Source organism: Prionailurus bengalensis, chromosome D3 (genome assembly GCF_016509475.1).
Source record: "Prionailurus bengalensis isolate Pbe53 chromosome D3, Fcat_Pben_1.1_paternal_pri, whole genome shotgun sequence".
In the NCBI taxonomy this organism is placed as follows: Eukaryota; Metazoa; Chordata; class Mammalia; order Carnivora; family Felidae; genus Prionailurus; species Prionailurus bengalensis.
In genome coordinates this window covers 29,972,987-30,096,860 of record NC_057356.1, presented here as the reverse complement: position 1 = coordinate 30,096,860, position 123,874 = coordinate 29,972,987, and the positions used below count along the sequence as shown (strand labels likewise).

General features: G+C 50.4%; 7 protein-coding genes, 1 long non-coding RNA gene and 1 gene segment (V, D, J or C); 4 read left to right on the top strand and 5 right to left on the bottom strand.

Moving 5' to 3' along the window:
• The first annotated feature begins 12,962 nt into the window (after positions 1-12,962).
• Positions 12,963-21,166, top strand: DERL3 (derlin 3). Of its 4 annotated transcripts, XM_043558244.1 has the most exons (9): positions 12,963-13,098; positions 13,212-13,277; positions 13,361-13,434; positions 13,583-13,676; positions 14,167-14,362; positions 14,912-15,002; positions 15,109-17,869; positions 18,136-18,405; positions 19,306-19,503. In XM_043558244.1, the coding sequence occupies exons 1-7, from the start codon at positions 13,006-13,008 to the stop codon at positions 15,188-15,190; spliced, it is 696 nt and encodes a 231-aa protein (XP_043414179.1). In that variant the 5' UTR covers positions 12,963-13,005; the 3' UTR covers positions 15,191-17,869; positions 18,136-18,405; positions 19,306-19,503. The 4 variants fall into 4 exon arrangements, with proteins under 4 accessions (XP_043414179.1, XP_043414178.1, XP_043414180.1 ...); XM_043558243.1 differs by lacking the exons at positions 15,109-17,869; positions 18,136-18,405 and adding an exon at positions 20,966-21,166 and having other exon boundaries at positions 19,306-19,440; XM_043558245.1 differs by lacking the exon at positions 18,136-18,405.
• On the bottom strand, positions 17,519-51,808 carry SMARCB1 (SWI/SNF related, matrix associated, actin dependent regulator of chromatin, subfamily b, member 1). Of its 2 annotated transcripts, none has more exons than XM_043558240.1 (9): positions 51,493-51,808; positions 48,107-48,218; positions 46,020-46,149; positions 41,760-41,897; positions 39,519-39,646; positions 32,446-32,612; positions 25,515-25,705; positions 18,288-18,419; positions 17,519-17,852 (listed from the first exon to the last, which is right to left on the bottom strand). In XM_043558240.1, the coding sequence occupies exons 1-9, from the start codon at positions 51,583-51,585 to the stop codon at positions 17,813-17,815; spliced, it is 1,131 nt and encodes a 376-aa protein (XP_043414175.1). In that variant the 5' UTR covers positions 51,586-51,808; the 3' UTR covers positions 17,519-17,812. The 2 variants fall into 2 exon arrangements, with proteins under 2 accessions (XP_043414175.1, XP_043414174.1); XM_043558239.1 differs by having other exon boundaries at positions 48,080-48,218; positions 51,493-51,788.
• A 1,120-nt stretch (positions 51,809-52,928) lies between these two features.
• On the bottom strand, positions 52,929-63,316 carry MMP11 (matrix metallopeptidase 11). Its single transcript, XM_043558238.1, has 8 exons — positions 63,143-63,316; positions 57,767-57,993; positions 56,702-56,845; positions 56,490-56,623; positions 56,109-56,350; positions 55,806-56,022; positions 54,765-55,022; positions 52,929-53,802 (listed from the first exon to the last, which is right to left on the bottom strand). The coding sequence occupies exons 1-8, from the start codon at positions 63,251-63,253 to the stop codon at positions 53,669-53,671; spliced, it is 1,467 nt and encodes a 488-aa protein (XP_043414173.1). The 5' UTR covers positions 63,254-63,316; the 3' UTR covers positions 52,929-53,668.
• A 2,047-nt stretch (positions 63,317-65,363) lies between these two features.
• CHCHD10 (coiled-coil-helix-coiled-coil-helix domain containing 10) lies at positions 65,364-67,314 on the top strand. The gene is made up of 4 exons (XM_043558233.1): positions 65,364-65,512; positions 65,776-65,995; positions 66,862-67,009; positions 67,106-67,314. The coding sequence occupies exons 1-4, from the start codon at positions 65,472-65,474 to the stop codon at positions 67,123-67,125; spliced, it is 429 nt and encodes a 142-aa protein (XP_043414168.1). The 5' UTR covers positions 65,364-65,471; the 3' UTR covers positions 67,126-67,314.
• Positions 67,285-69,687, bottom strand: CD3H22orf15 (chromosome D3 C22orf15 homolog). 3 transcript variants are annotated; one of them, XM_043558236.1, is made up of 5 exons: positions 69,663-69,687; positions 68,931-69,017; positions 68,702-68,836; positions 68,407-68,487; positions 67,285-67,731 (listed from the first exon to the last, which is right to left on the bottom strand). In XM_043558236.1, exons 1-5 carry the CDS (start codon positions 69,685-69,687, stop codon positions 67,718-67,720), a joined length of 342 nt encoding a protein of 113 aa, XP_043414171.1. In that variant the 3' UTR covers positions 67,285-67,717. The 3 variants fall into 3 exon arrangements, with proteins under 3 accessions (XP_043414171.1, XP_043414170.1, XP_043414169.1); XM_043558235.1 differs by having other exon boundaries at positions 67,285-68,326; positions 68,407-68,481; positions 68,711-68,836; XM_043558234.1 differs by having other exon boundaries at positions 67,285-68,487.
• Positions 69,688-73,241: 3,554 nt separating this feature from the next.
• Positions 73,242-74,551, top strand: VPREB3 (V-set pre-B cell surrogate light chain 3). Its single transcript, XM_043558237.1, has 2 exons — positions 73,242-73,373; positions 74,102-74,551. Exons 1-2 carry the CDS (start codon positions 73,325-73,327, stop codon positions 74,404-74,406), a joined length of 354 nt encoding a protein of 117 aa, XP_043414172.1. The 5' UTR covers positions 73,242-73,324; the 3' UTR covers positions 74,407-74,551.
• A 1,200-nt stretch (positions 74,552-75,751) lies between these two features.
• ZNF70 (zinc finger protein 70) lies at positions 75,752-83,981 on the top strand. 2 transcript variants are annotated; one of them, XM_043558231.1, is made up of 2 exons: positions 75,752-75,917; positions 79,273-83,981. In XM_043558231.1, exon 2 carries the CDS (start codon positions 79,352-79,354, stop codon positions 80,696-80,698), a length of 1,347 nt encoding a protein of 448 aa, XP_043414166.1. In that variant the 5' UTR covers positions 75,752-75,917; positions 79,273-79,351; the 3' UTR covers positions 80,699-83,981. The 2 variants fall into 2 exon arrangements, with proteins under 2 accessions (XP_043414166.1, XP_043414167.1); XM_043558232.1 differs by having other exon boundaries at positions 75,752-76,173.
• Positions 83,982-98,559: 14,578 nt separating this feature from the next.
• On the bottom strand, positions 98,560-100,744 carry LOC122470034. Its single transcript, XR_006293799.1, has 2 exons — positions 99,534-100,744; positions 98,560-98,973 (listed from the first exon to the last, which is right to left on the bottom strand). It is a non-coding gene; the product is annotated as an uncharacterized LOC122470034 (long non-coding RNA).
• A 6,623-nt stretch (positions 100,745-107,367) lies between these two features.
• On the bottom strand, positions 107,368-111,222 carry LOC122470520. The segment is given in 3 exon segments: positions 107,368-107,820; positions 109,139-109,257; positions 111,024-111,222. Coding segments are annotated over 3 exon segments (594 nt in total).
• Positions 111,223-123,874: the final 12,652 nt, after the last annotated feature.

Genomic DNA, 123,874 nt, shown 5'->3' with positions numbered 1-123,874 from the left:
AGCGGAAGGCTGGCGCAAAGTGTACCTCTGTCCGAGGCGCGCGCCCGAGACACCTGCGTAGGCGCACAGGGAGGTTAAGGAGTGTGAGGTGTTTCCTGCAGGTCACCTGGCTCTGAGGCCGTAAGCGCCGCTCCGGTTCATACTCCCTCCCTCCCTTTCCGTAGCTTTGAGGCGGAAAAGCCACACACTCCTTGGTCGGCCAAGCCTGGGGCTCATCTCCACAAACCAGAAGGGAGCTCTGGTCCGAGGTCACCGGAGCGCTCCAGATTCTCTCGCGATCCTGGCCCTGGCCTCTCGTCCTCTCGCCCGCGGCCTCCCGCGGAGTGAATCTCTGCCGGTTCCTGCCTCGTTCCCCCTCCGACCTTCGCCGCTGGCCCGCTTGGCCCCTCTGTCACGCTTCCTTTTACCCCTTTCAGGCCCCCCTGCCCACCCAGCGGGGCCCTCCTTCCTTTTGCCCCTTTCGGGCCCCCCTGCCTACCACCGTGGCCGGGGAGCCCCCAGTCCCGGGGAGGCCCGTGTCACCACGCACAACCTTTGATTCCACACCGACGTCCCCACTCTTTCCCTAGAGGAGGGACAGAATTAGGAGGGACCGAAGGGCAGACCCAACCAGTCTCTGGAGCGATCTCATCTGTCAATCTTGGCAGAGTCAGTGATTCGAGGTGAGAAGAGAACCGGTCTCCTGTTGATTGCGTGAGAGGTTGGCCCTTTTGGAGGTGGAGAACCACAGGGTCCACCGGGCCTGATTAATTTTTTATTTCTCAGGGCTTCTCAGGCCCTGCATGGAATCCAGGAGTTGGATAAAGGCCAAACCGAAACCCGACTTGCCAAAGATGCTATTTGTGGTCATAGAAACACATACCTGAAAGTGGCCTTAGGAAGCCATCAGAGCAAAGGCTGTGATAGGACTTACACCGGAATGGAGACTGCAGTATCTCTCCTGCTCCTGCCTGGTTTTTGTTTGGTTTTGGCGGCCCTGAACTTTTAAAAAATTTCTAAAAACACCATGCGTTTTTTAAGGAAAAACACAATAAATAAAATACTAGCCGTTGCATGCTTTTTCTGTGTCTGTTGAGATCATACGGGTTTTCTGCTTTGCTCTGTTTATGAGCTCAGTTACATCAATAAAGTTTCTAAAGGTAATTCATCCTTGATTTCTTGGGATAAACACAACTTGCTCGTAGTGTTGTAATTGTTATTAACATGTTGTTGGTTTCAGTTGCTAATATTTTATTTAGATTTATTTTTTTCAAAAAAAAAAAAAAACTATTCTTCCCCTCAATCAGTGGGGAAACAATGGGCTAATAGTCCTGGAACAGTTGATTATATGGGGAAAAATGAAATTGGACCTCTAACCCTATACATAACAAATCATTCTGGGTGCTTACAAACCTAATTTGAAAGCAAACTTTAACCATTTTAGAAGAAAGTGAATATTTTTGTAATTGTGCAGTGACCCAATCGGGTGGAGGCCAGGGGCCCAGGTGGTGAAAGAATTCACCCAAGGCAGAACAAAGGAATAGAAGTTTACCTAATATGCTGCAAGGGATCACAGGCCTTTAGCAAATGAGAGGCTGTCTGCCAAGAGGTGGGGTACACAGGGTAGGGCTGTAGTTAAGGGCGCAGGGGTTGGGGGGGAGGTATGGAAACTATGGAATTCTCAATTTTTGTTACCTATGCCTGGGTTTAAGTAACCCATTGTTCAGCTAGGATTTACAGATATTTTGATGTGGGTCACTTAATGGGCCTGTTTGTATTCAGCAGCGGGTAGGAGGTCACTGTGGAACCTTCTACCTTACTCAGGTTTCCTTCCCCTGCTCAAGTTGGTTGCCTAAAAGTGGCCTCTACAATAACCTTAGGATAAATAAGGATAAAACATACAGGTTTCTTAGGAGGATTTAACATCATTAAAAATAAAAAATCTAGTGGCACCTGGAGGGCTCAGTGTCAGAGCATGCGACTCTTGATTTCATGAGTTCAAGCCTCCCATTGGGCATGGAGCCTACTTTAAATAAATAAATAAATAAATAAATAATGAAATTCTAAGATTAAAAATCTATGTTAAAAGATACCATAAAAAGGTGAGACTAAAAGCTACCAAGTTGGAGAAGGGATCCACAAGAATATGACCAAAAAAGTAATAGTATTCGGAATATCTAAAGAAGTCCTATATATCAATAAAAGCAAGAAAATGGCAACGTCTATGAACAGGGAATTTATAGAATAGGAAACTGAAGTGGCAAAAAAAAAAAACATGAAAAGATGCTGGCCTGTGTCAGCAATCAGGAAACGCAAGCTGGATCCACAAAAGAGTATTGTTTCACACAACAGACCGGCAACTAAATTCTGACAACACCAAAGTGGCAAGAATCTGCTGGACCGCTCACTGCTGATGGAAATGTAAATGAGGAGAACAATTTGGGCATATCCAAATGGGAGTTGCAAATACCCAGCAACACAGCAATTCCTGCAGTTCTACTCCTGGGCTTGCCTCAGAGAAACCCTTAATCCCATGCTCAAGAACTTCTGGGGGCACCTGGGTGGCTCAGTCAGTTAAGGTCCAACTTCAGCTCAGGTCATGGTCACACAGTTGGTGAGTTTGAGCGCTGCATCAGGCTCTGCACTGACAGCTCAGAACCTGGATCCTGCTTTGGTTTCTCTGACTCCCTCTCTCTGCCCCTCCCCTGCTCTCTCTCTCTCTCTCTCTCTCTCTCTCTCAAAAATGAATAAACACTAAAAAAAAAAGAACATCTGTTCACAAATACAGCATTGTTTTTAATAATGGAAAACTTAACAACCCAATGTCAATCATCAGGAAAACAGAGAAATAAATTGTGGTTTACACCAGAATGCCTTCATCAGTGGAAAGTGACAAACTAGAGGAACAGCATTAACATAAAGTTCGGTGAGTGGCTAACACCGCCTGAATAAAGTTGCAGAAAATTGCATAGACTGTAAAGCCTTTCTTTCTTTCTTCCTTTCTTCCTTTTTCTTTCTTTTTTCCTTTCTCTTTCTTTCTTTTTCTTTCTTCCTCTGTTTTTTTCTTTCTTTTCCTTCCTTCCTTCCTTCCTTCCTTCCTTCCTTCCTTCCTTCCTTCCTCCCTTTCTTTCTTATAGTTTTATTTCAGAGAGAGAGTCCATCAGCAAGGGACAGGGGGAGAGAAAGAGAGAAAGAATCCCAAGCAGGCTCCACACTCAGCACTGAGCCCGTCACGGGGTCAAATCATGACCTGAGCCAAACTCAATAGTCCCGATGCTCAACCAACTGAGCCAGGCACCCCTAGACTATATAAAGCCTTTATTTTAAGTTTGGGAATAAACAAAAACATACCTTATGTCTTACATAGGGATGCATGCTTATGTAGTAAAAGCTCAAGGGTGTGCAGGGGCTAAATACCAAATTCAGAACTAGGTTTATCATTCTGTGTCCAGGGCCACTGCTGTGATCACACTCAGGTGCCCCTCCTCCTCCCTGAAATGACACCTGGACACTTCACTTCACTCAGCCCCCAGGTGCCTGGGTTCCCCAGCCATTAATTATTGTCCTCAAGCCAGGAAGCTTGAAGTTTCTCCTCAGCAAACATTACCTGGGAGTTTAACCTTGAGTATCAAGGTGAAGTTTTGAATAGTTGGTGGCCCCGTGCTAATTACTAATCCTCTCAGCAACCCATTGTGAGTGGCTTCAGCCTTCCTTACAGAGGAGTCCCTGAGAGTCCACAAGGTCAAGCATGGGACTGCAACAACCCCGTGGGAAGTAAAAGTTGGAGCTGGTCTTCCTCAGATCTCCTGACAGATGCGCCCCCCCTCATACTGCCCCGCCCCAGCCCAACCCCCGTAGCGCCCCCAAACTCAGATGAGTTGAGGGGAGTGTGGAAAGAACACCCCTGGACTCTTCCAGCCCTTGGCTTTCTGCATTTGATTCTCACCTAGTCTGTTTCCCGAGAAGGTAGAAGTGAGGGACAGGGAAGGAGGGGTGACCTGCCCACAGCGACCAGCTGCAGGAGAACACAGCAGCCAGTGACTAGTAGTGACTAGTAGCCGGTGACTCTTCCTCCCCCGTGGTGCGAGTCCACACCCCCACGGCCCCTCCTACAAGCTAGGGCCTTTCACGCTGCAGATAGGGAAACTGAGGCCCAGAGCGGGAGGGGATCTGCCCCTGGTACTCAGCAGGAAGCATGGAGGAGTGCTGCTCACACTAAAAGTAATCAATACAGAAAAGCCAGCTGGCGACGACTCCCATGGGGGTCCGCGCCCCAACCCAAGCCAGCTGGCTCTGCTGCTCTTTACCCCTGCAGGAGCGGCACAGCCGCCCCTCCGACCCGGGCCGCCCCAGAAAATGCCTCTGCCTGTTATCCGGCCCTGGGGTCCCAGCAATGGAGCGAGGGGCATCCCAGGGATTCAGCCTCCACACCCTCCGGGGACCCATTCAGGCTACCCGGTCCCGCTGCGTTTCCGAGATTTCCCCGATGCCGCCGCCGAGACCCGCTCCGGCCACGAGAGGGCGACAAAGCCCAGGCTGTGCAGGAGCCTGCACTGCGGGGCTCGGCCATCGCGGAGCACTCCCAAGTGGCTGGGAAACAAAGAGGCCTGTGTCAGTGCTCTCCCTGGTGCGGTGGCACTTCAGGGGAGGCAGCTGCCCCGACAAACCCTGGCCCTCCCAGGCCAGACGCCTCCCTCCTCCACCCACCCCAGGGTGATTTCACTGCCTCTGTCCTGCTCACCCAGACTCACACTGTGGCACACCAGGTGGGCAAGGGGGAAACTCTTGCCTGGTGGTGAGCCTCCCCTCCCTGCTCCATGAGGGGCAGGACAGTGGTCTCAGCTAGTGCCTTTCCCCGGGGACCAGGGCTCAAGCTGGACCCCAGGTCTCCTGGGCCTCTCCTCCAGGGCTCAGGCCAGAAGGCCAGTCCATCACTGGGGGTGTGTGGTGGGTGGACAACTCCATCAGGCTGAGGTACCTAGCACCTGACTTAGGGCTGACCCTCTCTGGGCCTGCCTCTTAGCCTCTCTGAGCCTCTCTGAGCCTCCATTTCCTCCTTTGTCAGGTTTCTAGGAAGTGCTGCCGAGTGGGAGCAGCCTGTAGGCCCCCTTGGTTCAGGCCACTCAAAGGTCCCTCCTCCTTACAGTCTTTCCTCCTGTTCTTCCCACTTGGACTGACATCTCTGCCCCACACCAGAAGCCTCCCGAGGCAGCAGAGGTCACGAGGCCTCTTGACCTTGGACACCAGGCTGCTAGGGTGACAGTGAGCCACCACCAAGCACAGCATGCTGCTATGAGCCTCTGTTTGCTTACCTAAAAAATGGGGACATCATAACAACTGACCTGCCCACCTCATAGGCATTGTATCCTCAGGCTCTCATGTGTGTATGTTGACCCTCCCTGCACTGGGCATCCTAAGGGCCCTCTCTTGATCTCTACACTTGTCCCAGACAGACCTACACTTGGGTGTTTGAACACAGGAGGCTGCAGCCTCCTCGGGCATCCCCAGCAGGGGCAAGGTTCTGGGGTAGCTCCTGCAGGCCCTACCCCAAATCCTGCTTCACCCTCCTCCTCAGAGCTGGCATTCCCTCCAGTTCTGGGTCTTATTTCTCATTTAATGGTTCAAAAAAAGTAAGGAAGGAAGGAAAGAGGGAAGGGAGGGAGGGAGGAGAGAGAGAGAGAAAAAGAAAGAATGAAAGGAAGAAAGAAAAGGAAGAAGAAAGAAAGAAAAAGAGAAGGAAAGAAAGAAAGAAAGAAAGAAAGAAAGAAAGAAAGAAAGAAAAGGAAGAAAGAAAAGAATGAAAGGAAGAAAGAAAGAAAGAAAGAAAGAAAGAAAGAAAGAAAAGAAAAGAAAAGAAAGAAAAGGAAAGAAAAGAAAGAGAAAGAAGGAAGGAAGGAAGGAAGGAAGGAAGGAAGGAAGGAAGGAAGGAACAAACGAGCGAACTTAGGAAGGAAATAAGGAAGGAAAGGCTACAGCCAGCTGTCTCTCATGGCCACCCTTTGATATTTGAGGACTGAACAATGAGACTGCGGCTAGGAAATCTAAACCCATCTTAGTTAGAAGGAAAGAATGTCCTTGTGGCTGGCTGTTCTAAAAATATAGCTGTGCCCACATCTGGAGGGGAGGGATGGGAGGTGGGGGGTGGGGGTGGGGGTGGTGGTCAGGCTAGAGTCTGAAGAACCCATGCCTGCATTTCTTGGTGAAGAGATGACCCCTCCCATTAGGGTCCATGGAAGAGGGAGAGGGGAGGGCGCCAAAGTGCTCCAATCCCCTGTGGCCTGGCCACCTGCCACAGTGTGGGGATGTGGGAACTGAACAGGCAGCTCATCCCTTCCTGGGTCCACCCTTACCCCTTCACCTGAGCCCTCCCCCAACCTCAGCTGCACAGAGGGGACATGCAGGGGCCTGGCTAATGGTTCTTTACCCACCCCTGCCTGACCTGGGCCCAACACATCACCTAGCCACAGGCTTCCAACCCGGGGCAGGGAGGGGAGGATTTTCTGTCTGGAGTTCATGATGTTGGGTGGTATTTGTCAGTTTTATGAATTTATTGTTTGAGTTCTCTTTCTAAGTAAATGTGCCCTTTTGTACTGAATCTTGCAATTTTAGCTTTGCATTTGTTTTGTTAAAGCCCCCCCCCCCCCACCACCACCCCCATAGCTCTTGTAAGCAAAGGGCAAGGAGGCAGGGAGTTCTGGTGGTGTAGGCAGGGGGGGACAGACACGTGGCTCTTGTCCCTGCCTGCTGTTATGAGCATTCCCTCCCTGAGGCTGGGCCAGCACCTGTCATGGGGAGCACCTGCCCTGGATGTGTGTGAGCAGGGATGTTTGGCAGGGATGTCGGTGGGGCAAGCCAGGTGGGACATGGCCAAACCATAGCCCTTCGAGCCTCTACTTCCACCTGCCCAGAGCTCTGAGCCACTGGTCCTGGGCAGGGGCTCCCACAGTGGCTGTAGAGTCGGGGTGTTTTTTGTTTTTGTTTTTAACCATGTTTTGAGGTTCTCCTGTCTCTGTGACCTGGCATCCCTGGCCCTGCCATTTGGCTGACTCTGCCAAGCAGATAATCTGCTTCCCCCAAAACACTGCCCACAGCGCTGAGCCTGAAAATAGCTGAGGCCGGGGGAAAGGGAGTCCCGGCCAGACGCTCTGGGACTCTGAATGGCTGGCCGGAGGTAGCTTTGACATTCCTGTAGTGGCCACAGAAGGAAGTGGGAATTAAGGGCAATTGCTGAGGATCAAGACAGCTGGGCACAAGCTCAGGCTGGCCTGGCAGCTGAGGCTGGGAAGGGCCCAGCTCATTCAGCCATTGAGGGTCAGAGACAGTGAAACTGAGGCCCAGGCAAAGAGCCAGGCACCCAAGCTGCCTGGGGGGGCATCACTGAAGGAGGAGAGTCTCATTATGGAGACACTTCCAGAAGCCCAGAGGCAGCAAAGAGCTTTTGCCTCCAAACTATGGCTGGAGAAGTGTCTGAGGCTGCACAACACTGGCTGATTGGTGGCCCCCGCCACAGGCACCTGCAGGTGATGCCCCTCACTCCTTGTAGTGACAGCCCCCCGTGCCCCAACAATAGGCTGGGGGCAGCTCACCGCTTCCCCAACAGCCCCTTCCATCACCCTTCCTGGTGGCCAGGCCAGCACCAGTACCTTAGTGTCTTGGTACCTCTCTAGCTGAGTGCCCTCAAGTAGGTTACTCAATCTCTCTGAGCATCTCTGAGTGAGTTACTTCACTCTGTAATAGTAATTTAGTTTGCAAGGTGGAGGTGCAATATTGTGATTTTTTTTAATCTAATCTCCTTTGAATTTTTTAAAAAGTTTATCTATTTTGAGAGAGAGAGAGAGAGAGAGAGAATAAGCAGGGGAGGAGCAGAGAGGCGGGAGGTGGGACAGAGGATCCGAAGCAGGCTTTCTGCTGACAGCAGAGAGCCCCATGCAGGACTCGAACTCACGAACCGTGAGATCATGACCTGAGCCAAAGTCAGACACTTAACTGACTGAGCCACCCTGGTGCCCCAATATTTTTAATGTTTATTTATTTATTGAGAGAGACAGACAGAGAGAGAAACAGAGATAGCATGAGCAGGGGAGGGTTAGAAAGAGAGATAAAGGGAGAGAGAGAATCCCAAGCAGGCTTTGTGCAGAGCCCGATGCAGGGCTCCATCTCACGATAGTGAGATCAGGACCTGAGCCTAAATCAAGAGTTGAATGCTTAACCAGCTGAGCCACCCAGACACCTGTGATATTGTGGTTTATAAGAAATAGATTTGGTTATTCAGATGACCAAAATATATTTCTCAGGTATGGGAGACCAGCCCATTTCACAGACAGGGATGCAGAGGCCCGGGGCGGGGGGGGGGGGGGGGGCGGGCAGGGTCAGGTCTCAGTGCCAGCCCCAAGGCTGCAGATCCAGCCCTGGAGAGAAGGTTTCCACCTTCTTGAGGCTGAAAGATCACCAAGGACTTCTGGTGACTGGTGCCAGAGCAGACACCAGGGACAGAGAGTGTGGTGCAGCATGTCTGTGGGCATGAGGAGCACCATAGGTGGCAAAGTGCTGGGAGCACCAAGTTGGGTGGCCAGGGCAGGGCTTCCCTGAGGCGGTCATGGCTCACAACACCCCAAATTCAACCTGTCCCAAACCAGCGGGCAGTCTCCCTCAGAAACCTGGCTCTCCCCTGCATCTCACCCTTCTCCCAATCGCTAAGGCTTGTGGCTTCTACCTCCTTGACCCACTCACTCCGTCACATCCCCGCCACTGCCATCCTCCTCCACTCAGATGACTGCTTCTATTCCTGTCTCCTTCCTCCAGAGAGCTGTCATCCGATTGTAACCTCACCACCATGCTGAAAACTCTCTGAGGGCTCCTCATTGCCTTGGGACAAAGACCACAGCCTACACAGCCCTGCTAAGCCTCCAACTGCACACAGCTCCTCCTTGCCATGCTTTCTGCTTCTCTCTGCACCCCACCATGTCACCTCAGGACTTTGTACAGGCTGTTTCCCCTTGGGGCATGGCTAATGCTACTCATCCTCTGTCCCAGACCTCCTTGTCCTTCCCTATCCCCCCTCCCCACCCCAGAGACCTGCTAATTCCTGGAGAGCCTGGAATCTGCTATCAAGCTCAGAGGACCAGGCCCAAGCCTGACACAGCCCACCTGGACAGTCTGTCATTCTTGCACTCCAGCCATGAGCAGCTGCTGCCAAGTAGGTTCTAGACTCAGTGCTAAAAATACTCCATGACCCAGACAGGAAGGGCCATCGGGGACACAGCTGTTCCTGGGAAGGGCTGGCTGGGGCTGTGGTAGAGGCCTTCCCACTGCAGTTTGGGGTCCATGTTCTGGAAGCGGGTGGGAACTGAGCTCACAGACCCCGAGCAAAAGCCCCCAACAAAGGAGGCTCAGGGTCACTATGGGGTGGCCTTGTATTGTCAAAAGGAAAACACAGCTGCCTCCAACATGTACACAAACACCTTGTTTCTCATTCTTTGGGTTTGTTACCACAGGCAAGTGTTGGCTTTGGAATAAACTACATTTAAAAATTAGGTGTATGGGGCCTTAGGTGAGCCTAGGTAGGTGAGCTCTGGTCCCCTCAGGGAGGGCTTCCTGGAGTAGGGAGCATTTCTACCACTTTCATCTAAGCTGGTAGGGAGGAAAATGAATGAATGGATAAACCAGAGATCTGAGGCAGTCCTTGGAAGAGAGAAGCCAAAGCCCAAATAAGAGGTGGCAGCAGCAGTGGTGGTGAGGTGTGTTGCAGAGATGAAAAGGGACTGGATGGGATGTCTGGGTGTCTCAGTCCGTTGAGTGTCCAACCAGCTCAGGTCACAATCTCACGGTTTGTCAGTTCGAGCCCCACATCACGCTTGCTGCTATCAGCACAGAGCCTGCTTCAGATCCTCTGTCCCACCCCTTTTTGTCCCCTCTCCAGAAATAAACATTAAAAAAAGGCGGGGGGACTGGAGAATTCCATGGGAGCCTCAAGTTCCAAGTGGGCTGGGGAAGGTGGGGCTTGGATGACCCCAGGTTTCTGGATTGTCACTGGGGCTGATGATGGGGCCTCCTAGCATGTGAGGCCTGTAAGGAGGAAGGCAGGCTTGGTGGGCATGAAGGGGGTACTGTCCTGTTTGTGGGCACTAAGAGCCTAGACAGGAGATTCTGGGGTCCTCTGGGTGCCCCCAGATCTGGGCATGCTGGAGTTCCTTGCTCTGCAGCAGGCAGGGTTGCAAGGCCAGAGAGACAACTTGAGGAGCAGCGTTCACTGTCACCTTGCCCAGGGACCACAGGCCCTCCTTCAGCTACATCCTTTGCCCAGAAGAGAGGGTGGGCCCAGCTGGCCCTACTGCTTGGGACAGGAAGCTAAATAGATGTTGGCATCCAGCACACAGCCTGCCTACATCTTTAGGCCCCTGGGACCATGTGATGCCCAGGACTTCTCTCCAAAAATAACTGTCTGCAGGTACCTGAGTCAGAGGAGAAATGGGCCCGCCCTGGACCTGAGACTGGACAGGAAAAGTCTGGACTGGTGATGGGAGGTCTGCCCCAGGCCCTGCTGTGCCTCCTACTAGGCCTCAGTTTCCCCAGGGTTCTAAGGAGGGAGCATCTGCAGTAAAGTCCAGCCACTGTTCCTGTGACTGTCCCTCCAGCTGGCAACCCCCACCTACCCTGGGCTCCCAGCCTCCCGGGAATGTGCTCCTGGTCCCCAAACCAGGCGCCTGCCTTATCAGCCCCAATCAGAGGGGAGACAGACACCCCTCCCCTCCTCCACCCTCCGCTCCACAATTGATAGCCCCTCCTACTAGCCTCGGCCTGACCCTGAGTGGAGGGCCCCTGCTAAGTGCCTGGAGGCAGGAACACCTCCCCTTCCCCATGCTGACAAGAAACCTGACCTCCCTGGATGGCTCTTTTGTGCCTGGCAGGCACCAGCCCTGGCATTTGAGGTCCTGCATTCCCACCAGCTGCCACACCTCCCCCCTAACCCTCCACCAGGATGGAATCTACTCTGCTGGGCCCACCGCAGACGTGACCTTGGCCTGTTTTGCTGGAAAATGGAGGCTGCCCAAGGGGGACTGTTCCCACCACCAACCTCTCAGCACCTTGGTCCAATTCCTGCTGTATCAGGCCAGACCTATTCTCACCCCTAAGTCAAATGCACATCCCCCTTTGGTGCTCCCAGCCTCTCCCTCCCCTCCCAGCAGCTCCATGAGCTACTCACTAGGGAATCCCTCTGAGCGCCCTCATTTTCTTGGGATCCACCTGAAATAACTTTATCAACTGGTTATCCCCCTTTCCAGTCTCCTCTGGGGGACCTCAGGGACCTGTCCAGGGCATTCCTCATCTTCCACACTTACGTCCACACCTGACCTCCCATATTGGTAAGGGCACATCTGTCTGGGCAACTTCCTCTCCCTCCTACCTTCTATTATCCTGATTACAGAGACACTGGCAGGGCTGCAACCCTCTGTTCCCAGGCCATGTCTCTGTGAGCTTCTGTCTTGCTCCTGATGCCCTTTCCTGGCTCAACTCCTGGAAGACCCCACCCAGCCTCCCCTGGCCTCCCTGACCAGGTCTGCCTTCTCTGATTGTTGAAGGCTGAGCTGCCCAGGCCTCACCTCTTCTCTTCTCCATTTAGCCTTGCCCCTTGGACGCTTCACGCAGGCCCAAAGCTACAAATGCCACAGGTCTATGGTTGACTGACATCCGCAATTGGACTGCCTGCCCAACCTCTCCCTGAACACCATACTTGGATTTCTCCAGGCAGATATCACACAAATACCCTAAACTCAACAAGTACTCCATCTGCCCGCCTTTTCCCCAAGTGTTCTTCATATCTGTAAAGGCCACCACCATCCATCTTCCCGGTGGCACAGATCTCTAAATCACCGTTGATTCCTCCCTCACAGCTCTGTCCAATCCGTGGACAAAACCACCTCTCACCCCAGCCTCACACTCCAGGCTCCATGCTGCCCAAGTCACTACTGTGCCTTGCAGCCTCCCCCTGCTCACAGATTCCTCTGACAGTCTGTTGTGCTTGCAGAAGCCACAGGGACCTTTTTAAAGTGACAATCAAGTGTCACTTCCTCACAGAGACTTCCCCGGCTTACTGTCCGACCCTCTACTCTTGGCGTTATTTGCGTCATTTCCTGGTCCTGTGAACACTAGCTCTCATATTCGCACAGGTCTATGCCTGCCTGTCTTCTCGGCTACACCATAAGGGATAGCATCCTTTATTGACTGCTGTATCTCCTGAATTCAGAAAAGCACCTGGCACATAGTCCGTGTTCAGTAAACAGTTGACTTAATGAGTGCATAAATGGAGTTCCTCTTTTCCATCAAAATGATGAGGCCCTCTCCAGCTTGTCCACTCGTTCTGGCCCGTGTGGGCACCCTGGCGTCCCTGGGGGAGACCTCCCACAGGAGTCGGCGTGGGGTCAAATGGACTGAGGCGGGGTCGGAGAGTGGACGTGGTGCTGAGCACCTCCTTTGTTGTAGGCTAGGTGGCACTGTCTCTGGCTCTCAATGGGGGAGATAGACAGGACCGAGTCTCCCCCAGCCCTAGGTGTACTCACAGAGCCCGGGGACCAGACACGTATGAATCCCGGCTTGCCCACGCTCCAGCGTGACCCCGCCCCTTCCGGTCTCGCTGTTCCTTGGTCCTTTTTTCCACTCGCGGAGTAATTTCAGTCCCGCCCCCAATACGTCCTTGCTATTGGTTCTCCTTAGATTGACGCCAAGCGACCAGTTCCTCATTGGCTACACGTTCTCCCGCGCCGCCACTACAGCCACCACAACAACCGCCACGTGCTCAACCGTGGGGCCTGCTCATTGGTCCCGAGTTCCGACCCGCCCACTCTCCTGTCCCGCCCTCGTCTTCCAGCTTCCTCCTCCTATTGGTTACTGGGCCCAGGGACCCGCCCCCTACTCTGGGCGCACTGCGCTCCCCGACATGGATTGGCCGAAGTCGGGGAGTGAGGCGGGATTGGGAGGCGGGTTAAAGAGCGCGCAGCAGGTTGGGCCACGAGTGTCAAAGAAGGTTCAATGGCGTGGCAGGGACTGGCGGCCGAGTTCCTGCAGGTGCCAGCGGTGACGCGGACCTACACCGCGGCCTGTGTCCTTACCACCGCAGCTGTGGTAAGCTGGCCGGGCGGGTGGGATCGGTTCCCTGGCTGCAGCCCGGGAGGGGTGTAGCCATGGTTACCGCTAGATTCCCCGGGGTCGCACCTGACGCGCCCCTGGTTCCGCAGCAACTGGAGCTCCTCAGCCCCTTCCAGCTCTATTTCAACCCGCACCTCGTGTTCCGGAAGTTTCAGGTGAGGCCACCCGCCCCTTGCACCTGACAGCCGGGCCCTGCCTGCCCCGCGCCTGACCGCCCACCTACCCCCTATCCCCGTAGGTCTGGAGGCTCGTCACCAACTTCCTCTTCTTTGGGCCCCTGGGATTCAGCTTCTTCTTCAACATGCTCTTCGTGTATCCTGCCTCGAGCGGACGTAGGCTTAGGGTGGTGGGCGGCCCGCCAGGCTGGGGAGCGGCCCAGCGGGGCTGGGGAGGCCCGGAATGGCCAGGAGCAGGGAAACCAAGGCTCCTCCCGGTGGCATTTCCTTTACGGACGCTGCAGGTTTCGCTACTGCCGCATGCTGGAGGAGGGCTCCTTCCGTGGCCGCACGGCCGACTTCGTCTTCATGTTTCTCTTCGGGGGCGTCCTCATGACCGTATCCTTCCCAGGCTCTGAAACCTTAGGCGCTGCGCCTCTGGGTCCAGCCTCTGTAGGCCCTGGGGCCCGACATGAGCACCTGGGCCCGAGGGGGACAGAGTCGTTCACTCCAGTTTAGGGTGAATCTAGCATACATCATCTGCTCAGCCCCGGGCTACTAGCTCTTCAGTGCTGTACGCAAAGTATCACAGGGTGATGTGGAGAGCCAGGTAGGGTGCTTGCAGGCTGAGCCCCGAATGCCAGTAGCCAGAAGAAACTGGGGCAATGAAGGGCAGTGTTTGGAGGCTGGGGCCAGGTGCAGAAGCAGAGCAGATCACGTTGGCCTGAAGGCCACAGTGTGGCTTTGATTGAAGGGTCCATCACTAGAAGTGAGGAGGGAAGGAAAACTGGGGAGGAGTCCAGGGGTTTAGGCAGTCAGAGGGGTTCTGGGCAGGGGCTCTGAGGCCTGCACAAGGAGAAGTCCTCCCAGCACCTTGACTCTGACTCAGCTGCTGGGGCTCCTGGGCAGCCTGTTCTTCTTGGGCCAGGCCCTCACTGTCATGCTGGTGTATGTCTGGAGTCGCCGCAACCCCCGAGTGAGGGTCAACTTCTTTGGCCTCCTCACCTTCCAGGCACCATTCCTGCCCTGGGCACTCATGGGTTTCTCACTGCTGCTGGGCAACTCAATCCTTGTCGACCTGCTGGGTGAGCCTGCCTGCGCATCCAGCCCCGACCCCCCAGAAACAGGCTGTCTGGTACCAGATGACCTTTGGGAGGGCTCCCAGGCTGGTTGCTGTGCCAGAGCACAGCACCCACCTGGAATGGACCTCTCACCTGTCTTCCCACCCCCACTTCCTGCCCTGCCAGCTCCTCTGTTCTTCTGGCCCCTTGAATAAGCCAGCCAGATACCTGCTTCACATCTTTAGGCCTGATGTACTGATGCTTGTGGGGGTCCTGACCAGGGTGGGGTTGGGTAAGTCAAGATTCCAACCTTCGCTCCTGTTCCTCCCATGTTCTCAGCCCATCCCCTCTCCAAGTCCTGCCCACTTCTGGGCCAGGTAAGCCAATCCTTCAGGGTCAACCCTGGCCCCACCCTGGGCTGGCAGTCTGTGCAAGATGTTGTGTACTCTGGGGCCTCAGGTTACTTGGCCTGGCTGGCCTCCAGAGCTGTGCGTGGAGTCAGGGAGCAGGTTGTGCTGGCTCCAGACTCGGGACTGTGGAGGGTGGCCTCAGCAGTCCTTTGCTCTCCTACAGGGATTGCTGTGGGCCACATTTACTACTTCCTAGAGGATGTTTTCCCCAACCAGCCTGGAGGCAAGAGGTTGCTGCTGACCCCCAGTTTCCTGTAAGTGCTAGAGATGACAGTTATCCCCCTACACTCCCTCAAGATGGCTCCTGACCCCACTGGGGACCCCTGCTGGCCTCAGCTCAGTGTGGGCCCCTCCCTACAGGAAGCTGCTACTGGATGCCCGAGAGGAGGACCCCAATTACCTGCCCCTCCCGGAGGAGCAGCCAGGACCCCTGCAGCAATGACCCTACCCCGGGCCAGGGCCAGCCCAAGAAGCCCGTTTTCCTGGTCTCTGACAGACCTCCCTCCCACCCCTAACTCCCGCTTTCAGGAGAGCAACCTGTCCTGCAGACTGGGCCTGTGCCCAGGGCCCACCCAAATAAACAGGATGACCTGCACCTCTTCGTCCACAGCACTGGCTCCCTGCCTCAGCTGGCCACACCTTTCCATGCTGCTGGCCCTGACGTAGAGCCACTAAGCCTGGCCTGCCCTCTCAGACCAGAGGGGAGGCCCAGAGTGGGTCAAGAACCTGCCCATAGTTGCCTAGCAGCAGTGAACTAGCAGATGGCACACTCCGGGTTTTCACTCTAGCTTTGCCAGTGCCTTGCTGGAGCCTTGGGCAAATCCCACCTGCACCAGATCACTGCTCCCTGCCATGCAGCAAGGGAGCTGGTCAGATCTCACTGGCTGGGGCCAGGACTGGGATGTCCCTGTTGTGCCAAGCCCAGTCTGTAGGGGCTCCTGCCCATGGTGCCCTCAGGCTGATGCCTCACTGTCCCTCATCAGCAACCAAGTGGACCTTTGCCCACTTTCCAGCTGAGCAGTTAATGGACTTGGCCAAGGCTCCATGAGGTCAGGTGCAGAGGAGGGCCAGGACTGGGTCCTCTACCCTTTCTGCAACCCCAAAGCTTTGAGAAATTTTCACCATAGCAGAGCCTTGCAAAGTTCTCTCCCTGATGTTTTTAGCTAAGGACCATGGAAACCTTATCTGATTGCACAGCTCACTTTTCTCTTTGGTAAAGCAGCCATCAGGCAACCTGGCCAACTTTCCTCATCACCCTAGACCAGTCCAAATTACAATTTATTCCTGGATGATTGGCAGCAATAGGGGCTCCTCCAGCCATAGGTCGTCATGTTCGTGGGTGACACAAGTATTCACCATGGGAGTCTAACCTTAATTTGGTAATGAAATCTTGCGGAGTAACAGTGTAGCAGCGTGGGCTGGCAATGCTCAGAGTGAGGGCTCAGCCCCTGGGCTGCCCTCTAGTTGTAGGGCCTCATGGACCAAGCAAACCCTTTAGCAATGGAGCCCACTTATTTCCAAGGCCAGTGGAGCCTGGGCCTGGAATCCTGCTCTTTGTTCAAGGCCTTCCAGTGCAGCCCAGGTGTCCCCTTGCTGTGGGGCTCCAGCAAGTTCCACTCCTGGATGAAGGGCAGGGGGCTTGAGTACAAACTCCCCGGGAGCCAGGAGCCGTCACGTCCCAGGACATGATCACAGGACCCCAAGCCCAGAGGGCTAGGCGCGTCTACCCCTACATCCTGGCAGTCAAGACCTCAATTCCTACTCAGAGCTCTGCCCTTGCCCAGGGTGGGGTTCAAGTTGGGAGCCAGGTGCTATCACACTCCTGCCATGCTGCTGGAGGGCAGAGTAGCCCTGACATGGCAGGGAAGACCTGCCAGCAAGTGAAGGAGGCAGCCCAGTGCTTAGAGCTGGGTCCGTTACCTTCGTTAAGAATGTAGCTGTGCGCCCAAGTCATCAAGCAGCACTCACTCAGTGAGGAGACCCACATATGCCACCCTCATGGAGCCCACGTCCCTTCTGTAGAGTGAGGACACTTCCACATTAGACAAGAATGCAGAGGGGACACACAGCTCACTGGAGGCGGATCTGAGAAGAGGCCCAGAGCTTGCCTCCTTCTCAACACATAGCACCCACGGCCAGCACTGGGCAGGCATGCTGCTCCATGTGCCTTACTTCTCATAACCGACCTGGGAGAGAGGAGCTGGCCTGGGTGGAGTCACCAGCTGGGGGCAGAGCTGGGCCCCAACCACCTGTTGCACATGCACCGCTGCAAGGTGTGGCAGGAGTGGTGCATGCCCGCTGGAGCCTGAACAGCCAGGCATGGGCCCTTGGGCACCCAAGCTGGTAATGCCCCTGCAGCAACCACAAAGGACGGGGCTGCTGTAAGGGACTCCAGAGAAGCAATGCTCCTAGCCAGGGGTGGCACAACAGCTCAGACGTGCAGAGCCCAAGGATGGCAGGAAAGCCTGTAGCTCCTTCACAAGGCCAAGCAAAGGGGGTGGGGTGGGGCCGTCACTGAAAGGTAAGTGGGCCCCCCTACCCTGAGCCTCATGACCTCACTTGTCATGTCCATCAGCTGGAGGGCCTGAGGAAAAGCAAGACTGTGCTATGGTTGGCCTTGGATAGAAACTTAGCCCCAACCTGCCCACCTGGGACTCTGAGGCAGAGAAGGCTGAGAGGCCTGGCATGCCAGCCTTGGTCCCACACCACCCCAGCCAAGTCCTTCTCCTCGTCCCCTTTCTTATTTTTATGCTACCACTTTAAAAAAAAATGGAACATGACCTGTTGTCTTTTATTTAAAAAGTGTTGCTAGCCCTGCCTGGGGCTCCTATACAAAAACAAAACATAACCCAAAACGAGGCCTCTTTCTGACCAGAGACTTGGATGGGGACTGGGCTCAACAAATGGAATGTGCCCAGGGGAGGGTGACCAGAAGCCCTCCCCACACCCCATGTTCCTCAGGATGGCCCCGGCCTGCCCCTTTGCCTCCCTCCTTGCCAGAAGATGAAGGAGAGGCGGTCCGATCTTCTCAATGCTCCGTGGGAGCCATGCGCAGACGGGCTGGTTACCAAGCTGGGGCAGTGTTGGCAAGACGCCTCATACGCCTGCAGGAGGAGAGGAGGTGATGACCCGGAGCCAGCTTCCAGCCCTGGGTGGCTGCCCTCCCCTAGAGATCTCTAGCACAGCCAAGGGAGCGGGGACGGAAACAGGATACAAAAGGTGGGATCCCCAGCCCCTCCCTCGGCCAGAGCCTGTCCCCTGCTTGACACCCTGACAATGCCCTCTCTCCTGCCTGCTCATGTCTTGCCTATGTCTCCAGGGTTCTAGACACATAGGTCTGGGCTGTGGTCAGATCCAACCTGAGGGCTTAACTTTTGTTCCCTGAAGGAAAACCCACCTGGGGTCTAGATTGGGGCTCATCACCCAGGGCCTGCCTCTGGCCATGCAGGTACCTTCCCAGAACCAGGGTCCCTCCCCTGCCTGCAAGACAGTGGCTGTGTGCAGAGCAAGCTGCAAGGGGCCTGAAGGGGGAGGGGTACCTTGTGTTCCTGTCCTGGTCTCGGATCTTCTTTTCCATCTCAGCGTCTGTCAGAGTCTCCAGCAGTGGGCACCATTGGTCAGCATCGCCTGTGTTCCGGATGGCAATCTCCACAGTGGGTAGGGGGTTCTCACTGTGGGCCGGGGGTGAGGAATGGGGGTTGTAACTGTTAGTTCACAGAGCAGCAACCAGAAAGGCCCCCAGAGACCAGTGTCCACCCCCCTGCCAGAACACCGGAGCCAGGGCATAGCAAGGAAGGCCCAAGCCTTTCCTGCTTCCTCTTATGTCTCCTCCCTGCTGGGCCATTTCCATGCCCAGCTCCTCAGAACAAGAGTGGTGTGGTCAACACCCACCATCCGAACCTCAAGGCAGAATCACTGGAGACGCCAGGTCCCCCATAACAATAGCTTCTCTTCAAAGCACGCTCAAACAGGCCCTTTGCTGTCATCTAGGTGTCTCTGGTCTGTAAAGGAGTGGGGGTTCCCTGCAGAGGTGGTTCTGCATGACAGTATTGCTGGGAAGGTAGGGGAGGGCAGTCTGCCCCGCTCAGTGCCTGGGGCTTGGATCCACCGGCCTTGATGCCTCATCAATGAAGGCCACTGGGCCAGCCTGCTCCTGAATATTCCATACATTTGCCCCTCAGTGCACTTTACTGACCCAACTAAATCCAGATAGCTGGGCCTGGAACCCTTGTCCCCTGACCACTACACTCCATGGCCCCTCAGTGACCACCCCAAAGGTCATCTATGCACCTATGGACCCTCTTGCCAAGGACACACAGCAGTAGGGGTGAGGGAGACACACGCAGAAGCACAAGAGAAGGGAGGACACAGCTGAGGTGCTGCCTCTCTGGGCCTTGATTTCCAAGCCTGTGTGATAGGAGGCTGAAGAGGCAAGGATACTTCAGAGCTGACCGCTCAAACTCCTGGCCCAGGAGATAAGTCTCAGACTGTGGCCCTAACAGCGAATCTCTTCCACCCCCTTCCCTTTCCTCACCAGGCCCTTTCTCTCTCTTCCAGCCGGGTGGCCTGCACCTGTCTCTCGAGGCCCAGCACCCCCAGAAGGCTGACCCTGCTCCACTGCAGCCCTATCAAGTGTCTGCCCACCTCAGCCTGGAGCCCTGCACAGCACAGTTCCCTCTGAGAAGAGTGAAGGCAGGCAGGGCCCAGGGGAGGCAGGGGAGGACACTGACAGAATAAAAGAGGATGGACCCCTGATCTGTGGCCTTGCTTCTGGTACCTCATTTGGAAAATAGGAACAATTACAGGGCTGTGAGGGCTCTTCAGAGGATTACTATTATTTAAAACAGCCAACATATGTCCACTGAGGGGGCTCCCTAGGTGCAGTCTCCCTGGAACTTGTGCCCAAGGTTGTGTGAGTGGCCAGCTAGAGAGGGATGTCCACCCAGGCCTGACAGGAGGCTGTGCCCCTCACACTGCCAGCTGGCACACAGCAGCTGAGGGCCTGTTCTGGCTTCCCTTGTGTGCTAGTGTTCTCATCCTGATTCTCAAGGACCGGGAGCAGACAAGGCCCAGCCTGGTGCATGCACTAAGGCTGTCACCACAACCCAGAACTGCCCCTGGCTCCCCTGCAGAAGCAGGGCTCACTTCTTCCTGCTGAGCTAGGTCCCCAAAGCCCAAGCTTGTGCTGGTGACTCAGAAGCTAGTGACAAGAGCAGCACCAGCCCCCACCCGTGGTACCCTGGGGCCAACCCTCCTCAGCAGCTCCTGAGAGCTCTTCTCCAGCCAGTGTGGTGGTTTGGCAATCCTGAACCACCCAACCACAGACCCAAACATCATTCCTCACCTCAAGGGCTCCCAGCCACCTTCCTTGGGAGGGCAGACATGAAAGGCACCAAGCCCACGCTGAGGGAAGCAAAACATGTTTTCCTCTTAATTTAAACAAGGGCTTGTGAGTAGGTCCTGGAGGCCCCTTTGTTTACCTTCCCTTGGCTCTGGGAAGATTCCACTCCAGTGGGTTTGTTCTAAAATAAGAACTGCTCAATCCAACCATGTAAGAATGGGCCGAGAGCCAGCAGGGCTCTCGGGTTTGGGACAAACACACAGGCAGGGGTCACCTTGCCTCCCCCTCCTTTGAGGGGATTCTGCATCATGGACTTCAAGGCTCCCTGTGATCCCAGATGTTCCTACCACCCTGCAGAGTCCAGGTGGGGACACAGAGCCCAGGAATGGGAGGGCTGTGGCGGAGATGTCAGAGGGCCCAGGGCCCAGGGTATCTCAGTATGGGCTCACTTTTATGCCCTCACATGATACAAAATGCCAGCCAAGAACCACTGCTCTACTCACTTTACAAATGAGAAGGACAGAGCCTTCAAGGGAAATGACCTACCTGCCCATGGCCACTCCACTGGGAGGAGGGGGAGAGAGAACTCAACAGCACCCTCCTCTTTATGGCCAACTCGCTTTTGACAAGGGTACCAAAGTCCCTACAATGAGGAAAGACCAGTCTTTCCAACAAATGAGCACTGGGACAAGATGACCTTGGATTAGGCAGAGGTTCTGTAGGTATCATATTAAAAAGCACAGGCAGGGGGTTCCTGGCTGGCTCAGTCAGGACAGCATAGGACTCTTGATGTCAGGGTTGTTGAGTTCGAGCCCCACCCTGGGTGTAGAGATGACTTAAAAATAAAATCTTAAAAAAAAAATTTTTTTTTTAAAGCACAGGCAACCGAAGAAAAAATAAAGTGGACTACACCAAAATTTAAAGCTTCTGTGCTTCAAGGGACACTGTCATGAAAGTGAAAAGACGTGGTAGAAAGTATTTGTAAACCGTACCTCTGATAAGGAACTTATACCTACAATATGTAAAAAACACTTACAACTCAATAATAAAAATACAAATAGCCCAATTAAAAACTGAGGGACCTGAGCAGCTATTTTTCTAAAGATGATATACAAATGCCCAAAGGCACCTGAGAAGATGCTCCATCATCATTTTGTCAGTGGGGAAATGCAAATCACGACCCCAACGAGATGCCACTCCCTCCCCCTCCCCCACTAGGATGGCGAGAATCAAAAAGTCAGGTTAACAGGGGTGCCTGGGTGGTTCAGTCGGTTAAGCGTCCAACTTCAGCTCAGGTCATGATCTCATGCTTCATGGGTTTGAGCCCCATGTCAGGCTCTGTGCTGACAGCTCTGCTTTGGATTCTGTGTCTCCCTCTCTCTCTGCCCCTCCGCTGCTTGCGCGCGCGCGCGCTCTCTCTCTCTCTCTCTCTCTCTCTCAAAAGTAAATAAACATTTAAAAAAATTAAAAAAAAAAAAAAGGTAACAAATGTTGGCGAGGATGTGGAGAAACGAGAAAGAAGCCTGACTCTACTGGTGCAAAAGTAAAATGGTGGGCTGCTTTGGAAAGCAGTCTGGCAGGAACTCAAAATGCTACACACAGCTACCACGTGATCCAGCAATTCCTCTCCTACGATCTACCTAAGAAAACTGAAAATGGATGTTTAAACAAACACTTGGACATGAATGCTCACAGCAGTGCCACTCTCCACAGCCCAGAAGTTCAACCACCCGACTGTCCGTCAACCCATGACTGGGTAAACACAATATGGCACATGTGTATGAAGGCACTGTACTCCGCCATAAACAGGAATGAAGCTCCCATACAGGCTGCCACACAGAAATAATGATACTAAGAAATGAGCCACAAAAGAGCATGTATTACATGATTCGATTTATACAGAGTATCCACAACAGGCAAGTTGATAGCAAGTAGATTAGTAGTTGCCCAGGGCTGGGAGACTTGAGGGGCACAGCAGCAGCTGCTAAAGGGTGTGAGGCTTCCTTTGGGGTGATGGAAATGTTGTAAAATTGTCATGGTGTGATGGCACCACTCTGTGGATGCTGAAAACCAAGGAACGGCACACTCTAGATGGGTGAACTGTACAGTATTTGCATTATAGCTCAATGCAGCTGTTATAAAAACAGACAAGCAAGCAAGCAAACCCTGCTGCCATCAAGAGGGCAGAGTTCCAGGAGTAACCTCTGTGGCTCATGGTCAACCAGTCCAAAATGACCCTGGTGTCTCCCGACCCTGATATGTGCCAGTGACACTGTCTCCCTGTCCCCCACCTATCCCAGCCACCAGGCTCTCTGATCCTCTGCCCATCTCCAGCTTCCTCCCAGTCAGCACCCTGCCCGGCCACCTCACCCCAGGTTCTATGCCGCCTACCCGTGGCTCCCCTCCTCGCGCCTGCAGCCTCCAGTGCACTCTGCTAGACAAAGTACTGTTTCTTCTCTGTGTCCCCAGCCTCAGGCACAGGGCTGGCCTGCAGGAGGTGCCAGTAAGTCTACTGATGCAACTTTCCAACCAGGTAGCAGCTCACAGGTTTGGGTCAATGTTTGACACTCCCACATGTTTTGCTCAGCCCAGGCCCTTCCCCTCCTGTCATTCACTGTCACTCTGGGTCAGCTCTGTCCTCTAGAAGCTTGGGGCCCCCAATCTGTTTGTCACATGCGTGTCCCCCCCAGGCTTGCCCACATCAGGCCTGCCTGTCCCACTGCTGAAAGGAAGCAGCCTGCCTTCACTCCCCTGACTAGTTTGTGGGCATTCTGCCCCCACCCCCACCCCCCACAAATGTCCTGTGACCAGCAGCATGCCCTGCTCCACCATGGACACAACACCACCATCACCAAGCACTGCAGCCAGACACTGGGCTAGGTCTGGTGAGGGGGAGACAGACGGACTGGCCTGCAGGGATTCAGAGCATCTACAACATGGGATGACAGAGGCCCAAAATTTAAAGTCCCTTTTAAGGAGTCATGTGACTCAGCAGGTGTCAAGTCTTGTGTGCAGTAGAGATCAGGTGGGGGCTCCTGGTCTGGCTCTCCATGGACCAAGTGGCCCCTGGCCGTGGGGACATGGCAGCCCACTCTACCTCCCCCAGGCAGTAACCCAGAGAGAAGGGCTGACACTGGTCTCCCCAGGGAGAGTTAAGAGAGCTCCCAAGGGATGGTGTGGTGCTGTGGTAAGAATGTGGGTCAGGGTCAGGAGACATAAGTTCCAATCCCCTTCCCTGCTTGCCTTAGAAGGCCATAGTTCTATCTCCCTGGATGATGGAGTCCACAATAAGCCAGCCTCTGACCCTAACCTCCCCTTCCGGTCTTGCAAGCTCTATCCACAGCATCCAGCTGCCCAGACCACACACAGCACACACAATGGGCCAGACCTAGCCTGAAGAGCTCGAGGCCTGGTCAGCTGGGAAAACACAAACAGCTGTCCCGATGCAAAAGAGGCACTGGGCTGCCTCCCAGATCCCAGGCAGGCTGTGCCCCTCCAACCTGGCTGGCCTGGGCTGCTGTGGAGGGGATGTGTGCTCACCCTGGTCCCCAGTAAGCCGCCCTGCCTTCAATCCCAAGGATGTGAAACCTGCACACTCAGCACTACAGACTGCAGCAGGATAGAGGTCTGTGATGCTCCCTGTCCACCAAATGGAATTCATTAACGGGCTCCTGAGATGGGGTGGGGGGGGATCTGCTGTAAGTCCTGATCTACCACCACCAGAGTTCCCAGGGGGTACTACTCTGGAGCTATCTGGCACACTGCTGACAGCCTGAAGCTTGACAAGAGTTTTAGGAGGACACTCGGGTCACCCAGGGGTCAGAGCAGGAGGGATGCTGCCACATGTGCCAACACCCTCAGGGTCCTGCAGCAGGAATACTCCCTACTCCACACACACCATCTGCCAGTCAGAACATGGATTCAGGCTCAACCAGCATCTGAGGGCTCAGGTACCTGGGGTACTCACTCTCGTGACCTGTACAACATCACCACTTCCCACCTCCAGGAGCATTCCAGGGAGCGGGGCCACCCCAGGCAGGTCTTCAGGCCTGTTGGCCTTGCCTCAAATACAACATGAACGGACGTGCACGGCCACACCTCCAGCAGGGCTCTCAAGGACCCAGACACTACATCACGTCTCACTGACACCTCCTCCCAGGGCCTGGGCTCTGTCTGTGAAGCAGGACTACCTGGTAGGTAGGGCCACTGGGAGGTTCCGGGAAGGTGACATATGTGACATCTCAGACCAAATGCCTGGAGCATGGGCGGTGCTCGGATCCCCACAGAACCCAGTGGTTTCCCAGGGCCGGGACCTCAAGCCCTGAGGGTGTACGGTCATTCCTTCTCTCTTGCTCAGATTTACAGGAAGCAGCAAGAAAGCAGTCTCCTGGGATTTCTGGGAAAACCAGCTGAGACACAAACATACGCACGAGCTCCATTAACTGTCCTATCTTTGCAAAAAGACCTTCGTACTTGCTCCTCATGTGCCATTTTAAGCTGCGGTCCTTGAGTAATGATCGCCAAATGTAGACGATGACAGTTTGATGAGCGGAATAAATCCTAACATCCTGTTTTGATGCAGGGATACTCAGCGCCACCCCCAGACTGTACTTTCCCAAGAGGAAAAGGAGCACAGGGAACAGGGCCAGTTATGGTGGAACAGTCCTGAGGCGGGCAAGCTCTACTATCAGTTCACGTCCACCGCCCCCCACCTCCTACTAGGCCCACACTTTGCACTGTGGGGCCACCACCAATAGGAAGGCCATGTCTGCCTCTCTGGGAGCCCCTGTCCCCTGGTCCACCCACAGGATACCGGTCTGGAATGTTCTGTTTATACTCCCACCTTCACAGGTAGCCTGGATGTGGCTCTTTATCTTCTGCGGCACCCTATATAGGGGTCCAGTCCAAATGGGTGCTCACCAACAAGTCTCTGACTGGCAAGATGCAACAGTAAAAAAGAAAACTGCTGGAGGTCTCCTGACTCTTACAAGCTGGGGAGGGCTGTTTGGAGCAGCTCTTGTTTGAGACAGAAGGCAAGTCCATCAGATGACAAACCCTGGGGTGGGTGACCCAACCTTGAGAGAGGGAAAAGTCTGGGAGAATACAGAGGTGGCGGCAGGGTGGAGGTGTGGAGGGGCTTTCGGCAACAGAGGATGGTCCCAGGCAGGGGGTGGGAGTGCTGGAGATAAACCACCTCCTCAGAGTCACCCCCACCATGGTAAGGGTGGGGAGCCCTACCACTGAGACACAGGAGGCGGGAGGAACAAGCCAACAAGTTGCCGCTGAGCTGGCTGCGGCTGCCCATGGCCAGACCGTTTTTCTGGGCTCCAGACAGACCCGAAGGCTGTCATGTCCCACACACAGGGAGACGTCTTTTCCCCAAAACAGGTTTACAAAGGAGGGCGGGGCTTGTCTGGGATCCTACCTGAAGGCATAGGTCTTCTGATGCCAGCTCAGCTGTCCCCGAATGCTGTACGCGATGGTGGTGACAAACTCCCCACCCAGCCCCAGCTCTGAGCACAGCTTCAGGGCAAATTTCTCTGGTGAGTTCTCCTTCTCTGACATGTCCCACTCAAACTGGTCCACCAGCGAAATGTTTCCCACATGGATATTCAGCTGGGACAAGAACCAAAGAACACAAGTTAAAGGAGTCAGAACTGTACCCTACCTGGAGAGGCCTCAAGGAGATGAGACAGCCCACTAGGGAGCCACCAGGCCGGGCTGGACCCTGCCTACAACTTACTAGCTGAGAACTGGGGCTGGCCCTTGTCCTTCTGGCCGCAGGTCCCCATCCAGAAATTGGAGATGACACCACGCACCTCCTGGGGCTGCCACAAGGGGCTCTGGCTCAAGGCCTGGCACAGCTACCCATCTCACATTAGATGCACACCCCACCTGAATAGCCCACAAGGTGCAGGCAAAGCCTGGGTGGGCAGCAGAGGCCCACAGCCAACTCTGCCCACCACGCACCCAGCAGATATCCTGCTGACATGTAAACTACAGCCAGAAGAGGGTCCAGGCCCCGCCTGTGCAGCACCCAGACCAAGACAGAACCTAGCCTGTGACCCAGGGCTCCCCACTTACACCTGCACTCAGAATCACCATCTTTACTCCTCACCCCACAGATGAGCAGGCCTGCTCTGAAACAGGGCATCACTGAGACACACAGGAAGGACTCTTGAGGGTCTGGCTGTGTCCTGGGGCACTGTATCCACGAGACTCCTCCTACTGGGACCACCCCTCACTGCTCTCCAGGTGAGTAGTACTGCTCATTCTACTGCTCAGTACTGCTCAGTAGTACTCTACTGGGACCACCCCTCACTGCTCTCCAGGTGAACAGTACTGCTCATTCTACTACTCACAGTACTACTGTGGCCAGGCCACAGTACTGCTCATTCACCCTACTGTCCCTGAGTGCTCAGCTCTTCAAGACAAAGATCAGGGTGGCCACTGCTCCGGGCCCACAGCCACTGGGGCCTTTCCACTGCCTTCAAAGAAGCATGGGACCCCACTCCCTGTCCCCATTCATGAAGCTCTGCACCTCTGGGCCCTGTATACCACCTTCCACTCACTGCCAATGAGCCTGGGTCCTTTCCCATTTCTGTGTTCTGCTCATGCTGGGCAATGAAATGATGGTTTACAGAATGGAGCTGGAAGAGCTGTCCCTTCCCCTCACAGGAAACGAATGCCCACTGAGCCCCAAGGGCACGCTAGGACCAGAAAGACATGATGCAGCAGTCAGCCCACAGAAAAACATCAAAAAGAAACAAACAGGACCAACAGGTGTAGCCATCCACACCCAGGCCCGGCAAGCCCTGCCCCAGGTGCCATACCTGGCATGCCTGGTGCCATATCTTAGCCACCGTGTGGACTGGGTTGCCTGTCCCCTGCCAACTGGTCATTAATGCTTGAGTCTATTAAAAAAATACGGATTGTGTGCTTATCACGGAGAGGCACAGGGAATGCAATGGTGGGTATGACAGACAAAAAACCATTTTCGTGGAGGATGTTCCAGCTGGGGAGAGACACCTAAGCAAGTTAAATATATGAATGCATGGTATATGTCACACATCACCAAGTCCTAAGAAGAAAATGAAGGGAGGAACAGAAAGTACAGAGGTGGCCACGTTAGCCAGGAGGCCCAAGAAGGCCTCCTGGGGGAGGCAGCATTTTAAGAAGAACTGCATGGGCAGACAGAGCAGGCCATGTGGCTCCTCGGAGAGAAGGGTCCTGAGCAAAGTTGGGCCTGAGGCCGCCCTAAGGCCTCCAGCTTCTAGAGAGGGATCTGGAAGCCCTGTTTGGAGCACAGAAGAGACACTGGCTGCCACTGAGACCCTTACTGGAGGTAGCCATCTAGCTGTAGGGATGGTGGGGTGGTGAGGACAGGAGCGGCTGGACCCTGAGGAGGTGCAGAGATGAGACAGGGCCAGGACTCCTGAGTAGGCATGCAGCACAGGGGCCAGGCTCCCCAGCCGCAACCTGTATCACCACACACACCTTCACAGAAGTCTGCCAGCCCCGTAGAGCCTGACAGCTAGACTTAGGAGAAGCAATGAGTCCCCCCCAAACCCTTGAAGCTGAAGAGAGCCAACCTGGGCCAGGTGCCCCCATAAAGGCAGCCAGGTCTGAGCTATAGTCCCAGAGACCCCAAGAACATCTATTAAGTGGCCACTCCATGCTAAGGCACAGCTCTGTGAAGAGAGACACTCCTCAGATGCCACCATGGCAAAGATTCCTGTCCTCCACCGTGTCCCAGGAGCCATACAAGGAAGAATATCCTCAAAGAAGTACCCAGCTCTCCTTGAGTCCTCTTGACCAAAACCTTGGGTGTGACCTTCAGTTTCCTCACTTACAAGATGGGTGCTGTCCCCTAGGTCACAATGCCCATGAGGGCTCTGACCTGATAAACACAGCACTGTCCCACGGCAGCAAAGCTTCCCTGGGCCAGCCGTGTCAGACTTTGGTGCCAGCGAGACCTCATGCCAGAACCAGGCAGGGAACCCAACCTGGGGGTGGTCTCCCAAAGCCTACCTACCAGCTGACACCGTCCCACGGTGGGGATTACAGGTGGGATGGAGGGCTTAAAGGGGCCAACAGCTGACAAGTGTCTAGTCACCAAGAAAGCCTCTGGTCAGGAGAGATGGTGGCAACCCCAAACAGGTTTTCAACTGCCTGACCACTTTCTGTATGGCTGCTCGGAAGCCCTGTCAGAATTAAAAAAAAGAAAGAAAAGGAAAGGAAAAGGAAAAGGAAAAGGAAAAGGAAAAGGAAAAGGAAAAGGAAAAGAAAGAAAAGGACAGGACAAGAAAAGAAAAGAAAAGAAAAGAAAAGAAAAGAAAAGAAAAGAAAAAGAAAAATTCTGAGAAAAATGTCAGGGATGCTAACCGGTCAGTCTCATGAGGACCCTGCCTGTGGCCAACCCCATCCATTTGGAAGCATGTTGGTGGGTGTGGCTAACCCCATAAGGCCACATCCCCACCACAGTTAACAGGACAAAGACACAGCACAGAGCAGAGTTCTCAGGGCCATCCTTTAGAGGGGACAGGCTATGCATGAGAAAGCAGGTAAGGCTCCCATTGCCCTCCACTTGTCTCCTACGAAGTTCCCCTTCTTTCTCAATTATGCCTTTTATCTTTTTTTTGTTTTTTAATGTTTATTTTTGAGAGAGAGAGAGAGAGAGAGCATAGGCATGCAAGCAGGGAAGGGGCAGAGCGCAGGGGGCGGGTGGACTGAGGATCTGAAATGGGCTCCAAGCTGACAGCATCGAGCCCTATGCAGGGCTCGAACTCACAAACACCAAGATCATGACCGGAGCTGAAGTCAGAAATTCAGCTGACTGAGTGAGCCACCCAGATGCCCCATGCCCTTTTCCTGTTAGTTGGCCATAATATGAAACTAAAATGGGTTAAGAAAAACAGATTTGTATTTCTCTCAAATTAACTAGTGGGGCACCTGGCTGGCTCAGTCAGTACAGCATGAGACTCTTGATCTTCAGGTCACAAGTTCAAGCTCCACGGAACAAAGGAAGGAAGGAAGGAAAAGGAAGGGAGGAAGGCAGGAAGGGAGGGAGGGAGGGAGGGAGGGAGGGAGGGAGGGAGGGAGGGAGGGAGGAAGGAAGGAAGGAAGGAAGGAAAAGGAAGGAAGGGAAAGGAAGGAAGGAAGAGAGAAGAAGGAAGGAAGGAAGGAAGGAAGGAAGGAAGGAAGGAAGGAACGAACGAACGAACGAAATTAACTAGTAAGGAGACTGAATGAATAAACAAAATCTTCCCCACAAAGAAAAGTCCTGGACCTGATGGCTTCACTGGTGAATTCTACCAAGCACCGAGAGAAGAACTAACACCAATCCTTTTCGAACTCTGCCAAAAAACTGAAGAGGAGGGAACACTTCATAATTCACCGCCCTGGTATCAAAGTCAAATACTACAAAAAAAGGAAAACTATAGACCAATATTCCTTATGAACACTGATCTAAAAATCTGCAAAACACTAGCAAACTGAATTCAGTGGCATACTAAAAGAATTATATACCATGACCAAGTGGGATTTATTTCAGCAATGCAAAAATAGTTCAATACAAAAATTTATCAATGTAATAAACCATATTAACAGATTGAAAAACAAAAATCACATCATCATCTCAATGCAGAAAAAGCATTTGGCAAAATTCAACATCCTTTTGTGATAAAAACAGTCAACAACGACAAAAAGAAAGAAACTACTTCAACCTAATAAATCCATATATAAAAAACCGACAGTGAACATTATACTCAATAGTGAAAGCTGAAACATTTTCCTCTAAAATCAGGAACTAGCCAAGGATGCCTGCTCTTGCCACTTCTATTCAACACAGTACTGGAATTTCTAGCCAGAGAAATTAGGTAAGAAAAAGAAATAAAAGGTATCCAAATTGGAAAAGAAGAAGTAAAGTTATCTCTACTCACAGATGATATAACCTTATACATAGAAAACCCTGAAGATTACACAAAAAAACTGTTAGAACGAATAAGTTCAGCAAAGCAGCAAGATACAAAGTCAACACACAATCAGCTGCGTTTCTATACACTAACAATAAAAAATGTGAAAAAAAATTTGAAAAATGTGAAAACAATTTCATTTGGGGCGCCTGGGTGGTACAGTCAGTTAAGCGTCCGGCCCTTGATCTTGGCTTAGGTCATGATCTCATGGTTCCTGAGTTCAAGCCCCAAATCAGGCTCTGCACTGACAGTGCGGAGCCTGCTGGGGATTGTGTCTCTCCTTCTCCCTGCCCCTCCTGGGCTTGTGCATGTGTGCACATGCTCTCTCTCTCTCTCTCAAAATAAACCAAGATAAATAAACAAAATAATTTTTAAGGGCGCCTGGGTGGCTCAGTCGGTTCAGTGTCTGACTTCAGCTCAGGTCATGATACCACGGTTCATGAGTTCAAGCCCTGCATCGGGCTCTGTGCTGACAGCTCAGGGCCTGGAGCCTGTTTTGGATGCTGTGTCTCCCTCTCTCTCTGCTCCTCCCCTGCTCACACTCTGTCTCTCTCTCAAAAATAAATAAAGATTAAAAAAATATATTTTTTAATTTTTTAAAAATTTAATTTATAATAGCATTAAAAAGAATAAAATACTTACAAATTAACCAAAGAGGTGAAAAATTTGTACAATGAAAACTATAAAACACTGCTCAAAGAAATTAAAGAAATAATACTACAAAATATTATTATTATATTGTATTATTATTACTATTATGTAGTATTACCTTTTTAAGTTTATTTATTTATTTTGAGAGAAGAGAGAGAGCGAGAGCATGGGGGGAGGGGCAGAGAGAGAGGGAAAGAGAGAGAGAATCCCAAGCAGGCTCTGTCTACACTGTTAGCATGAAGCCCAAGATATGGCTCAAACTCACCAACTATGAGATCATGACTGAGCCGAAATCAAGAGTCAGACACTTAACCGACTGAGCCACCCAGGTGCCCCAAGACTAAGTATTATTTAGATGCCAAGACTATCCAAAAAAATTTACAAATTCATTGTAATCCTTATCAAAATCTCAATAATGTTTCTTGCAGAAATAGAATAAAAATCTATCCTAAACTTAAATAGAATCTGAACAGTCAAAACAATCTTGAAAGGGGTGCCTGGGTGGCTCAGTCAGTTAAGTGTCTGACTTGACTCGTGGTTCGTGGGTTCGAACCATTTCAGAACTTTTTGCAAAGCTACAGTAATCAACACAGTGTGGTACTGACATAAAAAGACATATAGACCAATAGAATAGAAAGCTCAGAAATAAACTCTCAAAAATACAGGCATATAATTTTCAACAAGGGTGCTAAGACCATTCAATGTAGAAAGGATAGTCATTTCCACAGATGGTGCTAGAAAACAGGCTATCCACACACACAGAAGAATGAAGTTGGACCCTTGCCTAACTCAAAATGGATGAAAGACCCAAGTATATGAGATAAAACTATAAAACTATTAAAACAGGAAAAAAGCTTCATGCCATTGGATTTGGCAATGAGTTCTTACATAGGAGACCAAGGGCACAAACAAAAAGACAAAGCAGACTTTATCAAAATGAAAACTTTTATGCAGCAAAGGACACTATCAAATGAGTAAAAACGCAAAGAATGAGAGAAAATATTTGCAAATCACCTGTATAATAAGGGATTGATAACTAGAATATACAAAGAACTCATAAAACTCAACAACAAAAGAACAAAAAATCTGATTGAAAAAAGGCAAAGAACTTGAACACACATTTCTCCAAAGATCTACAACTGACCAACAGGCACCTGAAAGATACTAATCAACGTCACTAATCAACAGAGAAATGCAAATCAAACCCACAATGAGATACCACTTCACACCAAGCAGGCTCTGAGGCAGGCAGGCCTGGGCCCAAATCTCAGCACTCACTTCTCAGCTGGGCAGTCTGGGGCACGTGACCTCACCTCTCCATGTGGCAACCTCTTCACCTGTAACACAACAGGCAAGGCAGCATCTCCCCCCAGCCCTGAGGCAGGTTACTACATGGTATGAGGTGTGCTTGGCCCAGCCAGTCCACAGGAAGAGTGTGGCACCACTGTTCCTCTCACTATGGGCTTCCCTGCTCTGCCTGGCAGCTGGCATAATCTCCTCTGGAGCACCACCTGGGCTCTGCTCAATGCCTGGTGGTGCCCTGAAGACATGCAGAATATGAGACCTTCCTCCAAGAAATCAGCCCATACTTTTCCTGGGGTAAAGAGCCACGAGCTACCCAAAAGATGGTTTTCCAGAAGTCTGATCCCACAGCATGGACCCCAAAGACAGGCTTTGACTAAGGCCTCAGTGTACTCTCAGCACCCTATGGCCCACCCAGGAGCTGCCTACCTTGATGATGACACGCTGGTCTGACTGGTCCTCCAAGATGCTGTCTGTGGGGTAGGACTCTATCTGCTGCCTGATGGCAGAGGCGATGGCTGGCACAAATGTCAGAGGGTTCAAATCCAGGTCATCACAGAGGATTTCTGAAAACATCTCAGGAGTCATCAGCTTCTCTGAAATCAGGAGAAAGGACAGGAATTGCTAACTGATTGCAGGACCTGACCTCACCTTGTTTGGCCCCAACCTCCCATCCCCTTCCTCCTCTGCTAGACCTCCCTGACAAAGTTGAGGATGAAGAGAATGACAACTGAGGGTGGCCCTTCCCAACATGGGGTTGCGGGAGGAAGCACAGGATGAGCACCACCCCCTCCTGGCCCTCATGCACAAACACATCCTCTGACACCTTGATCTGGGACTTCTAGACACCAGAAATAAGAGGAAATGGATTTCTGTTGTTTAAGCCATCCAGTCTGGTACTTTGTTATGGAAGCCCGAGAAAAATAACAGCTTCCTTCCAGATAAATCACTTTAAAGTCAGTGTCCCACGGGCACACAACCATCTGCCACTTCCTCACCAATAAAAAAATCCCTCAGAGATATTAGGCTGCTCTGTGGCTTTTCACAGACCCTTCCTCTGTTTCTGACTCTCCAGGCAACACACACGTAACAGACATGCAGGTGTGTAATGGACCCTGCCTCCTGGAAATGTAGCCACACCAGGTGTGAACTTGTAGGGACCATCTGCAACTGGCCAGATTACAAGAAGGGCCCATGTGGTCAAATGTTTTCTCTCTGTTCTGCCCTGTTGTTGTAACCCAAACTCTAATGACCATGCACCACTTCTGGGATGAGCCAGACAAGGCAGTGGCCAAGGATGAATCACTTCATTAGCACATAGTATGATTCTGTCATCAAGAACCAGGTCTGCTCAACAACTGACCCCATATTTCCTCACTGGCCCAGAAGGGCTAGAGACCAGCCATCCTAACAATACCATCAGGACAGACCCAGAACACTCAACCAGCCTATGATCAATAACTCATACAGCAAGCCAAGTATAATTTTGGAGAGCGCAGCATGAAGCTGAAGTGTCCTATGAAGCACCCTACGAGTACACTGTGCAAAGCATTTTATTATATTAAACTTTTTATTTTGAGAGAACTGTGGATTAATATGCAGCCTTGATTACTGTAGCTATATATGAAGACAAGATTGGGGAGGGTGATTCCTCCTTTGTCCTTCTTTTTCAAAATTGCTTTAGTTATTCTAGTTCCTTTGCCTTTCTGTATAAATGTTATTTTTTAAAATATTTTTTAAGTTTATTTTGAGAGCGAGAGCACAAGTAGAGGAGGGGCAGGGAAGGAGAGAGAATCCCAAGCAGGCTCTGCACTGTCCATGCAGAACCTGATGCGGGGTTGAATGCACCAACTGTGAGATCAGGACCTGAGCCAAAATCAAGAGTCTGATGCTTAACTGACTAAGGCACCCAGGTGCCCCTCCATATAAATTTTAGGTAATTTTGTCTATATGTACAAAAAGCCTTGCTGAAATATTCACAGGAATTGCATTAAACTTGTATATCAATTGACATCTTGAGTATTCTAATCCATGAACATGGTATTGAGATCTTTAATTACTTTTATTGGTATTTTGTAGTTTTGGACATATAAGTCCTGAACATGTTTGTCAGATTTACACCAAAGTATTCCTTTTCTTATTGAGTGATTGTAAATGGTAATGTATTTCTGAATGTCCATGTGTTCACCAACAGTACATAGAAATACAATTGATTTTTGCATGTTTATCTTGTATCCTGTGACCCTGCTGAACTCTTAGTGCTAGCAGGGTTTTTTGTAGATCTCTTGAGATTTTCTATGCAGAGAGTCATGTCATCTACAAATAGGGACAGTTTAATTTCTTTCTGATCTGTACGTTTTTTATTTAATTTTCTTGCCCTCTACTGCTCTGGCTAATATTTCCAACACTAAGCTGAACAAGAGTGATAAGAGCAGGTATCTTTGCCTTATCATAGGCAGAAAACATTCAGTCTCTCACCATTAAATAAATGTTAGACATAGGATATTTTGCAGATGCTCTTTATTAAGTTGAAGCAGTTTTCCTCTATTCCCATTTTTCTTAAGAGTTTTTAACCAAGAATAAATGTTTTAAGTGCTTTTTTTTTTTTTTTAAATTAGGTAGGCTCTCTACCCAATGCGGCACTTGAACTCACAACCCTGACATCAAGAGTTGTATTCTCTAGGGGCACCTGGGTGGCTGAGTCAGTTAAGCATCCAACTTCAGCTCAGGTCATGATCTCACGGTTCGTGAGTTCGAGCCCCACATCGGGCTTTGTGCGGACAGCTCAGAGCCTGGAGCCTGCTTCAGATTCTGTGTCTCCCTGTCTCTCTGTTCCTCCCCTGCTCACACTCTCTCAAAAGCAAATAAAGATTAAAAAAAAAATTAAAAAACAAACAAACAAAAAAGAGTTGTATGCTCTAATGACTGAGCCAGCCAGGTGCCTCTGTTAAATGCTTTTTCTGCATCAACTGATATCTGGCTTGTCTTCTTTAGTCTGTTAATATAGTGGATTACATTGATCAATCTTCAAATATTGAACTAGATATCCATCCCTGGAACAACAAACCCCACTTGGGTCGTGGTGTATACTTCTTTTTATATCTAGTTCTGTTTGCTAACGTTTTATTAAGGACTTTTGTGTCTATAATCATTTGGGATATTGGTCTATAGTTTACCTTTTCTGTACTGTCTTTAGTTTTGAGATCAAGGTAATTCTAGCTTTGTAAAATGTTACTGGGAAGTGTTCCCTCTTTTATTTGCTGGAGAAGACTGCAAGATAATTTATATTAATTCTTCTTTAAATGTTTGGTAAAATTCTCCAGAGACACCATCTGTGCCTGGAGATTTCCTTTTGGGGAGGTTTTAAACTATGAATCATATTTCTTAGTAGTGATAGGACAACTCAAACTATCTATTTGATATTGAGTGAATTGTGGTAGCTTGTTTTTTACAAGAAATTGATCCACTTTGTCTAAATTCTCAAATTTATGTGGGTAGAGCTTTTGTAATACTCCCTTTCAATATCTGCAAGGTCTGTAGTGATAGCCCATTTCGTTGCTGAATTTGATCATTTTTGTTTCTGTCTTTTGTTGTCAATCTTGCTAAGTTTATCAATTTTACTGATCTTTCTTTTTTACTTTTAAGTAATCTCTACACCCAACATGGAGCTCAAATCCACAACCCTGATATCAAGAGTCACATGCTCCACCAACTGAGCCAGCCAGGCACCCCCTTACTGATGTTTTCAAAGTATCAGCTGTGTTTTCATTAATTTTCTCCATCATTTTCTAGTTTCAATTTCACTGACTTCTGCTCTATTATGTCCTGCCTTCTGCTTGGCTTCATTTTGCTTTTTTTCTCAATTCTTGAGGTGGGAGCTTAGATTACAGACTTGAGACTTTTCTACTTTTCTAATATAAACACTGATGCTACAAATTACCCTACTTTACAAATTGATACTACAAACTACACTACTTTAACTATATCTTAAAATTTTTGGTATGTGATACTTTCATTCAGGTCCATGTATATATTTTCACCAATTCAAGTTAAGTACAGAAAGCTTACTTCTCAAAGAAAGATATTTCCTCTGCATACATTTAAAACCACATCAGACAGCATTATCAGGTTTGCTTCAACTGCTGAGCATAATTTAGAAAACTTAAGAGGAGAAAGAAAGCTTATTGTATTTACCCATATAGTTTTGTTTATCATATTCTTTCTTCCTAATGTTCCAAAGTTTCTTCTTTTATCATCTCCCTTCTTTTAGGTTAGGTCTACAGGTGACAGTATTCCATCATTTGAGGATTTCCCCTTCATTTCTGAAGGATATTTTTACTGGGTGTAAGATTCAAGATTGGCAGTTATTTTTTTTCAGTGCTTGAAAAACCATGTGCCATGTCCTCCAGCCTCCATGGTTTCGGATGAGAAATCAGCAGTTATTCCAGGTCTTTCTTTAGAAGTCAGGTGTTATTTTTCTCAGCTCTCAAGATCTTTTGTGTTAGTTTTTGGAAGTTTAACTAGGATGCATCTTGGCATGGACTTCTTTGGGTTTATACTGCTGAGATCTACTCAGCTTGTTGAATCTGTCATTTGGGGTTTTTAAGCATCCAAAGTGAACATGTGGATATATATCTCTAGAACCTGCTTCCTGTAGCCATGCCCTGTAGTGTTAACCAGCAGGGCCCTGATCACCCTTGGCCTGTGTGCAGGAGCAGATTCCACCCCTTTTCCTGATGCAGTTCCTGGCCCTGCTCTAGGATTCCCTTGCCCCCAGTGGGGCCAAACTGGCATCAATGTGTCCTTGTTCAGCAGCTCATTCTTCCTGGAGAATTTTAACACACCCCAAGGAGGCTAGCTATTGAGACAAATGATGCTATAATTCACCAGCAATTCAGATAAACTCTCTTTCATGTCCTTCTAAGAGAAGATAATCTTGAACTCACTGTTAACTGATACCTACCAAAAGCTGGTTGGAGACAAATCTTGGTTATGAAGAATGTCCTGGTTCTGAAGGACATGTAGTTCGTTCATGCTGCTCAACATTTTTAGGACCCTTTGTGATAAAGAGTCTCACACTCATCTTTAAGGTTACTTGAAATTTCAAAGTAAATTAGGTAGGACTATGAAAATCACCAGCAATTTTGAACATGCGCTTTTAACTACCATGCCAGGGGTGTGGCTTCCTAACCACCAGTTAAGAATCACAGCCCGTAAAGTTTATTTATTTTGAGAGAGAGAGAGAGAGAGAAAGAGAGCACGCACAAGCATGGGAGGGACAGACAGAGAGGGAGAGAGAGAATCTCAAGCTAGCTCCACACTGTCAGCGTGGAGCCCAATGTGGGGCTCAAATGCATGAACCCATGAGATCATGACCTGAGCCAAAATCAAGAGCTGGACGCTTAGCCAACTGAGCCACCCAGGCACCCCAAGAATCACATAAATACCACTAAGGAAGAGTTCACAGAACAAAATTATTTTGGTTCTCCAAGTGTCTGGACCAAATTACACTTACTGGGATATGGAATGTTATGTAAGGGCTCCTTTGGGGAACGGCTTGGAGAAGCCCATGGCAGAGTTCCTGGACAGATGCAGGTCTTCACTGCATTATACTGTGTCCACTTCTTGAGGGTCAGGGGGAAAGCTTCTCTCTAATTCAAATGCTATGTGTGATTCTGCTGCTTCTGAGCCACCAGCGGCTGCTCACCTTGACCACGCTGAGAACTGCAGAACTGATCATCCTGTCTCTGCCTGGTTCTAAAGGTCCGAGCATCATGCCCTCCCCTAGCAACGTATGCCCACTGAACTGTGAGTATGAACCAGAGCACTCACTTCATTTTGTATCTTCTTATTCCATTTTCCCCTTCAGCCAATTCTTCCTAACCACACCTTTTGCATTTGCTTTATTCTTTTGTACTAAGAGTTCTCATGTAAGATGCCTTACTCCTTCTGGAATAAGGTGGAAGTTTAAATAAATAGTTGGGGCTTTTTATGTGTTATTGAAAGGAAAGTAACAAGGTAATACACATACTGAGTCAATCTGAACAACTAAATTCCTATGTTATGATCTATGGCCAGGTTCTGTGCCAAATGCTGTAAGAAAAGCAGCAATAAAAAACAAGATCCCTGACCTAAGGGGTTGAAATGGAGAGAGAGAGAGAGAGAGAGAGAGAGAGAGAGAGAGAGATGAATTAACTATAACACAGGTCTGCTGAGATTAAGCACGGAGTGGTATAATAGGGGATGTACAGCACTGGCCATGGCCTGGCACTCATGAGCTGTCCTGTGCCCGAGTTGGGAGTATCACCACCACACCTGCCCTATCTACACTCAATACAACCTCCTGGAAACCCCTCACCACATCTCCCTTTGGCCACATCCTCTCTCGCCAGCTAACCTGTCAACCCTGGAGGACAGACACTCGGCTCTCAGGCCCTGTTCCCAGGGCTCGGCAGAGGCCCTTGGACTCAGGCCTGGCACACCAAGTGCCAGGAGATGACCAAAGGAAGTAGCCTAATCCTTCCAGAAAGCTTAAGGCAACCACGTATCAACCACCACACACGTTCCTCCCTGAGGAAATCCCCTGTGGGAGAAACAAGCTGTAAGTCATTATGTTTTCTGCCATGGAAACATCTAATAGCAGAAGGAGTTCTAGTAAACTAAGGCACCACAACTCAACAGAAAATTGTGCACCAATTATGAAGACCAAGGAAAACAGGAAGACACTTACAAGTGAAGAAAAATTGTATTTGCACTACAATTACAACTCTGTTAAATACATCTGCATGTGGAAGTGACTGGCAAAAAAACTATTAGGAGCAGTGAGGTTCTGGGAATTCTAAACTTTTCTTCACTTAAAAATGATACTCTTTGGGGTGTTGTTATTTGGTTTCGGTCTTAATATAAGTAATGTGTTGTAAAAAGCCTGAAAGATTCAAGAAAACAATAAAGAAACAATAAACACTCATACAGTCCTCTTTCCTAGATGGGATAAGGACTAAGTGTTATGGTGAACGTCTCCTGTGCTTTCTCTGGTTCATTTGCAGAGTCACGCTTGGACTCTGGGAACCAGGGAAGAGCAACCATCTGACCTGGGACTTACAGAGCGAGGACAAAAAGAGAAAGAACAGAGAGTGAGGGCAGACCTCATGGGGATGACAGAGGGACAAGCCTGCACACATGGTACCGTGAGAGGCCAGAGGGGTGGGCAGGGCTGACGGGTGGTGTGCAGGCAGTCAGGCAGCAGAACCGGTCTGAGCAGCATCAAGGTCATTATAGAGCTCTGTGGACCGACAGCCTGCATCATGGCTGACCCCTGACACCCCAATCTCACTGGGGGAGGGAGGAACCTGAGGTTCACGGGCTCAGCCCATAGGAAACAGTGGCAGAAGCAGGATTTGAACCCAGAGTCCAGGATCCAGCACAGCAGGCAACAGGCAAGAAAAAGGTCTGTTCACACAGCAGCCGGGCCTGGGCCATGCAGAGCCCAGCTTCCCACGTACCATTCATGTTCCAAGTAAAGGCATCTCGCAGCTTCTGCCCGTCGATCTCCATGTCCAGCCGGATAGGGACCAGCACTTCAGGCTGGGAGGCATTCTCATGGATCACAGCTGGGTCGTGGTCATCAAAGCTGGAAGTGAAGAGGAAGCACAGTCAGCCAGGAGTGCCATGGGTCTCCATGCTCAGGGCTTCCCTCCCTGCACCGCCTGTCACTGCAAACCTGGCCGGAGGGGAAAAGCCCACTTCTTATGGGGACTTGTCAGCTAAGGGCTGAGCCAGCAGAGATGAGGCAAGCAGGGGTCCTGGGGTCACAGAGGCAGTGCTCCATACTTCAAGGACACACAGGGAAGGGAGAGGGAGTTGCAGCCTTAGGCAGTGGGATATGACCTAGACATACCCTAAGAGGGAGATTTAAGCCCCAAAGCAGACAGAACTTTCACCTGTAACTAGGAAAGAAAAGGTATCTCCAGAAGAGGAAATACTTGAGCAAAACCCAAGGGGTGCAGGAGAGGTGAGGAACTATTGAGGAAGCACAGCAAGAGCACAGAAGATGGGGTGCAGACTGCGGGGGCGGGGAGTAGCATGGGTGTCCCAGTGCCCATGCTTCTCCATCTTGGGCTACGGGATCCAGCCTCTCCCATGAGGGAGCCCCAGGAGAACCCAGGGCAAGGCAGTCCCGTGGTCATATCTGTATTTTAGGAAGACAAAGAGGGAAGACGCCGGGGAAGAGATGGAGGGAACGCTGGAGAGCATAGGGGACCCTAAAGGTGTCAGTGGAATAAAGCAGGCTGAGAATTACTCTTGGGAGGGACACAGATGACAAACAAGGAAAGCACACTGCATGCCAGACACCAATGCTCTAGGAAACATGGAGAGGGAAAGGGACAGGAGTGCCAGAGACAGGAGCAGCCATTCTACCAAAGGGGAGGCAGCTCTGAGAAGTGACAGTCAGCCAGTGATGGGAAGGAAGGGAAGGAAGGGAAGGAAGGGAAGAAAGGGAGGGAAGAGCGAAAAGGGGAGGGTCATGCAGATGTTGGTAAGAAGTGAGCTCTCGGCAGAGGGAACTATAAAGGCAGAAGCTTCTGGGTGTTATGGGTGCCTCTGAAAGCAGTGAAGAGGTTCACATGACTGATGCAGAGTGACAGTGGCAGGGGATGAGGCCAGAGAGGAGGGGCCACTACACGGACTCCAGCCCTGGTGGGCATGTGACGGGGTATCTGGAAGACCTGCATCCAGGAGAGGAGCCATCTGCCCTGGGTGAGGGGGCCCACATCTTAGGAGGAGCTGGCCAAGGGTGGTCCAACTCTGGACACATGGAAGGCTGAGAAGGCAGGAATTTGCTGAGACTAGTTCTGTGGTTGGAGAAGGAGGAAGAGTCGTGGGGTTTTGGCCTGAGTGCAGGAAGGGTGGGATTACTATGTCCCAGGATGGAGGAATCTGTAAGCAGTGTGTGAGATACCTGAGGACAGCGTGTAGGGGTGAGGCTAGGCTGCAGAGATGACAGTGGGGTGGGAACTTGAAAAATGCCCCCCAAAAGATATCTAGTCCTAATCCCTGGAGCCTGTGACCATTATATGGCAAAAGGGAGGGAGGGAACTTTGCAGATATAATTAGGGATCTTAGGAGGAGATTATGCAAGTAGCCCTAAACCACAACACAAGCGTCCTTTAAGAGAAGGGCAGTTTCACACACACAGGAGGAGCCCGTGTGGCCACTGAGGCACATGCTGGTAACGCATCCACAAGCCACGGAATGCCGGCAGCCACCAGAAGCCAGAAGAGGTGGGAACAGCTTGTCCCGCCGCCCCACCACGAGAGCCTCCAGAGGGAGTGGGGTCTGGCCAACACCTTGATTTTGCTGCATGGAAACTCCTGGTCCCAGAACGGTGAGAAATAGATTTGTGTGGTTTTAAGCCCCCCATTTGTGGTGATCTGCTCCAGCAGCCACAGGGAACTAATGGTGGGGTCTCAGTGGGATGGCGTTTGAAACCACAAGATAAGATCCAAGGGCTGTGCTTTCCAGGAGCACTGGAGACACTGGGAAACAGGAGACAGCAGGGACACTAAAGCAGGCAGAGCTCAGAACTGAAGCAAGCCAGAAACCAGCTGTCCTAGAAGCCAAGGGGTAACAGTTTCAAGAAGGCAGCGTGTTTTAGGAAACACAAGGTCAAGGCAGAGGAGAGGAAGAGGCTAAAACATGTTTGAGGACTGAGGCAGAATCAGTGGAGGGTGAGGCGTGCTCACCACAGAGGGAAGGTTCTCTTCTTGTCCCGGCCCATGCGGTTCCTGTTGATGGTCGTGGAGCAGGGCACAGCATCCAGATGGTGGGAGCTATTGGGCAGGGTGGGCACCCATTGGCTGTTCCTCTTGGCTTTCTGTTCCCTGGAGAGACGTGAGAAATGCCCCTGCTCAGTCTAGGAGCCCGATACTGGCCATCAGGCTCTAAGTCATGGTCAATGGATGCCCACTGCACCCCCACCGGTGGTGAGCACTATGCACCCTAGACTCTGTACGTGTCTACTCCTCAGGCGCCCACTGGCACCCATTCACAGGCACCCAGGCTAGGGGAAGGGTACAGAGGGGACCCCAACACAGCAGAGCAGCCCCCAGCCCAGTGCACAAGTCACAGTGTAACATGCTATGTGCCAGGCATGACTCCATGAAAGCACTCTCCCTTCTTGCGGAGAGTGTGCACAAGGAAGCAGCTTCCCAGAGGAGCAGACCCTGGAGTAGAGCCTTAAGCATGGAGTTGGGGCTCACTAGTGATGGGGGTAGGGGAACAACCGGAATGGGGAGGGCGTTTCAGGAAGTGCATGGCCGGCAGAAGAGAGGAAGCACGGATAGATTGTTGCCTCAACTAGGGCTGGAGAGGCGGACATGGAGAGGGTCCTGATTAGGGGCAGGTGTGCTCCATGAGAAATGACTGTACTCAGCAGGCAGCTGGGAGTCCCCGAGGACTTTGAAGAAGGGAGAGACAAGATCAGACCGTTCTTTTAGATATATGGGCCAGCCAGAGTATAACACTTCAATAATGCTTCTGCCTTGCAAGGGTCCAGACCAGTAGGATATGAGAAGCTGGGTTAGTAAAAACTTTCTAGAAAGTGAGGCTCAAAGTAGTTTAAGTAACCCACGTACCATCAAGGGTTCACTCTTCTGTCCAAATTACAGGTTGCTTTTACTACTAGGAAAATACCAAAAGGCTTTTTTATTTTAAAGATTTCTATTTTTGAATAATCTCTGCACCCAACATGGGGCTCGAACTTACAAACCTGAGATCAAGAGTCACATGCTCTCCTGACCAAGCCACCCAGGCACCCCCCCCCCCCCAAAAGGCTTTTTTAATCTGAAGCTCCAGTGCTGGCTTTGAAAGGCAAGCGCTCAGGTTCCCACTATGCTCTGCACATCATTTTATCATCCTCGGACGCTGCCTTCCCTAACAAGTCTGAGCATTGTAAGGGCAGCAGCTGTGTGTCATTCACTTTTATATCCCCAACACCTGTACCACATCTCCTTCCATAACTGTTTGCTACAGTTTAAAGGATGTGATGGCAACCACTCAATTTCCCTTCCCTCACTGTCCTCACAGGAGGGATGAGGAGATGTGGCTTGCAGTCATTCTCTCCATGTGGTGGTGAGGACCAGAAGCAGTGGCCATGACCTGCCCAGGCCCCAGGCTCTTTGACTCTTTTCTCTTCTAAAGCTGGAACCACTGGGGTGCCTGGGTGGCTGTCAGTTGAGTGTCCAACTTCGGCTCAGGTCATGATCTCGCAGTCCATGAGTTCAAGCCCTGTGTCTGTACTGACAGCTCAGAGCCTGGAGCCTGCTTCAGATTCTGTGTCTCCTTCTCTCTTTGCCCTCCCCCACTCACTCGCTCTCTAAGATAAATAAACATTAAAAGAAAAATTAAAGCTGTGACCACTTGCACCTCAGATGCTGTGGTCCCAGAGCACCCCTTGACTGAGGGTGGGGGCAGGGAGAGATTTACAGTACCAAACTCTGCTGGGACTCAATCAAGTCTCCTGTACCCAAGTCTTGCTCAGATCTTATGACCAGCCTTACCAATACCAGAGGCCTGGGAAAAGGAGGAACTTGGAACTAATCTGGGCAGGGCTTAGAGCTACTGGGCCAGTGGTTTTGAATCCTGGCTGCAGACTCCCTCAGAGTGCGAAATTTCAAGTAGGAAAGCTCTGAGCTCCACCTAGACCAAGGGACTCCTGTCTCTGGAGAGGACCCAGGAATATGGGTTCTTTATAACTTCCATGTGTGATACCAATGTAGCTGGGCCCGTATTTGGGAACCTCAGGTCTAGACCACCACCTCTTTTCTGAGCCCAGGAATATGGGTTCTTTACAACTTCCATGTGTGATGCCAATGTAGCTGGGCCCGTATCTGGGAACCTAAGGTCTAGACTGCCACCTCTTTTCTGAGCCTCCTAAAGCTGGCACTGAGGCTCCCCCTCCACCCTAAAAACTCCTGCCCTATCTCTGTAGTGATCTAGTTCATAACCAGGCCTGGGCTATTCTGCCAAACCTCTGTCAGGTAACTAAAGTAGAGTGCAAGTTCTGTCAGACACAGTGAGTACATCATACACCAAATCCGAGAATCTGGGTCACATAATTCAACCTTTCTTCTGCTACAAGTAGGTCTGCCCAAGGGAGGGGGACATCCAGCCTCTGCCTAGCCTGTCCAGTGATGAGGAGGGGAGGTGCTGGTCCTCCTGTGGGGCTGACTGGGCAGTGGGAAGGCGCTTCCTGAGCACAGAGCCCATGAAAGCAGCTTCTCGCGAACCTCAATGCCCAACCGTCTCTGTAGTTTTGACCTCTGGGGTAACAGTACTCTCCTCCGTCAGCTGTTCCTCATATGACACGATCATCAAGAAGTGTTTATTGCCCCATAAAAGGTTCCTGGCTGACATGTGCAGACTTGAAAGCCCCAGCCATATGTACATCACTTCCTTCTGCCACTTCCCTAGGAAAGTCTAGCCATCCTTATGTTCTTAACGCATCCCTTGGGGAAAGAGGAATCTGCAGAGCACACATCTATAACACTGGCCAAGTTGGATGTGGGCCACCTTTACATGGGGGTTGTGGGGAGGATTATGAAAACAATTCAATAGTAAAGTTGAAAGAAAATCTGGAAAGAAATGATTTTTCCATAACCACATCACTTGAAACAATAACCCTCCTCTCCCTCCTCCTCAGTGCCCCCCAGGGTTTTGTGCACGTAAATGCACTCATTCTAGATATTCTGCACATCACTCAGGCAAACCACATTTCTGGCTGCCGCAGGGTCTACTTAGTTATGACATAAACAGTTACCTATCTATCCAGTCTACCTGCTTCCAAGATCTAGTCTATCCTGGTCTATATCCTAGTCTGTAATACCTTAGTCTATTCAGCTGGCTGTATCTTCACTCAGCCTCTCCCTAAGGCTGAACACTCAAGTGGCTCCATTATTACTGGGCAGTGGTACTCACTGCCATTATTACTCACAATGCTACCTCCTTCCATATAATAGTTTCCGTTGGTGGCGGTGTTCTTTGAAGTTATTTGTCTGGGACAGATTCTTAGGGGTGAAATTAATGGGTCAGACAATGAAAACAGGTTTGATGTCATGACCATGCCCGTGTACCAGGCCTGTGCAGGGTGCTTGCGTGTGCCAGCTCTATTGTATCTTCCCCAACTCTTTATGTCAATAGTTGCTTATCTGTTTTACTTTGAATTCTTAATGTTACACGAGGACAAACATCATCTCCTTATCTGTTTACTCCTTATGCTTCCAGGATGGCCCACCCTTTACCTATTTAGCTATTGGGGTACCCAGGTTTTTCTTATAAATCTGAATGAATCAAAACCAAAGAAAAATACCTATGAAAATGAAGAAAAGGGGCACATGGGTGACTCAGTCAGTTGAGCGTCTGACTCTTGGGTTTTAGCTCAGGTCATGATCTCCCAGTTCATAGGTTCGAGTCCCACATCAGGCTCCGTGCTGACAGTGCAGCGCCTGCTTGAGATTCTTTCTCTCTTCCTCTTTCTGCCCCTCCCCTGCTCAAACGTGTGCCCTCGCTCTCTCTCAGAATAAACTTTAAAAAAATGAAAAAAATTTAAAAAATAAATATGAATGAACAGACTCTACAACATAATCACCTCTCAATTACTTGTCTAATTATTACTGTAAATACTCTTTTTTAAAGGTTCTAAGCTCACTAAGATCTATTGCTCATTTCTTTTGGGAGTTTATCTGGGCCACTCATTTTTCTGATAGATTAGTCCCACTTTCAAACCACTTCTAATGACTTTCCAGAACCCAAGACTTGGCTTTCATGTCTTAGAAATTCCACAGACACACAAGAAACTTGGCAACCTGGCGAAGACAATTTGTAAGCACAGCAGGTGAAGTGTTTAAAGGTATTTTGGTTCAATTTAACCCCAACCACTTCTAGGGTATGAGAAAAATATCTGTGGGTGTTATCCTGAGAGCACGTCCTGGCTGGGAGTACATTACCTGAGGTAGGTGGGGGGTTCCGTGCTGATGGAGACGGCCTTGTACTTCTCATCATTGCCGTCCAGAATCTCTTCCACCTCTGAAGCTTTTAACAGCGTCACGCTGGTGGCCAGGGTTGTGTATCCATGATCTGTAACCAGAGACACCACTGCGGTCACCCTGCTGGTGGGGCAGCAAGAAGCAGCAGCCAGCAGATGCAGCACATCGAGGTCCTCACATGCAGGAGGGAAAAGCGAGTGTCAACCTTACTACTGCTGAATGCTGGCCTCTTCCAAAAGGGCAATCTGGACCGAGTGCTTTAGAGGTCCTACTGAGAAAACGCTCCCATGGGATTTACTTGCACTAATTTGTCCCAGGAGTAGGCTCTGGGCACAGGGCAGCAGCAGCTACAGTGCAGCATGGCCAACGGGGAAAAGTGGGGGGGGGGGGGGGGGGGCTCCAGAGTGATACCACCAGTGGGAAGAGGTCTGACACCAACTGCAATCCATGACACGAAGCAAAGTGGAGAGATGGAATGAAAGATGAAAAATACTTTTCTTTTAAAACAAGAGCCCAAGGGGCGCCTGGGTGGCGCAGTCGGTTAAGCGTCCGACCTCAGCCAGGTCACGATCTCGCGGTCCGTGAGTTCGAGCCCCGCGTCGGGCTCTGGGCTGATGGCTCGGAGCCTGGAGCCTGTTTCCGATTCTGTGTCTCCCTCTCTCTCTGCCCCTCCCCCGTTCATTCTCTGTCTCTCTCTGTCCCAAAAATAAATAAATGTTCAAAAAAAAAAATTAAAAAAAAAAAAAACAAGAGCCCAGAGAGTTACAAAGAGCTGCCTCACACCCAACATGAATTCCCGGCACCGTGCAGTCAACACGTGCTATCTGGGAAGCAGGACAGATTCTAGGCAACTCGACCCACAGCTCTTCTAGGGAACCTCGGTCAAGAGCTGCTACCTGTCTGCAGGTCCAGACTGGCTTCTCCTGGAGAAACAAACCGGTTATGGGGAAGGTATCTCCAAAGCACAAGGCAGAAGAGTCACTGAGACTTCACCTGAGGCTTGCGGAGGGGAAAGCAAAGCTAGAAACTCACTGCGTTAGTGACTGGTGCTCCACTGGGGGGCAGAGGGAGGATAAAAAGGAGACTTTTTAAAGCGAGTGAGTGGCAATGTCATAGCAGCAGATAAAAAAAGAAGCCCCGGCTCCTGCATTAAAAGAACCACTACTTTGCCCATAGTGGACAAGACCACAGCAATACCTACAGACACAACCAAACAGGACAGACTGTGAAGTGTACACACACACACACACACACACACACACACACACACACACACACACGGCTTCAGGCAGAGTCTTCACCCAGGCCCAGGGCAGCTCTCTGTAAGGGGCCACAGCCGAGTCAAAGCAGTTTCGCCACCTGCCAAACATCGCATAGCATCGGAACCAAAACGTACAGTGAGACTCCCTGATGGAGCCCTCAGAGCATCTGAAGAGCATCTTCTGAAGAGCCAAAGCACACTTGGCTCTCTAGCATCAGGCAGCTCACCTGCCAAGCCCCAGGCACACACCTCAGGCACACCACGCAGGGACATGCACATGAGCTCTAGCACACTGGCTGCCAGAACGAAGTGCTACGGGATGGAGGTGCTCTGGGAAGCAAAGCAGTGAAAGCCCCAGAGGGGAGTGGGAGCTGGGGCCACCACCCGCCACTCGGGCTGCATGGAGGGTGACTACGACGACACGCCCACGGCAGATGGCAGAGCATCACAGCATTCCTAAAACGTTTTGAGACCAACATGTCTTCACAGCACCCATTAGTGTCCCAGACTTGCCCCCCTCACGCTCCCCCCCGCCCCCCACTGGCCCTGCTGAAAATACCTGACAAAGGACCCCTGGCTACCTGAAGCTGCTTTGTCGCCTGAGTTGCATAGCGTGCTCTGCAGCGACTCTGCCCCTCACGTGCTCCTGCCACGCTAAGGTCAGGGCTGCAGTGAAGACACTCTGGAGTGAAAACGTTTTAACTTCATGACATAAGCGAGTGGTTTTGAAACAGGTTTACAAACCCTCGTGAAGACGCACCCTTAGTGTTAGGTTTTGTTTTTTTACCATGTGACGATGCAACTATTTTCTTCCTCTCTTCCACAGTGGCTAGTCGCCTCCAGAGTGAGGGGTATCTCTTGTACAGAGAACCTCGGAACATACGGAGGTAGTTTCCCACCTATGGGTAAAGCGAGAAGGCTCATTATGAGGGTCACATCTTGATGCAGAAAGGGAGGGTCCTGGTGCAGAGGCTCTGCCAACCGAGTAACAGAGCACAAGCTGGCCTCCAGGCACCAGGCTTTCTGCAGCCATAAAAACACATTCTGCTGACATCAAGGGTTCAATAGCAGTGCACATCTGGCCCACATCTGCCTCTCTAGGCGGGGGCAGTACCATCTGCATCCTAACGACAGGGCTAAGTTCCAAAAGGCCTGACCAGGCGCTTCTGGGGCAGACCCCCAGAGCTCACTGAGACGCTCGAAGTGATTCTGACTTTAAACTAAGGATCCCGAACACTTTCCAGAAATGTAAGGCCCCTTTGACTTTCTTTTATCTTAAGAACAAGACTTTGATATTTTTATGATGCCATAAACACCAAAAAGGTCTTTTAATTTTGGACAGATGTAGGATAATTTCCCCCACAGCCCCTGTTGCTTTGTTTAGTAACAAACTCAAACCAGGAACACCAAAAGAATTTTCCGAGAGTTTAAAAAACACTTACTGGCAATCACCAGATTGCTATATAAATCACTATTGCCTCAAACAATAGCTTCAGTTTATCTATAACAGATACTCAAAGTATAACTTCTTTAATGAAAAGAAACCTAGTCTCAAAGTTTTTATAAAGAAACTCAATTATTTCACTGACATTGCAGAAATGACCACTCGAGTCAAAATGACCACATGGCAAAGGACAGCCAGTGGACTGGGTGCCACATGCTGGTTCCACCTGTGACTGGGAATCACCTCCCTTTTCTGGGTCTCCTTACTCACCTGTCAAATGCTGAGCAATTCTGAACTTTGCCCCACGAAGCACCATTTCTATTATTTTTCCCATTTACCTACCCAGCACAGTATGTTTATTAAATGTGTTTCTCCATTTTTCATGAATCAAAGATTTTTATGATCGACAACCAGAGCTGCTGAACAGCCTAACAGAAGAATGGCCACACGGGTGCCTGGGTGGCTCAGTGGGTTAACTGTCCAACTATTGATTTTGGCTCAGGCCACGATCTCAGGCTTTGCTGAGTTCGAGCCCACATCAGGCTTGGGATTCTCTCTCTCCTTCTCTCTCTCTCTGCCCCTCCCCTGCTCACACACACTCTGTCTCTCAAATAAACTTATCGCAGGTCCTATAGTGCTCCAGGATGCCTAGATCCTTCTCAAGACCCCTGAACTTTGGAGACTGGAGCTTGCCTTCCTGGGCTTCCCCCAAACCAGCCTGTGCCCTCTCTGGACCTGTTTCCCAGATGTAAAATGAAGGTGTGAACCTGGGGATTTCTTATGGTCCTCTCAGCTCTGTGACTCTGGCTTAGTGAACACAGCTGCCTGCAGATGGGGGGAGAAGAGTGACACACGCACTTGCTGCAATCACACATGCCTTCCCAAAGCTGCTCCACAGACGTGGCATGGGGGCACTGGATGTGTTGCTATGGCCGACCCACCTCTCTGAATATGGTGCCTGTTTTCCAAGGGGAAGGGACCTGCAGGCCATCCACCACCCAACGTTGTCACAGGAGCTTCTGGTTATCAAGAGTCAGCCTCCTGATCTTGAACCCTTCTCAGACCTCCAGATGTTCAGCCTGGCCCAAGAGAGTAGATGTCTCTCCCCTCTCCCATGTGGGACTCTATAGACTGGGTCTCAGGACAATTGTTCTTACTCAACAGGGCTGAAAGAGAAGACTGCAGTTAGCCTTCTAGAAACGAAGGCATGTTACGGGGAAGATCTTGAGGCCATCAAGTCTAAGCATCTCCCACACATGAAAAAAGTTACCAGGAAACAGACAGCCCTTCTTCCCATCTGGCTACATGCTCCCTCTCAATATACTCCACCTAGTAAATGAAAGCTTCCTTCTCAAAAGTAGCACCCACTGAAAGTCAAAGCCAAACTGACTGCTTTTCCTGTCCATTACATCGGTTAAAGGCTTCTTTAAACAATCTGCCCAGTATCATTTGGGAACTCCTCAAGTGCCTTCTATCCTACATTTAGGCAGCTTCCTACTGGTCAATGAGGACGATTCCGAGCTGTGGCACATGGGTAGGCACTGACTCCACTTCCCCAGTAGTATCTGAAGAGCAGCATTTATGTCATAACATGAAAAACGTATTGCATCCTGCCCTTTTTGTTTTACAAAACTTGGTGAAAAATGGAAACACTAAAGTCCTGATACTACTGACAACAGTGGTATCCTAACCTGATCCAACTAAAACAAGTCAGGAACCACAGGGGGTCATTCATTCATGCTATGTTCAGTTGTGAAGGGGAGAAAAAAAACTATTAAAAAAAAAAAGAATGAAACGTTGGCATAGGATACTGAACACCACTACAAGGAAAGACAACCCTGGGCATTCTGAAACTGCTTTAGCTCTCCAGGATTAGCACTTACCTCATTATACAGGAAAGACTCTACAGCTTGGTATTTGCACATCTGAACTGCATATACCACAATTAAAAAAAAAAAGGAATATACACTAGCTGGGGATTGCTTTTGGATCAAAAAGGGGTAGTTTGAAGCAACCTGGAAAAACAGTAGACTTAGTACAAACTCCCCATTGAAGGACGAGGTGTAGGGTTTTCCTAAAATCAGCTGTTCAGCTGACTCATAAAAATGCTGTCACTTCTGGTCAAGAATCAAAGATATTTAGAATCCTTTCCTCATAATTCTGAGTTAAATTCAAGATAGCCAAAGCGTCAACTGGTTCTGAACTGATCTAGCTCAGGGACTGGGGCCTTATCCACCCAACACAGGATATCCATCCTCCTCCCTATTTCCTCATTGGTAAGTAACAGCAACCAACACTTTGCGAGATGAGACATCAGTAAACCCCATGTTTCCAATCTGAGATTTCACGATCCCAAACGCAGCAATGGAGGAGGGATACAAGCGAAGCTTCCGAAATCTCTCCTCCAGGCGCCCCAGGGGCTAACCGAAACATCCCGTTTCTTTGCGGCTGGCTGGAGCTGTACCAACTCAGGATGGAACCAGTGGCTCCTCGGAGTGCCCTAAGCCCTGGCAGCAGTGGGCGACCCCCACCAAAACGAAATAAGTAAGTAATCCCAGACAGCCGACGTGCGCGGGGCGGAGCCAGACAGGCCCCACCCCGCCCTGACGCAACGCGCGCACGCGCCCGCCCGCCGCGATGAATGGAGACGCGCGCTCCCGGCAAGCAGACCCGCCCCGAGGCTCCCGCGGGGCCGAGGCTGGGGAGGGTGAGGACGCGCGGCGGGCTACCTCAGAGCCGATCATGTAGAATTCTCCGTCGTCTTCTAGCTGGAACTTGACGGGCTTCTGCCCGAAGGTCTTGCTCAGCGCCATCATCATCATTTCGGCGGCGGAGGCGGGCGGCCGAGGCCGAGCTGCAAGGGATCGGGAGGACTGAGGAGGAGCCGAACCTTGCCGAGCCGAGAACAGCCGAGACCGGGCGGCGAAGGGCGGACAGATCAGGTGCTAGAGCCGCCTCCGGGCTCTTCAGCCGCCGCCGCAAAGGACCAGGCCGCCCTCAGTGCGCAAGCGCGGGCGTTGACGCTGACGCGCGCGCCACCGCCTCTCTAATAAAAGGCTGGAGAGCGCCCCTTCGGGCCGCTTAAAGGAACCGCGACCCGTTTCTTCCAGACTGCTTCCCAAGTGGAGGTACTCCGAAGAATTTCTCACGGACAGAAATAGCAACAGAGGCCCTGACTCAAGCGGTGATTTTTCCAGCCTCACAGCAGGGACTAGAACTCAGCCCAGTGGAGGAGGAGCAAAACGAGGCCTGAGGCCAAGAGGAGGCCAGAGCTACCTGTGCCTCAGTTTCACCACCCGAAACACGCAGTGTAGTTGAGTAGATAAGAGGGATCCTAGGAACAGATACCCCAGTTCCAGGCCCACAGGTGTTCCTGCGGCTGTGGAGATGGGCAGAATGGCAACACTGGGTGAGGGGTTGGCATGGGCAAAGGCTTGGCAGGATTCCAAGGCCCAGGTGGTATTTGGTTTGGCTGGGGCATCGGTGAGCTAGAGGGGAGGGAAACTTCTCCATTTCTCTGCACTCTTCCTTAACTCTGCACTCTGTGTCTACAGCAAGTGCAGCCGTGGGGTGCTAAGCGAAACTAGATAGGCCTGCCCTGCAGAGCTTACAGCCAGGACTGGGGCTAACAATAATGAAAGCATCAAAGCATCCGTGTTTGGTTGCACAATGCAGCAGATCAAAAACGGCCCGCTGCTGACCGTTTCATATGGTTCAGTCTAATAAAATTGCAGCTGTGATAGGTGCTTCTATCAAGAAGATACACATGGGGCTGGGGGGCAGGGCAGGGAGACCCTTGAGGGTTAGGTGGGGTCAGCTGTGGTGACCATGAGTTTTGTTCCTGTCCTGACAGCAGTGAGAAAGTATTTTAGGATCAAAACTGCGGTGTGGCATGGCCAGATAAAGTGGCCACCACTTGGTGGAGGATGTTGAGGGGCCAGCGGGGAAGCAGGGAATCAATTACAAAGCCACTCCAGTCCCACCAGGCTAGATGGAGGAATGGAGCAAGAGGAGCCATGGCACTGCATCCAGCCCCAAGGACCAGAAGCTTGGGTGGGTGGGAGTAGGCTTGACCAGGACACAGCAGGTGCTGAGTTGGCTCCCAGGTCCCCAGCTGTTCCCCGCTTCAGGCCTCATAGTTACAGAAAGAAGCCAGGCAGGCAAGTAGAAAATAACCATATTTAATGACAGTACTCAGTAGAAAAAAAAAAAAAAAAAGGCTTTGTACACACTGTACACACATTTACATGATTTTGGAGGATCCCAGTGCTGGGATGAGGGCTGGGAAGGATCTAGCCCAAGACAGGATTGAGGTATGTTGAGGCTTCAAGGGCCCGGGTCTCCAGCAGGAAGCACTCCCATCCCCAGCTGACTCTGGACCTTTTGGCCTGGATCCTGGGGAACATATCCCTAGGATCACCAACTAGAAAGCAGCCAGATCCAAGCACCTGCCCAGAGGTGACCTCTCAAGAAAAGGTAGAAGGCAGTGGTGCCCCTGGCCCCCCTATGCCAGCACCCTGCAGGAACCTCACAGCAGGGAGGGAATGAGGTCTTCAGCTCCCCCAATCCTGCTGAGGTGCTACCCTGAGGGATAAGTATAGAAACTGAGGGCAGGAGGCTTTGACTATGACCTGCACAGGTTGGGTAGGGCTGGCCTGAGACCACCCTCACCCTCAAGTAATGCCAGAGTCTCCTCGCCTAGTCCAAAGCAGTCGCTGGCAGGTGACCACGACCTGCGTGGCCCTCCCTGCAGTTGTCAAGGTGACAGCAGACCCTCCCCACCCTCCTGAGGAAACACAGGCTCCATCCTGTGCCTGGTACCCACAGCCACAAGGATGGCCACTGGTCTCTATCCAATATCAGTGGCCTGGCAGGAGTCAGGAGCGCTGAGGGCATCCAAGTCAGTTAGCGGAAAGTGTTGGCAGGCTCGGTACAGCCGAAGAAGTCAGGGCCCACGAGGCGGGGAAAGCCCTCCAGGGCCTTCACCTTCACAGGGTCGAACTTCCAATAGAGGCGACCTCGCAGAAAGTAGGCATAGCCTGAGGAGAGAGGAGGGTCAGACCTGGGTGAGTGGACACTGGGCCCTGCACCTGCCAGTCAGGATGTGCCCAGGGACAGGCACAGGAGGAAGTTAGATTCTCAGGGCTTGACCACTGTTGTGTTTCTTGAAACCTGCAGGCCCCAGGGTGGCCTTTCTGGAACCTTCAATCCCTTGGAGTACTACCAGTCCCAAGATCTGATCTGGGCTATCATTCCAGCTTGACAGATGCCTGGAGCCTCGGAAACTCAACTCCTACCTCTCAGGAAAGCAAGTCTCCCTCCCCTCACCCCACCCCACCCTACCCCCATGTCAGTTCTATTCCTGTACCTGCCAGCCAGACTATAGACCGGCATCCTGAGGCAAGGTGGGCCATGCAGGTGACCCAGAGCCCCAGACCTACCACAGGACTGCTCTCCCAGTAGGTCCTGATGGGGGAGAACACAGAAGCAAGCTTCAGGGTATGGGGGAAAAAGTACTGGACTGCAAGTCCCACTCTAGTCCTTCAAGATAGTAGGCCAGTTCAGTGGTTAGGAGCAGGGACTGCCTGGGTGGGAGGTCTGGCTCCACACTGTCCATCTAAGTGGCCCAGTTAGGGACCTCATTACGTGAACTTCTGTTTGCCCCTCTGGAAACTGGGTTCACAGCAAGTGTTATATCAGAGGGCTGTTCTGAGAACTGCATGAGACATAAGGAGCTTAGCACTGTGCCTAGAACATCATCGGTCCTCAGTGTGCAGCAGCTATTATTTTACCAGCTATACTGAGAGACCTGGGCAAGTCCTGGCACCTCTCTACCCCTCAGTCTTCCCATCTGCAGTATGGGGGCATGGCATTGCCCTGGCACAAGGAGGAGGGTGGACAAAGGACCCGTGATGAGGAGCTAATGCCCAGCTACCACCAGGTAGGAGATGTGGCTCTTACACCACTTGTACCAGCCACTCCTCTCCCCACCTCAACGCACCATCAGCATCCTGGAAGGCGGCGTCAATCTCAGAGGGCACTCCTCGCCAGTCAGTCACCCGGCGGGGCACGGGGTTGTCCACACGGCGGGTGCTAAGGTGGAAGCGCCAGTAGTCTCCATCTCGGAAGAAGTAGATCTTGTTCTTCTCAGGGCCCCAGGCCAAGGCAGCCTGGATGGGGGGCCCCAGCAGCCCCAGCTCAGAGAGGGGTGAAGGGCCCAGGACTGGCTTCTCACCATTGTATACCCAGTACTGAGTGCCTGCCAGAGAGGGAAGGCTGCAATGGAGCTGCCCAACCACTGTACCCGGCCACCATGGACCTACCTGGCCAACACCACCGCCAGACTTTCCCGGTGTCAGTTTCCTTGTCCCTAAAACACTCAGGCCAGAAATCCCACTCAGCACCCTTATCCCCAGAGGGAAGTTAGCGCCAGTGAGGACAAGTTTGGGTGATACATGCTCTGGGAGCTACTGCATGTGGAAGGTTATTCTAAACAGGAAGGAAACCTCCTAAGCTCTCGATTCTTCCCCTGGCATTTGGTTCCTTGTGACAAGTGCTTCAGACCATTCCCTGGGCCCCATCCTTGCCATAGCAGGCTTGGGCCTCTGTTGATGAAGTCCCTGCCACCTAGAATGCTTCAGGCTCTTGTCTCTCCCCGTTGAAAGTTAACAGCACGGGTTCTGGGGTTGCCAGAATGAGACCATATCCCTGCTATACCTTTTCCAAACTGTGGCGTTAATGAGTCACTGTACCACCTGTACTTCCCAGAGATCTCATCTCTAGAACAGGTGTACTGATCACACATACCCCCTAGGATGGCTTTGAGGGTCGAATGCATGGATGCACAGTCCACTGTGCAATGCCTTCTATCCTGCTCCCATCTTGAGAGCCACCTCCTCTGGGAGCCTCCCAGCTGTGCCCAGAGAAGTGAGTCATACTCTCCCTTGGCACTGCCCATCATGTCTGCCTGGCTGTCCCTACCCTGGGCCATGATATTCCTGGCTCCTGAAGTCTCCTGAGCATGAACCCCAGTCCCCCTCACCTTGGAAGAACCAGATGTGGCCCTGGGCATCTTCAAAGGCTGCATCCACAGGGCTGGGCAGTCCCTGCCAGTGACGAGAAGCCAGTGCAGGGTAGCCAGGCTGCAGCCGGCCCCCACGCAGCCGCCACACAAAGCCCACTTTGAAGAAGAAGAGCTCGCCACGGATGGTGGAGACTGCATCAAAGGTGATCTCGCAGGCATCTGGTGGCACTTCCGGCTGGTGTGGGAGAGAAAGGCTGAGCAAGAGCCCACATTGGAGCCACAGAGGCCAAAGAGTGAAGGGAGCTGGGAGCAGGGCCTCACCTCCAGCGGGGCAATCTCGTTGTCGTCCACCCCAGCCTGAGGGCCCACAGCCGGGGGCCTAGAGGTGGGGGCCGGCCGGGGTTGGCCGTAGAGGTGCTGGATGCCCCTGCGGTCATCCGGGCTAAGACTCAATGGGTAGCGGAATGTGTAGAAAGGGGACATAAGTGCCTTAGCAGCCGTCGTGTGCTGCAGCCCCAGCACATGGCCAAATTCATGGGCTGCCACCTGCAGAAGGTCTGTGCCTGAAAAAGGGAGATAGCCCAGCAATCCCCAAACCTCCTACCAGAAAACACTCAAACTCCAGAGCCCAGGTCAAGGACTTATCCCCATTCTCTACTATCTGTAGTTGCCCCATCTGGAAAATGGGTCCCCAGCCCATACCCTGGTTGTTCCCGATAGTCCAGGTCTCGTCATAGTCAAAGTGGACATCTCCTTCTCGGTGAGTCTTGGGGAAAAAGGCATGAGCCAGGATGCCCCCAGGTCCATCAAATGGCAGGTTGTCTCCATGCCAGTACCTATGGGTGGGTGGGCAGAGTCAGTGGCTACTGACAGGTGGAGCTAGTTCCCGGAGGGGTCTTAGGTAACTGGTTCACCTGGTAAAATCAATCATGATGTCAGCATGGCCCTCATGGACCTCGGTGAAGGTAAGTGGCGTCACCTCGCTCCACACTTGTAGGGCCTCTGCCACCGTCTGCCGCACCTGCTCCCGTACCAGCTGCCAGGGGAACCGGAGGATCCTGGGGGGAGGAGGAGGGGTCTGGGCCTCACTTGGGACAGCCCCCTGATGGCTGTTGGACCCGGAGTTGCCCCTGGATGCTCAGTGGGGATGCATGCATATGGGACACGTGCCAAGTGTGCTCTGGGCCTCAGCTATGGTCCCTCGTCCGCATGGGACCATCTCTGTGTGGGTTTGTATGGCCTTTGGTGCACACAGGTATCTGCATTTGGTGGAAAGAATGCAGGACCAGGAGCCCCAAGACCCACCTTCTAGACCTGATGGTGCCACTCACTGTGGAGAGACCGTGCCCTTTCACCCCAGTCTTGGTTTTCAGTTCCCCACCCAGGATATTTCTGAGCTCCAATCTGTGTGACACCATACCATCTGTCACATGCCATCCGTCCCAGGCCAGCTCTCCACCTGCAGGACAAGTCTGACCTTCCACATCACTCCCGTTATTACTTGCTCACTCACCACTATTCCCATCGGCATGGACCCCAAGCTATGATGGTAGGTCTGAACAATGATGTGGTTAATGCCAAGAGGACCGGCCATGTTTCCCTCGATAACTACAGAGTCCCAGGGCAGGCCTGGTGCTTACTATGTCCACAGTAGGGGCTGCCTGGGTGACTGAAGGCCCCCTGCCCCACATGTCAATGGAGCCACCAGGTGTGTGCTGAGACTTTTTGTGTGTTGACAGAGCTACTGCCCCTCTGATGTGGGAAGGCATGGCTATGGTGGGGTGTTGTCTGTGTGTGCATCTAAGTTGGGGTTTAGTGAGTTGGTCCATGGATGGCTCAGGGGTCGGTGGACACACAGGTCTATTAACCACAGAGATCTGGCTCTAGCACGTGTCTCAAGAAGCAAGTGTGAGGGTGGCAGTTCACACACAGACACACAGGTAGGTCTAGAGCCTGCTCCCACAGCCACTGGCCCCTACCTGTAGGTGAGGTCTGTTTTCTCCCAGCGCCCGCCTGACAGCACAAACCGCTTTTGTCGGTTGCGGGCACTCAACCCATCGGGTGGGTCAGGCACACCGCAGCGGGGAGGTCTGGGGCTGCTTGCTGGCTGGAGAGTCTCCTGGGCGGTAGAGGCAGGTGCCAGGCTGCTGGGAGCAGCTTCATGCCAGGACTGTGGCCCCCTCCTCACATGGCGGTGGGGTGCATCCTGGGCAGGAGAGAGGATGTGAAGGCCTGATCAGGCCTTGGGACCTCATGGCCCATCAGCATACTCATGCTCAACCTGGCCCACCTTGCAGATGGGCAAACTGAGGGCAAGAGAAGGGGTGTGCCAGCCATCACACAACAGGGCCCTTTGTCATGGACTGGCTCAGATTTCCTGTGTCTTCCTGGAGGGCCTGGGCTGTCTGTCCAGCCACTTGGGCCAGTAAGGTCTGGGTGGGGATGCAGCCCCTGACTCCACACACACCCAGGAATGGATCCCACAAAGCTTTTAAGGAAAGGCCAAGCAAGCTCCTCCTGCTCCCCCTACTGGTCCCCACTCCTCCCACCCCAGCAAAGCTTTTTTGCCTCCTTTTCTTCCTTCCTCCACCCCGCCCCCCACCTCTACCCTCTCCAATTACCTAAGCAGGCTCCTGCCCAGGGCCCCCAACACTGCCACACCCCAGTGTGGGTCTGCAGCCCTGTGGCACAGCCTTGGTTTGCTCACCTGACAAATGGGGATGATACCTCCCCAGTGTTGGGCCATGCTTGGGCAGGGGGAGACAGACAATTCCCAGATGCCCAGCCCCACCCAGCCCTGCCAGACTGGAGCCCCAGCACCGCAGATGGGGATTCTAACACAGAGCTCCCACCCCCTGCAACATCCAGGGCAGAGGTCACAGTTTTCACACTTGAAAAAAGCACAAGCTCAGAGAGGTAGGGAGACCCTTCAAGATCATGCAGCAAAGGCATGGCAGAGCCAGGTGAGGAATCTGGTGTCCAGGCAGGAATCAGAAGGTAGTTTCGGGATACTTTGCAAAGCTGTAGAGGCATGGAGCTGTACCATTGGCTAGAGACTAAGTGCCTGCCTGGTCTGGGGCTGACTGGTCTGGGCGGTTGGGGCCTCCCCCACAGCCATATTTGGGGTGGGAGCCAGGTCACCCAGGCCCCACCCTCGCCCTTAGCCTCTGGCAGCTCTCCCAGGCGGTAGGCGTCCCAGGGCTCTGATCCTTGTCCCAGTGCCCCTAGTCTCTCAATTCCAGGGCCACTAATAACTCAACCTCTCAGAGTCACCCAGACTCAACCCTAAAAACACCCCACTAGAAAGGGGTCTTCTGAACACCCAGGGGCACAGCTACCTGAGATATGAGAAAAAACCCTGGACCAGCTTTCTGATTTCAGAACTTGCTTATTGAATGGTTAGTTACCTGGCAGAGCCCAGCCTCACTGGGTTGTGGGTTCCTGTTGATATTGGACTTACTGCTAGTTAAGTACTTTTCACTCTTGCAGTTCACCTGTATCCAGGACCCTACCAACAGTTCCACAGACATGCTCTTAGCCCCTGATGGGACCTCTCACTAACTCTACTGTCATTATCCCCCATTTATCAGTGAGAAAACAGAACCCAGAGAAGTTAAGCAACTAGCCCAGGTAACAGCTGGCTGGTGGTAGGCTGTCTGTGCTCACAACCCACTCCCTACCTGCTACCTCTGCTGTGCTCTTCAGGCTGGAGCCACCCTTCCCCTGGAGGAGGGATCCAGGCTGCCCTCACTTTGATGACAGAAGAGAAGGAATTGGAAATTATTAAGCACCTGCTACTTTCCTGGGCACTCTGTCAGCTCTTTGAACCTCCACCCCCACACTCCCAATAAGGTGGGGATGATATATATGTGAGGTCTCCCATTGAGGATATGGACCCCAGGTCTGTGTGCCTAGCCATGAGAGCCTGCCCTTTCTCCTCCCTACACTGCCCCCTTGACTTCCTAGATAAACAGATTCCTTCCCCCAATCCTGGAAAGGGTAAGACTGGGTTGTCCCCTGGGAGCCCCAAGTAGCCCAGAGCCCAGCTGACCAGCTCTATTTACGCCTATAAACAGAAATCCCTTATCTCCTCTGCCCTGCAGTGAGGCCTGGACCAGCCAGCCATGGAGGGAGGGTAGGTAATGGACACACACACCATACCTTCCTCTCCTGCCCCCATGAGGCATGACAGGTCCTTGCCCAGACCGCTGGATCATGGCACTCTCAGTCCAACAGTAAGAGTCACAGTCTGAGATTCAGAAGGGCCAGTTCTAGGCCATGCTCACCCTGGGTAGAGGGACCCTGGCCAAGTCCCTGCCCTCTTTTAGCTTTGACTTCTCTGTCAAAGGGGGAAGGTACTACAGCAGAGGGCTGAATAACCTCCCTCTCTGGTGCCCACTGCAGCATCTGGCACAGAGAAGAGCCCCTTGCCTGGCCCACCCCCTTGCCCCTGTGGGCCCTCCCCTCCCACACCTGGAAATCTGCTCTCACCACACATGCTACAGCTCCCACCACCCACCTGGTGTCCTGCTCCCCCAAAGTTCCCAGACTACATCATAAACAGGAATTGCAGCTAGCAAAGGTAGCTTGCAGGCCCAGAGAAGACTGACTTGTGCAGGGTCTCTCAGAAAGCCAGAGGCTCATGCTCACTGTCCATGTCACATTCACTGGTCTTGGAGAGTGAGTGAGCAGGAGGCCCTAGAATCAAGGTCTCCAGCCAGTGGTACTTTCCAGTATTTGTTTTCTGGAGCCATCATTTAACGGCTCTTGGCCTCAGTTTCCCCATTACTGGGGTGGGACACATGCTCCCTGCCCTGCTGATATCCTACACTTCATCTTTATGAGCCTTTTCTGGCCTGGGGTCAGACACCCTAACTGAAAGTCCTGGCCCAGAGCCCCTTTCAGATCCCTAAGACCGGTGTGCTTGGTTCTCCCAAGGCTGCTGGGATTCTGTGAGGTGGGGTGGTGGGCACAGACCATGCCTGGTCTCATCTATGGGAGGGTTGGGTAGCAGACACCACCACATTTCTCAGAGGAAGAAAGAGAGCCCAGAAAGGTCAAGGACTTTGGCCAGGGTCACACAGTAAGTCAGAAGAGAGCTGGACCTAGACCTGGGGCCCATGCTTCTTCCACCCACAAGGCCCCCCTCCCCCTACCTCCTCAGCTCTTGGCCTGTCTCCAAAACCCACGTTCCTGAGAAGTGTTTCTTTTTTCGATGCCTTCTCTCCTCCTCCTCCTCCTAGGCCAGGAGCCTTCCTTGGCCTGCCCTGTGGTGGGCACTGAGCTCACTCACCCTGCCTTCCTCTTGCGGGGCACCAAATCACAGCCTCAAATGTACAAGGAACTTCTCAGCTGACTCAGTCTCCTGGCTGAGCTAGAGGCTTGGGGTCAGTGCCTGGGTCAACTTCCAATCCAGAAAACGGGAGGCACCCCGTAGAGGGGAGATAAAGGACCCCAAGCCAGGAAACTGCTGGGTAAGGCCAGGTTAGTTTTGCCCCTCTCTGAGCCTCAGTTTGCTATTGGTCCAACGGGGATAATTAATAAAGACGGCTCTGCCTTCCTCTGTTGGTAGGAGGCGACCCTGATGGGAGGGCACTTTGTTAGGCTGTGAGAAAGAATGGGGAGCATCACTACACCATTCTATGCAGCACCATGCCCCTCTGAGGCTCAGAGAAGTCAAGCAACCTGCCCAAGTTGTGCAGCCAGGCAATAGGCAGGTCCACCAACTGCCCCACATTGAACCTAATCTTCTCCCCACCCCAGTCCCTGCTGGCTCCAGGAACAAATGCAGCCTCTGTCCTACAGGACTGCAGGGCTTTCATCAACCCTGAAAGCTGTGAACTGGGATGGATAAATATTTACAGAGCTTTCCTGGCCCCTGTGATGGCAGCCTGGGGATAAACACGTTGAAGGCGACCCCAAATGCTCCCTGCATATCTGCAGAGTGACAGACAACAGCCCAGCTCAAACCCAGCCCCAACTGACGCTGCACAAGCGTCAAAGTGGCAGTCAGAGGTGACATTGTGTCTCCAGAGTGACAGGTTGTGCCCTCTCCTCCCATTACCTCATTTAATCCTCAGTGCCCTGTTATCCCCCACCCACCCGCCAAGACTGAGGGGTGGGATCCTAAGACACAAGAGGGCTCACCTAGGGCACCAGGTTTAAGCCCAGATCTAATTCCTGAACCAGTGAGGTCAACTGGCTACCCAGGGTGATTTCTGACTCTCCCAAATTCAAAGGGAGTGAGAAGAGTTGGGGAAGAGGCAGAGCCTTGGGACTGAGGTACCTCCTTTCCCTAACCTACCCATCCTGTCCTCTTTTGCTCCCATAGCCAGGATGGGGCAAGCTGGCCAGGGTAGAGCTGGTGTGACTGGAGAGAGGGGCCCAGGTTGGTCAGATCTCCCTCCTCCAGATGGTCTCACGACTCCTGCCTGGCACACCTCCTAATGCTCCCATCCCTACCTGGGTGGTCTGTATGCTTCAGCTGAGATCCAGGGGGCTTGTGGGCTTGCAGCTGCCCAGGTTCTGCCTGACCACCCTTGTGATTGGTCCCTCAAAGCCCCAGCTGGAGGGGAGGGTGCTGGGCACACACAGGCTGTCACACAACACCCCACGATTGTCCTTCCTCTACTCACTCTGCTGCCTTCTCACATGGACCGTCTTCTCTCTTCCCTTTCTCTTCCCAGCCCCTTCCTTTCTGAGGGTCTCAGCCGCCCACTTTCGGTTCTTTCTTTCTCTGTCATAAACACATGCGTGTGTGTGCGCACACACACACACCACAGCTCTCACACTCGTGCTGTCCTGGCTTCACACCTCCCAAACTTGCCACTTGTAGGTGCCCAGTTGGAGCCACCTCTTCTGGGCTCAGACCCCATTTGCCCCAGGGCAGTGCTGTCCTCCCAGCTCTTCTTTAATCCTCCAGCTCACTGCACCCCTGGAGGTGTGCTCACCGAGGCCACACACCAGGAGGCTGACACCAGCCTGAGGCTTTGTCCGCGCGAAGAATAGGAGGCCCTGTAACCACTCCCTCTGCTACCTGGTCCAGGAAACAACCCAGCTTCTGCAGCTGGGGAGCCGAGGAGCAGGTCCCCACGCTGGGAGGGGGCGTGCGTCTAGCGCAGAGTCCCGCCTCACCAGCCTGAGCAATCCCGGCGCAAGCTCCACTTGCACACCTCCAGGGACGGGAAGTTCACTATCTTTCACGTCCATAGGGACCCAGAAAGCGTTTCGGGTAACGTGCCTCTCCAGGCCACCCTGGTGCCCCCGTGGGTCCGGGTCCAGCTCGGTCACTGGGCCCAGCCCGCGTGCCCGGCACCCCCTCGGCGAGGAGCGGCCGACCAGCTCCAGGCACTCACCAGGGGCCGCGGGGCCCGGGCCAGCAGCTGCGGCGGCGGGAGCAACAACAGCAGCAGCGGGAGCAGGAGAGCGCGCGGGGCCGCGCTGCGGAGCCGGGCGGCCCGAGCCATCCGCCCCGGGGCTGCTGAGCCTGCTGGGCCGCGCCGGGCCACCGCCCCTTATAGCCTTCGCCCCGCCCCGGCCCCGCCCCACACGCCTTTTGTTCTAAACTCTCCCCGCGGAGGCCCCGGCCAAGGTGGGGGAGGTGGAGGGGAAGGGCTGGTCCCGCTAGGGCTGGAGGCTCGGAGACCCAGTCCTTCCTAGGATCGGGAGAACCTGAGGTCTAAGAGGCCTGGTGTTGGGCGCCCAGGCCAGCTGGTGCTACTCCAGACCTCACTTTCCCTGCTGTGCTGTGGGGAGTCTGACAGGAGCCGAATTTGACTCCTCCTGGTCCCTACCCCACCTTTGGAAGGGGCTTTCCTAGCTGATCTCCCTCGTGGCCTAACCTCTGACCTACTGCTAGCCTATGACAGGTGGTTGTTCCCAGGGCAAGTTCTCCTTAGAGCCTTAGCTGATAGGTCTGGAAGATGGCATAGCAGCCCCTGTGAAACAAGGGATGTGTCTCAGGGGAAATTGAGGCATAAGGAGGTGGCTAGCCAGTCCCCAGCTTAGAACATGTAGACAACTTATAAATGGGAAAACTGAGGGCCCAAGATCAGGCTTTCCCATACCAGCAGGCAAGTGGAGGGGTCAGGAAGGAGGATGCTATCGGTAGACTGAGGCAGGCAGGGAGCCAGTCTCTGAGTGGGGACACTTGTGGCTCAAGAGACTAACACACTCCACAAGGGCCCTAGGGGCCAGGTTTCTGAGACCTGAGAGAGAGGAGGTGAAAATCAAAGGAGAGGGTGATGTCCATATGCTGGAAGGGATCCTCCACTCGTGACCAGGTGCCTCACCACTTCAACGAAGGCAATCTGCTCCATCATGGGCAACCCCACAGAGCCAAAACCCAAGCAGTGGCTCCCATCCTACCAGGCAGGGTCCTGAGAGGCTGCAAGGTGAGGCTGTGGGCACCCAGCCAGGGCGTAAGAAGGGAAGGAGACCAACAGGGAGAAGAGGGCGATCAGGCTGACTCAACCCCTCCCTCCAGGTTCCGGTCCAGGGAGCCCTCTCGGCCTCTCCAGGAAGGCTCCACAGAGACTCCTAGAGGGCCAGAAGAGGAGAAACAAGGCATCAGCTATCTTTACTACCTGGAGTGTGAGCAATCTGTTTCTTTAAAGTGACTCACTTTTACTTGGGGTGATTTCATCTTCCCTACAATCCCGGTGCTACAGGGCCCCCCACTGGCACACGGGACAGTGATAGGGGAGGGTAAAGAAATTAGAGCTCCTTCCCGCCCAAGGGTCATATGTGATTACTGCAAAATCACTCAGAAAAAAAACCTATAAACCTCAAGCTCCTGAAGGGCTGGGAAGCGTCCTAAATCCGCGCCTCAGCCCTTCCCTTGGCCTGGAACCAAGGTGGTAGAATCGCGAGGCCACAGTATTCAAACCCGCGGCCAACGCCTCTGGGCACCCAGAGGGCCTTTGGAATGGGCATGCTGCTAGTATGTCGCTAAACACTGTCAGTGTCCGGCGCTGCATCCGTGATGCAGGGTAGGGTGCTTGGCCGCATGGGGGGTTTCATCCCACCCCAAGATGGTGCTGCCCAAGACTGGCCAGGGTTGTGGCTCATTTAGGGCAGGATGGAGTCGAAGAAGGGCTCCGGACGCCCCCTGGCGGAGGTTCTGGGGATGGGTCGCGCTGGGATTTCCTTCGGGAATTTCTTCCCCGCGACCCTGACATCAAGTCGTAGTCAGTAAACCCAGTCCGTAGGAGGGGGACCAGAGCCTGGCCTGGCGCCCCGTGCCCCCCACCTTGCTGGTTTCAACCGGTCGCCTCCCTGTCAAGTTCTCCCCTGGCGCTCGGACACGAACCAACTCCACTCCCAGCGCTCCGCGATAGTTTCTGACGGGACTTTGCCTGTCGCCCCGGCGTAAGTCCTCGTCACTTTGCAGCGTTGGTCCGTGTCCCCAGGGCCCACACAGCTCGGGCCAGGCGCAAGGAGGAAGCAGGGTAACATTTCCAGCTAAGAAGGACGCTGAAACGAGGTGATGCTTGAAGGGACAGGTCTCGGAGACCCGCGCGAAGGTGAGGGCGGCCCCAGGCCTGGCTTCTCCCTTTGGGGGCGTGTCCCCTAGGCCCCGCCCCTTGGCGCCAGCTGAGTTTAGCGGCGCCACGTTCGTCCCGAGACAGAACCGCTGCCACTGTCGTCTCTGACTGCGCTTGGCCGAGTCCCACCGTCATCACCATGCCCCGGGGAAGCCGCAGCGCGGCCGCCCGGCCAGCCAGGTGTGAGCAGGACAGGCGCCGGGTGGGGAGAGGGCTAGGAAAGCGGGGGCACTCCCCCACCAGGGCGTAATAGTGTGACCTTGGCGACTGCTACGCCATCTTGGTGGGGGGAGGGGCGGGGTGCTGCAACCACGTGTCTAAGACTGTGGTCCCCCACCCTCTGGGGGGAGGAGGGGAGGGTTCGTGCCCGGGAGTCGAAGGCCCTTGGGGTCCCAGTTCCGGGGTCCGGCTGGGATTGACTCTACGTCTCCCCCCACACGCAGCCGCACCGCCGCGCCCTCAGTTCACCCGCCAGCGCACCCGCCGCCGTCTGCTGCTGCACCGGCCCCTACCCCGTCAGGCCAGCCCGGCCTGATGGCGCAGATGGCGTCCACTGCCGCTGGCGTGGCTGTGGGCTCGGCTGTGGGACACGTCGTGGGTAGCGCCCTGACCGGAGCCTTCAGCGGAGGGAGCTCAGAGCCTGCCCAGCCTGCCACTCAGCAGGTGAGCTGCGGGCTCAGGAGAAACTGAGGCCCGCTTCTCTCAAGGCCACATAGTAAGGAGCTGCTGGAATGTCCATGAAGGAGTGCTGTGGCGTGTTCAGAGCTGCCTCAGGCCCAGGACTTTTCCCAAGAAGGGTCTTATTCCTCTGCTGTTGGCCTCCTGTCACTCACAGGCAGGCTCTCCTAGTCCCTTCCCTGAGGCCAAGGTCCCTAGACTCCCAGGGATACACCAGCACTTTAAAAATGGAAAAGCCAAAGTCCTTAGCGGTTCAGAGACTGGCCCAAGGTAACCCAACCTAGTGGAGGGGGGGGATGTTGAAGTTCTGAGTCCCTGCTCTCCCTGTTCCCAGGTTCTGCCCTGTAGACCTTGCATCCCAAGGGCAAGGGGTAGCCAGCGACTCTGGGCCTGTTTCTTATTGGCTTATCCCCTACTGGGTGCCCCACCAGTCCTGAGCCACATGCGGCTTAGTGGCAGGGTCAGGGGTCATGAAGATCAGTATGGCTGAGGCTGGAAGCTACTGGTACTTGTGCAGGTGGGGCTTATACTCCAAGAGTACAAGCACAACGCCATGCTTTTCCAGAGCCTTCTCCCACCTCTCAGGCCCTACATGCCCAGTGAGCCCATTATGAGGCAATTGGGAAATACCGTCTATACCAGCACTAGCATCGGCTAAGTGGGTTTGACAGGGCTGTGAGCTCCTTCTGTTTCACAGAGGGAACAGCTGAGTGTAGACAGGGTAGGCTGCCAGGGATCCCAGGGGCACCTGGGCTGGGGGTGTGGGGAGGGGCAGGCAGCCCCCAGCTTTGGAACCCACTTCTGGGTGGCAACCTGGAGCTGACATTGCTGCCTCCTGTGCCATACCCTAGGCCCCCATCCGCACTGGCCCCCAGCCCCTGCAGATGGGGCCCTGCGCCTATGAGATCAAGCAGTTCCTGGACTGCTCCACCACTCAGAGTGACCTGTCCCTGTGTGAGGGCTTCAGTGAGGCCCTGAAGCAGTGCAAGTACAACCACGGTGAGCAGCTCCTGACTGGGGCAGGAGTGGGAGGGGCAGTCCCGCTTCCTGAACCTGCAGGCTGACCCTGAGCCTGTGCCACCCCTCCCTCCACAGGTCTGAGCTCGCTGCCCTGAAGAGACTGGTGTAGACCGGTGCAGATCCATGAGCCAACCCTGCACCCACCTTCACCCCTTCACCAACAGCCAGACCACTATGTCAGATTGTACCCATGTAGCTGGGGTTGGAAGTGAGGAGGGGGTTTCTCACCCCGCAGATGACCGGAGACGCAAATGTGCAATTAAAAGAGTTTATTTTAGACCATAGCCTGCTGTGTGCCCTCTCATTTAGTTTATCTGCTGGGGTGGGGTCAGGGGGCATGGATGGATGTCCAACGGAGGGGTGGAATGTTTCACTTTATGCCAGCATCCTGGGTGCGGGAGGGGGAGGAGCCCTGTTGTAATTTGATGACCTTGACAATCCAAATAGGGATGAGTCATTAGCAGGGACCCCAAGGGCACCTGACTCTAGGTGCTGAAATCCCTGGATAAACCTGTTGTCTCCCCCTGTCAGGGTTGCTTGCCCCCACACCTTTGGATCCCCTTCTCTGCACCCACGTCTTAGGGGCCCCCCCTTGGTGGCCTCACGTCCGGTCTGTGACCTTGCCCCTCTTGCTGATGGCAGCTTCTCAGTAATTCCAGATTCTGCAAGAAGAATGCCACTGGGCTGCTATCTGTTTGGGCCTGATGACACATGGCAGAGGTCATGGCCAACCCCCTTGGATCTGAGTCCAGCTCAGCCACTTGGCTGTAATGTGCCAGGTCACAGGGCCTGCTGAAACAGAGAAGCAGGCCCTTCGATCCCAGGGCAGACCTCACTATCATGTGCTCTGTGCTACTGCCTTCCTTGAGTTCACCAGCTCTGTGTTGAGCACCTACTGTGTGCCAGGCCCTATTCGATATCTCTGGGGGCACTGAGGATGTTCCTGCCCTTGGGCGTTTATATCCCAGTGGAGTGGTGGGAATGTCTCTTGGTGCACTGTGTTCTAGCTTGTATGTACTTCTGCGTGTGGGGTTTTCTGGGGGAGGGGGGTTTGGGGTCTACCTCTCAGCACACATAAGTCTGTTCCCTGGGACTTCTGGGTGTGAGCATTCCTCCAGGTGTCTATGTCTCCTCCTTACCTGGCTCCTGGCCCCAGCTAACGGGTCCTGGATGGCAGGGAGCCCTTCCTTCGTGGCTTTGAAAGGGGACCTTGCTCCTGGTGGTCACGCCGAGTGCTCATGCGCCTCCTCCGGCCATCACTTGTGGGTTGTAGGCCTGACAGGCAGCGAAGCTCCTCTGGAAGGCCCAAGAAGCCCTACCTATGGGAGCTGGGGAGAAGGCGCACCCTCCCCCTGGGGCTGTAGCGTGAGACTCACCTGCGAGCTCTGGACACTGGTCATCCAGGTTCTCCAGTAGGGACTCGTAGCGGGTGGGCGCCCCATCCTCCCCCTCTGTGGAGGGAGTAAGACCGATTCCTGACTGGCCTGGTGGTTCCCACCTTCACCTCTCACTCGACCTATTTGCTGGCCCTGGCTGGGGTCAACAAGGCATTGGATGGGAAGGGTCAAGGCTAGGTCCTGGCCAAAGTGGGGGATGGCCCGGGCCTTGGGTGGTCTCGGACTGCTGTCCCCCTCTCACATCCCAACATAACTCCAAGGGGAAATCTTGGGCCCCACTTACTGATGATCTGCACAAGGACATAGGTCCCACGCTCCTGCAGCAGGGGGCTGCCCATGGAAGGGGCCTGGGAAGCCCCCTCATCCAGGCTCACCAGGTGCCCATCCTCAGCCAGGAGGGCAATGGTCGCTGGGAGGGCAGGGAGAAAGGCAAGGCAGGGGCTGGTACCTCTGCCTGGGGACCCTTGGCCCCTCCTCCCCAGCACCCCTCCATGCCCCCTCACCATCTGGGGACACCTGCCCCCTCTGCCTCAAGTGGGCAGTGAGTGTCACCAGGCTGCACCAAGTGTTCACCAGCTCCCAGCAGCCAGCTGTAGGGACAGGGCAGAAGTGAGTGAATGGGACCCTCTGCTTCTCCCAGTCTGGGACCATCTGTCTCACTTTCATCTCTTCTGTAACCCGAGGAGGGAACAGGTCTCCAAGATTAAGACTGTACCCTCCTCCACCCATCTTCTGAGATGTCAGTGACCAGGGCACATAGCTCATGCCTCCTGCATTGGGTTCCCCCCTCCCACTCCAGCGCCGCCTCTACACAGGACTTCTCTCCAGCACCAGACCCCCCCATTCTCCTACCCCAGCCCCACCTGCCACCAGAAGTCCGGAAATCTTTAAGTGTGGCTAGAGCTTTAGGTGCCTAATGTGCCCTGAAGCTTGAAGACAACTGACTGAATTAGAGACTGTGTAATTTAACAACATGCCCTGTGGTGTTGTGGTGGGTGTTCTCCTAGAGGAGCCCACTGGAATTTCCCACAACCCAGCCACCAGCGTTTTCCCTCAAGGGACTCCAAGCATTTGCCCTGTCTTCTCATAGAACTGTTTCCCTAAACCCCCCATCCCCTTACCCAAGTGCACCCCCCTTCCTCACACTGCCTCCCCACCCTCCCCTAGGGCGGAGGAAAGCAAGCCTCTGAATGTACTCTCCCCCTACCTGTCTCAGGACAGGGGATCCCGCTTACCTCCAAACATCACTGTGATAAACATGACTCTGCAGGGGAGAGTAGACAGATGTGTGGGCTTCGATCCCCTAACCTCCAACTTCCTGACTAAGGAAGGATCTGGGGCTGAGATCTATTCTGGGTGGGGCCCTGCCAGGAAACGTGCATACGTGTTTGGGAATGGGTGGGTGGATCCAGGCTTAGGTTCTTGCTTGGCCACCGTTGGAGCTGGGCTCCACCAGCCTAGAGGGGTCCCTGCAGCTAGTTCAGGACGCCTGGCCTCCTCTTCTTCCTGCTTGCTGGGTCAGAGCAGCTTTCTGGGTCAGAGCAGCCGGAAAGCAGACTGAGGCCCTCCCAGCTTCCAATCTGGTCTCCATGGCAGTGGGAGCTGCCAAGTCATCTAGGCAGCAAATGCCTTCCCCACAGTATCCTGGTAACAGGATCTGGGGCTGGAGTATGGGCACTCCCTAAGGCAGGGCTAGAGTGCGGGCTCAAGCCTTGTAGTCCACGGATGGCCCAAGACCACATCTCCCCACCAGTACAGACAGAGCTCGCAGGCTGAAAGTGGGAGAGGACCCTGTCCCTGGGAAAACTCCCAACTATGAGCTGCGGCCATGGCCAAAGCCTGGTATCCTCACCAACGTTGCTCTCCCCTACCTTCTCAAGGCCCTCTTCCCTGTGCTGTCTTTGCTCTCCTTTCCCTCTCTGCTTTCCTCCACACCTTCAGCCTCCTCTCTCTTTCCTTCTCTCCTTGTTCCATCAAGTTTATTGAGATATGATTTACAGTAAAATTCACTTAAAGTGACAAAAATCTGACAAATCGCATAGAGCCACCACCACACTGGGGAGGCAGATCATTTCCCTCACCCCCAAAATTCCTTTATGCCCCGTTGTAGTCAATGCCGCCCCCTGGCAGCCACTGCTCTGTGTTCCGCCCCTGCCTTTTCCAGAATTGTATACAACAAATCATAGAGCATGGAGCCTTTTGAGTCTGGCTTCTTTCACTTAGCATGAGATTCACTCAGGTTGTTGTGTGTATCAATGGCTCATTCCTTCTTATTGCTGAGAAAGGTCCCATTGTCTAGATGTGCCACAGTTTGTTGATCCACTCACCTATTGTTTGGATTGTTTCCAGTTTTTTGCCATTAGGATTAAAGCCAGTACAGACATTTTTGTGCAGATAGGTTTTTGTGTTTCTGCGCCAATCCGTGCCCATCCTTTAACTTTTTCTCTCATTTTCTCTATCATCTTCTTTCCTTCTTCCCCCTAGCGCCTTTCCCTCTGTCTCTACCTCTTCGTTTCTGTCTCCTGCCCCTTCTCCATGAGCCTCTACCAGACCCCTTCAGCCAGGATGCCAGGTAGGTGTCTGGAGCAGGCTCCCATCCTGTGCCAGCTCCCTTTTCCCCAAGGTTTTAGAAATGCCTTCTCCCCCCTTCCCCCACAGTGATTAGGCTGTTTGTCCTGCCCTCTGGGCCACTGAGGTAAGAAGAGGACTGGATCCTCCATGCGGCTCCCCCAGCACCACACTCTGCCTCTGTTTCAGCACTCAGCTCAGTGCTTCCACCTGTAGAAAGGGGGTTGAGAACATGACTCAGCAAAGTCCTTGTGAGGATTAAATGTGGTAACAGTTTGTTTATTTACTAGACTCCACGCCCAATGCAGGGCTTGAAGTCACAACCCTGAGGTCAAGAGTTGCATGTTCTACCAACTGAGCCAGCCAGGCACCCTTTAAAACATATTACCTTGAGGGGCGCCTGGGTGGCTCAGTTAGGCGGCCAACTTTGGCTCAGGTCATGATCTCGTGGTCCGTGAGTTCGAGACCCGCGTCGGGCTCTGTGCTGACAGCTCAGAGCCTGGAGCCTGTTTCAGATTCTGTGTCTCCCTCTCTCTGACCCTCCCTGTTCATGCTCTGTCTCTGCCTGTCTCAAAAATAAATAAAAACGTTTAAAAAAATTAAAACAAAAAAACCAAAAAAACATATTACCTTGGTCTCAGCATGCAGAAAGTACACATTCAGTACTGTAGAAACAGGTAGTGTTTCCCCCGAAACTATTTAAACACAGGACACTTTCTTCTCGGGACAGCACTATCTCTGGGACTTGTGTCCTGCAGAACACAGCTCAGGAGTGGCTGCAACCAGATTCCAGAAGAATGGCCACTCCGAGCCCGGGAGCCTCAATTCCAACAACCATCATGGTTGTCCCAAGAGTTCATCTTCAGTGCGACCAAGGAGGAATCAGATGTTGAGTGTCTTAGAGATGCCCTGAGGAGTTGTTAGGAATGGGATGGGGCCCATTGGAGGTAAAGTTCCCCCAAGGGAACTATCTAGTCTTTGAGTTAATAAGAGTGCACTGTTCTAATTACTTTTATTATTTAGGTATGGCAAGGCCAGCAGACCAGGAGGTTGCCATTGAGAAGATAGTTTGTTCCCTGCAGATCTTTAAAGGAGGGGGCATGCCGCACCAGAGGGGAACACATGGGGAAACACCCAGTAAGTCAGCAGGCAGAGGGAGAGGGGGAGTCTTTACTGGTGGTTTCTGAGGCTAAGAACAGAGGAGGAAGGGTAAGCAGGCTCCAGATTGGCTAGTTTGAATAATTTCAGGGCTCTGGGGCATAGGGACTTTCCCTGGATGTCAGGTACCTGGCCCTGGGTGACTAAGGCAGGATGATATTGCCCCACGGTATGAGAGCCATAGAGGAGGTGGTTGCGGGTGTGGGCTCTGGATTGGTTTGCATCTGATAAGTGCCTGCATTATTTCAGGAACTGGCTAGCTCTGAGAGGGTCAGTGAGTCCCTCCAAGGTCAGCAAGGCCCCAAATGTCAAAGCATCAGAACACAGAAAATGCAAGGCATGATTAATAGACACACCGTCCCCGGCACTGAGCAAATAAATCCCGTCTGCTTCTTCCCAACCTTTGGGCTCGCACTATACTCATCTTCATTTTCCTAATGAGGAAACTGAGCCACAGAGAGGGCAAGGAACTTGCCTGAATTCATGAAGACGAGGAGGTTCTGAGATTCAAGTTTGAATACCAATTTGGGAAGTCAGCTCCCCTCTGTCTGGCAAATTAAAGGGACTGACCATGTCAAGTGCTGGCAAGGATGTCCCTGGAACTCTCCTACCTGCTGGTGGCAGTGCAGATTGGTACAACCATGTTGGGAACACTTATGTAATCTACTAAAGCGAGATGTACATGTTCCCTATCACCAGGCAACTCCAGCCCCAGGTGTCTACCAGAAGAAATGAGAACACAGGTGCACCAAACACATTGACAGGGATGTTCACAGCGGTTTTAGTTGTAATAGCTAAAGACTGGAAAGCACCCAAATGTCTAATAACAGGAGAATGGTATAGTCATCAAGCCATACACTTAAAATCTGTGAACTTTACCTCATGTGAGTTACACCTCAATAAAAAAGGATCTACCTGCTATAACACACATACGGGCATATGTGTAGATTTCCAGGCTCCTCGGAAGTCCCTGTGGGCCAGGACCCCAAAGACATCTGGGAAGATAGGGCCAGCTGTTGGGCTCCAGCTACTATACCCCCAAGTCCCCACCCCCAGTTAATGGCCTGATTTGCATGCCTTGTCATGGTCCAGGGGCTTCCCCTGCCTGTGCTCTGAAGCACCTGGAACACTCCCAACAGAACAACTCCTGTCTGCCTCCTTGCCTCTGGCCATGGCCTGCTGGCATCTGGCCCTTCTTCTGACTGGGGCCCTCCTGTCAGGTGAGCTCTCCCTAGGCCTGGCTCACCTGGGGTGGGGTGGGGTGGAACTGGCTCCAGAAGGCCCCTGCAAGGAAACAAGTCAATGTGGGCAGTGGGAGGGTTCTAGAAAAGGCATTAAGGTGGAGGGGAGAACTGGCTATAGATGGCTCTGCCCTAGACCTGGGGCAAGTCACATATCTGTATGGGCCTCAGTTTCCCCATTTGTGAATGACGAGATTGTTAGGATCCCTTTGGATTCGGATTCTTTGGGGTCTTTTTAGTTTTTCACAGGGGAAGCTACCCTACAGGGCCTCAGGGACAACCTATCCTTGAGAAGATTCCCAGCAGCCAGTTGTCTGAGGTTGAGTCGATGGGTGGGACAGCCCAGGAGGCTTCCTGGTGGTGGTTAATCCATAGCCAGGGTTTGGAAGAGCCAGTGTGACTGAGGGGCAGGGGTCTGCAGGGCAAGGAATGGGGGTGGGCAGCAGAAGGACCCAGAGGCCACCAGTCCCACCCTCTGAACTCTAGGCGCTCAACTGAACACAGATCCTTGGGAACATACCACCAATGAGGATTTAACAGTCACCAACTCTGTGCCCCATCCAACCTCGAATCCATGGCACTGGGCTATGGGCCTTTTGAGAGTCAGTCTCCGTGGAGCCTTTACAAGGTTGGGGCAGGAAAAAAAGGAGCCCATGTCAGGCCTGGGTCCATGGGTGTCTCGCTCTCTCTCTCTGTCTTTCAACCAGGCTTGGCCCAGCCGGATGCACTGCTTGTCTTCCCAGGTCAAGTGGCCCAACTCTCCTGCATTCTCAGCCCCCGCCATGCCATCATTGGGGAGTATGGCGTGTCTTGGTATCAGCAACGGGCAGGCAGTGCCCCCCGACACCTCCTCTACTACCGCTCAGAGGAGGACTACCACCGGCCCCCTGACATCCCTGACCGCTTCTCAGCAGCCACGGACGCCGCCCACAACGCCTGCATTCTGACCATCAGCCCTGTGCAGCCTGAGGATGATGCAGATTATTACTGCTCTGTGGGTTACATATCCTAGGAGTGGACTGTGGGATGAGCGCCTCTTGACTGCCTCTCACATCTGCACCCTGACCTTGGGCCCCTAACTTTCTCTGAATCTTGATTTTCCTCCTCTGTAAGATGGGTTAGTAATATTAAACGTGAACAATTAACTATTCTGAGAACCATGAGATCCCTGCTGAAAGAGTGACTGGGAGTGTGGGGGTAGGGATACAGGGGATTGTTACAGAAGAGGAAGCACCTGAGACCCTTGAGGCGGGCCCAGCCTCTCCACTGGCCCCCAGGGGACTCAGACTGGTGGCCTGGGCTTCCTGTTACCTGAGGAACTGGAGAAAGAGAAAAAGGAACCAGCCCTTGCTGCTCCTAGTTCCGCATGGCAGGTTGTGGTCCAACGCTCAAGGGGTGACTGGACTGGGTTCTCATGGAGCTCAGGCTGTTAGCTTGGAAGGCGGAGGGGAGCTCCTGCCTACTCCCTGACCGGGCAGGGAGGCAGGGGTGTGTGTGTGGGGGGGGGGTGTACTCAGAGACACCTGTGGACCAGGTCATTAGGTACTGAACACTGGTGGCCAGCATCTCTCCTGTCAGAAACATGTGTTCCACTGGTCTCCAGTGATAGGGGCTATGCCCCTCTCCCCACTCCAGGCTCTCCCACAGGCAGGGAAGGCCTTACCTGAGCAACTGAGCCCAACAGGGAGCACTGGGTAGAGGGGCAATTATCAGAAGCGGAGCTGAGCGTCTGGGTATGGGTTGGGCGGGTGGGGTTCAGGCACATACTCCTCTTCCATCCTGGTTCCCCCAACAGGCGCCTTATGTCCGGAGGTCATTCATCCCTCAGATGTACTGGAGTTGGGGGTCTCCAGGGAACAGAGAGAGTCCCGCCCACACTCCCAGCCTCCTGGGTCCTCACTGGGCCACTTCTCCATATCTCAGTCTCTATTGGTACCGGCTGGGCAATCAAGACCAAGGCTACTTAGGGAGGGTGAATCAAACAGGCCCCCTGGGCCTGTGCGGGGTGACGGGCTCCAGAGCTTTGGGAACACCTTCCCTTCTCCCGAAAACCCCAGCCGCCCCAGTGTCCTCTGGCTTGCCCCCACTCCCAGGGCAAGTGCAGCCGGAACTCGACCCTCGGCCTGTGGCTTTAGGCCGGCCTGCCCCTCCCGGTCTCAGTTTCCTCTTCTTCACTCCCGCCAACGCCTGCCCAGCTGTTTCCCCCACGACCAGGAAGCGCTTTGAGAACGGACCCGGGACCATTCCCAGACCTTGTGCCCGGAGCCAGAGCGGCTAAGCGGAGGACTACAGGCGCGGCGGAACCACCGAGACGCGAGGACCTCCGCGCGGCCTAGAGCGGTCCCGGAAGTGCCCGCGGGCGGGGGCGGGGCTCCGGGCGCTCGGGCCGTCGCGGGCTCCGCGTCAGCAGCCGCCACGGAGTGAGGCCGGGTCGGCCGCGGGTTGGAGCAGCTCAGGTACGGTCCCGCCCCGCCCGCCCGCGGCCCCGCCCCGGCCCAGGTGAGCGGCCCCGCCCCGACCCGGGTGAGTGGCTCCGCGTCAGCCAGTGTGACCACCTGCCCCTCCGGTGGCCCCGGGTGTGGGCGTCCCCCATCGGCGGGAAGCATGTAGGGGCTCCAGCGTCGCCGCTTGCGTGGCGTGTGCGTGTCCGCGGCCGCTCGAGGGCCTCCAACCGGGAAACCCTGACCGGTCCGAGGGTATCCCCAGTGCCCAGGCCCTGGGGGCTCCCTGAAGCATAGGGTGACAGATGCAAGAGGAGCCGAAGAAGACCCTGAGAGAGGTGGGAAGATGGGGTCCCAGACCTTTGGATCTTCGGCCCAAAAATATTTAAAACATTGTTAAGGACAGCTAAAGGATTGCCAACTTTCTAAACACAGTGGGAACGTCAGCGTATAGGTGGTCCGTAATGGGAATGGAAAACCCCTAAGGAGGGAACTTTAGAAACACCAGGATTTAACAGGTGGGTGGAGGAAGAGTTGCAATCACAGATACCCAAGAAAAAAATAACCAGAAAGCATTAAAACTAGGGGGAAAACTTTCAGAAACGAAGGGAATAAAGCAGGGGGTGGGAGTGGGGTGGGTGGTTCAAAACCTTGAGGTGTTCAGGTAGTAGGCAAGGTGGGTTTAATGAAGGGGTGGACCTGTATTATCACATCTCCCAGGTTTTCAAGAGAAAGCCTGAAACTTACTGAGTTTTCAGTATTGGCAGCTAAGTCAAACAAAAAGGAAAAGTTCAACTCTTTGCGAGCCAAGCAAAACGCGTCTGTGGCAGGATCCCCAGGCTGCCAATTTGCAACTTCTGAAATGAAGGGTTTTGAGAAGGGAGCTATTGGTGAGCATTGCCAAAAGGGGTGGGAAAGTGAAGTCTGAGAAGAGAGGGATTGGCCATAAGGAGGTCATTGGATGCGACAGCTGAAGACCCTGCTGAAACTGGAAACTTGAAATCTGTCTCAGTGCAGTACACAGTCGTATGATTTTCTTTGGCAACATTTAACATCTTAGGAGGAATTGATGGAGGAGGTTGGTAGTTGGCAGCTGGTTACAGCAGGGCAAAGAGGTGAGGAACGTGATGCTGGTCAGAGTCCATAGTTGTTAGATCCACGATAGAGTCTAAGCTAGACAGGGAAGGGTGGACTAAAAGAGGAGAACCTGGGTGAAATTGTTGGGTTGTTTGACCTGATGAGGTGGATTTAGAGAGCCTGAAGGACTGGAGATTATGGTTCCTGAAGAGGAGGGGGAGGGGAGTTAAGTGGTCAAAGAATTTTTGAGAATCCTTCAGTTCTATGCTTCTTTTTACACCGGGCTTTTTTACCCCCTGGAAATTCATTTAAAACAAAACAAAACAAAACAAAAGTTTCCAAATAGAAATGAGTTCCATCATGACTATGCTGATTAATTTAGCATGGCATGTCTTTTGAGCAGCTCATTCTCCACACTTCAGTGTACCGTTAATAATACCTGGGTATAGAGTTGGTGAGGGTTAAATGCAAATGTGCCTGTAGAAGATCTAGTGGTGCCTAGCACATAGTAGATGCTCAGTAAACATGAGCTGTTATCATTATCCTGGTACCTGGGGAGTTTCCCTTCAGCTTGCACAGCAATTTCGGAAGGGGATCCTGAGGGGCTCCCTCAGAGGCCACCATAGTGGGATGGGGGGTGCCGAATGGGCAGTCCCTATGGAAACAACCCCTGTTGATCGGAATCATTGTTTTTCTTTCTTTATTGGTATCTCCCATACAATTTATTTAAATAAAGAATTCTTTGCTCCCTTCCCCCCAAAAAGTGTGACCATCAGTTCTAGCACAAAAACAGATGGCTTTCCCTCCATTCAGTCATGTATTTATTCAACAAATGTGTGTGGAGCTTGTCCTGTTGTGCTGGGGGCTCTGGCGATTCCAAAATGAAAGAGCACAGTACCTTGCCCTCAGGGAGCTCTCAGGCAATGGTGGCGAGAGTCCTGATGGCAGATATTTGCCATCCACTGCCATGGGTGTTGTGAGAGACACGTGCACTGAGCTCCATGGGCCACTCAGGGGATGTGCTGAGATTGTGAGAGTTGTAGGGTGAGTAAAGACATTTGGACTGAGTCTGGGAAGATGAGCCAGTGGCAGTGTGAGAAGGGAGCAGGATCAGTTAGGAGGAGGAAGCAGCAGGAGCCTGGGTGGCTCAGTCAGTTGAGTGTCTGACTTCGGCTCAGGTCATGTTCTCGCGGCTCATGAGTTCGAGCCCCGCATCAGGCTCTGTGCTGACAGCTCAGAGCCTGGAGCCTGTTTCAGATTCTGTGTCTCCCTCTCTCTCTGTTCCACCCCGCTCACGCTCTGTTTCTCTCTCTGTGTCTCTCAAAGATAAATAAACATTTAAAAGAAAAAGAAGAGGAGGAGGAGAAAACAGTAACTAGGAGTATGTGGAAGGAGAGGCTACAGATGGTGCTGGAAGGGCCAGGTGTGAAGGGCTTTGTGAAGGATTTGAGCTGCTATAAGATCCCGAGACAGACGATCAGGCCTGTGTTTGGGGATTTGACACTGGTGTCAGTGTAGAGAACTACCAGAGAGAGGGAGTAGAAGCTGGAGGTAGGTGGTCAGTAATGAAATACTCCTGGGGAGTTGCACTGAGGCCTGAGCTGTGACCTGACAGACAGGCAGAGACCTCTTAATAAAGCTTCAGGAAATGGACAGACTAGACAGATGGGGTGAGAGAGGGAGAAGTCTAGGCTGACTCCCAGTGTTGTGGCTTAGGCTCCTAGCTGGAGGGGGTGCAGCCAACCTAGTGTAGGAGGGAAGTCTGTGCCCTTCCTCAGAACCCCCTACCCCCAACATCCTCCAGTAGCTAGAATCTTGCCCCTTTTCCACAATGGCTCTACTTCCTATTCTAGTCTGCCTTTCAGAACAACCTCAGCCTTTCGATTCTAGACACTACAATGTGGCACTTGATTCTGTCTTTTTTGTAGTTTTTTTTTTAATTTGTATTTTTTTTTGAGAGAGAGAGAGAGAGAGAGAGAGAGATTGTGAGTGGCAGGGGGGGGGGCAGAGAGAGAGAGAGACAGGGACAGAGGATCCAAAGTGGGCTCTATACTGACAGCAGCAAGCCCGATGCGGGGCTCTAACTCACAAACTGTGAGATCATGATCTGAGCCGAAGTTGGACGCTCAACAACTGAGCCACTCAGGCACCCCTGTAGTTGTTTCTGATAAATCAAACTGCTAATTCAGTGGGGATCATCTCAAGGGCAAAATGTATCTTCTGCTTATTTTGTTATGTCCACGATAGAATATGACACAGGAAGGAGGCACTTACTAGGTACTTGATTTGCAGACTTGACAATGTCCCTTGGTTTCTTTTCAGATTTGGAGACTTGACAGTGTCCCTTGGTTTCTTCCCAGGTGACGAGAACAGTAAGCGTGTCCTTAAGAAGACCATCTTTTAAGAAATACAGTCATTGGGGGTGATACTAGATTCACAATGGAGGTTCCCCCAGCAGCCAAGCTTGGTGAGACCTTTGTGTTTGAGGACGGATTAGAGATGCAGCAAGAACTTTTCCCAGAGGAGGACCTGGGGGACCCTTTTCTTCAGGAAAGAGGCTTAGAGCAAATGGCTGTTATTTATAAGGAGATCCCTCTTGGGGAGCAGGACGAGGAACATGACGATTATGAGGGCAATTTTAGTCTGTGCTCAAGCCCTGTTCAGCATCAGAGTACCCCCCTGGTACACAGACCCCAGGACGATGACCTTTTCGGCCAAACCTTCCTCCAGAAATCAGACCTTAGTATGTGTCAGATAATCCACAGTGGAGAAGAACCCAGTAGACGTGACTGTGAACAGGTGAGCAGGGTGCACGCAGGACCTAACGAACCTCACAGAACTGCACCGCCAGCAAAACCCTACGCGTGTCGGGAATGTGGGAAGGCCTTCAGCCAGAGCTCCCACCTTCTCCGGCACCTGGTGATTCACACCGGGGAGAAGCCCTACGAGTGTTGTGAGTGCGGGAAGGCCTTCAGCCAGAGTTCGCACCTTCTCAGACATCAGATAATCCACACGGGGGAGAAGCCCTACGAATGCCGGGAATGTGGAAAAGCGTTTCGCCAGAGTTCAGCCCTCACGCAACACCAGAAAACCCACACTGGGAAGAGACCATACGAGTGTAGGGAATGTGGGAAAGATTTCAGCCGGAGCTCAAGTCTCCGAAAACACGAGCGCATTCACACGGGTGAGAAACCTTATCAGTGTAAGGAATGCGGGAAATCCTTCAACCAGAGTTCCGGCCTGAGCCAGCACCGCAAAATCCACACCCTGAAAAAGCCTCACGAGTGTGAGCTCTGCGGGAAAGCCTTCTGTCACAGGTCCCACCTGATTCGGCACCAGCGGATTCACACGGGGAAGAAACCTTACAAATGTGAAGAGTGCGGGAAGGCCTTCAGCCAGAGCTCCAACCTCATTGAGCATCGGAAGACGCACACTGGCGAGAAACCCTACAAATGCCATAAGTGTGGTAAGGCCTTCAGCCAGAGCTCATCCCTCATCGAGCACCAGCGCATCCACACCGGGGAGAAGCCCTATGAGTGCGGCCAGTGTGGGAAGGCCTTTTGCCACAGCTCGGCACTGATTCAGCACCAGAGAATCCACACAGGGAAGAAACCCTACACGTGCAACGAGTGCGGCAAGGCCTTCCGGCACAGGTCAGCCCTGATCGAGCACTATAAAACCCACACCAGAGAGAAGCCCTATGAGTGTAACAAATGTGGCAAGTCCTTCAGGGGAAGCTCACACCTTATTCGGCACCAGAAAATCCATGCTGGGGAGAAGCTCTAGAAAGAAGAGCTCACACCAAAGCTCGAAACCCTTTCCCAGATGGAGCCCACACCCCATAGCTTTGTCTCTGAGACCCCACCCACCCCCCTGATCCCAGGGCCAAAAAGAAATGTGTCAACCTAGGTGCTCCTGGCCATCCACACTAGCAGCAAGGCCCCCTCTTGGCCAGCTGGGTGCCCCACACTCAGCAGGTTTACAGAGTGGAAGGGAGGGTAAACTAACAGGAAAGCTGCTAAAATGGAGGCCTGCCCAAAAAAGAGAGCTGGCCTTCGATTGTTCATGTTTGACTCCCAAGCCCAGGAGACTGAATTTTGCCGTCTCTTCACCTTTGCCAAAATTCAGAAGAATGAACGCCAGAGGGAGAAAGTTGAGTTAAACACACAAGAATGTCAGGTGAACTCTTTTAACATCAGGTTGCAGTTTGGCACTTTTAGAAGACAGAACTCTGCTCATAGTCCAAATCAGCTGAAGGAAGATGAATCCAAAAGTAGATACATTAGCAGCAAAATGGAATCTTTCACCTGGCTTGGGCATTGGTGGGGACAATCGAAACAGGCTACAGAAGAAAGGGAGGGTCTGGAAGCATTCGTTCTGGGGTTGAGGGAGAGGGTGGCAAGTCCCTGGTGTGGTGTTTTAATCTCTGTTCTGGATTAGAGTGAGGTTGGTCTTTGGCAGGTGGCTCTTTCACAAGAGGGTTGAGGTTTCATTCCATGGGCCAGAGGATGTTTGACACTGCCTTGGACTCAGCCTGGCATTAGTGCCCTCCAGTGATAACCCCTCTATAAGACCCAGGGCCCCCAAGACCACGGTATGCCTTGGTTGTCAGCAGGGCCCGTGTCTGGTCTGGCTTCCAGTGCTGGGGGACATAGGAAGCAGGGTGATTCAGTCAGAGGTCCCAGTTCTGCCCCTCCTATTCCAGTGGCCTTGAGGAGGCTCCAAGGCTCGGTTTCCCTATCTGTGAGATGCGGATGGTGGGACCTGGCCACGTACCTCTGAGGGTCCAAGGCTCCTGTTCGCCATGAAACCACCCATGAAAGTGCTTTGGCGACTGGCAGTTGAAGGTGGGTGGAGACCCAGTGTGACCCTTGTCCCACTCAGAGATCTGAAAGGCAACCCTGTCTGTTTTCCAGGTGGCCGGGCTCACAGCAGGCCCTCCCATTAAACCAGAGCTTAGGCTTTCCTTCACTCCCTCCAGCCTGCACCCTGGGCCTTGTCCCAGACAGGGACCCTTCCCAGATGCCATCCTGAACCTCCCCCTAGCAGCAGCATGGTCTGTGTGGCCTGTGTCCCATGCTTCGGGCTGTCCTCTCCCTGGGTATTGTTCCAGAAGTACCATCGCCTGTGTCCTGCCAAGACCAACTCAGTCGGCATCCCCAGAGGAGGGGCTCAGACAGGGGTGTGTTTTTAAAGCTCCCCAGGTGATTAGGGCTTTCCAGCCAGGGTGTGAGCCCTCTGCTGGGCATCCGTGCAACCCTAGCATCACCCAAATGTCAGGCCTGCTTGCCATGAGCAGAGCTTGAAGGTGGCAGTTCTGTCTCAGTCCCCATGCCTCCCATCCCCCAGGAATGGGCTCAGGCAGTGCTGTGTCTGGCTAGTTGGTAAGTGTCCCAGGTGCTCAGGCCTTCATTTGGCCACTGGGATCTCTTTGGTGCTACTTTCCCCCAGGCTCCTCAGAGGCAGTCTGAGCTATTTTGAAGTTTTCCAAAAGTTGATGGCTGGAATCCCATAACCCCATCATGGTAATGCTGGCTATTTCAGCTAATCAAGGGGTTGGCTTGGCAGTTATGTATAGTTTTGATGAATAAAAATGAGCAAGTCATAGTTGTTAGTAAGTGGGACTTGGCAGGCTAGGAATTTTCAGAGGACTGGTCTCCAGCTGGGGGATCACAGTGGGAGTCCCAGCCTGGAGAACAGCAGTTGCTCCCGTCCAGCTCTTCTCCTTGAAGGAGTGTGTGAAACATAGCACCGCCAGTTGGTCAGGTCCCCTAGAACCTGCTGTACCACTAGCTAGACTGGCCTGACTGGGTGGCCCCTGGCTGTCTCCTGCAGGTGGCCTGTGCTGAGGGTCTTCAGTCATTTACCATGAGTGCAGAGAGAATCAAGACGCCTGTTCAGCGTGGGTGGGACAGCAGACCCCTCCCCTAGATCTACCTCCTCGGCCATCCCCTATTTGGCCTTACCTGGGCCCGGCCTCGGCCTCTCTTTATTGGGCAGTCATCTGGGTCCTACATTTGCTGTCTCTTTCCGTGTGCCTCTGCACACCCCAGCCAAATCGATTTTCTTAAAGCATCTCTTTGCACATGTCACCACTCTCCTTAAAACCAACCTGCAGGGGCTTTTCTGCACATAAGCCCCCATTTCAGCCAACCTGGTTTGCCCCTTCTGAACAAACCACAGGGAGTTCCTGGCCACCCGCCCAGACGCTCTCTCCACTCCCAGCTTCTCTCCACTGTTTTATGCGGTTCTTGCATTTTGGAATATGCACTTTGTCCTCCTCCTCCCCCCACCCTCTCCTCCCTCCTTTCAACAATTTATGGAACGTGGGGAATGAGACCCCCTTTCTGAATAGTTGACGGGTCCTCAGAACTATGGTAAGACCAGGTACTTTTCAAAGTGTGAGCAGAACCTAGTCCTTTCTTTTCACATTTCTTCACTGTTTTATGTGTTTTCAAATCCTTCATTTTATTTAGGTTCTTGAACAGTGTAATAGAACATCCTGGTAATATTTTAATCGCCCTTGAATTTACTTGTCATTTTTGTTTGGTTGTCTTACTTTTTTTCTTCTTATGACAGACGTTGAGTCTTGTAAAGCTCCAACTCTTGGTTTTGTTTACTAATTGAATTGTTTTGTCCAACTGTATGTATTCCATCTCTCTCTCTCTCTCTCTTTTTTTGACTTAATACTTCACATTTCTAAGATTAATTATTTAGATACAGTTAATTGTATTTTTAATGTTTCTAGTAAAAGTAGTTACTTTGGTCTACGACTTTTTTCTCAGAGCTTTTTCTGTCCTCTGTCACTTTGACATGTGCTATTTTTTGTTATTAGGAATCTCCTTTTGGCCCAAGTGTTATTTTTTATATTTCCACGTAATGAATGCGTAGGTCATTGCTGTCATCTTACTGTACTGTGGTGTCAACATTTCTAAGTGTCCATAGAACTTCTCTGGGCCTGAATATATGATCCATTTTTATAAAGCATTTGTGTACTCTCAAGAAATGTATTTTTACTCTATCACTTCTATTTGTGAACTCAGTTTTTAAATTACTGTATTCAAATTCACACCTTCTCTGTTGCTTACTTTACAAGTTCTTAACCTGGGGTCTGCAGATTGCCTAGGAGTCCATGAGCATGCAGATCTATTTTGGAGGTTGTGTAGAGGGATCAAACAAAGCTGTGTGGTTATGTCCATGAATGAATTGCTTGGGGCTGGGCGTGGGGTGGGGTATCTGTAGCATTCACGACATTTTGGAAAGGCTCTGTGACCCCAAAATAGTTAAGAACACTCATTGGCCTGGTCAAATCATGGTCTGATGTGTTTCTTACCCTACCTATTTCTGTTTCACTTTGTTTCTATTTTATGTATGTCCTTGTAATATTAGATGTACAGTTCTCTCCAATCCTTTTTGAGAAGTAGGCAGGGTATCACTAAGTAAGTACCATGATATTTGGAACATATATATTGAACAGTAATATATTGAAAAATTGTGCCTTTTAGTACCCTCCTTGCCTTTCTTAAGGCTTCTAGCTGAAATTTCTCTTTTTCAGATATCATAATTGAAGACCCTGGCTTTTTTCACTTTGCATTTGCATGAGTTTATTTAGCTCAGCATTTTATTTTTAAAATTTGTGCATGTGCTTTGCTGTATAGCTTATAAACAGCAAAGTGTTGGATTTTGTTTTCTGATTCTTTCTATAATTCTTTTTCTTTTTATGTAAGAAGTTATCATTATCTTTTAGAGTAAGGTATAAATTATCTTCATATTTATATTTTAACATATATTAACATATTTAACCCAGAAAGGCCATGTCTTTTAATCTCTTATCTCTAGGAGTTATTAACCATGTGTGGAGTATCATCTCTGGGTAGGCTAGAGGCTCCACCATTGGGCACACCTGCTTCTCCCTGTCTTCGTCAGTGCCAGGCTCTGTCCTGAACCCACTCTAACTATCTCTGGCTTCAGTGTTTTTGGCTGTAACACAGAGGAATGAGGCCACCTCACAGCCTTGTGGAGCTCAGAGGAGTAAGAAATACAAACTTTCATGGCAAACTGGGGGCGTAGAAGATTCTTATACTATTAGTGTTTTGAAAGATTTCTTTAATTTTCTGTTCTTACTCCCAGCGTTCTTTCAACATAACCTAGGTGCTTTGCTTTTTAGAAAATATTACCAGATATAGCGAGAATTAGACATCACAGATCCGTCCCATGCTCCCTGAGTGAACCTGTATGGTAATTTGATCTCATAACCTCCGTCCCCATCACCCGTCTGTCCCAGGTGGGTTCCCTGTCAGCCTTCCCTTTCCCCCTCTCCATGGTGGGAGAAAAGCACTGTCATAATTGCAAAGGATCAAGAATATGGTCACTCTGGCCACTCCTCTTGGCAGATGGGGAAACTGACGCCAATGACTTACCAAAGGTGTGGCGAATTAGTGTTAGATCTACCTGGCAGCCATAGGGAAGAACAATTCCGGATGTTATGCTGGAGCCTTGGTTACTTGTTGCCAGGACTTCTCCAAGGTGAAGAGTGGTTTAGTCACTACCAGCCGAAGTGAAAACCATATACTCTCAGTGTGCTGAGTTGCTCAGCCTTTGAGGGGCAAGTTGCTGAGTTGCTCAGCCCTTGAGGGGCAAGTTGACATTTGCCAACATTACACAAGGTGAATATATATATTTGCCAGAATGTTGATGCACAGATTTACTGGGGGTAGGAAAAGAGAAGCCCTTTTTGGATGGAGAACCCCATCTTCAGTATCTAATAGCCCAGGAAACTGCATCAGAAGGTTGCCTGGTGAGTGTGAAATTGGGGTGTCAGGACATGGACCATCCCTCCTGTAGTACAGGCCATACAACTGCACAGTCCTCCAAATGCTGGTGGGGGGCACATGCTGAAGACCTCCAGTGTCTGTGGCCTCCCCCCTGGGGGGTGTCCTCCCTCTGAGGTCCAGAGCACCTGGTGACAACCTGCAAACCTGTGAAAGGCTCTTACAAGAGCTCCCCAAGTGAAGTGTCTTCCTTTTGCCACCACACTTAGCCAGGCTAACTCTTCTCTTCCCCAGAGATAACTGGATGCACTACTCTTTCTGCTCCCTGCACCTCACTTAGGTCTTCCATGTCCACACCAGAAATGAGAGAAGGAGTCACAAGCAGCCAAGTAACAATGTGCTCCTTATGTAGCCTTCATGTTGCCTCATCTTCAAGAAAAAGGAAGTGGCACCTTGTGTGGTTCTGGATAGGTCTCCCAGGACCACAGGCACCCCCAAAAGTGAAGAGCTATCCTGGGTTCATGGTGGGAGTGAAAAGGGGGTAGAATTAGTTGCCTTCTTGGAGGCTAGTGAGGTTTTATCTGGTCTTATAAATAAAGCCCAAGGTCTTTCCTTTCTGATAGCCCATCCTGGAGGTCTCCAACAGGGGCCTCTCTGCCCATCTTCCTTTCTATCTGACAGCCCTGTAGGGGAGGAACCTGCCACCGGGTCCCACACTGCGCTGTGGAGCAAGTGCTATGTGCACAAGAGACTTACTCCTGCCTGTTCTGCATGTCAAGAATGCTTTTCAACCCTCTTTCTATCACCTGTTCTTTTCTCCAGACTGATTTCAAGCCAAGAGCTAGAAACCACTTCCTGCTGTGCCTTCTCATTCACTGATTTCCATCCCCCCCCCCAAGTCTTGCCCTTAGTATCTCTTGATGCCACCTCTTCCTGTCATTTGCTCCCACCTTGGGCTGCTGCCATCCACTGCTGGCCTGCTGCACCACCCCCTCCCTGGCCTCCTACCACTGGCCAGACTTCCCCTCCTGGCTTTCTCCCCTTGGCAGTCAGAGTAAGCATTCTACTCTCTGATGGGGTCACTACCTTCCTCAAACACCCCTGTTGGTTTCTGTCAGCCTAAGTTTTGAGGCCAGCCTGTAGGCCCTTCCTGATGTGACACCCTCCTCCTCACCCAGGCCCTCCACGCTCCAGCCACACTGAACCCCTATGTTCTGGAACATGCCTTCCTCTGGTGGAAGGGTGTCCCTAAGGGTACACCCATCTCTCACCCATGGAAAGAGCATGGGCTGAAGATGGGGCATCCTTCTCCAGGATTAGCTATTCTGAGAAGGCCAGGCTCCCCTCCCCCACACAACCTTCCCCAGCCCTGTGCTGTATTCTAGGTGTCAGGTGCAGCTGGACCAGGGAGGAAGACCAAGTTTAGGGTCAGGGCCAGCACTCTGGTTAGTGGAGAATGAGAAGATAGAGTGGGTCCAAGATAGGGTGACTATTCTCCTTTATGTCACACTATGACACTTTCACATCATCTCAACACCTGACATATTTACAGTCCTCCTAAAAATGACTTTGCAAGCACCCTAACTATGGTTTTGACTGAGCCCTCACTCTCCACAGCCTAGCCCCTGACCAGGACAACCAAATCTCAGACTCTCACAGTGACTGAATCTCACCTGGTCCTTGGTTTCTTCCCACTATGATGGAGCCAGGGCCCAGCCGGAATTTCAAGGGAAGGCTAGTTCATAGAAGAGTGAAGCAGGGAGAGCCTGGAATCAGTTCCAAGATGGCAACAGAAGTCCTTGGCATTTTGTGTTCTCAGACACTGAAGGGGAGAATGCTGGCAGGAGCCTGTTTCCCCATAGTACCTGCAGCAGGAGAGTGACAGGGAGGGAGACAAAGAGACCAGCCAATCCATAGAGACAGAGGAGAACTGTCCAGGGCAGCAGCGGACAAGGTCTCCTTGTCTGAGACCTCAGTGCATTCCAGGGCTAAGTATCTGACATGAAGCAAGAGGTCACCAGGGGGTGCTGGGAGTCTGCCTGGCAGAGATCAGAGAAACAGGACCCCACCTACCTGTGGGGTGCACACCAGCCTATGGGATGCCCAGCAGCTGCCTCCCCTCTGGCCTCTCCACAGGAGCAGATCCAGCATCTCCTTCTCACCTTTGCTTCAGCCATTCTGCGGGTCTGAAGCCAGAGGGGAGGCAGCTGCTGGGCATCCAACCTCCACCTCCACAGGAAACCAAGCTTGGGGACTCCTACCGGATGCATGGGTGCTACCAGATTTTTACACATCCCTGCCAGGAACTAACAGAACAAGTGTGCTGTAAATGGAAAAGGCTAGAGAAGACTTGAACAAGACAGTTAACCTCCTAGTCATCCATGGAGCAGCACATGCTGAGTGCAGAACACATTGTTTCCAAGGCACACAAAACAAAAAGTGCATACATGCTGGGCTATAAAGAACAGAATCGGCAGATGTCAAAGGGCTGAAGTATAAATTATGTTCTTGGAATACAACACAATGATGCTAGTAACCAGAAACATGTAACCAGAAAACCAGTTTGAGGTGCCGCTTACCCCCCCTCACCAAGGTTCACCAGCCTGGGACACCACCAGCAAGAATGTCAGCCGAACTTTGGGCTCTACTAGTTTAGAAGTTTTCATTCCCAAGAGAAGCAGGCTTCTTCCAAGCACACAAGAGGCCACCCCCTTGGCCACTGTGGGCATCTCATACCAGTGAACAATTGGGCACGGGTGATTGGTCTGACTGTCAGGTATTGGGGGCTGGAAGGAATGTGTCTGGAACTCTGAGGACCTCAGGGTACCTTCATCCCATGATGACAGTTAATGCCAACTACTCCCGACTCCTTCAAGCAGGAGTGCTCATGTCCTAGACCCTCAAGAATGGAGATTTGGGTTACCCCACTGGACAAGTAACCCTGACCAGCTGAGGTGCTTGCTGAGGGCAAAGGGAATACAGAATGGGCAGTGGGAACAATAAACACCAGCTCTAACCAAGTAAGTAGGTTAGTACTTACTGGCATGTCTTGTTTCTATGTGAATATCTATTTTAAGATTAAAAACAATTTTTTTAATATTTAATTTGAAATTAAGAGAGCACGAGCAAGGGAGGGGCAGAGAGAGAGGGAGTGAAAGAATCCCAAGCAGGCTTCACACTGTTAGCACAGAACCCAACACGGGTGCAAGTGGGGACAGGGACGAAGGAGAGGGAGAGAGAGAATCTTAAACAGACTCCTTGTTCAGTGCAGAACCCGACTCAGGGCTCAATCTCCCAACTGTGAGATCATGACCTGAGCTGAAATCAAGACACTTAACCAACTGAGCCACCCAGATACCCCTAGAATTTTATTTTTAAGTTCTCTCTACACCCAATATGGGGCTTAAACCCACAACCCTGAGATCAGGAGTCACATGCTCCACCAACTGAGCCAGACAGGCACCCCTACATCTACATGCATTTATAATAACAGCCCCCCCATTTCCATACAATCTAACACTAGATGTATTAATAGTGGGTAATCTTCTATTTCAGTATCTAAGTTACAGGATATCAAATGGGTGTGTGAATCTTGACAAAGACTCTTTGCTGGATGGAACTGCAGTCAGGCTCCTGAACCTTCTCCTAGGCTCATCTGTGCACTTCCTTCTATTATCTGATTTTAGCAAGAACTCTCTGAAGTCCATCTAACCAGAATCCCCCCACACTCAATTCTGATTGGGTTCCTCTTCCTCTGCCATCCCCCAGGTAAGGTCTGATCACCCTGGCCTGTCTTCAGTAAAGAATCCTGTTAGGTCGGGTTAGCCAGAATCCCCCTTACCATGGTCTCCCCTCTTAGTAATCTTCTATCCACTGCCCCCTTGCCTTTTGCCTTGGCAACAAATCCCCACCTGCCCATGCTGTATTTGAAATGAGCCTGGTTCTATACTGAGGTCTCTTTCCTCCTATTCCAATAGTCCCTGAATAAAACCTGTTTTTACTACTTTAATTTGTTGACCTTAAAAATAGGCAGCCACCGTTATTTTACCAGCAAAAGATAGGATTACTCATAGCAGGGAATTGCAGTCTGTGACAAGTAAGCTACGGCAAAAATCGTTGGCTGGTCCAGCAAACAAAGCAGAGGAACATTATATTATTGAAAAGAAAGAGAGGAAGTTGGGAGGGACTATTTTAAATGAAAGTCCATTGGAGGGGCACCTGGTGGCTCTGTCAGTTGAGTGTCTGACTCTTGACTTTGGCTCAGGTCATGATCTCACGGTTCATGAGTTCGAGCCCCATGTTGGGCTCTGTGCTGATGGTGCAGAGCCTGCTTGGGATTCTCTCTCTCCTTATCTCTCTGACCCTCCCCGGTCTCTCCCTCTCAAAATAAATAAACTTTTAAAGAAATAGAACTTCTATTAAAAAAAGATAAATGAAACTCCATTGGAGAAAGGCAAGAGTTCTGGGTGATGGCCATTTCTCACTGCCTGAGTTTCTGGGGTAGTCAATTTTTTGTAGGAGATGCAATGTTCCTCTTTTCCTGTGAGCCTGTAATTGATTCTTTCCTATTGAGGATTCTTCTTTTGTAGAAGAATTACTCAAAAGTAATCGAAAACTTTTGAGTCTTGGTATGGCATGAGAGCTTCCCTCTTCTGGCTTCCCGACTCCAACTCAGTGAGGTTCGCCCTTTATTAATTTTCACATTTTGTCTTTTTGATGAAGATCTTTCTCTGAAAGCATTGCTGATCAAGAGCCATGTCTTCTTTTAATTTTTAAAAAATGTTTATTTTTGATAGAGCATGAGCAGGGAAGGGGCAGAGAGAGATGGAGACAGAGAATCTGAAGCAGTCTACATGCCATCAGAGCAAAGCCCAACATGGGGCTCGAACCCAAGAGCCCTGAGATAGTGACCTGAGCTGAAGTCAGATGCTCAACTGACTGAGCCACCCAGGTGCCCTGAGAGTCAGGTTTTCAGTGGTCTTTTGTTCCTCAGTGCCAGGACCTTTCCTGGGTGTCATGTGTCACAATGTAGAGAAGTTGTACAAATTGGAAATCTACTGAGGTCATGTTCAAGTAACAAGGAGGTGGAGCAGGAAAACTCTCAGGCACTTCCCAACTATAGTCCGTATTTATCAAGATCGTAAACACTGGAGATCATCTCCTTCTTGGACACATCCTTTTTATAAAGGTTGGACAGCCAACAAGTACAAAATGAAACATCATATGATAATTCCAAATTGCATGATGATCCTAGGGTTTCAGAACCCTAGGTATGAAGACAGCCAACTGAAAATATTTCTTGGCACTTATTATAACTTAGGGGAGAAAAGTTCTCCTTGTGGAGGCAAACCCGGAGTCATGTATGCCTCCTGGAATTCCCCACTTTAAAGCAGTCATGAAAACAGAATAATGAATACTGCAAAAGCACACTTACAGAATTAACCAAGTGCATTGGGGACAATGTAGTGCAGGTCTAAACATGAAGCAATAGCTGATGAACTTTTTGCAAAACAGCAAAACCTTAAAGACATTTTAAAACAGCACTGTTATCTCAAAATGGAACTGAATGTATTATCCATGATACAGTCCAATAAATTCAGAAACCATGAACTTGGGTAAGAATCCAGAGTTATTCAATGGTCCAGATGAAAAGCACAATCTTCTGTTAATCTTGAGCCTTCTAACAGGCCTTGTCTGGACATCTTGGGAAAGGGAAAGTGTCAGATGTCATCTGCTTCAGTTCCAGGTCACCAGATGCTGTACAGGTCCAGTGAGATTTTGGTACTTTCTTTACACGTGTTACGTGAATCCAAGAGTCTGTTCCCTGGAGTTTGGCAGCACAAGGGTTGGTTAGCAGCCCCTTTTAAGGACCTTTCCAGCAAGGTTGAAGGGAGTCTTTCTGAAGGTATCTTTTCCAATAGACAATATCTCCAGATTGCAAGGCGTGATGCTTAAGGTCTTAATCTCCTGGGAGTACACGGTGAAAAGACTGCTCTACTGAAGCATGGTTATTTTTAATAGAAGCAACTAAACCTTTACGATATTGAAATATATCTCCTTCAATTGTGGGTCAAAGGAGGGAGGGGCCAAGTGCATTTGAGGTCTTGTGACCCTCTCAAAGGGTGAGAGTCTCCAAATTCCAAAGAGGATAGATCTGAGATGTAGAAGGACTGATTGCAATGCTTTCAGCCATATATTTGTAGGGTCTCTACAACTTTTGCCAGTCGTGTCTTAATAGTGCCATTAGTATGTTCAACTATCCTGAGGATTGAGGTTGATATGTACAATGGAAGTGTTGTATAATTGGCCAAATACACTTGCTGAAGCAAATCAATCAGCAAAATGGGTTCCCTGATTATTATGAAATTCTAAAGGGGTTCCACAGGTAGGGATAACATTTTCTAACAGAATTTTAGCTGTAGAAGCAGCAATAGTCTGTCTACAATGGGAAACTTTGGCCTGGTGAGAAATCCTACAAACCATGACTAAAACACATTTATATCCATGAGACCAGAGAAGCTGTATGAAATCTATTTGCCGAACTTCAAATGATCCAGTGGGCAGTTTAAAGTGTCTGGGAACAGTTTAAACAAGGTTCCCTGGACTGTACTTTGGACAGTTGGGACAAGTGAGGTAGACATTTTTTGCAGTCTTATTAATATTTCCCCACCAATATTGGTTCACGAATGCCATAATTTTGTCAGTGCACCAATGTTTTAATGCATGTGCAGTGGTAGGTAGTAGGAAATCTAGAATTTCTGAACAGGCCAAATTGTTACTTATCATCCTGATAAATCAGAGTTCTCTCTTTTTATCAAACCAACAACAATTAATTAATTAATTAATTAATTATTTTAGAGAGAGGGAGAGAATACATGAGTGGGGTAGAGGGGCAAAGGGAGAGAATCTTTTTTTTTTTAATGTTTATATATTTTTGAGAGAGAGAGACCGTGCATGTGCATGCAGGAGGGGCAGAGAGAGTGGGAGACAGAAGATCTGAGGCAGGCTCTATGCTGCTAGCAGAGACCCTGATGTGGGGCTCAAACTCCTGAACCATGAGATCATGACCTGAGCCAAAGTCAGACGCTTAAATGACTGAGCCACCCAGGGGCCCAGAGAGAGAGAATCTTAAGTAACCTCCATGCTCAGCGTGGAGCCTGATGCAGGGCTCAGTCCCACTACCCTGGTAACATGACCTGAGCCAAAATCAAGAGCTGGACACTTAACCAATTGAGCCACCCAGGCCCCCCAAACCAACAACTATTAGATTTCCAATATTGGTTTTCCTTTTCTGGGGCCAATTGTTGGGTGTCAATTTTTCCAAATGATCATTTGGGAGAACATCTCTTTGGACCATGAGAAAGGTTTAGTCATTGTTTTTTTAACAGCATCATTTTTGCCAGAAATATCAGCAAGGTGATTTCCTTTGGCTTCCAGGGAGTCCAGTCTGGAATGCCCAGGTACGTTAACAATAACGAGAACTACCAGCCATGTGTATGGCATCTAATAAATTTTTGACACAGGAGCCACTTTAGATTTTATCCCCATTAGAGGTAAGGAAACCTTACATAACGTTGCTGTTTCCATAACATTCCAAAGTCATGAGTAACCCAAAAGGCATACGAAATATGGGTATAAACATTTGCAGTTCACCATTGGTAAGATACAAGCTTGAGTAAGGGGGTAAATCTCAGCCTGTTGAGGAAGTAGCTAAAGGTAAAGGTGTGGTCTCAAGTTCAGAAGGAGTTGCAATAGCATACCCAGCACAATATTTACTATTTTCATACTTTATTTTATTTATATTAATTAACTAATTAATTAATTAATACTTTCATACTTCTATGAAACCCATTGGTAAACCCTGGAAAATATGCAGTGGTTAAAGGAATTGCTAACAGGGGCGCCTGGGTGGCTCAGTCAGTTGGGCGTCCGACTTCGGCTCAGGTCATGATCTCACAGTCTGTGAGTTCGAGCCCCACATCGGGCTCTGTGCTGACAGCTCAGAGCCTGGAGCCTGTTTCGGATTCTGTGTCTCCCTCTCTCTGACCCTCCCCTGTTCATGCTCTGTCTCTCTCTGTCTCAAAAATAAATAAAAACGTAAACAAAAATTTAAAGGAATTGCTAACAAACTGTCATGGGGAGCCAAAAGGTGATCTGTCAGTGTTAAGCTGTTACAAGGGGTCTTGTCCATGAAGGAGGAACAATAGCCAGGTTAAGGTTACTGCAGCAAGAAGGAGTTCTAGGGGAGCAGGCTGCAAGAGGATCCCCTAGGAAGTGAGGCAGCTGGCTGAAGAGTATTGACTGATGAGAATTTAGGAGGGCTTCTACTGCATGGGGCACAGGGATGATTAAAGGGGACCTCACAATTACCTCTTCAGTAGTCTTAGCCGAAAGGGCAGTGGCAGGAATGGCTCTGGGGCAATGGGGGATATCCCCATGCCACAGGGTCCAGTTGTTGGCTAGGGTACCTTATGGGCTAATGATTGTCTCCATGTTTTTAGGCAAGTACTCCAAAGGTATTCCCTTCCCTCTCACATAAAAGGAAAAAAAGGGAAGGCAATAATTAGGGTGCCCAAGAATGGGGGTTTTTGTCTCCCAAACTATGTTGTCCCAATTTTTCTAAATAAGAAGGCCAGGTTTGTCATTTCTTAGTAAAGCATTTAGAGGTTGAGCCAGAAAAGAGAAGTTTCGAGTCCAATTTCAACAGTAGACAGGCAGTCCAAGAAAACCTCATAACTGGCACTTAGTGTTAGGTTTGGGGAATTTCAGATTTCAGGCTGCCACAAAGGCTACCTAGATCCAAATGTAGTCCTTGTTCCAAGATCAGGTGCTCTAGGTATCAAATCTGAGTTGGAGTGAACTGCAATTTTTCTTTGAGGACTTTATGGCCCTCTAGGGCCAAAAGTTTTAACAGGTAGATATTGTTTTCCTGTGAAGAGGTTTGGGAAAGGGAGCAGAGAAGCAAATCATCTGTGTGTTACAACAAAGTAGAGCCTGTGGAAAACATTCTGTCGTCCAAATCAGCTTTTGAGATTTGTGAAAAGTAAGGATTCTCTGTGAAACCCTGGGGCATCACTGTCTGGGTGTATTACCGTTCTTCCCAAGTGAAAGCAAAAAGATATTGGCTATTTCTATCAACTGGATTACTGAAAACACACTGCACAGATCAATTACAGTGGAAAAATTGGCTTTCAGGGCGAACAGATGCCAGTTAGCAGGTGGGGGTTAGGAAGACAGGGTGCTAAGGGATAACAATGTTATTCATTGCTCAGATGCCCTGGACAAACCTCTGTCTCCACCAATGGGCTTCCTCACAGGTAAAATAAGTGTATTTTAGGGACTAGAACAGGGGATGATGAGGTCCTGAGCCTTACAATCTTCTGTTATGGGCTTGATGCCTTGAAGGGTTCTTTATTTATAGGGTATTGACTAATTTGGGGGAGAGGTTTCAGGGATCTATTTGAATGTTGAAAGAAGTTCACTGTGGAGATTTTGCCCTTAAAGGGGATGGTAAGTGATTCAATAGGGACACATTTTCAGTGTCCCCAGACTCTGCTATCATCCCATCCAAGATAGAGAAAATGAAGGATGTCAAAGTGTCATTTAATTGACCTGGTTGGCTTTTTTTATTACCATTGTCAAATTCTAGAACTAGTTCTCCCCTTTGATATTTCCTAATAAATCTTGTCCCCCCCCATTCCCTAAAAAAGAAATCTCAGCCCTCAAAATGATTACGAGCAGAGGAACTAAGAAGAAAAGAGTGGGTATCTCTCAAAGCACCTTAGCAAAAGGGGATAGGTTTTGAGACAGGAACCTTTAGAGATTTATTAGAGCCCCCTAGTATTTGAGCTGCTTTAGTACTCTGAGGAAGAGGCTGCTTTACAGCAGTGGGGTTGAGTACCAAGAGTGTAGCTCCAGGGTCAACAATGACAGAGAGGGGCACTTGGGTGGCCCAGTCGGTTAAGTGTCCAACTCTTGGTTTTGGCTCAGGTCATGACCTTATGGTTCATGAGATCGAGCCCTGCATCGGGCTCTGTGCTGACAGTGCAGAGCATGCTTGGGATCCTCTCTCTCTGCCCCTCTCTGCCTCTCTCTCTCAAAATAAATAACCTTAAATTAAAATAACAACAGAGAGATTTATTGCCAATCTGGAGCATTGTTTCTCTGAGACAATTAAGAAGGAGGATTGGGCAGAGCCCTATCCTTGGGAATTAGGACATTGGAGAAGCTGACTAGAGGGCTGAAGGCATCTGGAACACTTCACTTTGTAACAATCTTTTCCCCCATGTCCTGGGTCTCTGCAGTAACAGCACAGACCATGAGGCCTTTGGTTTTGTCCGGGGGCCTCCACTGGTGAGAGGTGAAAATTAAGAATTTTAGAAGTGTTTCTTCTAGGTGTCTCATCTGGGGTGTGAAAGCTGGTTTGTCAAACTGATTATATCTGGAGGGGACATAGTCTCCCATTGCATCCTGGTTGTTTTAACTAAAAGAGAAAGATCCCAGTTCAGCCCCTTAATAAACATGGCATTAAGGTGACCCGAGTGTTTTCAACATCTAAAGGAAGACCAGAATATTCTTTGAAAACAAACAAATGTTGATTACAATAGTCACAAACAGATCCATCAAATTTTTGTGAGCAAGCCTGAATTTCATTCCAATCAACAAGCTTACGCAAAGCTATTGTACAAGCTCAGTGGAGGTTTTCAGCTAGTGTTCTAACATTTTTGTCGAAAGTTAGGTTTTGTTTTTTTCTTTCAGGATGTTCCCATTGGGCAAGTTTCATCCCCCAATGTTTGGCCTGCCCCTCACCAACAAACACTGGATTAACTGGTCTAAATCTGAGAGATGAGGTTGGTAAGTTTTAACAACTCTATTAAAATCCTCAGCAAACTTATGGGGATCCTCAGTCACTTTAGGAAACACTTTGATTATGGCTCCAAATTCGGCCTTAGTCCCGGGAATGGAAGATATTTGGCATTAATTTGGATCCTCAGAAGGTTTGACTTTAAAGGGACAGGTTCTGGGGTGCCTGGGTAGCTCAGTAGGTTAAGCGTCCGACTTCAGCTCAGATCATGATCTCACAGTTTGTGAGTTCAAGCCCCACATTGGGCTCTGTGCTGACGGCTTGGAGCCTGGAGCCTGCTTCTGATTCTGTGTCTCCCTCTCTCTCTGCCCATCTCCAGCTTGTGCTTGGCCTCTCTTTCTTTCTCTCAAAAGTAAGTAAAACACTAAAAAAATAAAATAAAGGGGCAGGTTCTGATAGGTTCAAGGTAGGATGGAGCAAGGAGAGGTTCAGGACATTTGGGCAGGATAATTGGATGGGGAAACTGAGGAAATAGAGGAGATGGAGGTGGTGCAGAGGGGAAGAAGATAGCACCCGAAGTGGGGCCTGATGAAATGGCTGCTGTGTATTTGGAGACAAAGAAAGCAGGGAGGGGAAAACAGGCCTCAGATGCCTTTTTGTCTTTGTCTCAGCCTAGAAACTGTATTTTGCAGAGATAATTTTAGATTCCTGATAATATTTGAAAGCTTCAAAACCAATCCAAATAGAACTGAATACCATCCATCCAGTTTTGACAATTTTAGAAGCATGGCTGCCCAATTCAGTTTTGAGAAAAGGACGTATGGAGAGACTGAAAAATCCCCATGATGGCCAGAGTGGCCTCAAATTCTCCATAATGGCCATGGGTGTTCTTAAATTACTTTTGATCAAGTCAGTCCATTTAGTTAGAAATGTGCATGAGAAATGTGCACAGTTTTTAAAGATAAAACTGGCCAGGGTCCCAGAAGGGGAGGGCCCTCTTAAAGCATTTAGAGGGCTGGGACCCCATTTCTTAGAGGTTTTTATCTAGAGCAGAAAAATTCATAAACACAGTTTTAATAGGCACAGTCTGGTTCCAAAAGAAATCAGACCAAGGGCTAGGACAGTTTCAATAGAAATAGCTGGTTCTAAAAAGGAGTTGGACAGGGGCACCTGGGTAGCTAAGGCGGTTGAGCCTACAACTCTTGATTTTGGCTCAAGTTGTGATCCCAGGGCCTTGGGATTCAGCCCCACATCAGGCTCCGCACTGAGGGTGTAGTCTGCTTAAGATTCTCTTTTCCTCCTTCTTTCTCCCCCACCCCCCTCTCAGGGCACCTGGTGACTTAGTTAAGTATCCAACTCTTGATTTCAGTTCAGGTCATTATCTTACCATTGGTGAGTTCAAGCCCCAGAGCCTGCTTAGGATATTCTTTCTCTTCTCTCTCTGCCCCTCCCCCTGGTTGTGTACACATGTGCACTCTCTCTTTCCCAAAATAAATTTAAAATTAAAAAAAAAGGATTTTCTCTCTCTCTGCCCTTCTCCCTCACTTGCCCTCTCTCTCTAAAATAAATAAATAGGGGCACCTGGGTGGCTTGGTCGGTTAAGCGTCCGACTTCGGCTCAGGTCATGATCTCACAGTCCGTGAGTTCGAGCCTCGCGTCAGGCTCTGTGCTGACAGCTCAGAGCCTGGAGCCTGTTTCAGATTCTGTGTCTCCCTCTCTCTCTGCCCCTCCCCTGTTCATGCTCTGTCTCTCTCTGTCTCAAAAATAAATAAACGTTTAAAATAATAATAATAAAATAACATAAATAGGAAATTGGACCAAAGTCCAAATGAGTACTCTCAGAAAGAACAAAGAAAGCTCTAAAATCAATCCCAAATGAATCCTAGAAAGCTCAAAATGCAGAAAGTGGAGCTCCAAATCCAGGAGAGACTTATCCTCAAACTCAACAAGAAAGCAGTGAGCTCTGCGGGTACCATCACCTGTTTGCTCACCAGCCTCGGAATTGTTGGGGGGGGGGTGTCTTCTCTGGATCCTACTTCTGATCTCCAAGTAATGTTGACCTTAAAAAAGCATTTCATGTTCCCAGCAAAAATGGGTTTATTAGGGAATACCAGAATACTGCAATTCAAGCTGGGGAAACAACCATAGGCTAGTCCAACAAAGGAGAGAAACATTATCATATGGAGAAGGAGGAAGTTGGGAGGGGTTGTTTTGAAGGAGATCATTGGAGAAAGACAAGCGTTCAGGGTGATGAAGCCTTCTCATTGGCGGAGTAGCTGGGTGGTCAGTTTCTTGTAGGAGATACAATGCCCAGCTTTCTCTGTTGAGGCCTATAATTGATGATTCTTTCCTGTTGATGCTTCTGTTGAGGATCAGTAACTGACAACCCTTGAGTCTAGTGGTAAGTCTTGAGAGCTGCTGCCACTCCATTTCAGGAAAGTTTCCCTTTATTAATTTTCACAAACTTCCCTGCGGCTCTGGTTTTTCTTTGAGGGGAAGAGAAAGAGGTATATGTGAATCAGCTGGGAGAGGAATGAACATCACCTACATACATTCACACTTGCTTACACCCAGACGCCTACAAACACTCACCCCACACACAATCCCTTAGACAAGCACTTTCTTGACTCCTCACCCTCCTGTCCAAGCCTCACACTGTTTCACTCTCATTCACTGGTCCTCTGGAGCCAAGGGAGGACCCTTACTATACACGGAAGAACCTCGGGCTAAGAAAGAGAACCCCAGGCAGGATGGGAACCTGGTGGGAGAGTGGGCGGGGCCGGCGACGGTCTGCAGCTTGAGAGGAAGAGGTGTTCCTTGGGCTCCAGGACCCTCCTGCCTTCAACCCCAGAAGCCGGGCTGCCCTGCCCACACTGGGGGGCGATCCGGAGAGGGCCCCCCTCTGGGCACACCGCTAGCCCAGCTTCTGTCCACAGCGTGAGTCCCAGGGAGGTGGTCCGGGGTTCTCTGTGCTCTCCGAGGGTCGCCCCACGCCATCCCTCTCTAGCCCCCGGCAGCCCCACCCGGGCTCCTGGACCCACCTTACCCTTTTCGGTCGCCAGGGGTCTCTGTCCCCCCGCTAGATGCTCAGGTGGGGGCTCCAGGGCGCGGACACGAAGGAGCGGAGACCAGGACCGCGGGGAGGGCTCAGGGAATTCCGAGTGAGGCCACGGGAAACTGAAGTTCCAGAATCCAGGGTCATATTAGGCAGGGTAGAATGAGGACAAGGACGGCGGGACTTAGTGACTGCCGATTGACGCCAGTGGGCTTTACCCGGGTTCCCAGTGCTGCGGCGGGGCCCGAGGAGGGGGAGGGGGAGGGGGTGATGCACACCGCGGGGGCAGCAACCTGGGAACGTCAAAAATCCAAGGAAGCGCACGAACGTGGAGAGTGGGGCCATGACCTGTCTCCAGGCAGTAAATTAGTCCGGCTGCTCCTAAGAGCTGGCTCATAGCAAAGTGAACATAGACATCCCATGTCCCCGCGGTTGTAGGAATAGAGACTCCCTGTGTCTGCAGTTCTAGGTCTGCTGTGTGCACCACAGATGCGCAGGGGTTCCCTGGGCCAGTGTTTGTGAAGGAGGAATGGGACCTGCCCAAATGTTCATCCATCTACCCGGATGGCCAGTACCATGCTGTCTATTCACACACGGAGCCATGAGCTCAGTGGTTAGAGCCTGGTTGATTATACGTAGAAAGTTAGAAGGAACAAGATATGTCGACATGATGTTCGGGTACATTTGAAAACTTGGAACAAAATTCAAGATGCTCTGCACAAATTGCAAGGCCCCAAGTACACTCTGGCTCCCTCTGCCGCCTCCCAGCCTTCCTTGTAATCAGGCCACACTGGCCTCCTTGCTGTTCCTGCAATTTGTCAGGCACATCCCTCCCCAGGACCTTTGCACTTGCTGTTCCTTCTGCAAGGGAGCACTCTTCCCCAAGCACCTTCCCTGGCTGATCCTCTCACTTCCTTCAGGAGTAGCCTCTCCTGACCGTCCATCTAAGCTAACAGTTGCCACACTCTTTCCTTAACCTCTCCCTTTTCCTAAAGAACTCATCACACCACATACTACAACATAACATGTCTTTGTTCTGACCTCTGCCACCCACTGGAACTTTGCTTCGGACTTGGTCTCAGCACAGTCATGTCCCCAGGGCCTAAAGCAATGCCAGGCTTCAGAGCAGATCAGTAGCTACGTGTGTAATGAATGACGCTGGGTTTCTTTCCAAGAATAGGGAGTACATAGAACTAGGAGACAAGGGCAGAACAAGGGAATCCAGCTTGGCCAGCTGTTTTTCTTCTCTTACGGAAAGCTGGGAGCTGCTTGACCACAGGTTAGGATTTGTTGCTTATGTGTGGTGAGTGTGCCACAACCATGTCAGTGTTCTTGGTATTTTTGTGTTTCCCCTGCATCTAGCATGGAGGAGACCCCTCTCAGGGACCCTCTGGTCTGGAAATTCCTTTTCCCCATGATGCTTTCTTCCCTTATGGGGGGAGCAGTCTGTGCACCCTGTGTTGGGGGGACCTGGAGGTTCAAGACCCTAAGCTCTTCTGTCCCACCCCTCCCCTGGGAGAAGGCCCAGCATTGGGGCTCTGGGAGGATCCTGGGAAACCGAATGTGTGTGTGTGTGTGTGTGTGTGTGTGTGTGTGTGTGTGAGAGAGAGAGAGAGAGAGAGAGAGAGACAGAGACAGAGAGAGACAGAGCATTGTACAGGGATGTCTTGGCCAGGAATGTAGCCAGGACACCATGTGGCCCATGGAGGACAGCTGGGTAAGATGGTGACATCCTTGTGTGGGTGATACCTCTGCACCATGCATGGTGACTTCCTGGCTGGGCTCCTGACCACTTGGCCATCAGCTCCTGACAGACCCAAGCTCCTCTCCTCAGGCGTGGACCTGAGGTGTTTGAGCTAGGGCAGTGATAGGAGGGTGGGCCTGGCCCATCAGAAGGAACCTGGAATGTGGGTGTGGGGTAGTGGGCTCACTCGGCTCCCCCAGGCCTTGAAGGAGAGGTGGCTGGAGGGGAGGGTGAGGATAGTTTCTCATTGGCTGAGTTGCAGACGGGGTGGGTTTATTACAGAAGTTTCAAGGTACGTCTTGTCCCTTTGGGCCTGTAATTGTGGTCATTATTTTCTGTTGATGATTCTTCATTTGAGGTCTGTAACTGACTGTTCTCCCTATAATTGACATTGAGTGGTACAGCTCTCTTTTCTGGCCTCGCCTTCTATCCTCCAGGGTCCACTTTAGTGAGGTTTCCCTTTATTGATTTGCACAGTGACAAGTGCCAACGGAGCCAGGATGTGCTTGAATGTGCTTCAGCTCCACAGCCCAGAAACGATGCTGTGTCTCAGGGTGCAGGTTACAGGGCTGAGGCCCAGCAGAGAGGGGGCCCCTCAGGGCCGAGGACATGTGAGTGCCATGTGATGGAGAGCACTGGGCCTAGAAGCTGGTAGCCAGGCTCACAGTGTAACCTAGGCAAGTCCTTTGCCCCCTGTGGGCCTCAGTTTCTGCTGTGAAAGCTGAGTGGGTGGAGCCCAGTCTCTAAGGTCCCATTGACCCCACCCCCTTCAAGCTCCCCTCTGTCTCCTGGGGCAACTGGGGCCCCTGCTGGGCCTGACAGCCAAGGCTTTCAGACCCATTCCCAGAGTGGGAGCCCCAGGCCCTGCTGCTGGAGGTTCCAACCTCCCTCCAACCTCCACATCAAGGGCAGGTGCCCCAGGAAGGCCAGACTTGGGCCTCTGGCCTCAGAAACTGAGCAGCCATGTGTTATCTCGGGCAGAGGAGACCAAATACCTCCTGGGGCCCTGACTGTGGGGACCAGCAGCAGGCCTCTTGCGCCTTCCCACAGCCCAACATGTGCAGACCCCACAGACCCCGGTCCACAACCCCCCACTCGCAGCCCTCACACCCTCCCAGCACCCCCCAGAGCTCACAGTCCCAAGCCTTCTCCTTCCACCTGGGGCTCGGTGCTGCCAAGGAAACACCATTGGGGAGAGGCAACCATTGGGGAGAGGTTGCCTCCTCTGAGACCTCCTGAGGAGGGACCACTCTGTGGTGGATGCCCCCAGGAACTGGGAAGAAACCTCAGAGCCCCTCTCTGCCTCCTGCCTCAGAGCAGAGCAAGAGTCAGGGTGGGACAGATAGAAGGGCAATGTCCTTGGGTGCCTGTCTATCCATGTCCGTGCTGTCCCTTCCTTAGGTTCCAGGGGGGCCTTCTGGGCTCTGAGGAGTGGGGTGCTGCCTTTCTGGAAGTCAGTCTGTAACATGCTTCCAGAGCCTTAGACAGGCATGATCTTTGATCAGTGTGGCAATGGTCAACTCAAAGTCAGTGGTGGGACAAGTGCATAGGGATGGAGGCTAGGGGTGTTGGCTGCATCTTGTATGGAATGGTGGCGCTAGTGGGACCCAGAACAGGCTGCCTGAGTGTTGTTAGAACCTCAGGTTCACAAGTGTGATGCACGCCCAGGTTTACCTGCCCCTGGGTGGGTGTGCTTTTCAGTGACAAAAGAAAGCTCTCTATCTATCGTCTATCTATCTACCTATCATCTATCATCTATTTGTTGTCTATGTGAAATGCAAGGTCAAGTCTGGAAGGACATACACCAGATACAACCAGCACAGTCTCCAGGCTGTGCTAGCAATTTCTTTATACTTTTCTTCTGTTTTATTTTAAAAGAATCTTTGTATTCCTCTTTGTAACAGGAAAAAAACTAAGCTGTCTCCATTTTTAAAGACAAAACAAATCAAAACAATAGGTTGCATGATGATAGAGCCCCGAAGAAACCCTCACTTGGGGCTCCAGAGGTGGTGGCGGGCCGGCTCCTCAGGCAGACCTGCCTAGTGTCACCGAGGACTGGGCACACAGCCAGGTGGTGGCTCCTCCACCAGCAGTGAAGAGGAGCCTCAACATGGATGGATATGAAAGACAGTCTTGAGAGAGAGAAAACACATGCAGTCTCACTGAATCTATATGAAGTTCAAAAACAGATGAAGCTGAAAAACAGTTGTTTCAATGGCACCCAGAGGACATAAAACTATGGGAAAAAGTATAGAGATGGTTAACGCAAGGGCTCCTGAGGTCCTGGTCATGTTCAGATTCTAAGGTGGTACATGACCTATTTTATTATTACTTTTTAAACTTTACAAATACATTTTATGTATACTTTTTATGGTTGTTCTAGTTTACGGTTAAAGTAGAGGAAGTACATCAAAATATCAGCAGTGGCTCTTCTGGGCAAAGTATGAGGGGGGGGATTTTCTCTCCTGTTCGCGTTTCTGTACTTTCTACATTATTTGGAGTGAGCCGTTGTTATTTTTAAACTAAAGACCAAGATGAACGAATTGTATTTTAACAAGAACTCAGAATACAAATAAGGCGATTTTCCCTTATGTTGAGCTGAGCTCGTCCACACTCTATTGCTTCCACCTGAGCCTGAAGTTTAGGGGCCCCAGAGACTACTTTCCATCAGGATGGTCCCAAGATAGGAGAGAAATATCTCCCAGGCCTGGATCTTTCCTCCCAAGATTAGCCCCTCCAGGTCCTTTGGCTGACTCCAAACCTTTGAAGGCACAATACCAAAAGTGAACCATAATGTAAACTCTAGGCTTTGGACAATAATGACGGGTCAATGTAGGTCCGTCAGTTGTGACACAAGCACCCTCTGGAGGGGGAGACTGATAATAGGGAGGCTGTGCATGTGTGGCGGCAGGCAGTAAACAGAAAATTCCCGCACCTTCCTCTTAATTTTGCTGTGAGCTTAAAACTTCTCTAAAAAAATTGTTTAAAAAAATCAGTTGGCTCAGGTGTATAGTTTCATTTCTGGACTCTCAATTCCATTGCATCGATCCTTATTCTTATGCCAGGACTGCATTTTGGTTACTGTCTCTTTTACTAAGCATTGAAATTGGAAAGTGTGAGTTCTCCAACTTTGTTCTTCATTTTCAAGATACTTTTTAAAATTTTATTTGAGAAGGAGAGAGAGAGAGCGAGAGAGAGAGAGAGCGTGAGTGGGGAAGAGAGGCAGAGGGAGAGAGAGAATCCCATGCAGGCCCCATGGGTTCAGCATGGAGCCCAACATGGGGCTCTATCCCATGACCCTGGGAGCATGACCTGACCCGAAATTAAGAGTTGGACATTCAACTGACTGAGCCATGCAGGCGCCCCTCAAGATATTTTTGGCTCTTCAGGGTGCTTGCATTTCCATCTTTCAGTGCACAAACCTCACACCAGCTTGGTTAAATGTGTTCCTAGGAACTGTATTCTTTCTGATGTTATTGTCAGTGGGATTGTCTTAATTTCCTTTTTGGGATTGCTCATTGCTAGTGCATTCAGGTGGTGATGGCCCCAAGGTCACACTCAAGTCAGCATCAGCATCAGAACCCAAGTGTCGGGTTCAGTCACTTTGCACAGAACTGCCAGGCACCAAGTTTCTGTGTTTCTCATGGTTAGGATCTATCCACCCACCCAACTATCTATCCACCCATTTACCCATCCAATTACTAACCTACCCATGAACTCATCAATACATTTACTCATCACCTATCCATCAATCATCCATCCATCTATCTACATGTCCACCCATCTACCCACACATCTATCAATCATCCACCTATCTCTGTTCATGCACCCACCCACCCACCCAGCTACCCATCCATCCATCCAGCCATCCACCCACACATCCATCAATCATTCACCCATGCACATATCTATCTATTCACCCCTTCCTTCCTTCCTTCCTTCCTTCCTTCCTTCCTTCCTTCCTTCAAACTTTCTTGGTAGCCTTGCAGTTACCAGGTACTGAGTGGAAGATGAGATAAAGAGTCTGCAGTCCTAGGAAGAGACTGCACTCAGTGAAGGTCCTGGAAGAAAGAGGTGAGAGACCCAGAGGTATGCCCTCTAGGATTCCAGGATTCTGAGCAGAGCTCAGGGAGGCAGCCAGGGGCCAGCACCAGGCCCAGGCTGGGGTGGGGAGAGGGCTGAGTGTAGGGTGAGGACTCTGCTACCCTCTCTTGTGAGCTACACAAACCTCCAGCTATAGCCTTGAATCTGCTTGTCCCTTTCCTGGGCCACACCTGGCTCTGTTTGTCACCTGTCCCACGCCCCGCTGACCATAGGGTCAGTTTCTCTTCCCTTTATTTCTCCCCTTTTATCATCCTGAGTTCTGGTTTAGATCAAAGTTAAGATTAACTTTAGCTTGGGGGTTCCCATGGGTGGCCAGCAAGGCCACTAGAATTGGGGGAGGCAACTTACTCTAACCCCCTTTAGCTTTATGCCTCACTGCCCCTGCAGGCCCAGGGCCTCCATGCCAAATTCCTTTATGTAGTTATCCTCCTATTTCCTGGCAGGCTGGCCCTTGAAGCCTCTCACCCAGCAGTCCTTGGGCAGAGGGAAACGTTGGAGCCCAGAAAGGGGAAGCAACTTGCTCACAGTCACATAGCATGTCAGAGGCATCCCCTGGGCAAGAGCCCAGGAGATGACAGCAGTAGCTGGGGGGGGGGGGGGGGGGCGGGGTTAGTGAGGGTCATTGTGGATCAGGTACATCACAGACATTGTCTTGAACCCCCACACTTACCCTGTGGGGGAGAGACTAGTTATCTCCCCCTTGTACAGCTGAGGAAACTGAGGCCCACAGAGGGTTTGCATGTCACCCAAGGTCAAGGGCTGAGAAAGGCTGCATGTGGGTGAGGATCCCAGCCTGCCCAAATCTGGGGTATGGGCTCCTACCACAGAGTTTCCCCCAGGACCTTTGCCTGCTGGCCCTCCCTCTAGTCACCCATGGGTAGAGAGACCGTCACTGGGGTCTGCAGCCCCGGCTCAGCCTGCCATCCACTCTTGGGCTTCCTTTCTGCGCTTCTGAAAGGGAGTTGGGGCCACAGAATGACAGAGGGAGGTCACCCCACGTGAGCATGCCTGGTGCTTGGCAGAGGGCAGCTCTCCATACAGGAGCAGTTCTATGTGAGCTCAGGTAGGCCCCATCCTCTGCTGGACTCAGTTTCCCTGTCTATCAGATGGGAGGCCCCAGACTAGGAGTTGGGACATGTAGGAGTTGAGTCTGTCTTGTTAATAATTTTGGGCCTCAGTTTTCCTACCTGTGAAATGGGGCCATAATCCTGGCTGTCAACCTCACAGAATCCTTGAATGGCTCAGCTGAATAACATGTGTCCCCATGTTTTATAAATAGTATGGGCACAATAAGGCCACTTTATAATATCTTAGGGTACAGTTGCCTTTTGGAACCACAGATCTGGTCAGGGCCAAGGCCTTCAGGAGTTCTACCCCTGGGCTTGCTTCCTCTGAGCCCCATCCCTGTCCCTCTCCTGGGCTCTGGACATTCCAGTCAACTAGCAGGGCTCAGCATGTGCGTTCATGCCCTTGTCCTGCCTATCCCCTGCCTGTGGCACTGAGCACTCCTCCACCCTCGAGAACTCTTGCTCCTGGGACCCTGCCCTGGCCTGCCTCCCAGCATCCTCAGCACATCCCTTCTCTGCATGGTGGCATCAGTGGGGGCATTCAAGGAAGGAAAGTGGACATCTCAGGAGGGGGGTCTAATAGCAGACAGTGAGGCCCCAGGTCCAGGGAGGAGCTCAGACATTATCCAGGAGTCCATGGGCTTCAGTACTGCTGGTGACTGATGTGGTCCATGCAAGAAAAGCAAGCATACAGACATGGTGGAGGATAGTCTATCTTGGTTCGATTTGTATCTCCTATTCTGGAATATTCTCTGGCAATTCTGGATGAGAGTAAAACTACCCCTCAAAAAACATGAGGATGCCTTCTGCCAACTCCTTTCCCACAGGATGAAAAGAATGGTGTTCATGTTTGAAGATGGTTGAGTTTAGGGCACAAAGTGATGAACCCCAATGAGAACACGATTTCTGATTGAATGAAGGACTTTTTATTGAGCATTGATTGGGTGCAGGGAGAAGGGCTGGGATGATCCTGGCGGGAGGAGAGACCTTCCTGGAGGTCCATTGGCTGCACATCCTCTTGGGTGAGTGGGGGTCTCAGGCACCTAAGAGCACTCTGAGGGCACCACCCTCTTCTCCACGGTGCTCCCCTCGTGTGTGACCTGGCAGGTAAAATTTCTATAAGATTTCCACTTGTCAGGTGACAGACTCAGGTAGCTGCTGGCCACATACTTGTTGTTGCTCTGTTTGAAAGGCTTGGTGGTCTCCACACCCTGGGTGACAGGGGTCCCGTCTGCCTTCCAGGTCACCGTCAAGTTGCCAGGGTAGAAATCACTGATGAGGCACACCAGGATGGCCTTGTTGGCTCTGAGCTCCTCAGAGAAGGGCAGGAAGAGCATGACCAAGGGTGCGGACTTGGGCTGACCTGTGTGGACAGAGGAGAGGGGGGAGAAACACAGGGAGAGTCCAGGATTTGGGCAGCCCTTTCCCCATCTATAGCCTCTGTGACTTTTCCCATGGTGGCCATGCTGGTTCACCCAGGGGATCCTCCTTTCCACTTCAGCCCTGGACAGCAGGCAGTTCCCCATGCTCCCAATAGCCCTTCCGTGTCACCTCTCCCAGGTAGATGAAAGGTGCATCTGCAGCCTCGGTTTCCCCCTCAGCCCAGCATCTGGCCCCCATATCACTTCATTCTTCTGGATCCGGGTACTTCCCCTGTGAACTGCAGTCTACCACCTAGCCTGCCAACACAATCCTGATGACTGCTGACTTTAAGGGGCAGCTGTGTAGCTCTGAGCCTCCACTCACTCTCCACTTGGTCACTCTCACCTTAGACAGGTGAGACACCTGGGGCCCTGGGATTATGGGGCTCCAGGGACAGAAAAAAACTCTTCCCATGGGACCTGCTCCTTTCTTTTCCTTTTTTAAAAAGTTTTTACTTATTTTTGAGAGAGAGAATGGGGAAGGGACAGAGGGCGAGGGAGACAGAATCTGAAGCAGGCTCCAGGCTCTGAGTTGTCCGCACAGAGCCCAACATGGGGCTAGAACCCACTAACTGTGAGATCATGACCTGAGCCAAAGTTGGACGCGTAACTGACTGAGCCACCCAGGTGCCCCAGGACCCACTCCTTTCTGATCAATGTCCTGGGAGGGCCGTGCTTCTGGTCACCTTGTCCTGCATCACTCATGTCTCTGTGTCCCTGCATCCTCATAGCCTCATAGAGGCCCCGAGCGCTTCAGCCTGGACCAAACCAGACTGCTCTGTCCTCCTCCCATGGACCTCCTCTCGGGTTGCTCCTCTATGTTCCTGAAGGCTGAGGTCACAGCCCCAGCCATGTCCCCAACCTCGTGGATGGGCATCAAGCCCTTAGCCAAGACCCCAAACGACTCTCTCCAAGGCTGCCCCAGTGCCCCTAGTCAGAACCAGTCTCTGGACCCCACACAGGTGTCTGCTCTGGAAGAAGGGAAGGAGTCCCCAGTTTTGGACCAACGCCCCTAACCCAGGCCCTAGGACCTGACCACATTCAATTGTCAGACTCTAAAGGTAAATGCTTGTACCATTGAAGTTCTTCCTTCTGGTTTCCCTGAGACCAACCCACCTCCCCCAGATCCCACAGATTTGCTAAGGGCAAATCTTCCCTTAAGGCTGGGAAGCAGATAGGAAACAGCCTCCAGAGAAAAGTAACTTTCCTCAGACAACAGAGGGGTGGGACATGTTGGGAAATATGGTGAAAGCCACTTACCTAGGACAGTGAGCTGGGTTCCTTCACTGAAAACAAGCCAGGGTGATTGAGTTTCGGACCAAAACCCACCGGGCCAGCACCTGGGGCCTGCCCCGTGGGGGCCAGGCCAGAACAGGAACCTGTGATGGGCACAGGGCTGTAGCAGGTGGGGCTGGGCAGCCAGCCTCCCAGAAGCTGTGGCACACCTGGATGAGCCCACAGCCCTGAGGTGTCCCTGTGCCTAGCCCTCTGTTTGAGGCCAACTCCACCCATGGTCTTGTGTATTACCCCTTTCCAAGGCTGTCTTGGTCATCTCCTGATCCTCAGTGCTGACAGTGACACTGCATACAGTAGGTGTTCAATAAATCCTTGAGTGCCTCGTTCTTTCACATGGTGTGGCAGAGTGAGTCCTAAACTGGCTCAGACCTGTCTGACCTCTCTGGCCTCATTTAGGGCTTCTGAGGGTTCCTCTCCTACAATTTCTCATGGTCTAGCCAGGTGGCTTCCTCCCTGAGCCTACTGGTCTGGGACTGGGTCATTCCTGACTCATGGTGCTCCCATGTGAAGACCCACACACACACTTTTTCTCTACACATCAAAGACACAATTCAATTCCACCTCTTTTATGAAGCTTTCTCTGATCTCTCAGACCACTGTCTTTCTGAGACACCTGTCTGTCCATCTATCCATGTGTCCATCCATCCACCCATCATCCACATATCCATCCATTCATCCATCCACCCACCCATCCATCCAACAGTAGCTCCAGGCACTGTTTCACATGCTTGGACATGGCAGGCTCCCCTGGCTTTCATCTCCATCTATCCCTGAAAGCTCTCAGGTCAGAACCAACAATGTCCTCTTCCTGGTCAATTCCCTAGTTCCTGTTGTACATTATGGCTCTACAGGATTCAACACAGAGTCAGCCTCTCTTTTCAGTGACTCTCTTCTTGTTGGCACCTGAGATCCCACATTCTTCTCCCCTGACTTCTCTTTCACCCCAGTCAATGCATGGCAGCTGACTCCCAGACTGGCACCCTGGGTCCTCCTCCTTCTTTGCCATCTTCCTACATTGTGGATTCCCACTACTGCCCATTTTGTAATGTTCGAGTCTATTCTAGCCCCAAACCCTCTCCTTGGCTCTCCCTAAATTACCTACTGACCATCTCCAGCTGGATGTCCAATAAGAATCTCAAACTCGCCGTGTCCAAATGAGACTGACCACCCTTTGCCCCTAACCCAGCCCTTTGTCTGTCTTCACCTTGTCACACGTGACCACGAGTGCTCTCACTACCCAACTCTCAGGCCCAAAACCTGTCTTCTTAGATCGTGCATCTAAATATTCCCTTTTAAAGTTAAAACAAGGGGCACCTGGGTGGCTCAGTTGGTTGAGCGTCCGACTTCAGCTCAGGTCATGATCTCATGGTCTGTGAGTTCGAGCCCCGTGTCGGGCTCTGTGCTGACAGCTTGGAGCCTGAAGCCTGCTTCAGATTCTGTGTCTCCCTCTCTCTATGACCCTCCCCCATTCATGCTTTGTCTCTGTCTCAAAAATAAATAATAAAACATTAAAAAAAATTTTTTTAATTAAAAAATAAATAAATAAATAAAATTAAAACAAGACTCAGAATAATTGAGAAGCAATAGAATCACCCTCTGATACTCCAAAACCACAAGAAGCCCCAGGTTTTGCCTTTGCTGATGTTAACTCCTAACTGATGCAAGGATGTGACATTAAGTTGGGGCTTATTGCATGCAAACATCTCCGCCAGAGGATTGGACCAGTGCATTTCCACCTTAGAAGCTGGTCCAGTCAGATGTTGTTGGTTTTGTGCTGCAATATGCTTTTTGTTTTAAAATTATAATATACATATATAACACAATTAAGCAATAAAATACATTTAAATACCTTTTTAAAGTGTAATATTTATCTCTCCATCTGTCCTGTTGTGTGTAGTGCCATTTTCCTCTTTTTTTTCTTTTTCTTTCTTTCTCTTTCTTTCTTTCTTTCTGTGTATGTATGGTAAAACATACATAGCATAAAATTTTACCAATCTCAGTCATTCTATGAGGTTAGCATTACCCTAATACCAACACCAGAAAATGACATTATAAGAAAAGAAAACTACAGAACAATATCTCTTATTAATATAGATGCAAAAATCTTCAACAAAATATTTGCCAATTGAATACAAGAATGTATTAAAAGAATTATACACCACAACCAAGTGGGATTTATCCCAGGCATACAAGGCTGGTTCAGCATTTAAAAGTCAGTTAATGGGGGCGCCTGGGTGGTGCAGTCGGTTAAGCGTCCGACTTCAGCCAGGTCACGATCTCGCGGTCCGTGAGTTCGAGCCCCGCCTCAGGCTCTGGGATGGCTCAGAGCCTGGAGCCTGTTTCCGATTCTGTGTCTCCCTCTCTCTCTGCCCCTCCCCCGTTCATGCTCTGTCTCTCTCTGTCCCAAAAATAAATAAACGTTAAAAAAAATTGTTAAAAGTCAGTTAATGTAATCTATCATGTCAACAAGCTAAAGAAGAACAAAATCACATGATCATATCAATAGATGCAGAAAAAGCATCTGACAAAACCCAACACCATTTATGACAAAAAAAAAAAAAAACCTCAGTAAACTAGGGCTAGAAGGGAATTTCCTCAAGTTGCTAAAAAATATCCACAAAAACCCCTACAGCTAACATCATATTTAATGGTGAAAAACTTGAAGCTTTCCTAATAAAGTCAGAGCATGGTAAGGATGTCCCTTCTCACCACCACTTTTCAGTATCATATTGGAAGTCCTAGCTAATGCAATAAGACAAGAAAAGGAAACAAAAGGTATACAGATTGGGAGAGAAGAAATAAAACTGTCTCTGTAAGTATGTGATTATGAAGAAAATCAAAAGAATTGACCAAAAAACTTCTGGAACTAGTAAGCAATTATAACAAGGTTACAGATACAAGATTAATATACAAGTCAATTACTTTTCTATATACTGACAATGACAAGTAGAATTTGAAATTAAAAATAGTACCATTTACATTATCATCCCCTTCAAAAGGAACTACTTAGGTATAAATCTAACAGAATATATACAAAATCTATATGAGGAGAACTACAAATTCTAATGAAAGAAATCAAAGAAAACCTAAGTAAATGGAAGAATATTCCATGTTCATGGATAGAAAGACTCCATATTATCAAGATGTCAGTTATTTTCAACTTGATCTATAGATTAAATGCAATCCCCAATCAAATTCAAAGCAATATTGCTTTCCCAGAAATATTTTGTGGATATTGGCAAACTGATTCTAAGGTCTATATAGAGGGGCAAAGGACTCAGAATAGCTAATACAATAGTGAAGGAAAGAACAAACTTGGAAGGATGGCAGACATTATAAGGTTTTGAGAATCACTATAAAACTACAGTAATCAAGACAGTGTAGTATTGACATAAATACAGACCAGTGGAATAGAACAGAGAGCCCAGAAATAAACTCTCACACATACAACCAAATGATTTTTGACAAGGATGTCAAGGCCATTCAATGGGGAAAGGGCAGTCTTTTCAACAAATGGTGCTGGGAAACATGGATATTCACAGGCAGAAGAATGAAGTTGGACTCTTACCTAACACCATATACAAAATTAACTCAAAATGGATGAAAGGAATAAATATAAGAGCTAAAACAATAAAACTCTTAGGAAAAAAGCTAGAGGACAAAAGCTTTATAACATCAGATTGACAATGATTTCTTAGATATGACACTGAAATCACAGACAACAAAAGAAAAACTAGACAACTTTGACTTTTGAAATGAAAAATTCAAATTTTTGTACAACAGAAGACACTATCCACAGGGTAAAAAGGCAACCCACAGAATGGGAGAAAATATTTGCAAATCATATATGTAATAAAAGATTAATATCATAATATATAGGGAACTCCTAAAACTCAAAGGAAAAAACCAAACAACCCATTCAAAAATGGGCAACAGACTTGAACAGACATTTCTCCAAAGAAGATACACAAATGGCCAATAAACACATGAGAGATGCTCAATATTACCAATAATTAGTAAATGCAAATTAAGACTACAATGAGATACAACCTCACACTCATTGGGATGGCTACTGTTAAAATTACAAACTAGAAAACAAGTGTTGGTAAGGATGTAGAGAAATTGGAACATTTCTGCACTGTTAGTGCTCAAATACTGCATGATTCCACTTATGTGAGGTATTCAGAGTAGTCAAGATCATAAAAGCAGGAAGTAGAATGATGGTTTCCAGGGGGTTAAAAGATATAGAGTTTAAAAGGTATAGAGTTTCAGGGCACCTGAGTGGCTCAGTCAGTTAAGTGTCTGACTCTTGATTTCGGCTTAGGTCATGATCTCATGGTTCATGGGTTTGAGCCCCTCATCAGGCTCTGCACTCTCAGTGTCTGCTTGGGATTCTCTCTCTTCTTCTATCCCTGCCCTTCCCCCATTCTCTCTCTCAAAATAAATAAGTTTTTTAAAAAGTATAGAGTTTCAGATTCACAAGATGCAAAGAGTTCTGGAAATGCGCAGTGGTGATGGCTGCACACCAAAGTGAATGTATTTAATACCACCAAACTCTACACTTAAAAGTAATTAGGCTGATATACTTTATGTTATGTGTGTTTTAACACGATAAAAAATTATATTTGAAGACAAAATAAGGGATACCTGGGTGGCTCAGTCGGTTGGGTGTCCGACTTCAGCTCAAGTCATGAGCTCACAGCTCGTGAGTTCAAGCCCCGCATCAGGTTCTGTGCTGACAGCTCAGAGCCTGGAGCCTGCTTCAGATTCTGTTTTCATCCTTCTGCCCCTCCCTTGCTCGTGCTCTGTCTCTGTCTCTGTCTCTCTCTAATATAAAATAAAACAAAAAAATAATAAAGACAAAATAAGACACACATGATCTTAAGGAAATATTGGGAAATAAAGAAAATCAAAGAAGAAACTTAAAGTTAAAATTATTTGTAAGTCCACTATGGATAAACATTATTAATAGTTTTAGTATATTTTCTTCTAGGCTTTTAAAAAAGTATATTATTGGGGCACCTGGCTGGCTCAGTTGGTAGAACATGGAACTCTTGATCTTGGGGTTGTGAGTTTGAGTCCCACATTGAGGGTAGGGTTTACTTAAAATAAATAAGTGTATTATTCATATTTTAAAACAAAATTTATGTGATACTTTTCTTCTTTTCTTTAGTCTCCAAATATTGTTATCTTTCCACATTTTTTCTTGTGGTTGATTTCAAGTTTCATAGCGTTGTGGTCTGAAAATATGCACAGTCTGATCTCAATCTTTTTGTGCTTATTGGGGGTTGATTTGTGTCCCAGTGTGTGATCTATTCTGGAGAATGTTCCATGTACACTGGAGGAGAATGTGTATTCTGCTGCTTCAGGATGAAATGTTCTGAATATATCTGATAAGTCCATCCAGTCCAGTGTGTCATTCAAAGCCATTGTTTCCTTGTTGATTTTCTGTTTAGATGATCTGTCCATTGTTGTAAGTGGGGCGTTGAAGTCCCCTACTATTATGGTATTATTATCAATGAGTTTCTTTATGCTTGTGATTAATTAATTTACATATTTGAGTGCTTCCCCTTATTTTCTTATATAAGCTTTCCCCTCTAAGCACTGCTTCATCTATGTCCCATAAATATTGATATTTTGTATTTTCTTTTTCATCCACTTCAGTTCTCTAAACTTACACCCTTAAGAATTTAGAAAAATAAGATAAAAACAGAGAGGGAGACAAAACATAAGAGACTCTTAAATACAGAGAACTAATTGAGGGTTGCTGGAGGGGAGGTGGGTAGGAGGATGGGCTAAATGGGTGATGGGCATTAAGGGGGCACTTGTTGAGATGAGCACCAGGTGTTATATGTAAGTGATGAATCACTAAATTCTACTCCTGAAACCTATAATACACTGTTAACTTTGTTTAAAAAATTGGGGGGCTAAAAAAAAGAACATTTTTTTTAATTTTTTTTTTCAACGTTTATTTATTTTTGGGACAGAGAGAGACAGAGCATGAATGGGGGTGGAGCAGAGAGAGAGGGAGACACAGAATCGGAAACAGGCTCCAGGCTCTGAGCCATCAGCCCAGAGCCCGACGCGGGGCTCAAACTCACGGACCGCGAGATCGTGACCTGGCTGAAGTCGGACGCTTAACCGACTGCGCCACCCAGGCGCCCCAAAAAAGAACATTTTAAAATAGAAATTAAGGGGAATTCACCATATGTATGATCAGATTGCTTCCTAACATACAAGGCAGATGCTGCCTAAAACAATCATCTACACACTCTGATTCTCTCCCAAGCAAGATAAAGCAGGTCATCTGGATCCACTGAGTTTGTATCTTGTTAATTCAACTCTTTCTATCAGGCTGGCAGTTTCTGGGGAGTATGATCTTAATACGGCTGTAAGTAGAGCCTGTGGTTGTGAATCTACTTCCATACTTTGTCACTGTAAAGTTGCTTTCCTGGTTAAAGATTCTATTGTGATATATAGTTTCAATAAATCTTAAGTCCTTACATAAAAAAATAATTTAGAAAATCAAGAAAATCAACCCCAAGTAGAAGAAACAGTGAAGAACAGAAATCAATGAAACTGAAACAGAGAAACATAGAGAAAACTAATAAGATAAAAATCTGATTTTCGAAAAATCAATACAATTGATAAATCTCTAACCACACTGAGCAAGTAAATGAGATAAGACAAATTGTCCATATCAGAAATAAAAGAGGGGTATTACTACAGATCCTGTAGTCACTAAAGTGCTAGGAAGGGAATACTAGAAAAAACCTTATGCTAATAAATCTCACCACTTAAATGAAATGGATCAATTCCTTAAAAGACACAAACATTTAAAGCTCACCTATATCTATTTTATTTTTTAAGCTTATGTACTTATTTTGAGAGACAGAGACCATGAGCAGGAAAGAGAGAGAGAGAGAGAGAGAGAGAGAGAGGGAGAATCTCAAGCAAGCTCCCCACAGCATGGAGCCCAACATGGGGTTCTGCACTGACAGCACAGATCCTGCTTGGGATTCTCTCTCTCTTTCTCTCTCTCTGTCTCTCTCTTTCTCTCTCTCTCAAAATAAGTAAACATTTTTTAAAAAAGAAGTAATATTTCAAACCAATAACTTAACTTTACCTTAAGGAAATAGAAAAAGAAGAGCAAGTTAATTCCAAAGCTGACAGAAGGGAGGAAATAATAATGAGTAGAGTAGAATAAATGAATTAGAGAATATAAAACAATAGGGAGAATCAGTAAAACCAAAAGCTGCTTCTTCAAAGTTTAACAGCTTTGAGAAACATTTACTAGACTGACAAATACAAAAGAGAGAAGGTTCCAATTATCAAAGTCAGAACTGAAAGTTGGGACATCACTACACACCATGAAAAAGTGAAAAGGATTATAAGGAAATAATATGAACTGAATACCAACAAATCAGATAACCTAGACGAAATGAACAAATTCCTAGAAAGACACAAACTTCCAAAACTGACTCAAGAAGAAATAGAAAACCTGAACAGGCCTATAACAACTGAAGAGATTAAAATGGTAATCAAAATAACATTCCCACAAAGAAAAGCCCAGGACCAGATGGTTTTACCAGAAAGTCCTACTTTATTTAAAATTTATTTTAATTTTTAATTTTTGTTTGTGTACAAATATTTAAAGAAGGTGACACCAATCCTTCACAAACTCTTCTGAAAAATAAAAAAGAAACGAAAACTTCCTAACTCATTCTATGAGGCCAGAATTACCCTGATACCAAAGCTGAATGAAGACATCACAAAAAACCTGCAAACTAATATCTCTGATGAATACAATGCAAAAATGCTCAACAAAGTACTAGAAAAGTTAATCCAATAGCATATTAAAAAGAATCATACAGCAACTGGGGTTTATCCCAGGAATGCAAGAGTGGTTCAGCTTAAGAAAATCAATCAAGGGGCGCCTGGGTGGCGCAGTCGGTTAAGCGTCCGACTTCAGCCAGGTCACGATCTCGCGGTCCGTGAGTTCGAGCCCCGCGTCAGGCTCTGGGCTGATGGCTCAGAGCCTGGAGCCTGTTTCCGATTCTGTGTCTCCCTCTCTCTCTGCCCCTCCCCCGTTCATGCTCTGTCTCTCTCTGTCCCAAAAATAAATAAACGTTGAAAAAAAAATTTAAAAAAAAAAAAAAAAAAAAAAAAAAAGAAAATCAATCAATAGAACATATCATAATGATGGAATTAAGGATGATAGCCACATGATCATCTCAATTGATGCAGAAAAATATTTGACAAATTCAACAAAATTTCATGCCAAAACACTTTAAAAACTTGGAACAGAAGGGAACTTCCTCAACTTTATAAAGACCATCTATGAAAAATCCACATTGAACATCATATTCACTGGTGCTAGACTGAATGCTTTCCCCTCAAGTTTAGGAACCAGACAAAGATGCTTATTTTTGCTCCTTTCATTCATCACTGTACTGGTGAATGGCCAAACAAAATGTAATACATTTAAAGTGGAATCCTTCTCAGCAATAGAAAGGAACAGGCTATTGATAAATGGGATAACCTGAGTCAACTGCAAAGGCACTATACTGAATTGAAGAAGCCAGACTCAAAAGGTTCTGTATTTGGAATATTATTATTCAGTTATGAAAAGCATCGAACTATGATCCACCCCAAAATCTGAATGGACATCCAGAAAATTATGCTGGGTGAAAAAGCTAATCGCCAAATATTACACAGTATATGATTCCATTTATACAACAATCTTGAAATGACAAAATTGGAAATGAAGGCCAAATTAGTAGTTTCCAGGAGGAAAGGAAGGAGCTTGGAAGGGAGGGAAGTGGGAGTGGCAATAGAAGAGCAAGGTGAGGAATCCGTGGAGAGGGAAATGTTCTGTACCTTAACTGTATCGATGTCAATATCCTGGTTGTATTTTACTATGGTTTTACAAGACATTACCACTAGGGGAAACTGGGTGAAAGGAACATGGGACCCCTCTGTATTATTTCTTATAACTGTATGTGAATCTAAAATGATCTTGAAATTAAAAGTTTAATTTACAAAAAGGTTACATACTCCAAAATTCCATTTGTAAGATATTCTGGAAAAGGCAAAACTATAGGATCACAGAGAGATCAGTGGTTGCCATGGTTGGGCGGAGAAAGAGACTGACGACAGAAGGGACACAGGGAAGTTTGGGTGAGGGTGGAAATGTTCTCTATCTTGATTGTGTTGATAGTTACATGATTCTATGATTTTATTAAAATTTATATAATTACTATATGAAAGAGAGGGAATTTTACTCTGTGTAAGTTAAAATAAAATAGAAATAGAAAGATTGATATGGAACAGATTGTAACCTGTTTTTTAAAATCCTGGTTATGTGGGGTGCCTGGGTGGCTCAGTTGGTGAAGCGTCTGACTTCAGCTCAGGTCATGGTCTCACGGTTCATGGGTTTGAGCCCTGTGTCGGGCTTTGCGCTGACAGCTTGGAGCCTGGAGCCTGCTTGGGATTCTGTGTCTCCCTCTCTCTCTCTCTCCCTCCCCTACTTGTGCTATCTCTCTCTGTCTCTCAAAAGTAAATAAGTAAATATTTTTAAAAATTTTTAGATCCTGATTATGTTATTGCAGTCACCTAATATATATGCATACATATATACATACATACATGTATGCATATATACACATGTATGTATATGTATGTACGTATACGTGTATACATGTATGTATATACATGTATGTATATATGTATGTGTATGTATGTAATGAGTTTCTTATTCCCTTCCATGGATATACCATAGTCTATCATTGGACATTGAGGTTGTTTCCACCTTTTCCCCACTTATAATATTTAGCAGAAGCTCTGATTATTTCTTCAAGATAAATTTCTAGAAATGGAATTACTTGATTAAAAGAAATGCAGATTTTTTTTGAATCTTGGCAACTGATGTTATTTGTTCCAAGAATTTTATCTCCCACTGACCATCCATGAGAGCACTCATTCCTCCCCTGTTGACCCTCTGGTACCATCATTTTAAAAGTTTTTTTTTTTAAGTTGATTTACTTTGAGAGAGAGAGAGAGACAGACAGACAGACAGAATACACCCCCAAGTGAAAGCAGGGTAGGAGCAGAGAGAGGAAGAGAGACAGAATCCCAAACAGGCTCCATACTGTCAGCACAGAGCCCCATGCCAGGCTCCAACTACTAACTGTGAGACCATGACCTGAGCAAAATCCAGAATCTGGCACTTAACTAACTGAGCCACCCAGCCGCCCCTGGTACCATCACTTTAAATTCACTTGTCAATTTCACAGGTGATCTTGGTCGTTGTGTAGACAGCCCCCTCGCTGCTCCTCTAATTTGGCATGGAAAAATCCAGAGCCATTTTTCCAAGACACAAGTCTGACTGTGAGTATCCCTTACTTACGTCCCTCAAGGTCTTCAAGAAAAAGTGCAAATACATAAAACCCCCTGCTCTCCCCACTCTCCTTTTCCCCTCCCGCAGCTCCCTGATGAACCTCACCCTCCCTTTGCCTGGAGAGACCCCATCACTGGCCAACAGCCTTCCATCTGTAAAACCAGCTTGGGCATTCTCCCCCCCTCCCACTTTACTGCTCCAAAAATGGTCTAAGAGGTCTATCCTCAAGTGTGCACATGACCCCCTTGGTTCAGGCCCATCCTGTCTGCATCCACTGGCCCTGAGTGGCCCAAAAATGAATGGACCTTCTTGGGAGAGACCAATACCTTGCAAGACTTCTCCTTCTCTTGGACCATTTTGTTAAAATATAGGACACACTGGTGCAGTCACAGCATTCTCTTAGATATCTAGCAAAAAATCTGGGGTTGGGCACCCTGGATCTTCCCTTTCCTGTTCCCCCTCTTCCTGAATCTCCAATTGTCTGTCCACTCCTCCTGGGACACTGCCCCCACCCCCCAGAAAAGTCACTCTAAATCTGGATTCCCACCCTCACCCACCCAAGTCTGGTCATGTCCTTTCCTTGCAAAAGTTCCCTGGAATCCCCCAGATGAAGTCTGTCCTCTAGGGATCGGTCCTCTAGGTTGGAGATTGGTCACCTGTTCAGCCTTCTCTCAGACCATCTTGGCCCCAGTACCCACTCACTGCAGCCCTGCAGATGGCTGAGAGCTTCTTGAGCGTTTTGTGCCTCTACTACCTCGTCATTGTCTTTGTGTGTGGCTGCTGCTTCATCTGGCCCCCTCTCCTACTGAACATTGAGTTGGGGCCAAACCTTGCTCCCCTGGAATCCCAGCCCCAGCACAGGGCTTGACCCCAGTGGGGGCTCCATCTTTCCTTATGTTTTCCTGGGCCCTGACAGACACCAAGATGCCAGTCCTCACCCAACACCCATAGGTGTTGACCCCCTCCCTGGCTGGACTGCTGGTACCAAACAAAATCAGCTCATCCTGTTCTAACCTTTCACTGAGGCAGCCCCAGCATCTCCGGAGTGGGTGTCAGGTTACAAGGCCCTCACTCAGTTAAGACCCCTTGCCTTGCAGAGTAGGCAACTGAGATGGGGAGAGGCAGACTTGTCAGTCCCACCAGTTAGGAGATGGGAGTGGGGACAGCTGGAAACCATCGGGTTTGAGTGTTGGAGTCTGCACCAGCTAGGTGACAATGAGCAGGTCATTTCATCTCTCTGGACCTCTATCCTTATCTGTAACATGGGGGTAACAGCAGCCTCTGCTTTATGGGGTTGCTGAAGGCGGTTCTGCCCCTAAAATAATTAGTGCCCACAATGAACGTGCTGTTGTGTCATTCATTATCATAGATGGACCCAAATTCTCGGCACTTTGTCCAGGGACTTCCTACCACACACAGAGAGGAGGGCCTGGGGTCACTCAGCAAAGGGGGATTATACCTTGGGTGGGCTCAGGGTCTTAGGGGTCAGTCACAGGAGGTAGCCCTGGCTGAAGGTCCTTGGCTAAGGGTCTGGTGACCTGGGGACAGCAGGGAAGGCCCACTCCGAAGTCAAAAGTATCAGCTGGAGCCTGCGCCCTACTGCTCCAGGGAGTGGCCTCTGGCCAGCAGGGAAAGGGCAAGGAGGTAGTCCTCATCAGTTGAGAGGAGGAGGCCTGGGAACCCTGGGATGACAGCACCCACCACCCATGTGGATGTCCTGCCACTGCCTCCTTGTTTCTTCCCTACCCAGAATACCAGGGTGAGGTGAATGAGGCACTAGTCTTGGGCACAAAATTTAAGGGATGCTAAAAACTCAGTAATTCAGATAAATCATATTTTAATACAATACAAAAAAAATTAATGCAAACACACTCTGGAAAACTGTCAACACTTTAAATAAAGCTAGTGTCTGTCCAGGCTGCCCCTCTTCTCACTGATTCTTCCTTGTCACCTTTACTGCCGTTCTGTGTCCCATTCCCAATTCTGGCTGCAAAGACCCTCTCCTCCCTCACCCACATGACTCACTCAGCCCCTTACCTGTTCCATAGGCTCCGAGGGCTGCTTCCTGCTGGGGTTCCAGGGCCTGGGACCCTGCTTGGTGGTGCTGCTGTCGTTGGGGGCAGCTGGCAATGGGCGCCCATGGCCAAGCCCAGCAACAGCAGGGGCCAGAGCTGCTTGGGGCCAGGGCTCTGCCCCCTGGGGGTCTCATAGCCCACCTGGCCTGTCTTAGGCCTCATCCACCCTCAGAATCAAAGGACCTGCAGGCTTGAGCTCCCTGGAGGAGAGTCAGCAGACACCCCTGGTCCTTCTTGCTCGCAGTGGCTGTCCCAGTGCTTTCTGGCCCAAGTGGCCCCATCCTCTGCCTGGACCTTCTCTCCAAGGACCATGGCTGTTACTCCTGGGGGTCTCTCCCAGTGGGTCATCAGCCAACTGCCCTGCTGTGGTCACATCCATAGCTGTACACCTACCACCACAACTGCCAGCCTGGTCTCGCCCCTGAGACCCTGGGTGGAGCACACCTGCTCCTGCCTTCCTTCCCAGAGGGCGCCTGGGTCTGTGGAGCATCTCCCCTGGGACTGGAGGGGCATGGAGGGCAGCCAAGTGCCAGTACATCAAGAGTCACCTGAGTTCAGTGGGCTGGGACTGAGGCTGCTGTTCTGACCAGCCTGGGGGCAGGGGTGGTGACAGGGGAGGAAACAGGTGTAGTTTAGCAAGAAGCCAATGTTCAAGTTCAGGAATCATGATATAATTATAAATATGGTGTTTAATGCACCATGTTCAACACCTCATGGATGTCATCTCTCTCTCTCTCTCTCTCTCTCTCTCTGACACCCACACGCACTTGCACACACGCACACACTCACACCCTCATAGATTTTATCCAGAGGTCACCATCATGAGCACAGCATCTGCACACCACGCAGTAGTGGCTTCTGCAAGGCCTCTTTGCCGTCTCCCCCAAATCCCTGTGAACTGTTGGTCCAGGAACTCCATGCTTTGGTGTGAGGTGGGCAGCGGCAACAAGGAGGGACCGAGCACCTGCGTGGGGTGGCGAGGGTCTGGCTCTGCTCTGGCACTGCCAGGAGGGATGCTCCACTCACTTCCCAGGCCTCCAGTCTTCTTCGTGAAGTGAGGCTGGCCACACTGCTAGCTCTGCTCACTTTTGGGTCCGTGGTGAGGTCCAAGTTGGCAGACAATGGCTATGAAAGTCCTTTTTTTCCCATTAGTTTTAAAAACATTGTCGTAAAAGATGCATGAAATGAAACTTGCCATCTAGGCCATTTTTAAGTGCACAATCCAGTGCCATCAAGCACAATTATGTTTTGTGCAACCCTCACCACCATCCATCCATCTCCAGAACTTGTTCATCTTCCCAAACAGAAACTCTGTTCCCCTTTAAACACTAACTCCCCATTCTTCCTCCCCCCACCCCAGCCCCTGGCAACCATCATTCTACTTTCTGTCTCAGTGAGCTGGACTACTCCAGGGACCTCAGATACGTGGAATCATAGAGTATTTGTCCTTTGAAAGTGCTTTCTAAACTGAGAAGTACCACAAGCATAACACATATGGCTGGCTGTTATGATTATTTTTATTATTGTCACCACCAACTGGCTGTTATGATTATTTTTATTATTGTCACCACCAGCTGGTCCATCTGCTGTGGCTGAGGAAAAATCATAGGCCATCAAAAAATAGTGAGTTCCTAATTATATATCAACTGTCACTTTTCAAAGTTTGTGTTGTAACTCAGAGGGCTGTGACATCGTCCAGTCAGTTGCAATCAGCATTTTGCAAAAGTGAAGCAGCCTAGAGCAGACAGGAGAATGGAGAACATCCCATGCAAGGGGAGGGATGGTGATAGTTCGTGGGATTTTGCTTCAATTATAGAAATACATAGATGTGTTCTGGATAATGATGGGAAATGCATTTCTTTTCTTTTTAATTGTTTTAAAAGTTTATTTATTTATTTATTTATTTTGACAGAGACAGAGACAACATGAGTAGGGGAGGGGCAGAGAGAGAGGGTGAGAGAGAGAATCCCAAACAGGCTCCACACCATCAGTGCACAACACAGTGTGTGGCTCGAACGCACAAAATCGCGAGATCATGACCTGAGCCGAAACCACTTAACCGACTGAGCCACCCAGGTGCCCCGATTTTATTTTTTAATTTATTTTATTTTTATTTTTGGGAGAGAGAAAGCACATGAGTTGGGGAGAGGGACAGAGGGAGAGAGAGAAAGAATCCTAAGCAGGCTCCACATAAATGCAGAGCCCGTCGCAGGGTTCTGTCCCATG

Bases quoted from the DNA above. Each gene is read 5' to 3' on its own strand.
- DERL3 (XM_043558243.1), top strand. From the start codon at position 13,006: ATGGCGTGGCAGGGACTGGCGGCCGAGTTCCTGCAGGTGCCAGCGGTG. The intron at 13,278-13,360 runs GTGAGGCCACCC...CTATCCCCGTAG, and splicing joins TCGTGTTCCGGAAGTTTCAG to GTCTGGAGGCTCGTCACCAA. The intron at 13,435-13,582 runs GTATCCTGCCTC...CGGACGCTGCAG, and splicing joins TTCTTCAACATGCTCTTCGT to GTTTCGCTACTGCCGCATGC.
- SMARCB1 (XM_043558239.1), bottom strand. From the start codon at position 51,585: ATGATGATGATGGCGCTGAGCAAGACCTTCGGGCAGAAGCCCGTCAAG. The intron at 25,706-32,445 runs GTAGGCAGCTCC...TTCTTGTCCCAG, and splicing joins ACCAGCGTGTCATCATCAAG to CTGAATATCCATGTGGGAAA. The intron at 18,420-25,514 runs GTAGGATCCCAG...CCCGGCCCACAG, and splicing joins CAGAAGACCTATGCCTTCAG to TGAGAACCCCCTACCCACTG.
- MMP11 (XM_043558238.1), bottom strand. From the start codon at position 63,253: ATGGCTCGGGCCGCCCGGCTCCGCAGCGCGGCCCCGCGCGCTCTCCTG. The intron at 56,624-56,701 runs GTGAACCAGTTA...ACCCACCCATAG, and splicing joins ATCATGATTGATTTTACCAG to GTACTGGCATGGAGACAACC. The intron at 56,023-56,108 runs GTGAGGCCCTGC...CTCCCACACCAG, and splicing joins ACGAGATTGCCCCGCTGGAG to CCGGAAGTGCCACCAGATGC.
- CHCHD10 (XM_043558233.1), top strand. From the start codon at position 65,472: ATGCCCCGGGGAAGCCGCAGCGCGGCCGCCCGGCCAGCCAG. The intron at 65,996-66,861 runs GTGAGCTGCGGG...GCCATACCCTAG, and splicing joins CCCAGCCTGCCACTCAGCAG to GCCCCCATCCGCACTGGCCC. The intron at 67,010-67,105 runs GTGAGCAGCTCC...CTCCCTCCACAG, and splicing joins GCAGTGCAAGTACAACCACG to GTCTGAGCTCGCTGCCCTGA.
- CD3H22orf15 (XM_043558234.1), bottom strand. From the start codon at position 69,687: ATGTTTATCACAGTGATGTTTGGAG. The intron at 68,837-68,930 runs GTGAGGGGGCAT...CTGCCCTCCCAG, and splicing joins GGGGCAGGTGTCCCCAGATG to CGACCATTGCCCTCCTGGCT. The intron at 68,488-68,701 runs GCCCAAGATTTC...GTCTTACTCCCT, and splicing joins GCAGATCATCAGTAAGTGGG to CCACAGAGGGGGAGGATGGG.
- VPREB3 (XM_043558237.1), top strand. From the start codon at position 73,325: ATGGCCTGCTGGCATCTGGCCCTTCTTCTGACTGGGGCCCTCCTGTCA. The intron at 73,374-74,101 runs GTGAGCTCTCCC...TCTTTCAACCAG, and splicing joins GACTGGGGCCCTCCTGTCAG to GCTTGGCCCAGCCGGATGCA.
- ZNF70 (XM_043558231.1), top strand. From the start codon at position 79,352: ATGGAGGTTCCCCCAGCAGCCAAGCTTGGTGAGACCTTTGTGTTTGAG.